The 142,327-nt window shown below is 49.5% G+C and overlaps 1 protein-coding gene and 1 pseudogene across 1 annotated transcript; one reads left to right on the top strand and one right to left on the bottom strand.

Moving 5' to 3' along the window:
• Positions 1-53,617: 53,617 nt before the first annotated feature.
• LOC147412480 (coiled-coil domain-containing protein 40-like) lies at positions 53,618-64,662 on the bottom strand (annotated as a pseudogene).
• A 1,969-nt stretch (positions 64,663-66,631) lies between these two features.
• Positions 66,632-130,539, top strand: LOC147412479 (serine/threonine-protein kinase PAK 3-like). The gene is made up of 16 exons (XM_086481332.1): positions 66,632-66,678; positions 105,577-105,643; positions 106,186-106,291; positions 106,650-106,679; positions 107,544-107,581; positions 108,565-108,692; positions 109,673-109,833; positions 112,931-112,994; positions 114,025-114,073; positions 116,701-116,813; positions 117,706-117,823; positions 118,674-118,773; positions 119,206-119,402; positions 123,301-123,460; positions 128,848-128,965; positions 130,464-130,539. Exons 1-16 carry the CDS (start codon positions 66,632-66,634, stop codon positions 130,537-130,539), a joined length of 1,572 nt encoding a protein of 523 aa, XP_086337458.1.
• Positions 130,540-142,327: the final 11,788 nt, after the last annotated feature.

Below are 142,327 nucleotides of genomic sequence, written 5' to 3'. Positions count from 1 at the left end.
GGCGTTGGGGTCGTCGAGGGCGTTGGGGTGTGCATCTGGATGTGACGGTTTGCCTGGCGTTGGGGTCGTCGAGGGCGTTGGGGTCGTCGAGGGCGTTGGGGTCGTCGAGGGCGTTGGGGTGTGCACCTGGATGTGACGGTTTACCTGGCGTTGGGGTCGTCGAGGGCGTTGGGGTCGTCGAGGGCGTTGGGGTGTGCACCTGGATGTGACGGTTTACCTGGCGTTGGGGTCGTCGAGGGCGTTGGGGTCGTCGAGGGCGTTGGGGTCGTCGAGGGCGTTGGGGTGTGCATCTGGATGTGACGGTTTGCCTGGCGTTGGGGTCGTCGAGGGCGTTGGGGTGTGCATCTGGATGTGACGGTTTGCCTGGCGTTGGGGTCGTCGAGGGCGTTGGGGTTGTCGAGGGCGTTGGGGTCGTCGAGGGCGTTGGGGTCGTCGAGGGCGTTGGGGTCGTCGAGGGCGTTGGGGTCGTCGAGGGCGTTGGGGTGTGCATCTGGATGTGACGGTTTGCCTGGCGTTGGGGTCGTCGAGGGCGTTGGGGTCGTCGAGGGCGTTGGGGTCGTCGAGGGCGTTGGGGTCGTCGAGGGCGTTGGGGTGTGCATCTGGATTTGACGGTTTGCCTGGCGTTGGGGTCGTCGAGGGCGTTGGGGTCGTCGAGGGCGTTGGGGTCGTCGGGGGCGTTGGGGTGTGCATCTGGATGTGACGGTTTGCCTGGCGTTGGGGTCGTCGAGGGCGTTGGGGTGTGCATCTGGATGTGACGGTTTGCCTGGCGTTGGGGTCGTCGAGGGCGTTGGGGTGTGCATCTGGATGTGACGGTTTGCCTGGCGTTGGGGTCGTCGAGGGCGTTGGGGTGTGCATCTGGATGTGACGGTTTGCCTGGCGTTGGGGTCGTCGAGGGCGTTGGGGTGTGCATCTGGATGTGACGGTTTGCCGGGCGTTGGGGTCGTCGAGGGCGTTGGGGTGTGCATCTGGATGTGACGGTTTGCCGGGCGTTGGGGTCGTCGAGGGCGTTGGGGTCGTCGAGGGCGTTGGGGTGTGCATCTGGATGTGACGGTTTGCCGGGCGTTGGGGTCGTCGAGGGCGTTGGGGTGTGCATCTGGATGTGACGGTTTGCCGGGCGTTGGGGTCGTCGAGGGCGTTGGGGTGTGCATCTGGATGTGACGGTTTGCCGGGCGTTGGGGTCGTCGAGGGCGTTGGGGTGTGCATCTGGATGTGACGGTTTGCCTGGCGTTGGGGTCGTCGAGGGCGTTGGGGTGTGCATCTGGATGTGACGGTTTGCCTGGCGTTGGGGTCGTCGAGGGCGTTGGGGTGTGCATCTGGGTGTGACGGTTTGCCTGGCGTTGGGGTCGTCGAGGGCGTTGGGGTGTGCATCTGGATGTGACGGTTTGCCTGGCGTTGGGGTCGTCGAGGGCGTTGGGGTCGTCGAGGGCGTTGGGGTCGTCGAGGGTGTTGGGGTCGTCGAGGGCGTTGGGGTGTGCATCTGGGTGTGACGGTTTGCCGGGCGTTGGGGTCGTGGAGGGCGTTGGGGTCGTGGATGGCGTTGGGGTCGTCGAGGGCGTTGGGGTGTGCATCTGGGTGTGACGGTTTGCCGGGCGTTGGGGTCGTGGAGGGCGTTGGGGTCGTGGAGGGCGTTGGGGTGTGCATCTGGGTGTGACGGTTTGCCTGGCGTTGGGGTCGTGGAGGGCGTTGGGGTGTGCATCTGGGTGTGACGGTTTGCCTGGCGTTGGGGTCGTGGAAGGCGTTGGGGTGTGCATCTGGGTGTGACGGTTTGCCTGGCGTTGGGGTCGTGGATGGCTTTGGGGTGTACATCTGGGTGTGGCGGTTTGCCTGGCGTTGGGGTCGTAGGTGGCTTTGGGGTGTACATCTGGGTGTGGCGGTTTGCCTGGCTTTTGGGTCGTAGAGGGCTTTGGGGTGTACATCTGGATGTGAAGGTTTACCTGGCTTTACGGTCTACATCTGCATGTTACTATTTACCTCGCTTTAGGGCCTTCCCTCGCTTTGGGGTCTACATCTTGATGTTAGGGTCTACATTGGTTTAAGGTTTCCATATGGATGTTAGGGGTTTGCCTCGGTTTAGGGGTTCCACCTGGGTGTTACGGTTTACATCGGTTTAGGGGTTTACATCGGTTTAGGGGTTTACATCGGTTTAGGATTTACACCTGGATGTTACGGATTACATCGGTTTAGGTTTCCACATCGGTTTAGGGTTTAGATCTGGATGTTAGGGTTTCACACTGGTTTAGGGTTTACATCTGGATGTTGGGGTTCACCTCGGTTTCGGGGTTCACCTCGGTTTCGGGGTTCACATCTGGATGTTACGGTTCACACCGGTTTAGGGTTTCACACCGGTTTAGGGTTTCACACCGGTTTAGGGTTTCACACCGGTTTAGGGTTTCACATCTGGATGTTGCGGTTCGCGTCGCTTTAGGGGTTCGCGTCGCTTTAGGGTTTACACCTGGATGTTGCGGTTCGCGTCGCCTTAGGGGTTCGCGTCGGTTTAGGGTTTACACCTGGATGTTGCGGTTCGCGTCGCCTTAGGGGTTTACGTCGCCTTAGGAGTTACATCTTGATGTTACGGTTCACATCGGTTTAGGGGTTCACATCGGTTTAGGGTTTATAGCTGCATTTTAGGGTTTACATTCGTTTAGGCTTTACATCGGCTTAGGCTTTACGTTTAGATGTTAGAATTTACGTCCAGATGTTATTGTCTACCTTACTTTAGGCTCTACGTTGCTTTAGGCTTTTTATCTAGATGTTGGGGTTTGCATCCCCTTAGGTTTTTCATTGCCTTGGATTTTAGATCTAGATTATAGGTTTCATGTCATTTTTCTGTATATGTTGCCAATCCGATGCTCCTGAGCACTGGCACAACGCCCGTGTGTCACCAGGAGCAGGCTGATGCACTCTTCAGTTCAGCTTGAAAAGACATCCCTTGCAGCCTGGTGGTCCAGAAAGGAGCAGCGGGGGGTTATGTCATTTCACGTTTGGGTTCTGTTTAGAGTTTAGGTTTGGATTTTAACTTCCTATTTCAGGGTGAGCTTTTCGGTTCATGTTCTAGCCCACGTTGAGGGTTTGGGTTTGCACCTGAGCTGCCTGTTTCAGAGTGAGATTTTTGGTTTCGCTTTTAGTTTCAAATTTAGAGTTTGGGTTTGCATCAGACCTTCCTGTTTCAGGTGATGTGCGGAAAACGCACTCCCCAGTCTGTGAGACTGTAAAGTAGGTATGTGTATTCAGCGCTGGGCAGCACGGGGAGCAGCCCCACCAAAATCGTGCGCGCCCCAACGTGGCAACTTGTCTCTGATTTAAACGGTCAGATGCTACATATACCCAAGGTTTCCCAATACACCTATACATAGGCATAACCTGTCCCTGCTTTGTATTAAAATTAGTTCCAAAAGGTCGTTTCCATAAACTCCTCCTAACTGCGTTTGCGCAGTGCCTCCTTGTGGTGGTCGTCGGGGGGGGGGGGGGGGGTGGGGGGCAGGTAGGGGGGTCGTGGAGATGAAGGCTGATGGCTCCTCTTTGCCATCGCTACTAACCCCTTGAAGGCTGATGGCTCCTCTTCGTCACCGCTAGTAACCCCTTGTTCTTGCGCAGACTCAGTTGCTCCTTGGCTCTTGCTCAAACCGTAGGGTTGGTTTCAGTCGGTTCTTGAGGCATCCCCCAGGTTCTTATCAGGAACTATCCTTGTGTGGAGCCATAAATCTTCGTGATTCTGTGAGTTTATCAGGAATTGTCTTTTGTAAGGGGCCACAACATTCCTTGCTTCAACTAGTTTGTACAATAGTCAGCAAAATATTAAGCGGTATCCATTAGCCTGATTCTTTGGGTTACACAGTATTCTAGATCATCATTAAGCAATAATATTTTCACCAAGATTTCCTTAGCCCCTTCCCTTACAGGAGGAGTTTTTTGGTTCGTGTTTTAGCTTCAAATTTAGAGTTTGGGTTTGCATCTGACCTGCCTGTTTCAGGGTCAGCTTTTTGCTTTGGCTTTTAGCTTCATATTTAAAGTTCAGGTTTGTGTCTGATCTGCCTGTTTCAGGGTGAGCTTTTTGTTTCAGGCTTTAGCTCACCTTTAGACTTGGGGTTTGCATCTGAGATGCCAGTTTCAGGGTGAGCTTTTTAGTTCTGGTTTTTATTTCACTTTTAGAGTTTGGGTTTGCATCTGACCTACCTGTCTCAGTGACCTTTCTGGTTTGGGCTTTAGCTCACCTTTAGGCTTGGGGTTTGCATCTGAGCTGCCCGTTTCAGGGTGAGCTTTTTGGTTCGGCTTTTATCTCAGAAGAAGCAAACAGGTTTGGGTTCAGCCTGATGCTGAGTCAGCTGAGTGCACCGCAGCTGGCAGGGTGGCAGTAGGCCTGTGTCCCTGGTTTACAGGCTGAAAATTCCCAGCTTCCTTAACCTCAACTGTTGATTACGGCTCCTCGAGAAGCCTCAGGTCAACTGTGAGGAAGGGAACTGGATTTCTTATCTCTGATCAAATTCACATTCAGCCATTCCTGCCCTTGCCCAGATTATTTGAGATGCTCTTTTTCTTCATACATGCCTCATCTGCTGCGGGAGTTGAGATCAGCACTTGGAGCTTCAAGGCATCTTCAGGTGTCTGAGTCAACCCGCAGGAGGTTAAAATCAGGCACCTGGAGTTGGTCCCGTCTGTGTTTACTCCTGGAGTCTTGGGCAGAGGCTGTTGCCCCTGAGCTGGGAACAGTGAACAGCTTGTGATGGACTGCCTGAAGTTCCCCAGTTCCCAGATGGTTTTATGAAGGTGAATCATCCCCAGCAGGGACAGGATCCCTCTGCTGTTGTGTGTGGAATCACAGAGTGCAGTGAGAGCTCTCAGCTGCATCCAGACAGGACAGCTGATAAGCAAGACCTGTGTTTGCAGGTCAGGTTTTTAGCTGATGGCACACAGTAAGTGTTGGGTTTAATAGTCACATTTAGACCCCATCCAGGGAGTTCTGCGAAGCCTGGAAACCAAAGGATGCTCTTTCACATTTTTCTGAATGCTTGTTTTAATAGTGCAAGGCACGCAGCAGCTTCCGTTCCTGACAGGAGTTGAAATACCTAAACGTACTCTAAGGGCATTAAAGGATCGTTGATCATAGAGTTAACACCAGTCTGAATGTAGATATGATTGTTGTTTTCCATGTGTGGAGCAAATGCATCCCCTGTTGTTCACGTTCTTTCCAGCCGATGCAGAACTCACAGGAATGAACCATTTTCCAGCCAAGAGTGGCCTGGATATTTCTGTGACAGTGTTTGTTTTCTCTCACTGGGATTTCCTTCCACCAGGCATAGGCCTGGGGCCTGAGGGACAAATACTGGTGCGATAAATATCCTTTGAAATGCTGGTTAGACCTCCCCAGTTCCAGTTTTAAGAAAACCCAACAAACCAAATCCCAGGCATTTCTGTTTGCTTTTGCATTTATTAACCACCCTGCATCAATTTTCTTCAAAACTGTAGCCATTTTCCAAATGCTGCGAATCTTTTACAGTCTCCGGCTTCTAAATCATCCATATGTTGTTCTGTCATGTATCTGGGTGCCCCGGATGACTTTAGGGTCTCATTTTCACAGACTGCAGCTGTATGCCAGATCCCTTCTTGTTTCTGGGTACGTTAAAGAAATCCATGAGCTTGTTGCCCCTTTGCAGCTACTGCAAACACTTCTTTCCTTTGTACTGTCCTTGTTTTTCTCTGCCAGCTGGATCACAGGAAAGCAAAAGAGACACGGCAAGAAGGTGCTTCAGCTTCCCCTAGATCTTTTTCTGTGGTCGTAGAACTGTTTAAAAGGTGCAGTACCCAGCTACAGATGACTCTGCTGATTGGAGTTCTGTGAAGAAAGGAGCAGCTGAAAGAGCTCCCTTTGTCCTGGCACTCCTGTTTCACAGCCAGGTGAATGGAGCCGGAATAAAATTCCCAAGGCTGACATGGGTGCTGTGTTCCTTTACCGCAGGAGAAGGGACGTCCCTGGGGCAGCACCATTTAACCGCAGTGAGGACAGGCCCTCCGGCTCACCGCTGTGCCTGGTGCCTGAGGGCAGCTGCAGAGGGACGGGACAGGACTGATTTTGTGACACTTCTGTTGTGGGAAAAGTAGAGAAACTTCATTTTATTGTTTTTCCTCTAGGATAGTTCATTTGCCTTTTTAGGCCTGGAATTTTTCCTCTGTGTTTAAGAGGATAAGAGCAAAGTCCCTTTGGCCACCGTCTCTTTAAACGCCAGTAGCGCAGAGCTGTTCTTGTCATGGCAGACGTTTTTATGGAAGACTCCTAGGCCTATTTCTGTTATTATTGCTGTATATTTGAGACATAGACTGGAAGTTTAGGTGCAAACGGTTCAAAACGTTTGTCTTGCGTTTCTAAAGAACGTCTTGCAGAAGCAGAATGAACTCATCTGTCCAGCTTCTCAGCATGTGAGACCTTGGTTCCAAGTGAACTGCCCTGGATAATGCTCGCTCCATGTTTTGCAAAATTCTGTTCTAATTCCTTGGCCTGAGGTCTGTCAGGAAGACTTGCTGATCTGGAATTTGGAGACTGCTGAAAGACAGAGTTGCGGTGGCTCCTGTCTGCCCAGTGATGCTTTTTCTTCGTAGTATATTTGTGTTCGCAGCTTGCACGTCTGTGTAGAAAATGAGATTCCAAATGTTTCTGTTTATCCAAGGAATAAGCTGATGGATCTACTTTTTTTTTCATCTGGTTACCATTTTTATCTAGAACAGGGCAAAAATCTGGACTAGGTTTGTTTTAAGGAAGCTGTACTTTAGGGAGCAGTGAGCACTGCAGGGATGCATTTTATGTAATCATCCTTTGAAATAATACAGCTGGCCCGAATTCACTCTTTAAAATAGCCAGTAAAGTTGGTGTCGATGCATGGAGAAACAAAATGTGCTTTTGCTGATGGAGTTCATAGTGAGTCAGCCACTGCAATCAGCTGTTAAGGCAAGTTCATGTTGATGTTGGAGTAGCTGTGGCTGCATCAGGTTTTTTTTTGTAGGTATAGAAAAATCATCTCTAACCCTCTGCCAGGGAAGAAACTGGCACCGAAGACTGGACCTTAAAAAATGGTCTCTCTGTGAGCAGTTCTGGGTAAGAAAGAAACAGGTGGAGTCTCGTGTTTCTGTTCTCTCTAGGTGACGTATCTGATAGCAACCAACGGGACACCAGAGCTGCAGAACCCCGAGCAACTGTGCACTGAGTTTCGGGCCTTTTTGAGCTGCTGCCTGGAGGTGGACGTGGGCAGGCGAGGGTCTGCCCAGGACCTTCTGCCGGTAAAACGCGAAGCGGCTGCAGGTGAAAGAGCTGCGCTTTGTCCTGGTTTTGTCATCAGCTGAACTCGAAGGCATCAGATGGAGCCCCCTCATACAGCCTGGTCTGTACTTGCAGGCCGGTAACGGGCTTTGGTACCGAATGGAAGAGGCCTCAACAGCCCTTCCTGACACCAAACCGGTGCTCAGTCAAGGCGCTTACGTGCTGTTTTGTATCAGGTGATAACAACTACCGGTCGCTGGGCAGGGCGGGACCTGCACCTCTGAGCACACTGACGTATCTGGTGCCCACGTGGAGCGGACAGCAGAAGTGACCCTGGACTGCTCTTCCGGACCCACCTGGGTATAGCCCGCGGGCATCTGGAGAACCAGCGTGCCTGTGAGGTCAGACATAGTGCATTTGGCTCCCGAGGAAAGGCACAAAAGATTTCAGCCACGTATTTCAGCCATTAACTTTGAAGTGCACTGCAGTTAGACAGGTCGCTGTCCTCGAAGGCTCACCATCCGCTCCAGCCTTGCAGACTCTTTCACCAGTGGGTTCCTGAAGCCACACTTGAGAAGACAGGCCTTGTTTTCCTTCATTTCTTAACCCAGAAAGCAAACAGGGTATATAACTCTCCCTCTCATCTCAAAGACAGAGAAAGGTGTTTTGAAATGTATTCACACAAGAGCTGTATCCTAGAGGCACGACAGGTGAGGTACTAGAGACACGACACCTCCCAAAACAGGTCCATCCACCCTTCTCCACTTCGGCTTCTTCCCCGCGCACGGAGAACGAGGAAACGCAAGAGTGTGCAGACTCGGTAACTCAATGGCACCGGGTGTACGCTGGAGGGGCTTGGTGGAGCGTGGGGCCTGGCAGGTCTCTGAGGTGACAGAGCCCTGCCCTGCTGTGCTGTGCCACGCCAGCTGTGGGCAACACTCTGGCAGCGGTGGCGGCAGCAGCAGCAGCCGGTAGCAGCATGGTGCGAGCGTGTGGGGCCCGGGTCCTTACCCGCCTCCTTCTCCTCCTCCTGGTGGTCCTGCAAGCCCGCAGGCTGCTCCAAGACGAGCACAGGGAGCAGGTAGGCAGGCAGAGGGCCAGCACCCAGCCCCGAGGAGTGCAGTGTGGCATCCAGTGCACCTCAGTGGGGCGGCGGCGGGGCCAAAGCTAAGGCTGGGTCTGGGAGAGCAGCTGGGCCGGGCCGGGCAAGCCAGGCAGGCACCGCAGTGCGGGCAGAGGGGGCAGACACCCTGCGGGGAGCTGTAGAGGGGCTGTGGCTGCTTTGGGGGCATTTTCTGGTGGGAGCGGCCGTGCAGGGTAAGAAACCCAGCACTAAGTCCCTGTGGGGACACCCAGCCCCGTGCCACAGTGCCCTGCCCCAGGGCAGCCTGCCCCCGCTGTGTGCCAGGGCGGGTGAGCACGTGGCACCGCGGGAGCCAGACAACAGCCCACGGCAGCGTTTCTCCCCGGGCTGGCTGCAGTCCTGCCCAGGGCCATGGCTCTGCCACTCCCTGGCTGGATCCCAGCTGTCAGCCTCGTGGCCACCCCAGAGGGGCACGCTCAGGAGAGGTCTGCTCGGGAAAACAGGAGCATTTCTGCTCCAGTCCTGCAGTCCTGCTCCCCTCGGATGAACCACAGGTCCCCAGCCTGCAGGAACAGGCAGGGGTAGCGCTGCTGCCGCCTGGAACAGCCTATTGTCGCTTTTTCCTCCAGTTCCCAGGGGTGGGCTTCCTCTGTGTGCATGGAAACTTCTCTGAGCTCTGCTGGATTGCAGGCGATGGCCTTGGCCTGGCTTATCAAGCTTCTCAGCTAGAGCCTGATTAGGAGCCTTGGGAGTTCCAGGGAGCTGACAGCTCCACACCACTGCAGGCAGCCGGTAACTATCTGCAAGAGGCACCTGAGCAGAAGGCGAGAGGAGCGCTCTGGAGCAGTCCTGTGTCTGAGCTGCGTTCGCTGGCATTCAGACCTGAAGCAGCACATTGAAACGTTTCACAGGAGCTGCTCTGTCCTGTGTTCATTCACGGACACGGTTGCAGGCGAGGGCTGTCCAGCTTCCCGGCTGGGTTCCAGGGCTGAGCTGCAGAGAGGTCGCGCGGGTGCGTCATGGCCTTGTCCTTAAACCTTCGGGAGCTGCCAGCTCCAAGCCCAAAGTCAGCTAGGTGCCTCTGCGGGGGTGAGAACGCAGCCCTGCGCGCCTGTGCTGTGTCATGATGTGGCCCCTTTCTGTGTTCTGCTGTTCAGTTATGGCCCCGTGGGTCAGAACACATGACGGTAACTTCTTGTGGGTGTTTGGTTGCAGATGCGGCCACCGGGAGGGCTTTTCCAACTCCTCAGCTGGATCCCAGGCTGATTCCTAGCTGGCATCCCAGGGGTGAGTAGTCCAGCTTTGCTGACTTTACAGGGTAAGAACGCATTTTCAGTATTTTAGTCGTGTGACATTTACCTTCATACTTTCTGTTAATGTTGTCAAAGAGGGAAGTAGAAAGCTAGAATAGGGAGCTATTCCCAAAAAACCTCCCAAGTTCCAAAGGAAATCCCGATAGCTTCGGAGAAAGCAGCACCCGGTCAGTGTATTTCCCTCTGGTAACCGTCCGACTTTGGAAGCTGAGGTTCAGATCCATGCGTGGACGTGCTGTAGCCTGCACAGCAGGAAGGGGTCAGTCAGAGCCTCGCTGCAGCGACGCTCAATTTCATGCCTTGCGTGAGCTGGTGAGCCACAGAGATGGCCCAGCACAGCGTCTGCTACCAGTTGTGGTTCCAGCTGAGTCCCAGGGGCAGCTGCTGCGCCAGTTGCACTGGTCAGAGGTGCTTTGTGCAGATGCTGGTATCCAGATGTCGGGAACCAGATGGTTTGGCCATCACAATGATGTCATCGATGTATTGCAGGTGTTGTGGAGCTTCACCTGTTCCAGTGTAGTCTGAATCCGTCCATGGCAAATGGTTGGACTGTGTTTCCACCCCTGGGGCAGTCGATTCCAGGGGTACTGGACACCCCTCCAAGTGAAAGCAGACGGTGCCCTGAACTCTGCTGCCAAAGGGATTGAGAAAAACGCATGAGCAATACCAGTTGTGGCGTACCCCTTGGCTGCCTTTGACGCCAGTTGGGATTGAAGTTCTAGCGTGGCTGGCACGGCAGCACTCAGGGGTGGCGTGACTTCATTCAGGCCACCATAGTCTACTGTTAGTCTCCACTCTCCATTAGATTTTCACACTGGCCACATGGGGCTGTTAAAGGGTGAGCGAGTTGTGCCGATCACCCCTTGACTCTCCAGTTGCTGAATCAGCTCATGGGTGGGAATCGGAGAGTCTCGGTCGGTGCAATATTGCCGCCAATGTACCATTGTGGTAGCAATTGGCACTCGTTACTCTTCAGCCTTCAGCAGCCCCACCACAGAAGGGTCCTCCGAGAGACCGAGCAAGGTGGACAACTATTCAACTTCCTCCATCTCCAAGGCAGCTATACCAAAGGCCCATGGGTACCCTCTTGGGTTCTTGAAATACCCCCTCCTGAGGTAGTCTGTGCCAAGGATGCGCGGAGCCTTTGGGCCAGTCACAATGGGGTGTTTATGCCAGTCATTCCCAGTTAGACTCAGGTCAGCTTCCAGTACAGTTAGCTGTTGGGATGCGCCTGTCACTCCAGAAAGACGAAAGGGTTCTGCCCCTCTATAGCTCGATGGCATTAGGGTACAGTGTGCACCAGCGTCTCCTGGAGCCTTAGACTCCTGTGGGTCTGACGTGCCAGGCCATCGGGCCCACGCAGTCCAGTAAAGCCGGTTGTCCCTTTCCTCCCCCTGGCTGGAGGCAGGGCCCCTCTAATCCTCATCAGAGTCGCTCCTTGTGAAAATTACTCAGAAGGTCCAGAGACCTTCTCTTCCCTTTGAGGGCACTGAGCAGTGCTGAGAAGGGCTCGGTAGGCGTGGGCCGGGCCCCAGCATATTGCAGTGATTTGTGTCTCTGGAATTGCCAGGGTGACAGCATACCTTTTCCAAGTATTTTACTAGTTTTTCAGGATTCTGTATTTGTTCAGGGGTGAAATTCCAAAACAGTGGGGATAACCACTGTCCCAGGCACTTGCCCGTACTCTCCCACACACCCTGCCACTCATAATTATCCATCCTCAGGGCAGATCTCTGGGTGGTGTTCTTAGCAAAAGTTTGTTTAACCATGAACAATACCCTGGGACACATTCAGGAGATACAGCAAGAACATGCTGGCTTGGGCATCCCAGGGATATTTGGAATTCTCAAAAGCTGCTATAATGAGCCTGAATGTGGAAGGAGAGGTGGAAGAGTGGGAGAAAGTGACCTCCTTTGTCCCTTCTGTGGGCTGGGTGCGATGAGTAACAAATGCCGTGAGAAGGTGCCTGGGGGCTGGGCATGACAGCAATGCCACATACAAATACCAGCTTAACCTCGTGACCAGTGATGCAGTGGCCAGGGATGCAATCAGACCCTAAGTCGACATCAGCCGGTGCAGCAAGATGCTAGTCCTGATCCCCCTCCCAGAGGTCCCGACCATCAGCGCAGGGAGCACACAGTGCCTGTACGAGTTGACACGGCACCGCTGCGTGAGCAGCCGAACCAGCGTGACCAGCGGTGATTTAACTGCTGTCACAGAGGGGTGTGACAGACCTTTCAACGTGCTCTGGCCAGATCTGCCGTTATCTCAACCCCTCTTGCCCCATGTCGGGCACCAAAAAGGACGCGTGGTTTGGGCCCGGCTGGGAGCAGGCACCACGCGGCCGCTCACTCACCCCTCGCCCTGTGGCGGGGTGGGGAGGAGAATGGGGAGAAAAGAGTGAAACCCTGCGGGTTGAGATAAGAACAGTTTTAATGGAACAGCACAAAGAGAGAAGAAACAACGGTAACAACAACAATACTAATGAGATAATACATACAGCGAGTGACGTGGAATGCAACCTATGTCCCTGAAGAGGAAGGAAAAGACTGAAAATGTAGCTGAAGGTACACTTGGACGAAAATTATCAAAGATCACAGAGCACTGCACATCTATACATTCATAGCAAGTTTATGTAATCTGTGTGTAAAACTTGGTGCCATGATATAGTTTTTATGTTGTGTTCTTGAGATGAAACAGCAAGAGCAACTAGGATTATTTTTTACCTTTAAAAAAACAGCTTTGTTCTAGCACTCTTGTAAGTCTGTTTTTAAATACGTCTTTGTGGACTTGTAATCATACTTAGAGTATCTTTATTTCCTTAATTTAAATGCAGTGCCTCCCATTTTGAGACAACATGGGACTGGAGAGGGGTTGTTGAGAAGGCAGCCTCTCTGTGAGAGTCCCTGCTTGCACAGGGCCAATTCCAGCCACTGAAAAAACCCCACATAACACAGGCATCCAAGAGCAGTGGTTGCTTACTGATGTGTCCCTCTTTTTAATGAAGCTGGACAAGGAGGCTTTTTCAGCTTTGTGGGTTTTTGTCCCCATGCATGCGACTTAGGTTTTTAAACATTCCTCTGCACTTAGGAGTTTTGTCAACTTTTGCTCTGAAGGAAAGTAGAAACCTCTGGATTCCAAGAATTTGCAACATGCTAATGGAATAATCATACTGTGTAACTTTCCGTGTCTGTGTGCCTGAGATGAACATAGAATATAATTTGGAGGTATGAAAGGCTGCTTTCCCGAAGTACCATGCAGCGAGCTAGAAAGCTGTCTGACCTGACAGTGTGGTGGAGGTGATTCTCTTTCCATTCCCAGGGGGGCTTTTCAGCCTTCCAAGTGTATTCCATGGCCTGAGGAGGATCGTTAAGAGGATCAGCGTTGGGGACCCATTTCCTCAGTCATCTGCAGGGCACCTGAAGAAATGACTCATCCAACAGTGCTTTAACGTTCTTGGCCCTAACCTGTAACTGCGGGGTGCCAAATGTTCGCTTTTGCAATACATAGTTACACTTTGTGAAGAGAGGGTTTCCTTTTCCCCAGTTGATTCAACCTCAGATTGAACACACACTCCCTTTGAAAATCCAGTTCCTCCGATCTCCTTTTTTGCTGTTTAAATTTCCGTGTTTCCTTTCAGATCCTAAGAAAGAGCAAATCCCACTTGCAGGTTGGTGGGGTTTATTTATGGGTTTCCTGTGTGTGTATGTTTGGGGTTATTTGTTTGGTTGGCTTTTTGTTTGGGTGGTTGTTGTTGTTGTCATTTACTGTCTCTGTCTTACCTAGAGCAGTTTGCCTGTCTTCAGTATTCCGTGCAGCCCTGTAAGATGCAGGGGTTTTGTTTGTTTGCTTTCCTCTAGCAAACCATGTGGCTTCCACGGTACCAAAGAAAACCAAATTGGAGTGGCTTGAGTTTGTTCTTGGTGAGAACCCCTTTAATAAACTCCAGTGATCAACTTCTCTTTATGGTATGAATCCAACCTTCTTACATGATTTTTGTCTGTCCCACCTTATCTTGCAAGCAGGAATCATCAGGATTCAAATATTTCATTGGTCAAAAAGGGGGGGGGGGGGGGTGGCGAAGTTACGGCGTTAATCCCACTCAATCTGCATATTGCGGTCACTAGAGGTCAGACATACTTCACTGGATATAGTAGTAACTGCAAGCTAGTAATTAGAGCTGAAGAAGCAGAAATAGTTGCTAAGTGAAAACAAACATTTTTGCTTTTTTTAAATAAAGCAAATAGAAACATTACCATTTTCATTTTACTTAAAGATGCTTCATTGTGGATGTCATTGTTGCTGTGTTTTCTGAATTGCTTCACTGCTCTGAAATTTGCTTGCTCTCGTTTATTTGAAATAACATTGACAGGATTGGTGGGCAAGCTTGATTCCCTTCCGTCTCCCACTTTGTATGCACATTGCCTCATAGAAACCGTGTGTTTGCATATGTTCTGTGCTCAAAGTCTACTGAGTCCACTGTATTTTCCATTCAGTGAACTAACAAAAGAATATTGAGATAGAAATGAGTTGCCTGATATTTGAGGCCAAAATCACCGTTATTGCACTACATCTCTGTAATTCTTTTCCCAGTGTGAAGCTTGAAGACTGTTCTGCCATGCAGGTGGGAAGCATTTTGCACTGGTATGAAGAGTTGACATGCACCAACAGAGAGGTATGACACTGGAAATACCTTACAATTAATGGCTTTAGTCATTTTCTTTTAAATGACATTGAGATTAATGCAAAGCAACCCTCTCTCAGTCTTAGAATTTCATGCCTACTTACTTGTCTTGGCTGTGCTTTCCCCTTTAAATCCCCCAAATGCAGGTATGTTAATGAAATACAGTAACAGAATTGATTTGCTCAACATTGTCTTGTGGATCATAAACATAACTCTCTTTTTTTTTGCTTGTTATCTTAGATTTCGAAACCAGCGAGAGAACATCTGGGAAGTCCCTACATCGTAGTAAAAGGCTCATTTAGTACTGGTGTTAGCAGTTGGATTAGTTGATAGAGACATTAAGTGTGCTGAGGCCTAGCATAAGAGTGCTGGGGGGGTGTGGATTATCAGCTATTTGTAATAAAATTCACAAGAGTTTATAAAAATAGCCTTCAAAGAGGTGTTGCTATTAACAGCTCCTCCTTTCTTGGGTTTCATGCTATCTAATGACTGATTTAAAGATTCAGCTCTTCAAATTATGTTCATTTAAATTCTTGATTTTAAAATTCTTGACTTTAATTAAAGTAACCGCCTGATGGTTCTCTTATTTGAAACCCAAAAAATATCTTGCAAGTCCTTGAAGCTTCAGAGTTAGACGCCAAACTGTGGAGTTCATAATGACTGTTATTTGAAACCATACAATTGTTGACTCAGTCCTGGAATCTCCTCTGGTCTTAAGATGTTCTCTCTGTAAGATTCTGTCTTCTACCTACCCTATAAATAGTGCAAGTATCTTGATAGATGAACAACACCGAAAGGGCCTTTCTTTATCTTTCTTTTTCCCTGAGCTCCCTCTGTATTGGTGCCTCTTCATTGCCAGCTGTTCTGGGGTGAAGGCTGGTAAACATCCCCCTGTGCAGGCCCTGGGCAAAGAGCAGTGACCTCAGTTACGCACAGCCGTACCCCTCCATTTGGCAAAGACCTGTTGGGAGATGGAACGTTCAGCAGAGCCGAAGCGAAGGCCATGCACGCTGCTCACACAGGAGATTCAAAATGCGGTAGGATTTCCTCCTTTTTGTACAAAGAACTCTTTCAACATCCTCTGTTTTCTGCCTTTGTTTCTTAGCTGAATCATTCCTGCAGCTCGGGTGGTTGGACACTAAATTGGTGTGGCTCTTCGATAAGGGCTAAGGTGTGAGATGAGTAACAGTTAAGAAGAATATATGCAAACAGAAGATATTTTCTCACCTCCTCTGACTTAGGAGCATGTTACCAGCTGCCTGTAACAACAGCAGGTACAGCACAGTCGGATCAAAATTATGATACGTGAAGGTGATACTGGACTGCAGCGTTGTGCTTGGCTGAGCAGAGCTGCTGCGGCAGCCTTCAGGAGGTGTTTGCTGGAGAGGCTGATTGCTGCAAGACATATCATGAAGACACCTTCCTTTGAACAAACACTTGAGAAGTCACAAAGGCTTTTGAAGACTAGTTGACACTTGTATTTCAAGTTGTCTTTTCTGGGTCTCCTTGTCTCCCTTTCTACCTCCGCCCCCCTGCCTTCCTTTTTTGCTCAGCTTTGTGGTTCCTGGACTGCTCAGCTCTTGCTTTTCTGATGGTCGTGTTCACTCGCCTTGCTCTGACTGCCCTCTCTCTAGCCACAAGAAGCTGGATGTACGCTTCTCTCCTCCTTATTGAAGACTTTGCTTTAATGTTTTGCTTATTTTTTTTATCTAGTTTCATGAATATTTCGAAGGAATGATGAAACTTGGGTGAATCAGGGCTGAAAATAAAAGAACAGTGTCTTACCCATTTAATGCACTATTAAGAAATGATGTTCAGGAAAACAAGCAATATCGCTACATTCAGGTATTCTGGTATTATCAGATGATTAACTTTCATTTGCACGAAACATTTCATGCTCTAGGTTAACATTTTTTCAGTGCAAAATGTGTTGGACTATGGATTGTGCTGATGATCTACAGCTGCTTGCAATGGAGGCCTTTTTGAGAACGCTTGGAGAACTAAAGAGAATTGGCTAAGTGGAATTAAAATTGGCCTTATTCTGGTGGACAGTTATCTGTTTAGAGTGCCCAGAAGCTTTTCATTGAACAGCGATATATTGTATATGTAGTACTAAATAAATATCAGGTACTGCAGCAAGATTACAGAGCTATTTTAGGCTGGGGAGGACATTAAAATGAACAGATTTGGAATTTGATGTACACACCTTCAGGACCTGTCTTCCCAAGCTTCAGGTGTGCGTGCACAGGCATCTTCCTGGTCTCAGTAAGTTCATGGCCACTGTGCAGGTCCTTGTTTGATGGTTCCTGTGTTCCCACACGGGTAACCAGGAGCTCTTGCTGTTCTCTCCCAGCAGTTGTTGCGTAGCAGTAGCAGTACGTACAACAATGCTGTGACTCTGCTGTGCCCACTCTACAGACAAGCATGTGCACTGTCAACCACCTCTTTCCTCTGCAGAACAGTTCCTCACTTGTGGGATCAGGTCCCATACGCTGGCTTGGAAGAGCTTGGCAAGGCAAAGAGGCTGGTCCCCAGTAGTTCAGAGTGGTCTGAAAGGGCCCAGGAGCACACCTAAGGGAGGAGATAACCGCTGTGTTTTCAACTCTCTTTTCACAGCCAAGTTTCCAAACTTGTGCAAGCTGTGTAAACGTCCAAGTGAAAGCAACTTCTGCTCATATGGAAACACTATGCCTTATGCCAAGCTTTGTCGTAATGAGAAATTCAGTTGCATGACTTTATTTGAGGGCATAAGCTGAATTAACCTATGAAAGTCAGGTTTTTCCTTTTGAAATGCATAATCTGTTGGATATCACCAGATCAGCCCTTTCAGCGCTCACCCTGTTCCACCCAAAGGGAAAGCTGTTTAGAAAGAAGGAGGAAAATTTCTTTTGAAACTCAGGATAAACCCATTCTCTTCTCAGCCCTATCTCCCCCTCTCTCTCCATCTAGCATGGAGCAGGTGGCAGAAACCTGTCCTAATCCTGGTGGATGCATGGGCATGTCAGGTGTTCAGATGAGATGCCTCTATGTTATTTTCTCCCCCCTGTCCGGCCCTGCCCCCCCCAGCCTCTTAGAATTAAAGTCTCTTAGGAGTTAGGAGGCAAGACTTGGGATCCATCAGGAGGTGACAGTGAAAAGCACTTCCCATACTTGTATCACCCTCTGATTTTCAGACAGAGTCCATGTGGATAAGCCCCTGACAAGTTGGAAAGGGATTGCATTTTCTGTTTGTGTGATTCTGAACTATAGCCAGAATCATAACATCTAATGTGATTAGCTGGGATAGTTCTCAGATCTCTAGCACCTTTAGGAGCCTTTTCCAATTTGGAAGCTGGTTACTGTTTTGTGTAGCTTTGTGTATCAGATACTCTTTAAGCTGTGAGGTCCTTAGGCAAAGGGTTATGTTGCTGGAGTGTTTGGAATACTTTGGTATCGTACAGCTCCTGAAAAAGCTTTTTACTAGGGGATGAAGTTTGTTGCATCAGTGGCTCTGAGTGAGCTGGTAAATGAAAGCGAAGCTGGTTGCTGTGAGCTGTAGGGATACACAGGCAGGTTTGCTCGCAGTTCCCACTTGCTTGACAGCACTTCTTAAACTTGGTCCCTTCAAAAGGACATTTGAAGTGTTGGCAGGTGCTAAGCAAACGGGGAAGCAGCATCCTGACGAGCACTGGGAGCGGCCATTCTGTTTTCATTTACTTGGGTCTCCGTGGTGCTTCTGTTTCCCATGGAGATGGTGGCCTCCTGGGTCCTGGGGGTTCCTGAGCCCATGTCCTCAGGCTCGGGCGGGTACATCCAGCCTGTAGCTCTTCCAGACTGTAACATCTTCACCAGGAATAATCTCTTTGCTAGAGGTTAGGTGAATACTTCAAAATCTTGAAGTATTTCATCTCTAGTTAGCGTTGGTTTGAGCAGCAGTTGCCATTTATCAAGGAGTCCTGGTAGGAAGAAGGTGGGTAAATTTTACTCCTGTCAAGCCGGAGGTAATAGTTTATAGAGCTCCGGGGATGCAAGTTGTTTATTGATAACATGGGGCAGATTGTATACGTACTGTGAATCGGTGTAGTCAGCTGAAGAAAGGGCCTTGCTGAGGTTGTGACCTGTGACTTAAAGTAGGTAACAAGATTGAAGAGTGTGGTGGTTAGCTGTGGCATCTAGTACTACTGCACTGTTCCGGAAGATGCCTGCTTCCTCATTTTCCTCCAACTCAAGCTGATATTTCTATCTTTAATCCCATTTTAGATTAAGCCTCCGTGAATCCAGTATTGTATTTCCTTCATGCAGTAATTGAGGAGTGCAGGGTACATGTTGAGCTCCAGGCAATCCTTGTTTGCTTTTGACTCTGGGCAGCAGCTTTCTTGGGTTGGAATCATAGACTGGTTTGGGTGGAAGGGACCTCAAGATCATCTAGTTCCAACCCCCTGCCATGGCAGGGACACCTCCCACCAGACCAGGCTGCTCAAGGCTCCATCCAACCTGGCCTTGAACACTGCCAGGGATGGAGCAGCCACAGATTCCTTAGGCAACCTGTGCCAGTGTCTCACCACTCTTAGGGTGAAGAACTTCCTCCTTGTATCTGGTGTAAACCTGCCCTCTCCCAACGTCTATGGTGGTTGACATAACTCTATGTTAGAGTGAGCTGGATAACCAGTGTCTGGCCAGCATCTGATTCTGTGTCTGAGCCTTTTAACGGTGTGTTCAGCTGTGAACACTAAGGTTGGGTAATGTCACTGCAAGCCTGTATCTCAAACGGGGGCTGTAGTGGGATAGCCCACTGCGGTCACTTGCCAGCTACTGCTGTGTCCCCCTTTGTGTTGTCAGAGATGCATGAAGAGCTGGCCATTACGTGTTGGGTGCATGACCAGGTGTGTGGTGGGACACACCATGCACATTGTTTTCACTCATGGAGGCCTCTCTGTGGTCACGGCGGTCTTTGGAATGTGGACACCTGGTGAGTGTTGTGGTGTGAACATCAGTCTGGCACTGATGGGATGGACCTTGCAGCAGACCATGGTTGAGGATATGATTCAGCAGACAGTTTTGATAACTGAGTATCTGCAGCTTCCGCAGGGAATACTCTTGTCCCAGTGGTGAGGTAAAGTGGGTATATTCCGCAAACCTCCTCCACTGAATCTTCTGCATTCAAATCTCCGATCGTTTGCCTTTCATAAGCCAAAAATGTGCTTGACCTGGCTTTTGCTGTAGACTGAAGTGCTGTACAGCTCAGCTACTCAAATTGCAGTAACTTAGTCCTGTTTCTAAGCTCATAAATGTGTTTAACCTAAATCAAAGTAGTGAATGATTTGCCTTGTGAGGCTTCAGCTTCGTGGTTTCTTTCATCTGAAATCAGTCTGGGTTTTGTGACACACTGGCAGCCACATATGTCATGGATGTAAATTCTAACATTAGAATTATTCAGGTTGGAAAAGACCTTTGAGATCAATGAGTCCAACCATCAACCCTACTGTACCAAGGACACCCCTAAACCATATCTCCAAGCACCACATCTAAATGACCTTTAAACACATTGAGGGATGGTGACTCGACCTCCTCCCTGGGCAGCCTATTCCAATATCTGGCAACCCTTTCAGTGAACAAATTTTTCCTAATGTCAAGCCTAAACCTACCCTGGTGCAGCTTGAGCCTGTTCCCTCTTGTCCTGTCATTAATTACCCATGAGAAGAGACCAGCACCTGCCTTTCTACAATGTCCTCTCAGGCAGTTGTAGAGAGCAGTAAGGTCTCCCCTCAGACTCCTTCACTTAAGACTAAATAGCCCCAGTTCCCTCAGCCGCTCTCCATAAGACTTGTTCTCTAGGCCCTTCACCAGCTTTGTTGCCCTTCTCTGCGCTCTCTCCAGCACCTCAATGACCTTCTTGTATTGAGGTGCCCAGAACTGGACACAGTGCTCGAGGTGTGGCCTCACCAGTGCTGAGTAGACAGGGACAATCACCTCCCTACTCCTGCTGGCCGCACTATTTCTAATACAAGCCAGGATGCCATCGGCTTTTTTGGCCACCTGGGCACACCGCTGACTCATTTTCAGCTACCTGTCAATCAATATCAACATTCAGTACAGCTTTATTTCCCTGGCATCCTCTGAGCTTCGTGGTGTTGAGGAAGCAGCCTAAGGTAACTGAGAATCAACAGCTCTGAGACTGAAATAAGAATTGGAGGCTGCTGAGTTGGTTTTGATTTACTAATGTGAGCTCCTGTGTAAAGAAGGGCTTGTTCTTGTATATGTAGTATAACTTCCATGGCCTAAACAAGCAGGAAATTTTAGAAGCCTGCAGAGTTGAATTTCTGTAACAGCCTGTGAAAAGTTACATGGCAAAGGTGATCTGGGGAAAGCAAAATGTCAAATATCAAACACTCACTGAGGGATGTAACTGGCTTCTAATTTGATGTAGGGCTTATGTACAGCGTGTCGTGTCACCGATCCCTAGCAGGCTGCAGCACAAATGGTCTTACATGTCTTTGTGACACATGGAATTCCGTATTTGATGTGCTTTGCATGTTTCACGCCATGTCTGCCTGGCATGCAGTGCAGGTCTGATGCCTGTTTGGGCACGCTGCATTGCATGTGCATGTTTAGCTATTTTTCTGGATGTCTAGTCAGCTCCGTTCCTTATTCTTGGAGAATAAGAGGATATTTGAGGTGGGAGACAGAAGACCTGAACTAATTGTTCCCATTATGAGAGTGATATGATAAATCACCAACCTGAGCTGAGTATCAAAGTTTTAGGCCTGTGTAAGATCACCAGTTGGGTTAGTGTAAAACACAAACCTCTTGACACGGCACTGTGGATTTTTGGCTTTATCTGGTGTGAGGAATGCTTAGAATACGCTTTATTACGGACTTTAACGTGTCAGAATTTTCTCATTGTAAGAAGTGATTAAGTTGTACTGAAAAAGCTCTAAATCATGAACTGACATTTGTGCCTTGTTTTGTTTCTATAGACAAGATGGATAAGATTTTTTTCTCTTTTAATTTTTTAGTCCTGAAATCAGCTGTCTTATGGCTCAGATTCAGTCCATCTGAATGCTTAAACTTAGGCATCTACTTACCATTGCAGGAGCCAGAGTCGCATAATAAAATAACAGTAATGATAGAAATAACAAACGTTTTAAAATTTAAAAAGGGGGGAAAGTTATTTTTAAATGCCAAATTGAAATAAAAGAGAAAATAGCCACTAGATGACACCTGAAACCTGTGTAATGAGATAGTACTGTTTTCAAAATCATTACAAATTTTGATAGACCCAAAAGGATTTTAAGTGGATCTGCATAGTTCTGAGAGATGGTGGTGTTTCCAAAAACAGAGTCAAAGTTCCTTCAGCTGTATCTCCTTCTTCTGTGATCAAATTAAACCCTGCACTAAGGAATCTAATCTGCATTAAAAGCTCATTCCTGATGCTTAAAATGCTGCCTTCAGAAAAAAAGAGAAATACAGGTATTACTGATCTATGTGGACAATGTTTCAGGGTCTGTATGTGAGTGCTTCCTCAGTTCTGGACCCCTGTTTTCATTGCTGTCATGCAACTATTTAGTCTGTCAAAATTTCTCCCTTACTTTAACCTGCTGAAAGTCAGTGGGTTTTGGGTTGTGCTGCTGCTGTGCTCTGTACTGCTCTGCAGACAAGCGCTTGTCTCCTGTCTGAGAGGTGGAGGCATTTCACAGCCTGCTCTGTGTTCTGGAGGAGAAGTGTGCTATTGAGAAATGGCTCTGGGGGGAAGCCCTGCAAGGCAGTGCCTCTGCCTCCCTGCATTTGGGATTTCGGACGTTTGTTCTGCTCACCCTCCCGGGGTTCTTGGCACTCTCTCCTGTTGTGGCAGCAGACATAGGAGCAAAAAGAACCGCTGCTTTGGAGCAAAAGGATGACAAAGCTTTCTGGCTGGGTGGGTCCTGCCTCCTTCACCTAGGAGCAGGGCCAGGTTTAGGAGCGCAGGTGTCCCAGTGTATCCATCCCCGGGGTGACTGACCTCTTGTGGGGGGCTTGGTGCTGCTCTCCGGTGCCCATCTCCTTGGCGTTGCCACTGGTGTCTGGAAAGGCAGCTCTCACTCCAAGAAGCAGCTGTCTTCTGTGCTTTATGACCCGGAATTTTGACTGGAGTCTCGTTAACGTTTCGGTGCAGTAAGTGTAGCTGTGGCCTGTGACTTGCCGGGTTTCTTGTTGTTCCTGCCTCTGCAGCTGCTGAAGGCTGCAATGAGCCCTGCAATAGCAGGTGGCCTGTTTTGCTTAAGACATGAGTCTTCAGCCAACTGTTTTTTTTCAAGTGACTGTGGAAGAAAGCCACACAATCTGAAAAAAAAAAAGTCAATGCAAAAGGGTTATGACTGGCTACTTCAGACTCTTTAGATGGCGTCCTTCTGTGGTGAGCAGTGTTCCCCTCAGCTGCACCAGTGAGCCGCTCTGCAGACAGTTGCAGGCCATCATTTGGGCAGGTTGGCTGGTGTTCTGTTTCCATGGTGCATGCTGCTTGTGGCTGGGGTTTTGTTTTAAGTTTACTTTTAAAAGGGTGAGCCTTCGGTGTAAGCTTCCCTTTGCCTCCCTGCCCGCCCCACCCTTGCCTGCTCCCCCTGGGCTGGCACCTGGAACCCCCAGGGCTGGGTTCCAAAGCCGCATTAGAAGTAAGCACCTCCAACCCCTTCCCCTGCTGCCCAGGCTTGGCCTCTGCTCTGTGTCCTCCCTCTCCTCCAACCCCGAGCTCACGGGGAGCCTGCTCTGAGTAAGCCTCGAGCACCTCGTTGGCTTTCCTCTGGGCCTGCGAAGGTCTCCTGTGAGGGCATGGCTCAGCAGAGCTGCTGAACGCCAGCGTGGCTTCTCCTCTTCCCTGTCATTTCCCTCTTCCCAAAACACTGGGTGGTGGCTCGATATGGCTGAAGAGGTGACCCGGGGGTGCAGGAGCCCCAAAGCAGGCAACGTGCCCAGCCCCTCACCCGGGGGTTGGGGACAGCAGGAGCGGTGCCTGGCTGGCCGATGGGACCTGTCCCCCCGCACCCCAGCAGCTGCACCAGCTGGCGCCCAGCCGTGCCCCTCGCTGTGCCCGGGAGCACTGCTGGCCTGGGGGGCAGCCAGCCGGTGGGGTGCCCTGCCCTGGGCTGCCCTGCAGCCCTTGCCTGCCTGCTCCTCCCTGCCTGCCTGCCTGGGGCCAGCACCCCAGCTGCTCCCTTTCGGCCCCGCTGTATCCAGTGCGGGCACCAGTGCCGTGATGCGGTTACTGGCCATTGTGTCGCAGCCCCGGCACGGGTCACCTTTGGCACTGGGTAGCGGCCGCATTTCTGCTGCCTCCTCCTCCTTTTCCCTGACCAATCGCCCATGGCGTGCCAATCCCTCCTGCTCCCACACTGCTGTGCCATTTGGGCAGGCTTGTTTCCCGTGCCACCTCCTTCCCTTCCGCACTTAATGCTCACCTACTGCGGAGCTGCTGGGCTGGGGGACGTGTACCGTGTTGGAGTGGCGTCGGTGTTTTGTTTTGGTGTGGAAGCGGTGTGTTTCTGCCAAGCAGCAGCTGCATTGCCCGGGCAGAGCGAGCGTTTCCTGCAGGGTGGGTGGCTTGCCATTTCATCCGCGAGAGGTTCCTTAAAGCTTGGTTCAAAATAGAGCCAAACCTGCTGTGCCCAGACTCAGCAACTCCACTGGGAAAGTGCTGGGCACTTTGTTATTTTTACAAAATGAATAATTAGTGTTTGAGGTCCTGACTTTTTTCAGGGATTAGGTGTACTTAGGATAAAGCATAGTAGAAAATAAAGGCTTAACCATATCCTAAACCATATCTCACTTTATAAAGGTTATTTCTGTAGGTCCAGGAGCCGACTCCCACAAGGCTGGGAGCTGGTACCTTCCAGCACTGACAGGTTTAAGATAAATGTACTGATTTGTTTTACCTAATAAGTGGCTGTTGGCATTCAGCCTGGGGAACGACCATTCAAATGGAGGGAAAAAGACGGCAAACAGCAACATAATGAAAGACTTCAGAGAACTGGGGCGGTGGTTGTATTTATAAAGCTTGTCCAAACTCCTGTCCTACTTGTGTTCAGGACATTTTGAGTCCTTTTTAAAAATACTTTTTTAGTTACATATTTGCAATGTCATGCACCACTTAGTTTTCATAATGAGATTAATTTTTTCTATGTTTTGCCTATGGAGTAGGGACAATGACCCATGATGACCTGGGTGGTTTGTCCAGCAGTGACGTTGTCCAGCAGTGATGTTGCCCTGCGTGCCTCAGCCACGGGGGTCCTGGGGCGCTGAGTGACCCCTGACAGACACTTCCCTTCCGCTGCTCCTGTGCCGCTGCCTGCGAGTGAGTGCTCCCACGGGCTCGGCCTCCGGTTGCCTTCCCCTCAGCAGAGCCACCCACTTGTGCTCTGCGTTAAGGATGTGAAAAATAAGGCTAATTGCTGATGTCTTTTTTTTTGTATTCAAAGCCCGTTATTTTGTCTCTGTCAAGCTAAATGATGAGCTTTCACAGAGCTTTTCCTTTATTTTTCTTTGCCCTATTTCTTCATTCTTTTCCTTTGCCCTTTTTTTACTCTTTTTGCTTCCGTCATCTTTCCCTGACTTTCTACTGTTTTCTCTTTCCTTTCTTTTTTTTTTTTTTTATTTTTTTGAGTGTATTTTCTAGATTACAGCTGCCAAGTAGTTTGCCCTACTGACAACAAGCACTTGCTGGCAGCCTGATGATGGTACACTCTTACCTTGGTTTTCCAGTACCATACCTAATGTGGCACTCACAAATTTGGGTTAAATGCGGAATTCAGGTCCAGTCATCTGTGTGTGTTCTCTGGCAGGGGCGTAAGGAAGACCCGATAGTCGAGATCTATGCTAAGTTTTGTCTTTTTAATTTCCTGATCGCTGTGCTCATGCACTGTAACAATAGGATCCAGTTCCTAAGTGTGTCTTTTGAGGGCAATTTTGTAGCAGGCAGGATTTGCCTGTCTGCCACTTATTTCAATGAGGACATTCCTGAAGGCTGAAGAAATCCCTACAAGGTAAAATATTGTTTTATTATATTTCTTCATGTTGTCTTCTTTAAAAGAAGAGAAATAGAAAGAAAAACAAAAAAGAAATCTTTGTTTAAAATTAGCTATCATTAAAAGACTTTGCAGTAGATTACGTATCTTCTCCTGAGTTTTCAAGCTTTATTTTTTTTGTATTATGGTTAAGTCTTATGGAAAGGTTCATGTTCATTGAGTACAGTTGCCTGAAATGGTGACACAAGCACATCTGGGCAGAGTATTCCTTGCACAGAATAAGCAAGCTTTTTCTATGCGTTGAATGGATGAGGTGTTCTTGTTCGGTTCTTGTGCCATCCTGTGCACTCGCTGTCTGTGTGGTTTCCATTTTAAAAGCAGATTTGGAGAGAGCCAGCACTTGAAACGCCCTTTAGATTATTAGGTACGAAAGATTCACTTAAAATAATTTTAAAAGTGCTGTTGACATCCTTTTGATCTTGGGGCTTAATTTTACGTGTTAGAGAACAAAGAAAGCAAGCAACTCGGATCTGAGTTTTAAGTCAGTTTAAAATAATTTCTGAAGATGGAAGAGCATGTCATTAAAAATTAAGTGAGACCTGTTGCTGTGTTGCCAAGCATTTCATGTCGTGACAGTCTGTCCCAAGCCTCTGCTAGCAAACAGGGCTCCACCACATCCTCCATTAAACCATCACATTGCTGAAAATTAGAAAGCTCATTAATGGCTTTCGGCTGTGCAACAATAAAGAATATATTCACTGACTAGTCAGTAATTAGCATCAACCAGTTCTTGGTCTTCATTATAGAAATATTCTGGTTCAGTTATTCCAGAGTGAAAAGAAATTTATTTTAAAAAAACTTGTTGCATGATGTAGGTGTATTTTACTGTCAGCAATCTCCTTTTGCATTTATTTGAAAATTCAAATACCTCTTCAGCCCACTAGACCTGTGAGAACATGAACTCATGTCCCAGTCGCCTGCTTCTTTGTTGGAACAGCTCAGGTCACTGACTCGGTCACCCCCAGTACACCAAGCCATTAGTGCCATAGTTTGGTCCCCTTTTCTCTCTTTGGTATTTGTTTTTATAAGGTAGTAGAGAATTAGATTGTGTAAAACCGAGCAGAAGGTGTGGGAAATCCACTTGAAACTTTCCCTTTGTTCCTTTTTACCAGTTATCTGCATGGAGTCAGCTGAGGGCCCAGCTGGACTCCAGGAAATGGGGTTTTAAGGTAACAGGAAACCAGAAATTCATTTCCACTGTCCTCATGGAGGTAAGATGAGCGTTGCTGAAGTTCAGACATTCTTCCACAGAGAACCTTCCCACAGGGAAGTCAAAACCACCGTAGTCAAAATTCACATCTCCAGGGTTCTGCTTCTGCAGGTGTTGGATTTCTTTCTAGCCTGTATCACTGTGTGCCTTACGGCGCCTGGTTGCTTTTGAAGAGCTTTGTAAGGATTTCTGTGTCTGTAGACGTAGTTTGGGCAATGCCTGGTGAGTGCAGCTGATTCAGCACAACCACTAGCAGCATTCTTGGTGACAGGTCAACTGTGGGGTGAGATAGTCCCAAAACGAGGACCGCAGAAGTCAGTCTGCTGTCTGTTATCAGGTTTTGTAAATAACAGAGGATGATAGGAGGAAAACAAAACTTAATGTTCATGAAGGTAATCAAACACTTGTTTTTAATGAACACTCAAAAAAAAAGAAGACCTGCATACAGTTGTCTCATTGAAATAGAAACATATGCTGTAAAAAACCTGAACAATTATTCTTCTCCCCTGCTCCACCCCATCATCCAGCTCTTTTTTTAAGGAATCTATTTTTTTGTCTCTGAATCCCTATTAGGTGTACGTATTTCTTAGTCATCCAATAAAACTGTCATTCTTTGGTTAATGTTTCAAGGACTAGAAAGGAAATAATACAGCCAGCATACACACACACACACACAAAAAGAAATGGAATTGTTAATTTTTTTTACTGGTGTAATCTCTCTCTTCTATTCGATCTGTATCTGCACCAAAGGGAGGTGTAGAACATCACCCTGAAGGTATCTCTTGCTGTCAGTGGATCATGAATGTCAGCCTTGACAAGCATCCTCTGGTGATGTTACAAAGCATCTATGGCTTCCTGTAAGCAAAGCTGTCCGTACTTTTGTCTTGTCTTGTTGGAATATTCCTACTTTTTCCATAGCATCTCTCCCTTGTCATCCTTACGCTGAGAAATGTCTTGTAAAATTTTATTAGCTTGTTTTAATTGTCTGCCCTCCTGCTAACTTTTAAAAGCCATTGTGTCTTCCTTAAAAGATACATGGTATTTTTACTCGTACTTTAGAAGAAAAGACTTTTTTTGTGATATGGTTCATAAATTCCAGTTATTGCAGACTTTGCACTTTGGGTTTCATGTATCCTTGTCTACATTGAGCCTGTAGCCGGGGCTAAGCTGTAACAGTCACTCTGTCACCTGGTGAACCCTCACCAGCCAGGGAGGGGAATTGGGAAAAAGGAGAGCAGACCTGGGGTAGAAGTGCAGCAGATTTAGTGAAAACACCACCAATGCCACCAGAGATGTGCTTAGCCAAGGGAATATGCAGCTGTCCCCATTGGCCAGAGGGCAGTCCTGAGGAGAAGCCAGAGGAACCCCACAGGAGCTCCCTCTCCTCAGCAAACCTTCCCCCTTTAGAAGGACCGTGCCATCATGGTGTGGGCTACCCCAGGAGCTAACTCAGGTCGGCTGCCCTGGCTGCCCTGGAACTGCCTAGCGTGGCTGGGCTGTGATTCTGTCCCAGCCAAACCGGGACAAGCTTCTATACTTTTAAGCCCCAAATCCTGCAAAGACTGTGACTTTCCAGGGAACTATTTAACAGCCAAGCTTAAACCCATGCTTCAGTTCTGGTACAGTCCAGGTCCAGCTCTCTTCCCAAAAGCCTGCTGGTAGGGTGCTTGCCAGCACTCAGGGATCCCTGAGAGGGAGAGCAGGAGTCGGTATTTTGGCTTGCTTCTGTCTGCCAGCTTCCCATCTCCTGTACAAAACAAGCAACTAACATGGTACTGATGATGTGTTGAGGGGAAAAAAAATCAGGTAAATAAATAGAATCTGAAAAGTCCTCTAAATGGATTCCACTGATGTTTTGCCATTCAAAAAGTAAATAATGCCAGTAAAACTTGTGCTGTCATATAATCATATGTGCATTCACGTGACCATGGAGTGCCTTGTCTAAGTAGTTACGCTATGTCTTGCCAAAACCTTCCATATACAAAAAAAATGAATGAAAGTCTCCATGTTAGCTGCTTTTGCATTTGATTGGATTTAATTTTTTTGATGGGACAGCTTCTCTCATAGTTATATAATAGTATGGGAATATATCAACAATTGTGACAGACATGCCCATGAAGCGTGGTAGCAATATGGTAGATGAAGCAATCCAAAGGAAAACAAGTTCATCACACTGTGTCAGCATCCCTTTTTTAAGAGGAAAAGTCCTATGCAATGTAATAGAGAATTAGAGCATTTTTCATTATGCCAATCCTACATTTGACTGAGAGGCATCAGCAACAAGTGAATACCAAAAGTCTCTCAAATGCAGGTAAAAACTTAGGAGAACTTGAATAAGCAAAAATGGAGGAAAAAGATTTGGAAACACAGATTTATTAAAATATGGGGGCTGAAATATTTCACCTGTTCATGTTCTGAATGACCCCCTGTTTTATAGGAGAGAAGAGAGGGCACAGAGGATAGATTATGTAGCTCGATATACTTAAAGGGTGGGGGGCTTCCAGGCCATGCTGCAAAGGTCAAGTTTGAAGTCAGTCTGTGGCCTCAGTCCTTCCATCAGTGGGGCTAAATCCTGAGGATTTTTGTTGTTGACCATTGCAGATTCACTCCGAAGTTGAAGCAGAGAGCGACCGTGTGTCTTCCTGTAGTAAGTGGTGCCGGTGTAACAGCCAGGATCTGATTTACTCTGTGTCTCGGATCTCCTAAATGTGTGTTCAGCCTAGAGGATGATGACCCATCTTGCTAAAAAGCCTCTTTAGAGTAGAACTGCTGCTTCAGGGTGATGACTCAGGTTAAATGGGTCACAATTTAAGAAAACAAGCTACAGAACAGCACTTGAATTCTTGGAGCTGTGTGGGAGCTGCGTGAGGACACTGACACGATCAATGTGATCTAACAAGTGAACCTTTATTTCCGTGTTTCCAGTGCAATTTATAACCCTCGACCACACCCAATAAATACTGATTGGCTTCATCGCAAATAACAGCCCATAGTCCAACCCGGTTGGCCACATTGCGAGTCATGTTCAAGTCACGTTCACAGATGTTCACACCCATCTTCTTCAAGAAATTAAAACTGCGTCATTAATGGCGGCTGTCTCTTCTCCTGCACCTGTAAGATGTTGATGCCCCCTGCACCGGAAGTTGTTTATGCTTTCCGCAGTTCCGGTACGTCCCAGCTCGGATTCTCTGGAAAGGCTGGATTGTTCACATGTCCCTTATTTCATAAATGTCCTCCCACACAGCCCCCTTCTTTTTTTTTGAACAATCCAGACTTGTTTTACAGCCCGCTCGATCATTGAGCTTATGTACCGTAGGATACAAGGTAGCATCAGCAGTACAATTCATATCATGATAACAATAAGGATACCATACTTTACCCAGTGTAGTAACCATTCACTTATACCCCAAGAACTCAACCCCGCGTCCAGCGGAGAATGATCAATGCCAATCTTTTTAATATTCTTTTGCAGATTTTATATATGCTTGTGAAATGATCAGAAAGATTCATGCAACACAATCCCTCAAAATCTTCACACCCATGACCTAATACCAATAACAAAAAATCTATAGCAGCTCTATTCTGTAATACTGCACGTCTAACACTATCTACATCTTCCAGCAATTCTGTTAGTATGCTTGAAGTCAGATTAATTTTCTTAGCAGTCCAGCATGCTAAATGCGATAGTTCACGCAAGGCATTGCCCCCAACAGCTCCTGGCAAAAATAATGATAAAGCAATTCTAGAAGCCCTTCCCAGAATGAACCCATTCCTTTGCTGTGTATTAACATTGGTGGCTCCTCACTGTTACCTGCTAGACTTAAAAAATTCAAAACATACAATGCTTTCATCAGTTGATCATTAGGCAACCAACCCTGGGTTCCCCTTTTTTGTTTTAACAATGTTGCTTTTAGTGTCTGGTGAGAGCGCTCAACAATTGCCTGACAGTAGGAGAGTGAGGTATACCTGTATGATGGTAAATACCCCAAAGATTTCAAAAACGTGCAAAGCGAAGCGAAGCATAAGCAGGTGCGTTGTTTGTCTTAATTTCAAGTGGAATGCCTAAAACAGCAAAGCATGCATAAAGCTGTCGCTCAACATGTCGTGTAGTTTCACCAGTCTGTGCAGTACCTGTCCCACGTGTCTTTTTTTTTTTTTTTTTTGTGAAAAGCGGCAAAATGCGGTTAACAAAATATCTTCTATATAATGATAACAATAACACTGTGTCTCACTCACTCACACATTCAAATATTGATAACCAGTTTTACACTATCACACAAGGAGCTCCTTTACACCATTCACACAAAAGACATCAGAAGACGCTTGCAAATATGATTACTACAATAGCAACTATAGCATTAAGCAGACTAACCCCATTCACGTAGTTAAATATCAGTGAGAGGGGTGAAAATACACGTTGACATCAACGCCGATCAGTGCACAGTGTGAACATTTAGCAAATTACAGAAACAGACCAGCAAGAATACCTTTTTCCGTAGATGGACCGTGTCTGCCCCTGCAGCGAGCCAGATGAGTCAGGGAGCCCCTCCGAGAAAGGGTCCCGGGGCGCGCCTAGGGAGTCCTGGTCCTCAGCGGCTCCTGCAGCCGGACAGAGATTGTCACCTCTGGGTTGTCAACTGAATCTGAGAAAACTCAATAACAACTACGTGTTATCAAGCAGGTATTTTCCACTCTCCATTGCACTTCAAGAAATCTGTCAAAGGCTTTTATATGTTTTATGCAGATCCCCCTTTTTCCATCATCTTTTTTAATTAGATTATCTTTACAAGCAACTTGAGCTCTTTTATAATGAACACTGCTTTTCAAATTACACAACTTTATAGGCAACCTGTAAATGAATCCTGAATTTCTTTGCCTGCTTTAGATAAAATGTCTCATATTTTACAGCCAGTTAACATCATGAATAAAAATAGCATTATGAAGCTTTATCTTTGACCAGACACATACAGATCATAAGACAGTTCAAAAAAAATAGTTTTAAAACAAGGACCTGCTTTGACCCTATCGCAATGACTGAAAAATTAAGCACTTTTTAAACCTGCCTGGCAAGCAGAAACCTACAGTGCGATTAGAATTTGGTACGCCGTGTAACTGCGGAAGTTTGATTTACAGAGGGACTGAAATGAGTTTACATTGGCTCATAAGGTGACCCATTGTCCCGTAATTGAAGCATCTCTTTTGCTTGCCTCCCTGCTTTCTATCTATGAGGGGTCGAACAGCACTGTATACAGCAGCAGCAAGTAAGGACGCGGTACCATTGGTGCGTTCTATAACTTCAAGCATATCAGCTACTTGTACATCTCTGGGTAGGGTACTTAAAGCTCTTTTTGTTGTATCATTAGCATTCTCAAAGGCAAACATTTTAAAAACCTTTTTCTTCATTCCCTCATCCAAATCTGGATGACTTTTAATAACCTGATCTAAATGATCAATAAAAGAAGGAAAACTTTCTTGTGGACCCTGCTTAATATTGGCAAAGGAACATATCTTTCCTGGTTCCCTGATTGAAATCATTGCTTGGTAAGCTAACTGCTGTGACAATTGTAATACCTCTCCTATAAAACCGTGTTGTAAGCCTGTATTTGCAAAAGGACCTTGGCCCATTAACATTTGGGCTTGTATACCATAAAATGGATCTCCCTGCTGCCGAGGTCGTGCAGCTTCGTGGTCACAGAGCTGTTGCCATGCCTTGGTAAACATAAGCTGTTGAGAAGGGGACAAAAGAATGTTAGCAACCTGTTGTGAATCATATGGTAACAGAACACCTGCTGTAAAAATAAATTGTAATAATTGTTGAGTATAACTAGATTGAAGCCCATATTGTGATACTGCTGAATGTTTCAAGGATTTTCCAATCAAACGGTTCCCATTTTCCACCTCCTGCCTGATCTGTAACGATAGGAAAGGCAGAAGGAAGAAAATTTCCTTCAATTAGGGCATCACGAATAACTCCTTTCCATCTTCGTCCTGCTTCTTGTTCACTTAATAGTGTATTTGACAATGAAGTAGTTGGCACAGGCATTTGCGACAAAGGCACTGGTAGTGACGACGGTACAGCAAAAGGATTATGAGTCGCAGCGTTTTCTGGAGTCTTCTTGTTGCTGTCCGCTGCCGTATTGAGTGCCGATAGTTTGTTTATGAGTTGCTGTAGGACTTCATCAAGCAGCTCCTTTTTCTGCTTTTGTTTCAACATGATCCCTGGAGAAAGAGAGTCTTCCTGTAGGCGGGCCGTTGTGACGGTGGGATAAGGGCGGGATTTTGGGCGGGTCGTTGTGACGTTGCCATAAGGGCGGGATGTTGGGTGGGTCGCTGTGTATTCAGGATAGGGGTGGGATTTGGGTGGGTCTGCTGGTTCACGTACTTCTCCCTTTTCTTTGCCCACACCCCCTTGTAGTTTTTCCGCATTCTCTTCCGAGTCCCTTCTTACTGCGATCGGGTCGGCACCATTATGGCGCACCTCCTCCTCCGAGGGTGCGGTCCCCGCGGTGGCCCCACCAGCCCCCGAACTCGTGGTCTGTGTCTGATTAGCAGGGGTAAAGGGAGGTGGAACAGGAACAGAAATTTGCGTAGAAAAAATAGAAGTAGTAGTTGTTGGCGAGGAATCGCCAGAGGAGGGGGTAAAGGCAGCAAAGGCAGAAGCTGCAGCAGCCCTTTCAGCTTTCATCCTATGCAACATCTCCATAAGCAATTTCCATAACGTGGCGTACTTGCCTGCTTCTTTTGCTCTCGCTCCCCCCGAGCTTATATCTTCCAATAACTCTTTATCTATGGCCTCCCACGTAGCGAGTTCAAAAGCAACTCCCACAGAAGAGATTAAACTTCTATTCCATGCCCATAATAACAGCCCTTTAAGAGCCGAGGATTCATACTTGAGTCCTCTCACTGAGAGTATGTGATGGAGCAGATTTAGGACAGCCTCCTGGTGCTTGTCCAACCCCATCTGTCTCCCCGACCGCTCACCTGATCAGGGTGAGCTTCCGTAATCGTTTCACGATGAGGTGCGCACCTTCCTTTTCTCTCCTCCTTCCTGGTAATTATGTGAGTCACCGCTTAGCGACTGGGCGGATCGCTGATACTCTTTTTATCTCTTTTTTCTTTATTACTCCGCCGGGGCAGCGGATCTCTTTCGGTCGGCCTTCCACCCTCTTCCTCTCCAAGTCTTGCAACTTTGTTCTGAGGAATCTGAGGGTCCCTGTTCGGGCGCCACTTGCGGGAGCTGCGTGAGGACACTGACACGATCAATGTGATCTAACAAGTGAACCTTTATTTCCGTGTTTCCAGTGCAATTTATAACCCTTGACCACACCCAATAAATACTGATTGGCTTCATCACAAATAACAGCCCATAGTCCAACCTGATTGGCTACATTGCGAGTCATGTTCAAGTCACGTTCACAGATGTTCACACCCATCTTCTTCAAGAATTAAAACTGCGTCATTAATGGCGGCTGTCTCTTCTCCTGCACCTGTAAGATGTTCATGCTCCCTGCACCAGAAGTTGTTTATGCTTTCCGCAGTTCTGGTACGTCCCAGCTCAGATTCTCTGGAAAGGCTGGATTGTTCACATGTCCCTTATTTCATAAATGTCCTCCCACAAATTTGGTTTACAGTTTTAGAAGTAAAAGATGCCTTCTTTTGCCTCCCTCTCCATGAAGCCAGTCAGAAAAGTTTTGCATTCAAGTGGGAAATCCTTAAGAGTGGTTTGAAGACCCAGCTCACAGGGACGGTGTTGCCACAAGGTTTCAAGAACAGCCCTACCATCTTTGGGAACCAACTAGCGAAAGATTTGGAATTACGGGAACCACCATCGGAAGAAGGAAAAATACTACAATACGTGGATGACATCCTCATTGCAACTAAAACCAGAGAAGCCTGTGTCACCTGGACTGTAAGTTTATTAACTTTTCTTGGGCTTCAGACGTACTGAGTGTCCCGAAACAAGGCACAAGTGACTTTGCAGCAGGTTACATACTTAGGGTATGAGATCAGTGCAGGGCAACGGTCCTTGGGGCAAGCCCGGAAAGAAGCCGTATGCCAGACCCCTCGGCCACAGACTGTAAAAGAACTGCGGACCTTCCTGGCAATGATGGCGTGGTGCCGGCTCTGGATACATGACTATGGCCTGCTGGCCAAACCACTGTATTCCCTGATAAAATCCAGTTAAAGTCACCTCCAATGGGATGCTGAGTCAGATCGGGCATTCCATCAGCTGAAGAAGGCCCTGATGTCAGCACCAGCACTGGGACTCCCTGATGTGAGTAGACCATTTCTCCTATTTTCCCATGAAAAGCAGGGAATAGCGTTAGGAGTACTGGCACAAGACCTGGGACCATACAGACGAGCTGTGGCGTACTTCTCCAAACAACTGGACGCTGCTGCCAAAGGGTGGCCTGGCTGCCTAAGGGCGGTAGCAGCAGTCATCCTGAATGTTCAGGAACCTCAGAAGTCTACCCTGGGTCAGAAAATGACTGGTTTCCTATCTCACACAGTGTCTACAGTCCTTGAAGTGAAAGGGGGACATTGGCTCTCCCCACAGAGATTCCTGAAATATCAAGCTATCATGGTCGAGCAGGATGATGTTGAGATTGTGACCACTAACATTGTCAACCCAGCTTCATTTCTTAGTGGGAAGGCTGGAGAACCAGTGGACCAAGACAGCTCCACGACAATTGAGGTCACGTACTCTAGCCGCATGGACCTAAAGGATACCCCCATGGATGGGGTAGAGCACTGGTTCACAGATGGGAGCAGCTATATCCTGGGCGGAAAACGACATTCTGGGTACGCCATCACCACTGCTGAAAAGGTAATAGAATCTGGACCACTACCGGCTGACACTTCAGCATAAAAGGCCGAGATCATAGCCCTCACTCGGGCCCTGGAGAGGGCCGAAGGAAAGGCTGTGAATATTTGGACTGATTCTAAATACGCCTTTGGAGTGGTACATGCCCACGGAGCAATTTGGAAGGAGCGAGGACTGTTGAACTCCCAAGGAAAGACTATCAAGCACGCAAAGGAAATTTTAAGACTTTTGAATGCAATCCAACTTCCTGAAAAAGTGGCAATTATGCACATTAGGGCACACCAGAGAGTGAGCACTGAATTGGAAAGGGGAAACAAACTGGCGGACAGAGAGGCAAAACAGGCAGTTAAAGAAATGGTAAAGGTAGAGGGAGCACTAGTCCCAGACGGACAGATAACCCTAGAAGGTAAGCCAGAATACACTAAGGAGGATCGAAAGTTAATCACAGATTTGGAAGGAACAGACAATGAGGACAGGTGGGTTATAACATCACATGGGAAACTCATAGTCCCCTCTTATACGGTTTGGCCATTGGTCCGGGAGGAACACAAGAAGGGACACTGGGGGGCGGAGGCATTACACAAATACCTTATCAGACACGGGACGACTCGAAACTTACACATTGCTCTCAGACAAGTGACTCAGCAATGTGACCTTTGCCTCCAGACTAATCCAAAAATTGTCCCAAAACCAGAAATGGGCCAAATTGGGAAAGGGAATTGTCCGGGACAACATTGGCAAACTGATTTCTCAGAACTTCCTAGAAAAGGGGGGTATAAATACTTGCTTGTACCAACTGATACCTTTTCAGGCTGGCCAGAAGCCTTCCCATGCAGAACAGCTAAAGCTCGAGAGGTGACCAAGGTGTTGCTACAAGAAATCATACCCAGGTTTGGAGTCCCAGCGGTGATGTCCTCAGATAGAGGGCCGCAATTCATCTCCAAAGTTGTGCCAAAAATAAGCCACCATCTAGGGACAGATTGGCAACTACACACTCCATACCAGCCACAATCCAGTGGCCAGGTGGAGAAAATGAATCACTTGATTAAACAACAGATTTTTAAATTAGGACAAGAAACCAATTTGGCCTGGCCACAATCTCTACCCCTAGCAACGCTATGGATACGAACTAGACCCCGAGCTAAGGAAGGGCTAAGCCCATTCGAAATCCTATATGGGCGACCCTATGGGGTACAAAAGGGAACCTCTTCACAAATTGGTGAAGAATTGATGACTTCCTATATGGTGGCATTAGGGAAACAGCTTCGTAAAATTGAAAAACAGGTGTTTGGAACCCGATGCAGGGGTTTGGATGGGTCAGTGCATAACATACAACCTGGAGACTAGGTGTATGTTAAGTCTCTTACAGAGAAAACTGTGGAGCCACAGTGGGAAGGACCATACCAAGTGCTTCTTACCTCTTTCACGGCAATCAAGATCAGGGAACAAAGCGCCTGGATTCACCACTCCTGAGTGAAGAAAGCTCCTAAAACTCCTTGGAAAGTAACACAGGGTGAGGATGAACTGAAACTAAAGCTCCGCTGAGCGAAATTAGTATATTGCACCCAGAAGTGTTTAGTAACTCGGTCTGCCAAGATTTAGTCAGGAAAATTGTTGTATTTGTAGTTATCGTAACCCAAGGGTCGAACAGTAACACCCCAGAATGGCCATGGACCCAAGCTCATATTGAATATACTGGGGATATGGGACTGCTCTCTGATAGAAAAAGCTTAAGCCTTGCCACCGTGGTTATGCATAAAAATGAAGTGTAGCCCAAAAATTATTGGAGCACAGACCTTCAGAGAATGATGCCTCAACTGCAGGGAATGCGGGGTCAAAACATAAGCGTAGGATGCCGAGGAATTAATGGAACTTCCTACAAAAGGGCAAACCAGATAGCTGTATCCAATATAATAACAAACACAACAAATAGAAAGCCTTGCAGTATCTTGGATTGTTGGCATAATTTTACTCTAACACAACCTGTCTTTGTAACCTGGGTCTGGGCACGTGGTGAAATAGGATTACCATTGAAATTGAAGATAGATGCTGTACCGTCTACGACAGCGGGGCCCTGCACAACCTATACAGCTGATACCAGCACTCAAACAGTCCGAACCCAAACTAAACTTGAATCTAAGATTTATGAGATTGGTCCGTATGTCATCAGACATACAGGTCAGCTACAAGTATTATTTAACCCAGAGTGGTCTCTAAAAAGGGTGGAACTGATGATGCAAATTAAGGTTTCAGAAATACAACCATTGTGTTCCCCTTTCTTACGGACTTCCTATGAAGGGTGGACCACTTGGCTACGCAGGAGAACGGGTATTTTTCAAAGGCGAATACCGAGGGATGTAGCTGGGGTGTTAGGGACAGGACTTGGGGTTCTAAATACCACAGATTCAGAAGTGATAATGAACAAATTAGCTGCCTCTACCGCTGATCTGTCCAAATTACAACAGCCATCACAATCCTCCCTATTAGCTCTAGGAGCTCACCAATGGTCGGTGTCAGAAGTTCTACCGACTGGGAACGGACAAACATAAGGGATCATAATATCATTATAGCTGCAATTGGAGGGCTCCAAAGGAATATCTCATTGGCCCTGAGCTGTATCCAGGCCCAGCTGTGGATGCAATCAATAACCGCACCTATTGTAAGGGAAGGAGAGGAAGGGCTCTTCCCCACAGAGATACGGAAGATAGTTTGGGATAGTGCCACCGATACGGAAAGAGGGCTCCAGTCCTGCTGGGAAGTGGTAAACTTTACCTATAACCCCACCACACACACAGTCACTGCCCTCGTGTTAACTATCCACAATGCATCAGTGACTGTAATACATCCCATAATAGCCATGGGAATAAATCACGGTCAAAATTTGCTTTATCCTTTGGAACATAGGACATGGGCCCGAAAGAGAGAGAACAAATGGCAAACAGTTGACTTAGAATCCTGCGTTGTACGAGAGCAACAGGGATTTCTCTGCGAAAGCAATACCATGAGGGCACAAGACATTTGCTGGATACCGACCAAAAGGTCTGTCACCTTGAAACTCGCCCGAATGCCAGTCCAAAACCGGTTGTCGTCTATGCAGGAAAAGGTTGTGCTTGTTTAAGAACAACATGTCGCTTTGTGTCTGTAGGAGGAGTAGAAATAGACACCAGGAATCACTCGAATTTCTGTATTTGTAATTTTACCACCATCACAGGATGTGACTTTAGCTACCTTGCTCCTGTGGTTTCTCATCAAATCCTGAGATCAAACTATACACTGATTTCTGAACTAGAACCCACAACTATAGGGATAGACTTAGCAGTGAGAAAAAGATTGTTGAAACACCCAGACTTAATACGGATATTAGAGGAAGCCAAGAATAATGGACAGGAAACTCTAATAACTGTTCATCATGAGGCAAATGAGGTAAGTAGGGTCTTGAAAAGGGTCAAAAAGGACGGAGAACACAAATGGTGGGATACACTTTTTGGGTGGTCACCTTCAGACACCGGACTTTTTCAATGTCCTAATGCATCCAATAGTAGTGTTGTTGATAGCTACCGCTATTTTATTATTCTAGTAGTGACCCTATATATGTGGGTTTGGCGTGTAGTTAGAAGAATAACTTCAATGTACGAAGCATTATACCAACCAGAATAGCCAAGTAAAAGAATTCACTTAACTCAATAGAAAAGGGGGGAATTGGTAGGGGGACATATAGAAAATATATTTTATAACCCAAGATATATCAAAAATATTAATAGGGAGCTACATAGAAAAACAAAGCTAAACCTATTAAAACTTGCTTCCCAGACCTAACATGCATGCAAGTAGGCAATTAGTCACTACCCCCTGCAAATTGCTTGAGAAAGAAGCTGATAAGGGAAACAGAAAAAACAGAAACAAGGACCTAATTCATGGTTCAAAGGCGTCAAAGGCAGGAGGAGCTAAGGGCTAAGGAGGGCTCGCTAACATCCATCTCTAACCAAGAACAAAAAGGAGATAGCCAGGTGTGCACACAGGGACAGACCAGGCTGAAACTGGTCTGGGACTGCAAGCTCAGCCAAATTAGAGCTTCCAGGGGAGAGGGGAGGAGTATACAGCGAGGAAGACCTACGGCCTTCATCCCTGAAGACCCCTGCCCAGGACCACCAGGAGGAACTGTGCAAGCGCCCCGAGGAGGAGCCAGAGGCGGAGATTATGGAAATGACAAGTGACAGGAAGGAATGGCCTTTTTGGGGACAGGTCATGAATGTGTCTAGGCATTTCGAAATAGGTGATGTTTTAACTGGGTAAATACTGGAGAAGCGGCCACGGTGGGGATGCACGTTTGTGGTGGAGCGATCCCCCGTGCATCTGCGCGCAATAAACACACCTACTGTGTAACCTTTCGGGTTGTAAAGTCTTTTCCGCACGTCAGGGTGTCACAGGCCTGGGGGACACAGGATCACCCCGGGGGGGGGGAGGGGGCAGCAGGTGGCAGGGCGAGCATGAGGGGCACAACAACGGAGCTGGGGGTGCCCCCCCACCACACACCACTGTCCCAGTTGTGGGACCCCATGGTCACCCCACCATCCCCACCCCTCCTCCTGCCCCACACACAGCCCTGAGGGGGTTGGTCTAGCTGTGACCCCAGCCCCACAGGGCAGCCATCACCCCTTTAAAAAGCTCTCCCGTTCCTTCAAGCGCCCCAACCCCACCCTCAAAGCAGGGGGGGACCCCTGAGCCCCCTCAGATTCGCAGCGCAGTCACAGACCAGAGCCAAGGCTTTCCCTCCTCACAAAGTTATTAAACAGAAATGTTAAAAAAAAACAATAAAAACAAACAAGACATGGGGGCACAGGGGCCATTCCCCCCTCCCCAGCATGTGGTGCTCTGGCAGCAGCCACTCTGGGGTGGGGGTGAAGCCCCTCCCGCCACCCCAAAGTTAACCAACAGGGTGGCAAAACACCACAACAACAAGGAACTCCCCAAACAGTCAGTGACCAGTACAAGGGGCACCCCCCAGCCCCACCCCCTGCAGCACCCCCTGGCTGCAAAGGAGGTTTAAGTTCTTTTCTATAAGAGTTCTGCCAATAAAGCTTGGCTGACGGGGGGTCGCAGCCCTTATGGACGGGGTGGGGGTGGTGGTGTGTGTGACAGGGCCTGGGGACACAGGATCACCCTGGGGGGGGGGGGGGGGGGTGGGGTGTGATGTGCTGCAGCCCCGTGGCTTGCCCAAAGCTGGCAAAGCCACCCCCCACCCAGCCCAGGGTGCAAGGGGAAGGGGGGCACTGGCTTGGGGGGCTGCCCCACAGCCCCCGAGCCCCATCCCTGATGCTGGGGAGGGGAGGTAGCCTGACCCCCACTCCCAGAGGAAGGTTCAACCTGGCAGGGATTGAGCCCCCCTAGGCATTCCCCACTCACATGCTACAGCCCCCAGCCACCATTTGGGGTAAAACCTAAACCCTGTTTAGGTTAAAAAAGGGGTAAAAACCCACAACCATACCCCCTGGTTCTCACGCTGCTGAGGGGGCGATGCTGGGCAGGGCACCCAGCACAGAGCTGGGAAGGCTGGGGGGGGTGGGGGGAGGGGAGCAACCAGGTTTTGGGCTGGGCAACCGTGAGCACTGGCAGCCCTGGGTAGAGGGTGGGCAGGGGGCTGTGGGGGTCCCTCAGAAGTTCTTGAGGCGGCTGTAGAGCTCCCGCTTGCTGCGCTCGCCCACCCAGCTGCGGCTCTTCTGGCGGAACTTGCGCAGGTCCTCCTTGAAGTCCTCGTGGTCCATCGGCCGGTAGTCCTGGGGCTCGCAGTGCATCTGGGCACCCACAGCTCTGTCAGCACCTGCAGGCCCCCCTCCCCACCCCCTGGGGCAAACCCAGCACCCCCCAGGACCCCCAGCACAACCCCCTTCCCCTGGAGGTACCACCCTCATGGAGGATGCTCAGAGCCAGACCCTTTCCCCTCACAGGGCAGGGTTTTGGGGAGCGGAGAGGGTGATTTCCCCCCACCCAGCACTCTCACCCTCCTGCCAGGGACCGCCCCCCCTCCCACACAGGGGGTGAAAGGTAGGGGGGCTTACCTGGTACTGGGGGAAGAACTCCCGGTACCCCCCCTTCAGGACATAGAGCTCGGGGTAGTGGAGGTGGGGGTACTCGTTACAGGCTCGGTCCTTCTCCCTGATGAACCGGCACCTGCGGAACAGGGGACAGGACTGGCACCCAGATAGGATCCTGCCATGTCCAGGGGGTCCGGCAGAACCCAGCGTCCACCCCACCTCCCCCAACCCCCCCAAACTCACATCCTGGGCCCCCTCTCGGAGGAGAACTCGCAGTGGAAGATGACGATCACCCTCTTGCTGGCGTCAAAGGGCACGATGGGCTTCTTCAGCAGGAACTCCTCCACGTCCCGCTCCAGCGGCAGGTTGACGGCGCCCTGGCGAGGGAGAGGGGCCCCTTTCAGCCCCCCCCTCCTCCCATTTCATCTCGGAGCGGGGGGGGGGGGCCTTCATACCCTGACCCCCTTCTGCCTCATCTGCTGGGAATGCCTTCACCCCCCTCCTCCTTCCAGCTGGGGCTCAGCACCTCCAGGGGTGCTCAGAACCTTTGGGGAGGCTCTCAACCCCTCCAGGGAGCTCAGCATCTTTGGGAGGGGGCATCAGCCCCTCTGAGGTTTGACAGGTTTGTGTCTCCCCCACCCATGACCACCCTGTCCCCAACCCCGAGGGGTGCAGCAGCGGTTCTGACCTTGATGTGGCCTCCCTCGTACTCGTAGGGGTACCTGCAGTCCACGATCACGCAGCTCTCGATGAGGCTGCTGAACTGCCCCGTCAGCACTGCCACCATCTGTGGGGGGGAGCCCGTCACCGGGGGGGGGGGGGGGGGCAGGTAGGCAGCCCTGTGGGGGTGTTTTTTTGGGGAAGAGGTCACTGCTCCCTTACCATTTTGGGGGAAATGTACTTCAGGTCCGGGTGCTTCCCCTCTACCGTCTGCAGAAGGTAAGGCTGGAGGAGAGGCGGGTGCTGGGTCAGGATCTGTCCCCAGGGAGACGTCCTGGCTGCCACCCGCTCCCCCCAGCTCAGAAGACCCCCCGCCTGCGAGGTTTGCTCCCTCCCAAGAGGGACGGCGCTGCGGCACTGGAAGAGCAGCGGGTCAGGCTCTTCAGGCTGGAAAGTCTCAGCCCCAAGTCCCCTTGGTCCCAAACAAGGGCCACCAGCTGTATTGGGGCTCTGGCACCAGCACGGGGCTCCACTGATGGTCCCCCTTTGTTTCAGGAGAGGGGGGCAGGCGGCACCCCCAAGCCTGCAGCACCCCCAGCAGCCCTACCTTGGAGAAGTCCCCGATGAGCTCCTGATGGTCGTTAGCCAGCAGGTTCTCCATCTCCTCGTGGCAGAAAGACCTGGAGCACAGCAGCCGCGCTTTCTGCGGGGACATGAACCAGAGACACCCCCCTCGGCGTTAGCGAGGGCGCTGGCAGAGCCGTGGCACCGGGCAGTCCCACCCGGGATGGGCAAGGACGCCTCACCCCGAGGATTCCCCATCACCCACCGGCTCCGCCGCTGCCGCCTCCTCGCCAGGGCTACCGGCCACGCTCCTCCGTCGCTTGGTCTTGACGTGGGTGTCCCGGTCCTGGGGTCGGTCTATCCACTTCAGGATGGGCCTGGTGACGCTGCTGGGCATCGAGGGCGAGCGGAAGAGCTGCCGGCACTTGCCGCGCTTCACCGGACACTGTGTGGGGAGAGAGCCCGTGTTGGTGCCCAAGGGTCCGGCATTCCCCCCACATACCCCCCCCCCCCCCAGCACCACGAGAACAAAGGCAAAAGGGTCCCTCTCTAGTGGCTGCACACCACCCAGGACAAGCCCAAAGCCCTGGGGGGTGTGTGCTGCTGGCCAACCAGTGACCCTCACCCCCGGACCCCACCTTGGAGACCCAAGGAAGGGGGAGCCTGGGGCCCCATCCACCCCCCGAGACACCCAATGTACCGGCTCGGCCTCCTCCTTCCTCACCAGGGGCGCAGTCAGTAGGTTCTCCATCCCCTGTGGCCCGTCGGTATCGCTCTTCTGGGGGGGCTCCTGGGGGGGCCACAGGGGAGAGACAGAGGAGAGCATGAAGGGAACGAGTCCCACTGCTGCTTCGCACCCCCCTGGGCAGGGACGGAGCCCCTGCCCAGGGTCCATCCAACTGCACAGATGGAGGAGCCCTCCCTACTTTCATCTCCTCCTCATCCAGGATCTCCACGAAGCCATCATCTTCCTCTTCAGACATGGAGGAGGTCAAGGAGCACCAGCGCAGGATGATGGGGCTCTCGCCCTGGGCGGCGTTTTCCTTCTTGGGGGTGTCGAACTGGGGAGGGGACACGACACAGCCCATGGCTCAGGAGTGGGGCCAGCCCCACACCAGCCCTGTTTGCAGACACAGTGACCCCAATCCCCCCAGCTCCCACACCCACAGGTCTCCAGTGCAAACAGGGAGGCTGGAGCAGCAGGTCCCGGCTCAGCAGCCCCTGCAGCAGGACCACCCACCCTCGGTGCCCCCCTCTCAGCACCCCCAGCCCCTCTCACCAGCAGGCCGGGTGCAGAGCCGAGTCTCTGGCTGAGGGGGTCCCTCCCCGCAGCCCCATCGCTGGCGGGCAGCCGGCTGTGCTGACTTGGCCTCTGCAGCTTCTTGAAGACAAACCCCTCCTGCAGCAGTGGGGGAGGGGGGGGTGGGCACGGCATCCCCCTGCCCCTTCCCCGGTCCTGCCTCCCTCTTCCCCAGCCTTGCTGCCCCCCCTCACCTTGTCCTCAGGCTTCCTTGGGCCCCTCTGCTCCCTGGCCCCGTGGCTGTTGAACTCCCGGCAGTGGGAGATGTTCTTCAGGACTGGGCTGGCCCCCAGGAGCTGTGGCTGCAGGGTGGGTTGGGAGGGGTGAGAGGTGCTGCACAGCCCCTGCGCTCCCCAGCTCCATCCTCCTCCTTCTCCTCCTCCTCCTCCCAGCTCAGCCAGGGGCACAGCAGGATCCAGCCGCCCTCAGCTCAGCCCTGCAGAGCCCCCGGGACTTACCGGCAGTGAGTGGATCCTCCGGATAAGGAGCTTATTGCTGCAAAAATAAAAAGGATTGAATGAGGAGAGAAGATGCCCTGGACCAGCAGCATCCCACCCCCCCCACCGCCCCGAAGCTGGCATGGACCCCCTTGTCCCCTGGGTCCCCACAGTGGGGTGAGACCTCCCCGGACAGGACCCCAGGGCAGCAATTCCTCCAGCCACTGAGCAACACTGACAGCTTGATCCAAACCCCAGGGAAGGGCAGACAGACAGCCTGGCTTTCGGGTCTGGGCACAGGGACAGAGCCCCTTCACTTACTCTTTGAGAGCTCTCCTGGATTCTAGGATCGCTGTCTCAAAGCTGCGGGAAGAGAGGAGCCAGGGTTAGGGGGGATGGCACCCCGTGCCCCAGCCTGAGCAGCCCAGGAGCCCCGGGGATGGGCAGCCGCAGCCCTTACAGGGACCCCACCCCACGCAGCGGTCATCAGCCCCCCCAAGGGGAGAGCAGCTGAGCGGCTTTCAGCCCCACAAAGGGTTAAAACCCCATCTGGAAATCACTGGTTTCGGACGGGGGGACCCCAATCTGGGCTGGGGGGTTAAGCAGCACCCTGGGGTGGTCCAGGGCACCCTGCTGACCCCGCTCGGGGCCCAGATGTAGCTGGTGGCAGTGGCGCCCGCTCTCCACCTGTATGTAAATCCGGCAGCGGGGATGCTGGGGATGCTGGCCGTCGGCCATATGGCCATGCAGCTGCACACTGCGACAGGACGAAGGGGGCACTGGCGTGTCCCCTGCAGCCCAGCCCACCCAGCCCCAAGGCTGCCCCAGCATCACCATCTGCCCCCAGTCACTCAGTCACCTGACATCTGCCAGAGAGGGGCTCTGCCAACGGCCCCGGGAGTGGGTGAAGCCACCGGCGTGGCACCCAGAGCCCTTCAGCCCTGCAGAGCTCAGCTCTCAGCTGATCCCTACACCCCAAATCTGCCAGGCCTGGGCAGCAGCACCCCAAGGAGGCTGAGGCGGGGGTGCTGGGAGCCCCGGGAGGTGCTCAGCACCCTCACCCCGCTGCGTGGTGAGGCAGCGAGCCGTCTGCCGGCCGTCCCTGCCAGAGGAGGACTTGGCACGGCAGCACCGCAGAGGCTTCTTGCCTGCACCCGCTGCCAGACCCCTGCCTGCAGCAGGGCTGGGCCGAGCACCAGCACTGACACCCCCACTAGAGGTGGTTTCTCACACCACCTCCCACCAAAAATCAATTTTGGGGTGGAGGGCACAGCTGGAAGCACAGCCCCCCAGCAAGGCTGGGACAGGCTGAGCGTGGGCACTGCAGGCAGCCTGGGGAGGGTGAGCAGGGGGGACACAGTGGGCAAGGGTGGAGACCTCCCGGAGTGGGGGGATGCGGGGCGAGGGACACTCACACTTCCTCCAGTGCCGCGGGGTCCTCCTGCGTGGGGGAGTCCAGCCCCACTCCTGCGGGAACAACGGGCAGGGGTAGCACCGGGGGGGGCGGGTGGGAGGCACGCCATGCCCCCGGGACCCTGCTCCAGCACAGGTCCTCCCCCTGCTCCTGTGGGGCGCTGACAGGGTGCAGGGGAGCCTCCCCCCCCAAGCTATGTTCCCTTCTAGTGCTGGGGAGGGGGCCACAGGGTGGGATCTGCTGTGTGCTCAGGCGTGACCCTCACCCCAAGCTCCCCCTGTCCTCCAGCATGGTAAAGGGACGACCCTGGGACCACCCATCCTGGCCAACATGTCCCACATCACCCTGCCCAGGGACCCCCACTGGGGTGGTCCACAGCCGAGCCCCCCCCCGGGGTGCAGGCCTGGGCGGGTGGGGGGGCTCCCACCCATCATCCAGCACAGGGAAGGAAGCGCTGGGGAGGAAATCCCAGTTTAAAATCCCAGTCTGACTCAGAGCATGGCCAGGAGCTGAGACAGAGCAGGGGCCCCGGCTCCCACGTGCACCCCCAGAAAGACCCTTCCCCACCCTCAAACCCCTCCCCTGCCTTCCCAGACACACCCCCCCCCCCCCCCTGCATGCAGTGACCCCCTGCCCAACGCCCACCCCCCCGGCACAGCTCCCCCTGCACACCCCCAGCCCCGGGGAGGAGGGGGGTCGGGGCAGGGGCGGGTGTGGCAACAGCACCCATCGCTCACCCGCGTCCGAGGACTCGGAGGAGACGGAGCTGCGGGGGGAGCCCAAGGCTGCCGACCCCCGGCACGGGCTGGCCCGGCGCCTCTGCAAGGACAGCCCCGCCACCCGCCGCTTCGGGGTGTCCCAGTGGCTGCGGGCAGGGCGGGGGCGGCGATCAGCCCGTGGGGACCCACCGGTACCCCTCGGGGTGCCCCCCTCGGGTGGGGCGGTGGGTGGTGTCCCCCCCCTCCGCGCTCAGCACTGCCCTGAGCCGGCAGCATTCACGCGTGGGGGGGAGGGGGGTGCGGTGCGGGGCAGCCCCCCCGTCTCCACTCACCTTCCCAGTCCCACCAGCTTGTCCATATCCAGCGTCAGCGGGGTGACCGGCGACATGCCCGCTCGCCTCCTGGCCACTCCGGCTAGCCCACGGCCACCGGGGCCGCCCTGCGCCGCCATGGCGAGTGCAGGAAAGGAAGGGAGGCGTTAATGACACCCGTTGGAGCGACCGTTCCCGGCCCCGGCGGAGCGGAGCGGGGCCGCGCCGATGCTCCGCCGTCCGGTGCGCGAGGGGGGGGGGCGCGCGCCCGCGGCCGCCCCTATTTATATTCGAAAACTACCAGGGGAGCGGCGCGGCGGGAGCCAATGGGGAGGGGCGGGGGGCGGGGCCACGGCCGGGGCGGGGGCGCGCGGGCAGGGGAGCGGAGCCCGGGGGTGCGGGCAAAGCACGGGGGGAGGGGCCAGCAGGGGTGCAGGGGCATGGCTGGAGGGGCTCAGGGGGCATCGCCCAAAATGGGGGGGGGGCATGGCTGGGTGGGGGGACATGGCTGGGGAGCACAGGAGAGCTCGGCCCAAAGTGGGTGAGGGGCATGGGGGGGGCACGGCTGAGGGGGTAAATGGAAATGGAGGGGTGCGTAGTTGGGGTCTTGGGGGGCATACGGCTGGGGGGGCACGGAATGGTGCGTGGGTGGGGAGACATCGCTGGGGGGCTGCACGTCGGGCGTGCGGCTGGGCAGGATGAGGGGTGGGTGTCCGTCAGTGAATGTGCAGCCCAGGGGGGAGCCCAGTGTTCGGACACTGACCCCACCCCCAGCCACAAGCCCCCAGCCATGTGGAAGTCTTTGCAGTAAAGATCTCCTGGCGATCCGAAAGCCCATCCGCTGTTCGCACCAGGGGGGAAAGCGCTGAACCCCTGCCAAATCTGCTGGGGCTGCTGACACCCACCTCTTGTCCTGTGGTGATGTCGAGTGCTGTATAGACAGTTCCAGACGCCCTAGAAACAAAAGAGCAGCAGAGACATGAGAAGTGGTTTAGACCCTGGAAGTGAAAGCCCTGACAGGAGCTCTCTGCTGCCTGTAGTGTTTCTAAAACACCTTGGTTCCTCCACTCCTTCAGCCAGCAGCGCACAGCGCAGCAGCCCAGAAGCCCCCTGCCATGCAGGCTATCCAAGTGAAAACTTAGGTCCAAGAGGAAGAAAAAGGGCTGGTGCAAATCTCCAGAGTTCATACTAAATTCTTTCAGTCCAAAACTGAAGGGCAGGGTGCCTACAGAGACTGGAAAATAATAGATTTCATTCTTTTCCCCTTTTCTCCAGTTTTGCTCTGTTGGGGTTTAGTTTTTTCCTTTTTTTTTTTTTTTTTTTTTTTCTTGCGGGGGTGTGTGTGGTTTTTTTCCAGAGAATGTAACACACGCACAGTCTAGCTGTGCCTTCTTAGACCTCTTCTTTGGATCTATCTGCAAAACTCCGGCAACACCATGCAGTCATTCTGAGAGCCCTGAACACACGTGCCAGCCATCTAAGGGAAGGACAGTGCGTTGACACTGCATGTATTACTGAATGGTTGGTTTTCACTACCTCTGCCAGAAAAGAGAGCTGAATATTTAATCTCTGGTTGCAATTTCTAAACTATACCGTTATAATCCTGATCACTAAATACTTTTTTAAAGCAAAAGATTGGAAAGAAATGTTCTTGAGAAGTGTTATTTATCTGACAGCTATCAGGTTCTAAGTTGCTCTTTCAGGCAATAAAGATTTTTCTCCTTTCTTTAGCGTGGCCGTATTATTTTGAGACACACAAAAGTGATTTCCCCTAAGAAAACAAGCAAACGGGTGCTACAATCTTGAGGGACAGTAGATCTTCCAGGTCCTGCCCCTCGCTGCAGACAAGACGTTGCCAGCATCAAGTGCTCTTTGACGACGCCTTCTGACCACAGGCACCAATTCTGATCAGTACTGAGAGACAGGAGAATCTAAGCCCAGGGTCTGAACACGTTTGGAGCTTGCCCGACTTCACGCTTGATATCACACCAGCAAAATACCTGGCCCGTGATTTTGTAGCAGTAACTGTGACGGGACTTACCCTTGCCCGACTTGTTCAAATCGAGTGTATTTCTGCTTAGGATCTGCCACGCTCACAGTGCTCCCTGAAAGAAACAACATTAAAAATGGAGACACCCCCTTCCAGCAGATCAGAAATGCCGCCCCACTGTCTGGGGTTGGGAGCCGTTTGTAGGCAGCTGGGTGACAACAATGATACAGGCAGCTCCGCAGCACAGAGAGTCTCCACGAAGACTGATTTTTACAGTCCTCTGGAGAGTCACCTGGACAGGAAACCAAGAACTTGGAGAAACATTCACAGGAGCCACAGATCAGAAAAGAACAAGTACCAGTGCAAGTGCTTGTTGTCTCGAAACACTAAGGACAGCTGAAACAACAGAGCCTTCATCTTCTTAGCAAGAAATAGTCTGTGCGATTCCCCAGAAGGTTTAAGACTTCTGGAGGTTAACTGCCCCTTGGGTTCTGGAATCCATTCTGATGAACAGGTGCCACTTGCAGACAGGAAGAATATTGCAGAGTGTTCCCAGGAGGGGATCTTCTCAATGTTTCAGCGGCTTGCCAAAAGAATGCCGTCATGTTTTTACAGAACAGCGTCTCCTGTTACAAACAAGAGAGAAAAAGCATCTCAGGCAAGAAGCCAGAGAGATTGGGAACAACAAGGAGGAATGCAGATTGGGACAAAGAGGCAGTGAACGAAAAACCAGCCATGCGCTGCAGGACAGAGACAGAGGAAGGAAAAAAGAGGGGCAGGGAGCAGGACAGAGGGAGAGCAAGGAAAACCAAAGGGGCAGGTAGAATAGCAGAACAAGAGAGGGGCTTGGAAAGCAGAGAGGGACGAAGAGGGAGCAGGGGACAAGAACAGACAGAAGAAGAAAGGGACAGGGAAGCAAAAGAGTGACGCCAGTGATGGAAGGTGGGAGGGCACAGGCACAGGGAGGCACCCGGAGCACAAGAGGGGTGACACGGCCCCAAGTGTGGACGGAGGGTCGCAATCACGACAAATTTATCTACACAACTGCAGATAAGCCGGCACGTCTTTATTGCAGCGCTGGGAAGCACAGGGACAGCTCCACCCGACGGGCTTCAAAGTTACATCAAAAATTCAACATCTTATACCCTTTTTCTGCAAAGTCAGGATCTTTAACAGATTTTAACATAAGCACGCATCTTATGCCCGCTATTAATTTTGACAGTTACAATGATTGGTCCACCCTATTCTATAACTTTCTTAATAGTCCTATCCTAATCTAATAATTGGTTATTTTACTGATCAAAATCTCTGATATACAAATTAGGATGGGGAGGACGGGAGAGTCTTCACAGCAACATTCCTTTGTTTCGATGGATTCATCACATAAGAGAACTAGCTGAGAACGTACAATTTCACCCCTTGTACCTGCCTCCCTCCCTCCTCGTTCTGTGTTCTGTACAGTTTCCCAATCCACAGCACCTTCAGCTTTGGCCATCTTCCTAAGGCCTGCATCTGCTGTCTCTTAGCATAAGTGAGGTTTTGTCTACTCCTTACCATAATGTAAATTAATTGAATCAGGAAATAATTAACTATAAGAAATTAGTTGTTTATTCAAAACAATTAATTATCAATGAAATTCAAAATTCAGATCTGATTATAACACAAGGGCCCAGGACTCACTGCCGCTCCCGCTCTTGGTGCTGCTGGGAGCATTTTATTGTTGAGACACTTCTGTCTCTGCCTCTCTCAGCTCTTACAATCTGAGGCTTCCTACATACACAGCCTCACGTGCGCACACACACACACACACTACATGGCTGTACCGTGCTTTGGTTACGCACACAGGCCCCGCGGTGCATGTTGGTGACCAGCTCTGCTGAGGACTACTCACAGGGACCCTTCCTCACGCGGAGAGGCCGGCTGTCTCTTGTCTGCAGCTGGGGGCAGCTCGCAGCCGGATCCCCTTCGTGTCCTTCTCCAGCCACTTTTCCTTTTGCCCATCTCCTCAGCTTCAGCCTGAGCTGGATGCAGCTGACGACATCCCCAGGGCAGGAACAGACCACCGAGCCCCTGGCACGGCCTCTGGCAGAGGGAAAGAACCCTGACTGTCACAGCCGGCCCCAGGCCGGAGCCCCTTCTGCTGCAGCCGCTCCTGCAGACCCCGCTCCTTCCCCGCACTGCTGCTGAAGGCCCCTGGGTTAACAGAGCCCTGGGCCTGCCCGAGGCCCCGCTCGCCGCTGCCAGGACAGGCCGTGGGGCAGCCTGGGGCTGCGGGACAGGCCTCAGGGGAGGGGCTGGGGACGGGGCAGCTGCAGGGGGGGAGCGGGGCTGGGGGGGATCAGGGGGGCTCTGGAAGTCGGGGTGCCCAGTGCCTGTGATGGGGGGTCTGTCTCCTTCTCCTTCCCCTGCCCAGCCCTCAGGTCACCCCCGGGGATGCCCCAGCCGGCCTGGCTCCGGCTTGGAGCTCCCACCCACCACCCCCGGGCAGCCAGCAGGCAGAAGACACCCCGTCACCCACCCAAGGGCCTCGCTCACCTCAGGGGCAGCCCCAGCCCTCACCTCAGACGGGCCACGCAGCATCCCGGCAGAGCCATCCCAGGAGCACCCGTGCCCCCCGCCCGTGGCTCGGCCCTACCGATGACGTCCAGGTACTGCCGCACCACGCTCTTGGGGTCAGGGCCCAGGAAGACGTAGAAGTCCAGGATCCCGCCCGTCGTGCGCCAGGTCAGGGCCGGGCTGGGCTGCAGGAGCACATCTGGCGAAGCACGAGCGCCGGAGGAACAAGCTGAGGATGGGGACGTGGGCCAAGCCCATGCCCAGCACCTCCATGGGACTCACCCATCGCGTTGCTGTTCAGCAGAAAGACGCCGTGAGCCGAACCGCTGTCCTCCATCACCAGGTAGAAAGGGTGGGAGCCGTAGAGGTTGACCTGGGGCTGGAGTAGAGCACAGCGCAGTGCGGGTGAGGCTCCGTTGGAGGCCCCAGCACAGCACCCACCCCACCACCTGCCTGCCACTGGCCAGAAGCACCGTCACGGCTCGGGGTGCAAAGCCAGGGCTTGCAGCCCCAGACACTGCCTGAGTCAGCAGAGCTCTGCCCCAAACAAGAGCCCTGGACCGTGTCAGGGAAAGCGGCTTCTGAGCCAAACAAGAGCCCCAGGGGGGACAAAGCCTGACTTGGGGACAACGGTCCCACGGGCTTGCCCAGGGCTGAGGCCAGGTCCCAGAGCTCCACAGCCACCGATGCCTTTCCCCAGCCCCAAACAAGATGTCAGAGGTTGCAGGGCCACCCCCACAGGCGCAGATGAGCCACCTCCCTCTCCCTCAGCCCCGCTCCGTACCACAGGCGCCATATCCCGATTCCAGAGGGTGACCCTGGTCCATGCCGTGTCGAGGACCAGCGGCGTCTGGTGCTCCCCCAGCCCAGAAATGAAATGGGAGGGCAAAGAGGTGGAGATCTGCAGGAACTGGTCTGCGAAGAAGAGGGGCGCGACGGTGGTGTTCGGCCTGTTGGAGAGAAAGGGAGACTCCGGCAAACAGCCCCAGCGGTGCCCAGCAGCCCGGTTTCGACTGATCTCTGGGACTCCTGCTTCCCTTCCCAGGCACCGAACCGCAGAGGGGCTCAAAGCAAAGCCCCCGCAGCCGCTGACCGCCACCCCACTGCTGTCACCGCCATCCCCTGCCGCATCCCTGCTCCGTCCCACGCACCGCTGGGGTTGGGGCCAGGACCCGCTTCCAGACCGAATCCCTTCGGGAAGGCTCGGGGCAGGACGGGCACTTACAGGACCTGCCCGTCGCGCTGCCGGCAGACGACGAGGCCGAAGGGATCCTGGTTGATCTGCAGCCCGTAGAGCGGGGAGGCGGCTCGGCCGCTCGCCCGCGGCGTGGCCAGGGGCACCTCGTACCGCTGCCGGGCCGGGTCCCGCAGCTGCGGGGACAGAAGGGAGGGGGGGGGTGTCAGCGGGGGGGTCCGGAGCACCGGGGCACCGGGCCCGGGGCCGGCTCGCACCGTGAAGCGGAGGCGGGTGGGGGTCTCCAGCGCCACGTCCAGCCGCAAGCTGCCCACGGCCCCCGGCAGGAAGCTGGCGGCGACGCGGCGGAGCCGGGTGGCGGAGCCGGTGGCGGTGGCCGTCAGGTTCTCCGCCCGGTAGCTCCGGTAGCCGCTGGGGAAGAAGCACCAGGGCGGGCCGGGGCTGGAGCCGGGGCTGGAGCCGGGGCTGGAGCCGGAGCCGGCGGGTGCGTAGCAGCAGCCCCGCTCCTCGCAGTCCGCCCGCGACAGCAGCCGCTCGGGGCCGCAGTCGAAGCGTTCGCCCGGGGGCACCTGGCAGCCGGCGGCCCCGGGGCTGCCCGCCGCGGCGGAGCCCAGCAGCGCCAGCAGCAGCAGCGCGGCCGGGAGCCCCGGCCCCGCCATGGCCCCGCCGGCCCGGCCCGGCCTCCCAGCAGGCGCGGCGGGACCGGCCCCACGGCACGGAGGCGTCTGCGGGGCGGGACCGGCCCCGGGAGCGGGCGGGCGCCTTCTCCCGCCGGGGCCGGGGCCTTCCGCCTCCCGGAGCTGCAGGGAAAGGCGGTGAGAGAGGGGGGGCCCGGAGGGGAAGGGGGCGGCTGCCCCCAGCGCCCCAGGCCAGGGGGAGGGATGAAGCCACCCTTGTGCAGCCAAGGAAACAAAAATCAGTTGCACTGCTACAGCTTTGGTGACCACTACCTGCTACACAGACTTAGTTTTTAGATATTTGTTTATTTACAAAGCCTGCAGGCTCCAGCAGAACAAGAGCTGAGGGTTACATGGACGGGGTTGGTGGCAGTCAGGCTTCCTGCGAGCCCAGCCTGGAGCCCAAGCACTGTCTGAGCCACTGGAGAGTCCGGTAGTGCTGGGGATGGTCCTGCTGGATCTGCTGGACGATGGCATCGATGGTCTGGAGCCGGTGGCGCAGTTTCTGGTGCTCATTTCTCCAGGCTTGCTCCGTGCGGCACAGGGGAGTGTACGTCCCTTCCTTCAGCGCCTGCAGGTGCTTCCGGCGAGTCTGGTAGGACACGATCTCCAAAAGGTTCTGAGGAAAGCAACAACAGAAATTGCTTTGACAGCAGGCCGCAGAGAGAAAAGCACTAAGAAAGGCAGGTGACTTTTGTCACCGGTACTGGAACCATCACATTCTGAAAGGGAAGGGCTTCTGAAGAGGGACAGGGCTATGAAGTCCCCCTTGTACCGGCAGAACAGCTGCTAACGGGTACAGCCAGAGAAGTGGTTAGGTTGGAAGAGACCTTTAAGATCATTGAGTCCAACCATGAACCTAACGCTGCCAAGTCCACCATTAAACCGTGTCCCTAAGCACCACATCTACACGTCAGCTAATAGAAAAAAAAAAAAAAAATTAAATGTTCATCACAGAATTCCATAAACCAGAGAAATACCTGCATGCACAGGGCAACCCTCGCCAGGACAGAGTTTGACCAACCTACAACCTTTGCAGGAGGCCATTCAAGACCTTCAGCTGGCTCTCAAATCTGTGACATATGAGCAGCCAGAAAGCACTCACAGAGGAGAGCTGTGACCGGGTATTTTCAAGACACAAACCATGTCCTTCAGGCTGATGTCTCCAGGTGAATGCTGCCTCGCTAAGAGTACAACTGCAGCCCAAATTCAGGACCCCCATGAGCCCTCAAGGTGTGCTCAGTTAACTTAAAGTGCCGCTAAAATGCCAAGCACACTCAGTTCAGGATGGTGGCGAGACAGGGAGATGGGGAGCTGGCACCAGGAGAAAGCAGCCGGTCCCGTCGGGCTCGCGAGCTCCAGGGAGCGGAGCCGCTCACCCGTCGCTTCCTGTTCCGACGAGCTTCTGCGTCTGCATCGAGGCCGTCGCACTCAGGCTCCAGCCTGCGCAGTTCTCGCTGCTTTTCCAAGAAGGCGGCACCGAGGGACGCCTGGGCGCTCTCCAGCTCCAGAAGGGTTGCGTTGCAGTCCTGAATGTTCTGGCAAACGGAAGAGAAGGAAAGGGCAGAGTGTGGTTCTTCGTCCAGCTGCACTCCCAGCCATCTCCCCAGAACTCTCCTGTGGGGTTTTTTAAGGAGCCTCCAAAGCCTGTCCCGTCTGTGTCCCGACACCCCGCGTGTCTGCGCTCAGCCCACCCTGGTGCTCCTTACAGCCCCGGTGAACTCCTGCAGCCCTGCTCTGCTCGCTCACCTTCTGGGCTTTGCTGATCTTCTTTCTCAGCTCCTGTTTCTTGCAGTGGAAGACGCTCTTGGGGACAAGCTTCTTGTCTCTTTTGTTCTGACCCTCTCCACGAAGCGCTATCACCTCTCTGCGAGAAACAGATGCCTCCATATCACGAATCATCTTCTCCTGCTGCTTCATCAGCTGGCCATAGCGGACCTGCCGTGTGTCAAGATATGAAATAGGCTGAAAGTAACCAATGTTCACAAACGGCACCGAACCGATTCTGTGCGGCACATCCCCTCCACATAAACCAGACATACGTGACACGTGAGCGTTGGCAAGCCAAATTTGCTCTAAACCCAAACCCGGTTTGCCCTGTGTGGATCTAGAAAGCAAAGGGCTGGATTATCAACTCGTCTAAAGTAATCTTCAAAAGGTTTCACTGGAACTCCTTAGCAATAGGAAAAGCAGAAGAGTAAAGTAACCTGGGAACAAAAGGGAAGAGTTGCTTTGCCAGAAGACAGAAGGCTTCCCTAACCAGTGATTAAGATGATGCAATATTTAGTCATCAACATTCCTTTGCTTATAAATTGGGGTCACGGCATAAGGTGGCAAACATATTATGTTTTAAATAGATTGCTCAGGTGTCTCTAGACTCTGCTGCAGCCCATTACACGGCAGGCGCAAGGAAGGCACGAAGAGCACGCACGCTGGATGTATTTCATTCAGCCCAGCTGGAGGGTGTACGATTTCCAACATTGCTGTGGCCTGGCAATGCTGCTTCCCCAGCCCGTTTCTCATCTCCTGCCTTCAGCAACGCCGAAGCTGAATCCATCGTGTGCAGCTTCCCCTCCCCAGTGCTCCTCCCCCGGGGCTCACCTGCATCCTGTGAATCTCTGTTCTCATGGCGTGGAGCTCGCCGTGCCCTGACTCAGACTCCACCGCCGCACGCATCTCTCTCGTCAGCTGGATCTTCTTCTCCCACAGCAGGATTTGATGCCTTCAGTGACAGAAAGGGAAAGCGGCACCTTTGTCAGCGCCCGAGAGGACGCTCGCTCCCTGTGCACGCGTGGCAGCACGCTCCCGAGCTCAGTCCTGAACATGGAGCTGAAGGTTCAGCAGAACCTGAGGGTTTGCATGTGGGACACGTAAAAGGGCAGCCAGGAGCAGCGTGGAACCAGACAGGGAGCTCCGCCATCCACAACGTGGCACGGTGGTGGCACGGTGACTAACAACAAGCGTGCCCAGGCTGCCGGGGGCTGGTGGACCCCAGTGAGCTGCCCAGCGCAGCACGCTCGCTCCGAGTTACTGGCGGAGGAGAGCGCAGGCAGAGTCACCCCATACAGATCTCAGCAACGTCCAGCACGAGCCTGCTGGAACTGTTAAAGCCGACATCCTCACGGCTCTCGCTGCTTGCAGAGACAGCTAAAGCACCTTTCAGCTTCTGCGCCCAAAAATCCATGAAACTCCTTTCATCTTCTCCGAGAAGGACAGAAGCACATTTGCTGTTGCTGGTTCAGTTCGACGAGCAGAGAGGAAAGGTGACATGGACACCTACATTCAAAGAGGGTGGCACAAAGCAAGAACCTCTCTGGTACCTACTCTGCTTCCACCAGGCTGTTTAGGAGTCTTTCCTTCTCCTCAGTCAGCTGACTGTGCTTCTCCTGCATCTCAACCGACTCTTTTTCTGCTGCCTAGGTTTGGGAAGCATAACATTGTCAGACAACACAACGTGGTCAGACTAAGAAAGATTTACACGGTCACTGTCTGCCTCCGATCTGCACGGGAGGCTGAGACCTGGAAATGAGATGTCTGTACCTTGAGAGAGCGCACAAACTCGTTCTCGGTGATCGTGTTGCCATATTGCAGCTCCTCGAAGCTGCTGCTGTTCTTGTGGATCAACACATTCAGCTTTATCAAGTCATTGGACATGTTCCTCATGTGACGTTCGATGTCTTTCTGCTCTTTTGTTTCCTGCTGAATTTCATCTACAGGTGAACAGAAAAAAAAAAAAAAAAAAGTCTTAAAATTCCCACAAGCAGCAGGTGGAACACAGGCAAGGCGTGACAGACTGCCATCAGACCAGACAACGCTGCCTGCAGAGCCACCTGCGTCCCACGTACCCAGCCAAACCGTTTTTCCACAAGCCCAAAACCCAAATACGGTTTTGAAGGAGACTGCTGTGGAAAAGAGCTGGTTTGAGCCAAGGGAAGCGCCATCGTGGTGGGGACATTTACCCACCAACTACTTGCAAACGTTATTTAAGAAGTGTAGCACGTGACACGGCCACTTCGGTTCGGTTGTGCCCGTTAAGGTAGCGGGATCAGTCGGGACAGGGAATAACGCCAGGCAGAGCAGCAGAGGTGCCTGGCTCGTAGCCCCAGAGCAGCGCTGGGGCCGCCTGCGTTACTGCTCACACGGACGTAGGAGCACGGCGCATTCTCTGGTGAAGGTCTGGCTCACCCGTCCGTAAGCCCTCGCTCCCTTTTTCCTCCATTCACAGCTGAACGTTTTAAAAAGAGTTGGGGAATGACCTACTTTCCCTGCGCACTTTCTTCTGCTGCATTACTGTGATCCGTTTCTTTAACGTGTCCAGGGAGGCTACTTGTTCCTCCCGTTGGTGTGTTAACTTGACCAGCTCTTGCTGCTGATTGAGCCAGTGCTTTTGTAGCGTCATCACCTCAGAGTGATATTCTTCTATCTGTTTGGACAGCTTGTTGATCTCCATTTCCAGTGGCCCCAGTTCTTGACCCTGGATGAGGGCAAGGTTGGGGATTGATCAGGCAGAAGCTGCTGAAGCACTTTTTGCAGAAGGCCGGTCCAGCTGCTGAGATGCCTACCGAATACTTCTGCTATACTGCTACTTCCTTTGTGCCTCTATTTCCCAGGAGCTGGATGGGACCAATCATTCCTGACCTCACGGGAACAAATGCAAGGGAAGCCCGAACAGCTCTCAGGCTCTGGGGTGAGAGGGGCCTCCTAAGCTCCTACAACAGGCACATCTGGGTGTCCAAGAGTCTGCCACAGCACTCATTCTTGCATTGGGCTCTATAAAGGTCTTGCAGCTCACGGTGCCAGGGGCAGACCTGGGTATCTATCAGCTGAATGGGGCCAAGCACCAAGTGATCTACATCACCCCGCCTGCTCCATTCGCCCCTTGTCAGGATTTGCAGGTTTTCTGATGAGACCCTAGTTACTCCCAGGGTATTGATGTCATTCAACGTTTTCATCAGGTGCAGACAACTCCCTGCAGAAATCTGTGCTGGGCACACCCTCATTTCACAATTCCCTCATGCCAGCTCCTCCCCCCGCCCCCCCCCCCCCCCCCCCCCCCCCCGTGCACTAAGAGCTGTTTGACAGACGTAAACATTTACATTAACTAGTGCAGCTTTTAAACCTCTATACTGATGCCTAAAAGTTTTAACTACTCAGCACTTACACAGTTACATTTATCAGGGGCACCTGTGGTCACCACAAAGAATAAAATCAAGCCTGGGACTGAAATGGGAATGTACATACCCCCTGCCGCGCAAGAATCTTCTCCAACCTCTTGTTGTACTGGCTGAGCACCGCTTGCCTGTTCTCGGTCAGGAGACTGCACCTTGCAATCTCGCTTTCCCTGCAGCTGATCTGGTCACGGGTATTTTTTACTTCCTTGTCCAGCTGACAAAGTGTGTTTTGGAGAACTGTCAGCCTGCAGCTGGTATGAGTTCCATTCAGAATAACCTGGGCCACATCATTCTCAACCTTGGAAAAATGCAGCTCCTAGGAACGCCAACAGACAGAAAACAAATTACTGTCACCAGCAGCAGCCCATTGATTTGGAACGCCCGCTTCCCGAGGCACAGGAGTCAGGGGATTTAGATTCTCCTCCCAGGTCTGTGCCACAAGCTGCGAGCCAGCCACTTACCCGCTCTGTACCTTTGTTTCTCCATCTCCTGACGGAGATACCAACATTTACCTCTGCCATAAGGCTGCTGAAGAGCATGAAGGAGCCCAAACATCCCAAAGCCTTTAAGAGGCCGCGCTCATCACCTCTGCAGTTACCTGCCCTGCCTGGGTGTCTCCAGCTGCCCGGCTCACCGGAGCAGGACATTCTCCACCACACCCGACAAACACGTCCCTCACCGAACCACCACCGCAGCAGCCAGAAAGGCGGGTGCCTGTTGAGCGCAGCGCGAATGCAGCCGGGTGACTTCTGCTGCCCCTGCGCCGCCAGCGGCCACGACTCTCTGGCTACATCCAGCCGTGCACCGCAGGTGCTGATGGGAGACAACGCGAGTGTCCGCTTGTTGGTGTGCCTGTGGGAAGGGGGCGGGGGGCCCCTCTCTCACAACGGAAGCCAGCCCTGGAACTCTTCCTCTTGCTCAAGATAATGCCCCCGATTTAAAAATCCCAGGGCCAGGCTGAAGTAACCCACAGAAATACAGAGGTGTGGGTGCCTTGTTAGTGCCAGCCCACACAACTCAACACCACAAACACTACGCTGGATCTTCTAGTTTTTCTATCTGTTCCAGTTACACACTCCCAAAGAGAGCAACTGATCGTGCCACAAAGAACTGTGGGTCTGGTTCGATTGCTCCTTGGGCTGTAATCCTCACTCAGGAACGAGAGCAGGCCTGTATCGCATTCCATGATGCCGGACAGAAATACAGGTTAGTTCAATGTGGAGTACAGCAGTAATACATATCCACTGTCTTCCTCCAATACATAAGAACTGGTACTACTTTATGGTAAAAACTCCCAGAATTCATCGTTCTGTCCCGTTTTTTAAGTAAAGAAAGAACAGTACATTATGTGTCAAGGCCTTTTTGGCCAAACCCTCTCGCGTACACCAGAATCCCGCAATAAGATCACTGGAAGAACCAAACTGAAGTCACAAACTCAGCAGACCTTCAACTGCAGATCTGAAAAGCAGAACGAAGGCGCGGACGAAACACACTTGAGAAACACCGCTCAGGGCGGTTTCCTTCCCCCGCCCTCCCAAACGGAAGAGATAACACACCAGGTCTGTTTTTCTCCTACGGAGCTTTGCAGCCAGCTGCGAGAAGTGCTTTGTGGCTTTGCTGGACACCATCTGGTCCTGAAGCTTTGCCATGATTTCGTTCTCCATCTGCACTTTGGCATCAGTTCCTTTCTCTATGTCCTTACTGATGGACAGCAACTGATTCAGACAAGCAGCTTGATCCTAAACGCAGGAAAGACAGGAGACAGGGTCACTACAACTGTTTGGGGAAGGGGATTAAACATCTGTGTCTGATTTGAAAGGTTCTTCTTCCAAGTAACTCTCCTCACCATCCTGGTCCTGTTGAGGGCCTGCTCTGTCTCGTGGAGAACACGAGCGTAGGTGCCAGATTCCACCTTCAAGGCCTCCTGCCTGGAAAGGCACTGGGCAATCAGCTTCTTTGTCATCTTGGCATCGTTCTGTGAACGGCTCAGGATGGCGACAAGCAACTCATTCTTCTCCTCCTCCTTCCTGATTGACTTCCTACAGCCATGGATGTCCGTTTCTAGGGACTTGAGGTCATGTCTGTACTTGCTGGAGAGGCAAAGAGGATGGAAAATCACCACAGGGGAAGACTCACGCGCTGAACAGTCATCTACAAATTCCTCTTTTCAAACACGCTACTGCAGCGACAACAGACCAAGGAGGAAGATCTTTACAAAGGCCACCCTGCTGTGACAGTGCAGAGTCATCAGAAGATGGATGGAGACAGAAGACTGAAAAGCAAACGTACGTAGGAAAATTAATTCCCGCTTTCAGTCCTGTCCCCACCCCCCACTCTTACCAGGATGCCACCATCAAAGCACATTGCAGGCAATCAGCCAGGCTGACTCCAGAGCAAATAAGCGCTTCCTTTGGCAACAACAGGACGGTTTTCCTGATGATTTCTGAAGGCATCACAAAACCCTAACTGAGAGCGACAGGTAAAATCCCTCTTGAAGTCTAGCTCTTTGGATTGAGAGATGTTGCAAAGGTGAAGGAACTCTTCTAAAGGACTAAAATATGAACAGAAAAACTCTAAACAGCTTTAAAAACCCCACACATTTGGGGGGAGAGTTGTGTTTTGGATACAGAATAGTGACGAAGAACTGTGCTTCCTATCCTTTAACCTTACTACGTGCTTCAGAGCAGCAAACTTGTTCTGCTTGACATATCCTGCACGCGCAGCAATAAACTGGAGACGCACTGCCCCTTTCAGCATCCCTCCCGTCCAACCCGTGTGAGGTCTCTCCTGGGACTGTTCTCAGATACCGTACCTCAGCAGCGCTTGGGTGGCGATATAGGCCTCATCTCTCTGCTTCATTCCCGCCAAGCTGCTATTCCAGTGGTTCATCAGTCGCTTTTTCTCCATGTTAATAGCCTGAACCTCCATACAAGCCTGGGGGAGAGAGGATTTGTAGACAGGATAAATCTATACTAGGCTGGGAAACCAAATTCACGTTACAATGCCTTTTTTTGGTGTGTGTTCATAATACGCTGGGCAGGAACAGCTTCAGCTAATGTGCCTCTGGTTTATGGTCACCCCCGACCACAGAGCATAGGTCTGCAAGGAAAAAAATGCAGAGAGGGTGGGGGAGGAAGTGATTTATAGGCAATTCTTGAGGACAAAGGGAAAGACAAAACAAACCAAAACAAAAAAGTCTTCATTCCTCCAAACAGGAACTGATCATACAACTCTGTCCTACACTGTAGCTACCACGTGAGCATGAGCCAACGGGGTCGGTCCTTCCAGAGGGAAATATTAACCAGAAGCAAAAAAAAAAGCATTCTCCTACCTCATTTGCTGCTTGCCGAGTTACTTTTGTGTCCTCTGCCTGAGCCACAAACTGAGCTTCGAACAGAGCAATCTGTTCCTGCAGCTCGTAGGCTTTCCGGGTCAAGCGGTCTACCAGAAGATCCTAGAGAGGCAGAGCCAAACAGCTCAGGATGAGTAACATAATCTCAGGCTTAACCAACTAAATTCTACAGCAATAACTTGGGCTGAAAATGAATTCAGTTAGCTTTGATTCCTACTGAAACTCTTCCATTCCTATCCAAACGACTCCTGAATGCAGCAGTGACAATTTTCAAGAGAACAAAACCTTCTTTGCTGGTTTTTATCGTTCCACCCACAGTAGGAAATTGGTCCTTCAGATCTGAAGCAGCATTCATCCCTGCCAGCATGGGTTACATTGCGCCACCTCTCCAGCAGCTGGGAATCTTGATAATTTATGGTTTAAAATCCTTTGTTAAAAACCATCTAAACCCGTTCCATCTCAACCGTTTGCCCGCAATTCTGCATCAACAGTAATTAGTTGGTGTCCTGCTGCAAGCAGGAGGCAGCAGAGGGAGCTCCAGCACACCGACCGCTCAGTTCACCTTCCAAGTTCGCTCTTCCTTGGGACTCAGAGCAATTCTCCAGACTTCAACATATGATACTTCTTTGCTAAATATCTTTCTGCCCCCACACCCCCGTTGCCTGCGTGAAGAGTGATCACTACTGATTACTACTTCCTATTATAAGGCTCATAAAAAAATTCTGTTCAGTACATGCCACTATCTTGGTGGTGGGGATTCTTCTCATTTTCAATTATTTGGGGAAAATATCCCCACGCACCTTCCATGGTGTCTGTATATTCACTACAGCCTTCCTTCTGCCAAGGCAGCACGTCCTCCGAGACTCGCCGCTAGCTGTCACCTGAATTCATTTATTTATTTGAAAGAAGAGAGTTTTACTTGATACCTGTTTTTTCTTTTCCACGTCAGCTTGGGCCTTCTCCAGCTCAGCCCTCTTTGTCGACCGTTTCGTTAGTAAAATATTATGGTGCATATGGGCCGTGTTCTGCACGTAGAAGAGGTGCAAGGCCAAGTTTTCAACCTGGGTCTGCATTGCAGAGACTGGGGAGGCAGGGGGAAAAATATTTACAGAAAAGTATGTTTGTAAGACACACTTTAAACAGAGGTAAAAGGGAAAGAAACACAGAAACACCCAAAGCCAAATTCGCACACTGACCAGCCAAATCAGCCCCCCTGAAATGTGAATTTGCATCGGCTTTGGAGTACAGCTCCACAAGCACAGCTAATATCTTGGTAAGCAATTCATTGCTTCCCAGCACTCAGAAGCCCAGGAGATCAAAGAAGGGGCGGCCTCAGGAGGCTGTGACTCCACTCCTCTGCCCCAAAACAGAACTGTCTCTTTCTCAGTCTGTTGAACGCTTCTCTATTTTTTTCAGCAACCTGCCAAACCTTTCTAGGCAGTTTATCCTACGCTGAGCTACCCTCGCCATCACAGTTGTTTTCCTGTCCCCTACCCACAGGCCTGCAGCACAACCAGCATGAGTCAAGTCCATTTCTTTGGCTGGGACGGGTTCCCACACGGATGGCACTCTCAGGCTCCCGCGTGCCCCTCACGACCCACGACCTTTGCGATCTCGTCACACCCTTACAGAGACACAGGCAAACGTAACAGAGCGACAGGATCTTCCTCCTTCTAAGTCACAGAGCAGCCCATCTGCCCGGAACAGTTTTAGTCCTAAAGACCTTCTCAGAAGTACAAGGTAGCCACACGGTCTTAGAAACAACCAGGAATACCTGTGAAAGGTTTCAGCGAGTGCCTGATTCCTGATCAATGTTACTGTATTTTTCAATCCAATGCTTGACTTGGATTCAAATAAATCCCTTTCTCCACACAGTACTAGAGCCAGGAAACCTGGCAAGGGCTGCCTCGGTCACCTTTCTGGCGTTCATCGTGTGTGTTCTGACACATTTGCTTGTAAGTAAGCCTGAGGCCCTCCAGCTCCTCCTCCAGCTGCTGACGTGCTGCGGCCACCTGAGAACGGCGGTCGTGGCTCTTCTCCAGTTCCAGCTGCAGGCGGGCCAGCTGCTGCTGCGCTCCGTAAAGAACCAGCCCAAGCTCTTCCCTCTCTGCTTGCCCCTTCTTCGCTGCTGCCCTCTGCAAACACAAGAGGAAACCAGTTACCTGGCTTCAGCTCGGGCAGGGGTGGGCTGCTGCGGGAAGGCAAAGTAAGAATGCCACGTACCAGTTCCTGAAGCTCTAGGCTCACTTTTTCCATCTGCTTAGTGAGGTGACTCTTCAGGGCAGCCTGGAATCTTCTCATCAGAGGCTGTCAAGAAGTATGACATTGATACAAGTCAACGTACTTGTGTAAAGAAATTATGAAGAAACCTTACTGCTGCCCCCGCTGTTAAATAACACAGCGTATTTTCTGCCACAGACCCTTGCATTCTTCCTTTAGCTACGCTCACTGTAACGAGTGAGAGGAGTTACACAGTGGGTATTTGTTGACAGCAGAAAGCCACTACTGAGGATATCTGAAAGTCAGAAACACATCAGAAGAGCTGCCTCTGAGAGCCCATCCCCTCGCTCTTGCTGACAGTACTTCTCTTTCAGGAGCACTGAGGAGTATCAGATTTACCCACTACACGGCTCCCTCCTGAGCCTCCCGTTTGGGGTTAACCCTGAGGGAGCAGACACGCTCAGAAGTCAGTACTTCTGCAAAAGCCTGTTTTAAACACGTGGTTTCAGCCTATGGCTGAGCCGCTGCTGACAATCTACCTTGTGTATTTCATACAAATAAAAACAGCAGGTCTGCGAAGAAGAACGACAAGATTGGAGGACTTCTCACATGTTCTAGATCCAAGACAACCAGCTGTTTCTTCTACGGTTTCTTCACTTCTTCCACTCATTTCGTGCCCCTCAGCTCCACGCTGCTGGCATGTCTGTTCCCGCCTTTGGTCACCATGCTCACTGGTGAGCTGATCCAACTGCTCAAAGGCAGTCTCTGAGCAGAGAGAAATGGGTTCTCCAATGTCACCTGGACCCCACCCCCCAAGGAAAAAAAAAAAAAAAAGAGAAGAAAAAGACAAAGAAAATGCTTAGATTTCAAAGCGTTGTGCCTCCAGTTGGACTAACAATGACGAGAAAGGGAGAAAACTAGAAACTGTGCTTGACGGGTGGTATGGAGTGTTGTACTGTTAGCAAGGGACTGAAGGATACCTGACTCTGTGCAGCTGTTCCGCTCCGCTGACCACGCAGACACCTGCTGAGGAGCTCCTGAAGGAAGGGGAGGGTTTTCTCTCTCGGTTACTGGCTGCTCCATGTCACCCAACGCAGGAGGACAACTGTCTAATTCGACTTTGTCCAAGAAAGTCTCAGGGGATTTTTTCTGAAACGTAAAATCCACCACCTGAAACAGCTTTTCAGTCTGCCCTGACAATCTGCTTGTTTCTGTCACCACGAGACAAGAACGATGCAGACACAGAATCGGCAAGAGGGCCTTGTTCTAAACTCAGCCCACAGATACACTGGCAAAGCTGTGCCTCTGCCGATTCAAAAACCACCTTTACCCACATGCAGCACGACAGAGGAACCTCTCCAGCTCTGTCACAGCTTTTGTAGACTTTGTGCCTGACCAGTTAGCTTCTCTCTGTTCAGTTCTGGTCGGGTTTGTGTTGGCAGCAACAAAACCGCCCCAGGAGAATTTGAAGTTACAAATACCGGCCATGCCTTCTGTGAATAAGATTGTGTGTGTTGTTAGTGTCTCACCTCTGCAGAACTAACAAACAGCTCTGTAGCTCCTCTTTCTGCTGGTGGAAATGTCTCTTTTTGGTCCTGCAGAGGAACGGACCCTTCTTCTTCACTGTCGCTCCCATTCTCCGCCTCTACTGCCTAGCACACACACAGGCAAAAAGCAGAACAGCAGCGTTACAGCAGGTTGTGCATTTGGTTTAATGCTCATGCTACGGTGCTGTAACAACTGCTTTTTGTCATGGGAGTTTAATTTTGAAGTTTAATCTCGTTCACAAGAACAGTCACCCAGGCAGCATGAAGACGGTAAAGATCCTGACAAAAATTCTACACACCACTTTTAATTTCAGATGTGTCTCTGGCTCACGTCTATTTTTTAAAAAAATGCCCTTAGGGATTGTAGTCCTCCAGCTGGTGCTACATGTAGCCAAACTATTATCTTCTTTTTAAAGAGACACCGTTTTATCCCGTACCATCATTTGCCAAATTCAAGTATCGTGCAGTACCAACAGACAAAAAAAACTTAGCACCACCAACCTCGAACACAGCCCCCGTACGTGTGTCTGTGAGATGGGGGCAACCTCCCGTTTAACATGCCTACAGCCATCTGGGAGCTGAGTGAGAAGCACATGCTTCAGGACGCTGCTGACACACAGAACTACAACTACATTTAACTTGGTTTTTTTAATAGGCAGGGCAAGACTTCAACAACCGCTCCCTTGTTTTACTTCTCCCTATTGAAACTGCTTCCACGAAGCCATCACTCTGCAAGGAGAGCGTAGGAACATCATGCTGCCCCGCGAACGTTCTGAAGGAAATCACCTCCATAGCAAGAGGCAACGGAACTCGGACGATATCCCGCGCAGCGGAGCCGGATTCCACCCCAGAGCCCTCTGCTGCGCCACCGGCGGCCTCCTCCATATTGCTGGGCTGGGGATGGCCTGTGCCTGCAACCAGAGCGGAGGGAAGAGTGAGAACCAGCCCGGCTCCCCGGGGCCCGCCAGCTGCAGGCCGCCGCGGGGCTGGGCACGGGCACCCGCGGGGCCGGGGAGGCCGGGCGGCCGAGGGCCGGACGGTTCAAGGCCCGGCCGCGGCCCAGCCCCGCACTCACCCGCCGCCGTCTGCGCCATGTTCCCGCGTTCCCGTTGCCAGGCGACGCAGCAACACCCGGTCACGTGAGCGCTCCGGGCCGCACCACCTCAGCCCGTGGAGGGGGGGGGAACGCGGGCCGCACCACCTCGGCTCGTGGAGATGGGGGGGGGGCTGTGGGGGGGGCGCTCGGCCCGCACTACCTCAGCCCGCCGGGCCCGGGGGGGGCCCGCGGCGTCCCGGCCGCCCTGGCGGCGCCAGCCCCGGTGCGGGGCAGCAGGTAACGGCGCCGAGAGCTGGAGTCCGGGCGGGGGGAGCTGCGGGGACGAGGCACCCGGGACGCTGCCCAGCACCCCGGGGACGCATCCATTTTCTTTTATCCCGCTCTTTGTCTTCCCTTCCCACCGGAGCCCCGAGGCGCTCGGTGTGCTGCCGGCTGGGGGCTGGCGGAATGCGAAAGAGTTCATTTTAACTTTATTTTCTGCTGTTCTGGGCTGGCTCCCTAAAGCTTGGGGTGTATTTAGGATTGCCTTCCTTTTGGGGAGGGGGTCCTCTCTCAAATTGCCCCAGTATCTACCTCTTCCTTTGCTGTTATCAGCAGAGACATGAAGGTGGATGGTCGGTGTAATAAGTAACATATTGTGCTTTGTTCATTAAACCTGTATGGGAAGGTATGGAGGGAAGATTTCTGTGCCCCCAAGGCTTGATAGCCCAACCGAAGGACATCCGGCAAAGTCAACAGGACCCGCAGCTGAGGGGGTTGAGTAGTCACATTCTTGCATAAGTTCACCCACAGGGCAACGAGGAAGACCTTCAGCCTTCATCCTTAGGATCACCAGGAGGCAGAGAAAGACCCCCCAGCAACAGAAGGAACATGCGCAGAGTATCGACCTGATTGCGACATCGCGAATGCAGGAAATGAGACTGTATATAATGTGCTTACACGAGGCGGGAAGGCGCGAGCCGTTGGCGGAGCGCAGACTCCCCGGCCGCCCAGCGCTGCCTTTGCTCTTGTTCGCTTGCTAATATAATAAAATTCGCATTGGATTTTGACACTTTAAATTGTCCGTGTCTCTACTTATCACAAACAGAATGAGTTAAAAAATTTCAACAAAACAAGGAACAAAGTCTGAAATACAAATTACTGGGATAAACCTATGTTAAGGCAGGTTTATTAAATGCAGTTATTCTGTCACAGAACAGATTGACAGAACAGTCGAGGTTGGAAGGAACTTCTGGAGACCATCTAGTCCAACCTCCCTGCTCAAAGCCTATGACCTCGTCTAGTCTTTCAGTTGGCTTTGGATTTTTTTATTTGACTCCAGTTTCTACACAAAGGTATTCTGACAAGTGTTCAAGCCATCCAATCACAGTTAACCTTAAGCCCAACAACAAAGAAGCAAAAGAAAAGGTAAGTGAAGGTAGTTTTTCTTCAAGGCAATAAATACTATTAAACATCACCAATTAACATGTGTACGCCCTGCAACTGAAGCATCCTGAATTGACAATAATTATAGCAGTAAGTCTAAAGTTTTACAATACTTACTTCAGAAAAAACAATTCCAAATCTAAGACTTTGCAGCTGTTTAGTTTAATATCCACCTACACCTGTTCTTTTACTCATTTTATTGACTCTATCAGCCTGTCTGGGCTCTACATTTTTCAGAATGCAAGATGTATATAGATATGGTCCTACTTTCTATCTCAATGAACAGTGACACAGTAAAGTACTCGGACATTTCCGATCATCACTCCAAGCTGGGCTAAAAACTGGCTGGATGGCCAAGCACAGAGAGTGGTGGTGAAGGGAGTTCAATCCAGCTGGCGGCCGGTCACAAGGGGTGTCCCCCAGGGCTCAGCACTGGGACCGCTCTGGTGTCACATCTTGATGGATGAGCTGGATGAGGGGATCGAGTGCTCCCGCAGGGAGCTTGCAGATGACACCACGTTGGGTGGGAGTGTCGATCTGCTGGAGGGCAGGGAAGCTCTACAGAGGGATCTGGACAGGCTGGATCGCTGGGCCAAGGCCAGTTCCACGAGTTGCAACAAGGTCAAGTGCCGGGTCCTGCACTTCGGCCACAACAACCCCCAGCAGCGCTACAGGCTGGGGAGGAGTGGCTGGGAAGCTGCCCGGCAGAGAGGGACCTGGGGGTGCTGGTCGACAGGCGGCTGAACGTGAGCCGGCAGTGTGCCCAGGTGGGCAAGGCGGCCAACAGCATCCTGGCCTGTGTCAGCCATGGGGTGGCCAGCAGGAGCAGGGAGGTGATCGTGCCCCTGTACTGGGCACTGGTGAGGCCGCCCCTCGAATGCTGGGTGCAGTTTTGGGCCCCTCAGGACAAGACAGACACGGAGGTACTGGAGCTTGTCCAGAGAAGGGCAGCGAAGCTGGTGAGGGCTCTGGAGAACAGGTCTGATGGGGAGCAGCTGAGGGAGCTGGGGTGGTTTAGTCTGGAGAAGAGGAGGCTGAGGGGAGACCTTACTGCTCTCTGCAACTGCCTGAAAGGAGGCTGGAGTGAGGTGGGGTCGGTCTCTTGTCCCAAGTGACAAGCCATAGGACAAGAGGAAATGTCCTCAAGTTGTGCCAGGGGAGGTTTAGATTGGACATGAGGAAAATTTTCTTTACTGAAAGAGTGGTCAGACATTGGAACAGGCTGCCCAGGGAGGTGGTGGAGTCACCATCCCTGGAGGTGTTCAAAGACGCACCCATGTGGTGCTCAGGGTCCTGGTTTAGTGGTGGGCTTGGTAGTGTTAGGATAACGGTTGGACCTGATGATCTTAAAGGTCTTTTCCAACCAAAATGATTCTTCTATGTTGCACCAGGGAGGTTTAGACTGGACAACAGGATAAATTTCTTTACCGAAAGGGTTATCCAGCATTGGGACAGGCTGCCGAGGGAAGTGGTGGAGTCACCAGCCTTGGAGGTGTTCAAAAAACGTGTTGATGTAGTGCTTCTAGACATGGTTTAGTGCGCATGGTGGTGTTAGGTCAACGGTTGGACTTGATGATCTTAGAGGTCTACTCCAGCCTAATGATTCCATCATTCTATGATCACTACTGGCACAGTTTTAAGAATGGGTCAGTTCATACCTCAGAGCTATTGTTTTAAGCTCTCTGACAGCTCAAGCAGACAGTGTGTTACTGGATTGACTTGGTTTTGGTGTTGAATGTTTCCTGGCAACTACAACTACAGAACTGGTTCTCATTTGAAAACAAAATCAAAAACACAGGTCTACCTCTGTTCCCAAGATACTTTCTTTTATGTCCCCTGGGATTGCTGCTATTATTCTAAGAAGTTTGGCTTTACACAAAATCCTGCTTAAATTGAAGATGGCAAGGAACAGCATGTATTACACAAATCTGCACACAAAGTTCCACCAACAGAACTTCATTGATTCAGGTTGTGAAAATTTATGGCTACTGATCACCATGTTCAGAAAAAGGAATCAAATAGCTACACAAGTTCACTACAAATATTTCAAATCTTACTGTATTAAGCCTTTGAGTGGAATGGATCATCAAAAGCAACAGGACTGCTTAAAGAATGGAAGAGAACTTGCATTTCCAATGCACTGAGAAAAAAAATAATAACCACCATCATCATCATTTAGTCAGATCAAAGTAAGTCCTCGCTTTTTATCTGTTATCTGTTTAAAGGCTCCATATTTAATAACAGAGCTTTAATAAAGAACAGAGGACTTCCCACATTTAAGATACCCAGAGGACTTCCTTAAGCTCCTCAGTACAACCTGACACCTGAAATAACAACATCCAAACAAAACACAGACATCTCACTGCGTTACTCAAAGGTCCATGGGGACTAAGGGTTTCTGTACAAAAGCCGGGGTAGTACAGATCTGGAAAAAAACAAAACCCATAAAGCACACTGGAGACTTTTTGGACTAAATAGTCGCCAAAGGAAGGTGCAATGGAGAGGGGATAAAACTAAACGAAATACAATCCGTTTAACTCCCAGGACACTGTACACTTTGTAAGTGAACAGGACAAAGTCTCCTTATCACAGTAACAGGTAAAACTTGGGGATAACACTATAGATTAGCCATGAGAGGTAGTTTTATGCATTTTATGCATATGAATATAACTTTTGATGAAGCTATTACAAAGTAAACATTTGAAGCCAGTTTATTCCCTACTAGTTGGTTTTCTGTAGTGGTTTTATTGCTTTTTACCCAAGGGCTTACAGAAATAAGCATTAATTAGGTCTTTTTTTTTCCGCTGATGGCAGAATACACACATGGTAATCTGCCCAAACCATTGTTTTCCCATGCTACAGCTACTGGCATAGTAGAAGCTAGCCCTAAAAGAAAAAAAGAGAGGACTAGAAGCTACTGAATATATTTTCCTGTTCATTGTCAGAGAAGTGATTGTCTCGATCTCTTTCAAAACAGACTTTGCTTTATACCCGTGTGTTTAGATACCCTTGCAGCTGGTTACCCTATGGAGAACTCCAAAGATTAACAACCAAATCTGAAGACCCAGGTGAACCTTGTAAAACACCATTCAGTGATTCTGCACCTTCCACACTGGTTTTGTTCAGCCATGTGCCTCTAGTGGTATATTCTACTTTTTGTAGTGAGATGCTCTAAGAGCTTTTACCGGCACATTATGTCAGCTTACGTGCCCTGTCATGACAAGCTTGAGTAAGGAATGCACTTGAACGCCAAGCTATGACTTTTCCTAAAGTCACTGGACGTGACCAGATCCGAAAGCACGCAGGGTGTTAACGTCAACAGTGTGATACACTTTGCAACAGCCCTACTGCTCATTGCTTAGTGAAGACACACCTCAAAAGAGCACTTAAGTCTTCCTCAGAAACTATCACTGACATTTCCAAGAACTGAAAAGACAGGCTGTCTTTCTGAAGCCGTGCAACAACTTCATGCTAATCATCCAGTGTCAGGAGACAGATCAAGAAGTTGTACAAGTTCAGAAGTACACTGACAAATCCAAGTTTTTTGTCCCCAAGGTCGGTTGGAGAGTTATCGCTGCAGTGAACTCACAGTCCACAAAGATCACTAACTAGTAAAATGTTTGGGGGCTGTTGAACTATAAAGTTGCAACTGTCTCTCACTCAAAATAAAAAGGTTGTCAGGACGCACTCAGTTTTGTAAAGCAGTCAGAGTACTACTTAACTAGAGGCTCTAGTTTGAGACTGGAAAACTCTCTGAACACCAGTATCACAGAACACAACTATTCCCGTTCTCGTGTTTCAGATTTGGAAGTATTTGCATTTTATTTCCAGTACTAATGGCATCACTTTTGTTCTAGCCAGTTTTATTATTTTGCTGTCCTGGCTCCCGGTCCTTTTGAGAGAAAGGTTTCATTCAGTCCTTTGAACAATAACGATGAGGTTACTAACAATGAGTTTAAGAAAGAACTGACACACACAAACTTGTTCAGGCATCCAGAACAAAAGAACCTGGAAGTGTTGAGAGCAAAGTTCAGGACGATGAAGAAAAGGATCTATTTTTCATTTGTAATTAGACCAAGAAGGGAAAATGCTATAAAGTAGATTCAAATCATTTAGATCAGATTACCAGTGCAGCACTGTGCCAAATTATAAATTAGGACTTTACTTCATTTGACATTTTTATCGATATTAGAAGCATTTTCCAAAGCCTCAGTAGAAATTGATGGAAAAACCAAAATCTGAACTCTCACACCCTAACCATCAGACTGCTCTTCAGTCAACACTTACTCTTCCAGTGGTCATTCCAACACTTGGGACAACTGAAATAAACAGACTGTAACCAGGAATAAAAATCTGTGCTTTAAAAGTATTTTGCATAGTTAAGGCCAACACTTGACTGATTATTGCAAGTCCTGGCCAATTAACTTGAATATATCAAAAGTAAAATAAACACAAAGTGCATTGAGAGCAAAGCACAAACCAACGGGAACTTCTCACACAGGTGACCGCCACAGCATAGTATTAATAGCGATGGCTGTGGCTGGGACAACCACCTGAAAACCTCCTATTGACAGAAAGTAAGACTAAGGCTTGTGCAACTCTACAGAGAAGCTGGCCATTCAAATCCCTGGGGCTCTAGCCCTTTAAGAGACAAAGAATTCCTTTATTTCTAGGAAAAGCAGAAAAGAATTGCCATCGAAACCACCAGAAGACCTTGAGATCTAAAACCACAGGTCAGGCTATTTATTTTGTCGTGGCTTTGGTCAGAAACTCATTCATCAGTGTCACCGGGGTGTTTCTGCACTGTCCTGTTCTAAAATGAATGCTCCAGCAAACTTCATATTCATTTCTTCAGAAAAAAAACCCAAAACAAAACAAAAACCAACCTTTAAGAGAAAAACCCACTATATTTCTAGCTCTTTGATGACAAAGGCAGACTTCCAAATAAGAATCATTTCAACCCTGTGCCTGTAGAAAAATTGTTCCTCTGCCTCCTCTGTTGCTATTCAGAGATTTCTAAGCAGCTACGAGTCCCGACCAGACAAACGTAACAACTTCAAACACTCCTGGCAGAGGCCTGTTTATTATTTTCCAGTATGACTGTCTGCCAAGTTTCCCTGTCCAGGGTTTGGCTTGGCTTTGTTTGGCGCTTTTTTTTTTTAAAAAAAAGAAAGGAACTGTGTGAGCTAAGCTGTGTCAGGGACTCTCCTTCCAACAGTTCTTGCAGAAAGTGGAAGTGCACCAGCACGTATGCAGACTTGTATCTGAATACGGTTCAAAACCATTACAAGACACAGCACAGTCAAAACTTTAGTCTTCAAAAACCAAAATGCTATGCTGTGAGTCTTGGAAATCATTTACCAGTACAGAATACTCAAAGTTGTTCTTAACACTTGATGAAAAAAGCATAAACTTTAACGAAATCAAGCTGAAATTGATGAACACAGACATCTTTGGCTCCCCTCAAAATACAACCTTTTAATAACACCTTTGGTTTGATGACTTTTCAATGCAATTCTACAGCGCCTGTTTCCAGTCTATTGCCCATCAGTTTAGCTGTACAAATCTGCACACAGCGTTACAGCACAAAGGCACAGATCTGGTGAGGGTTTCTTAGAAGCACTGCTGCACACTGTTATCTTAAATGATGGTCTTGTGATTAAGGCACCTAAAGGCAAGAAAAGGAGGACGAACCCCCCTTCAAATCCCTCGCGACCCTGTACAGGTCATCCAATCCCTCGCTCTATATTCCACATCTAAAATACCAAATTAAGAATTGCTCAAATATTTTAAATTTTTTAAAATCATTTGCTAACTGCATACGTGGCACTCAGACACAAATGCAGTCAGGCAGTCTGTATGTGCGATAAACACTGAAAACAATTTCTTTGCAGGAGTAGAATTAAAAGCAAGAAAAAAATCAAGAGCCTTTGCAAAGGTTCTGCACACAATTCTCAGCTTTCAATCTGAACGCAGTCTGGAAAGGCCAACGTGAAGGAATCATCCTCTGGCGAGAGTTTAATCCAATTTCAAATAACTCCAGTAAAAGCACCCAACAACAGAGATATTTCTTAAAAGGGCAGTGGTTTGACACGGCAAGCCTTTTGATTACTCTTGCTATTAGGAGGTTTTCAGGTCTTGAGGTACAAAACTCTGTTCAGGACATGAACTGGGGAGTTGTGGGGGAGACAAAACCCTGAAGTTATGACTGCATGAACAACAGCAATCACTTCAAAGTTACCATCCTGAAGAACTAAAAACTTAAGCCCATACACGACTCACAAATGAGACCGTGGGTTCTGCTGCTTCTCTCCTACAAATAAGTAACTCTCCTTGACAATTATGCATTAGAAAAATGCAGGGCTCCAATTATTGTTTCTAACTAAAAACATTTGTAGCGTATTTCTAGGAAAAAAGGATTAAGGGTGGAACTCCTGGAGGCAGCCAGACATACACTGATTTTATAGGAATTGTGATCATTCTATACTTTTGAAAAACCACGTTCTCGATGTTATGGAGCCAGACCAGGCAGATCATCTCCTGACAAACTTCCTTGCACCCAACGGAAGGATTGCCCCTTGAAATTTTAATCATGTCTCAACTATTAAGAAACTGTCTTAAAACAAAAAGATAGATCTAATACATGATTTCCTACAACAACGGCAAGCTAACAAAAATATTTAAAGGTGACATTTTGGACACATTCATCCTGTTATTGTGGCTGCTACTGGTCAATAGCCAGGGATCAAGGTCTCTGTTAACACAGACAACTCCAGAACATAATCCTCACATGAATACACTACCTCTAGTGCTAGCAGTACCCTGGTTTGAGGAGCTGAAACAGCAGAATTCCTCTGCAGAGCTTCAGTGTGTGCAGCATTTCAGGACACATAACTGGTAGAAAATCCCCTGCCCTTCTTTAGTTACTCATCGCAGCATCCACAGGCAGATCACAAAATACTCTGAAACAGTAAACTACTTTCAGCTCCAGAACAGCTCAAACCTCCATTAGTGCTAACAAAGAACTCAGTCATTTGAGGACAACAGACTGAGTCGACCTCCCGAAGAAAAAACCCGAACCAAAACACCCCCCAGCCCTCCTCAGCTCAGCAAATAAATCGCATCAGGCTTTCCCCTCTGCTTCCCCCTGCCCCACAATTCTAAGTGACTTTCTAGTCTAAAGGCACTCACAAATAGCCACACCGTGCCTTTGTCCAAACAAGCCCAATGAAATCAGACGGCTTCAGAAAGCAACATTTACGCCGTGTGACGGCTGCTGCAAACGCTCGCACTAGGAAACTCCTGTTCACTATTGCACACCACGAAACATCTAGGATTATTAACGAAACATAAAAGAAAAATAATGCAAGCTACTGGATTTGAAAACTCAGCCATCCACCTTCGAGGAAGGTGCAGATTCAACTGTATGACCAAGCTTCCAGTTTCAACTGATGGCTGCTGCAAAGCAGCTGTAAAAACGGCCAAAGTTTTGTACTACTCAGTTTGAAGCATTACTTGTGCTTCTCCTGACCCTTCTACACCAAATTATCTATCTTCAGATAATAAAAGCATTACGCTGCAATCTTAGTCGCCAAGGTTTCTCCTAAACCAACTTCTTACTAAAGGGTCTTTGGCCAACGCCACTCTGATCTACTGTTACTTTTCCATCACCATTTTATCTCCACAATTTTATTGTCAAATGTATAAGCTTCGGCCTCTCGCCGTCAATGTTCTGCTATCAAAATACCAAGTCCCTGGTCATGAGGGTACTACAAGTAAAAAAAATCGAACCGCTCAACCTTTAGAAACTACAGAATTCAAACATTCAGTGAAATTAAATGGTTTACTATGAGACAGATGACTATTGACAGAAACCAGATTATTAATAAAATTAAAATATCGCATTGCTAGTGGTTTCCACAAGAGAATGACATTCTGAAAAAGCCAAAGACTATCTTGGAAAGAATCAGATGTTGCTAAGGTTTTCTTTCAACAACTCAAGCTCCCACAAAACAAGTAAGGTATTTATGGAAGCAACTGAAGAACATGACAAACAAACAGGCTACAGAAAGCCCCCTGAGCCGAAAGAAGAGATAATCAGTTGAAGAAGTGACCTGTTTCTCACTGTGTTTGTGTTTTGTTCTGGTTTTTAAGTCTGCCACATAGGCACCTAGATTAGGCAGCTCCACCAAGCTTTCTCCGCCAGCAAAAGTATTTTCTTGTGCACGCATCACCCTGCAGTCAGGCTTGAAGTCTGGCTGGGTTTAGTTTATTTCTGCTGATACACGGGGAAGATGAACACTAGATATTTGGAATCCATTTTATTTACATTTTCACATCCCTTAACCTAAATATAACCACCCAAATTTTCACGAAAGCAGGCAACACAAAACGTGCTCACAAACTGCACAGTGCTCACTATGTTCAACACCTCTTGGACACTTCTCAGCCAGGGGGACTTTGTTCTCCTTCTCTCCTCTCCCACTGCACAGAGCAATCAACCTCACCTAACACTTCACCTACTTCCAGCCACAAGTCTGGAGATAAGAAATTCCAGGGGATGAGTCAGCCCCGTGAACCAAAGCAAGCGAAACCAAAAGGGAGCACCTTGGATCACTGGTCCCTGTTGTTGCAACTCCCACGTCAGCATTTTCTGCAGCCCTGGCTCTCAGCACTCTCTTCCTCCAGCCACCCCCACCCTCCTCCCCACCTCACCTCACATGCTCTGCATCTCCTTTTCCGCTCCCAGCCTTCCTTTCAACACATCCTCCCCTCCTCCTGTTTGTCCACTCGGGCAATCCCTCCTACAAAATCCCACTTCAAAATGACGACTAACAATATTGCCATGCCATCTGTCTTCGTAACATATCACTCTTCCTACACCTTTTAACTCCTCCTTTTATAGGGAACAGAATTCTTTTGGAGTGAGGACTATCCACCATTACACTGTCTAAAACAACTCGTTTCTGTTCTTAAGTCTTTCATCTTTAATATAGCCGTGGTTAAAAACGACTATGTATTTCCTTGATTAGGTTTCCAACTGCTGGCATAAGAACACAAGCTCACCAAAACCTGACATGCTGGCACAACCTCTAAATGCTTAGCAGAGCTTTAGTCTGTTCTTCCCATCTATCCTATGGTGGGTGGTTTTGTTGGTGGGTTTTGGGGGTGTTTCAGGCATCAGACTCAAACCAGAAATCTAGACTGTAAAGGTACTAAATCCATCTCTGCATGGGCATTGCAGGTTCACAAACATACATGTGAATGCACAAATTCCTTAAGAACCATCCATTAAAAAAGAACATAATAAAGAATGACCTGAATTACCATGGCAAGTTAAATTACTTTATGCACAACATATGCCACTCTTCTGAAGTAAAGAAAACATGGGACAATTTAAAACTGTATTTCTGGTACAGAACACCTTCTTAGTCAAATGATGACTTATATTCAGTTATTTTAGATCATTCCTGTGTTTTCTGTTCAGGTAACACATACCATCAAAAATCAGAAAATACAGCCCCGGGATTTATCACTTTTACTTTAGTCATACCATACCCAAGATATCTACATAAAAGTTTTCTAAAAGCTACAAAACAAGCCTTGCTGTAATCAGAAATGAAATGCAGCGCGTACACGTTCACCCCAGAGGACGACATGTTAAAAAAAGGAAGAGGTAACAACAAAACACACCCTGGAGAGCTCTAAACCAGATTTGGCTGTTATGCAGCGGAGAGAGAAATGAAACTGAAGTGAGGAGAAGCAGCCTTGCGGTAATGCAACACAGAGGCCAGTCACTAGTGGTGCTCCAGAGGTCAACACTGAGGCCAGTATTGCTGAACACCTTCATTAACGGCCTGGACAGCGAACAGGTGTACCCTCAGCAGGTCTGCAGATGATAACATTTGGAGGAGTGCCTTACACACCAGAGGGTTGTGCTGACATTCAGCAGGACCTCGGCAGGCCGGAGAAACGGGCAGAGAGGAATCTCCTGAAGCCCTACAAGGGGAAATGCAAAGTCCTCACGCGGGGAGGAATAACCCCGTCCCTCACTGCGGGCTGGAGGCAGACTGTCTGGAAAGCAGCTCTGCAGAACAGGACCCGGGGTCCTGGGTGAAGCAGCCAGCAACGCGCCTCGGCCACAAAGGCGGCCAACAGTGTCCCGGGCTGCATTAGGAAAAGCACCAGCAGGTCGGGGGACGTGACCCTTTCCCTCTGCTCAGCACTGGTGAGACACATCTGGAGTGCTGGGCCCAGGTCTAGGCTCCCCAGTACAAGGCAAACACGGACATACTGGAGCCCGATTAAGGGCTTGGAGCATCGGACATACAAGGGAAGGCTGTGTGAGCCAGGATTTTGTAGCCCCAAGAAGGACGGGGGGTGGCGGGAAAGAATCTTATCGATGCGTATAAAAACCTGATGGGAAGCAGTAAAAAAGAGTGGGTCTGACTCACCCAAGTGGTGCCCAGTGAACGGACAAGAGGCAACAGGCACAACTGGAAACACAAGAAACTTAAAAAGGAAGTTTGGGGTGGGTTTGGTTTCTTTCTTCCCCCCTGCTCCTTGCTGTTTGTTTTGTTTTTCTGTGAGGGTGGTCAAACACTGGAACTTACCCAGACAGGTTGTGGCGTTTCCATCCCTGGAGCTGGTCTAGGTGACCCTGATGGGAGCAGGGCGCCTGGACCAACTAAATGATCTCTAGAGGTCCCTTCCAACCTGAACATTAATCTGAGGGTAAAAAACCCACTTCTGTGGTAGGAAACAGAGGAACAGATAATACTCGCAGCAGAACTGGGTTAGTTTTCCTGCTGCTGTTTACACCTAACAGTAAAGATGATTAAGCCTCAGTACTACAAAGCTAATTCAAACAGCTCAAAAATCCAAATATTTGATACCAAGTATTTATAAAACCAGCTTCATTTTACCTCAATGTAAGAAACTGCCTGTAATCTCTCTCAGTTTCCTACAGACAGCACACCAGGTTTCACTGCTTACAAATGTGAATGCCACAAAACTGTTTGCTTAACGGTCGATGGATAAAACCACACAAGAACATGAAGGAAGATTCACCTGTGATGAAAGTCTTTTGTAACATTTTAGCTAGGTTAAATATACAGCTTTTTAAAAGGAAATACAAAAGCTGCTGTATCGAGAACTCCAGAAAACAACCTCCTCCACTGGATGACAAATATAATAGGGGTGGCAGCAATAAAAACGTGTTCATTACTGATCTGAAGGCAGGACCCGCAGAAGTGAGGCCCGAATCAGTTTCCAGTTCCCACTGCTTAACCAGAACTGTGCTACACAGAAACCCACCTCGGCAGTTTCAAACACAAAAGGAAAGACTCATTGTACATCTCATCATACACAACTCAGAAAACTCGTATTGCAAACCTCCCCTGAGGAGCAATGCCAAGCATTATGGATTAGCTGCAACATCCCACAGCCCTTTCAACATTCCCACTGGGTACCGCGTACTGATATTGCACCTGAAACAGGACATACAGCCTTGCTGTAGCACACACTGGTTTAGGCAGCAAACAGCACAGAGGCACAACTGGGATGGAAATAAGCAGGGTCTGCTCCTACTTTCTCTGCAAGTTTCAGGAAAAGAACCTGTCACTGAGGAACAAACCCAAGCTGACATGGGCTCTGGAGTTAATCTCTTTCTTTTCTTCTGCTTTTCAAATCTAAATCAGTTTTCACTAACAGCGCCAAAACCTGCCAGTAACTTTTACAGCTGCAGGGTCATCAACTTCAAGACAGCTACTTGGCAACCTTTCCACACCATTTGGATGCGACTGTGTTCACCCGGACACACAAACAGGCTGTACAGAGAGAGACAACATAAGACAGACAACTGTTTTCAGGCCAGCATGTTATTTTGAGGAGGTTCACTTTACACCCTGAAAAAGAAGATGTTTCAACAAGCAGCCAAAGAGCACCCTTAAGAAGTATGTGACAGAACTGGAAGTTGTAGCTGAGAGACATAAGCTGTTAGCCTGCTTCCAGGGACACTGATCGTAAAAATCAGTCCTAAGTTATATATTAGACCCAGTATAGATGCAGCTACTTTGTGGAACACTTTGAAGCCTCCAGCTGATGGAGTTGTAAGCATGCAGTGTCAGCTATACGTGTATTTGTTTGATCGAATTACAAAAGCACGAATATATTCAGTGACTTGATCAAGAGGTGACCCACAGTGGCAAACCGAAGAACGGTTATGAAAGCAATATCTGCATTCTAGAACACCGATTTTGTCACAGTATTTTAAGGTTTATTCAAGAAACAGAACTAAAGCAAGCTGTATATACGGTACCATAGATGGGTACTAAATTTGCTACTGATCGAGTTTCATGCCAGCAGAGCTGAATCTCGCAGTCTATTCAGGCAGCCTCTCATTGCTCAAACAACTCAGCAGGCAATCTATACAAAGTATGGAACAAACGCCCCCAAAACGGAGAAGGTTCTTCAAAAACACCCCCACGACACACCAGACAACACATCCTTTTAAGAACCAGGGAAGGTAGAGGCTAATGACCTCCCATCTCATCACTGACAAAATTCCAACACTGAAAACAATCTCAGAATAACTACACGGTCTCCAATTCCTCAGTCCTACTCCAGCCCTATTCACAGCTCACAGAAGCTATAAACCTCTGGAGAAAAAAAAGAAACAAAAGGACAGGAGGCTATTTTCCAAAGAGCTCTTCAGAAGCACGAGAAGCCTGCCCGTGCGAGGCGCAGAAATGGTGTGCTGGAAGCGGAGCTACACTGTACGATGCCGACAATCTGCGAGGCCACGCTGCAGCCCGCAGAATAACCCCCTGTCCGGAGCTGGACGCTGGGGTAGTTTGGCAGAGGGTGTGAGAAAGGAAGGCAGAGGCATAAGCCGCACCACAATGCCTGTATCCGCTTTGCAGCCTCAGCCCCTCCCTATGAAACCGCAGAAGGGACTGGAAGGCTGTGGACAAGAAGTGCCCACTTCTGAAAAACGGAACACGGGAAGTGACGGCAACTGGAACGATGCCGGGCCGTGAGCACTGGGACAGTGAACCAAGGAGGCTACGGGGCAGGAGCACTGCGGGAAATGAAAAGTTAATCCCGAGCTGAGTGTAGAAAGCAGCGAGTTCCTGCCATGAGCTCGTTCCTTCTCAAGTGAGCAGCAGTGGAGGAGAGACAGACACTTGGATGGCATCAGATACACAGCCCAGCCAGGGGAGGGAAGGGAAGAACAGAGGAAAGAAGAGAAGCAGGCCCCCTCACTGAGCCAGACCAGAGCTACTGCTGCTAGAAGGGAGCCAGACTAGAGCTGGAGCACTTGCCTCTGTTTTTTTCCCCTCTCAGAAAACCAAGGAGAAGCCACCAAACTTAGACACCTACCTGAAATGCATTCAGATTTTGCTGACTGCAAACCCCTACTCTGAATCACGCCTAGCCTCAGAAAAACTCGCCATCAAAAGCACGCAAGAGTGACTTCAGAACATCCTCCTCTTTGGCTGAGTGTTTGTGCTGCCCTGAAGTAAGATTCATTCTTGGATCAGTGATTTCATAATGTAAAATACAAAACCCTTCAAAAAGAGACAAATACATAAGGTGGCAGTTGAGGACAGCAGTTATAATATTCCTCAAATTACACGTTGCTTTCTCTTAGGTAACTTCCTAATCTGCCTTCTCCAAAGGCCCTCCTGTCAACTGAACACACATTTCTCAGGCTAACACCCTTCAAATGCAATTTTAAAACGTGTACCTATTTCTGTAAAATTTGTCATGTAGCAGCCTCAAATCAGAATTCTGATTTTTAAAAACACTTCACCTATCTGTTTTACAACACTCATCACACCCCAACAGGTATCTTGTATGCTGTTTACTCTCAGTGTCCTCAGCTGCTTTGCACTCAGGCTTGTTAAGCAAAGCAGTAATTTAGCAACGTCGGCTCGTTTGTTAATGTCTCCCCTAACATGACATCTAGTCTCCCCCTGATTTCTTTACAGCTGGATTTACAGCTTGGTTCTGTCTTCCTGCAGCTGAATAAGCACCTGACAGAAACGCCCAACTGAACAGTCACATACTCATTTTGAAGCAGTCACGGAAATCTTGAGGAAAGACTCAAGAGCTTGAAATGGCCAAGAGCTGGCAGGAAATAAATCAAAACTTTGATACCTCCATACACCCCAAGTTAGCAACAAGAACAATTCAAGAATCACTAATTAAACAAAAGGCCGTATGTAAACGGAAAACCTCATTTTCATTATGATTTTTCTCTAATAAACAGGCCTTGCAATTTCTCAAAGGGTTTTTTTTGTGTGTTGAAAGGAAATACTGCCTTAGAAGGTAACGAAATTTTGTTTCATAGTTCAGCATTGCCTAGTGAATTACAAGCTATTGTTTCTATATATAAGCAGCAACATTGTGAGACTCCTTTAGAGATACAAAGACTACCGCATCAAATAATACCGACAACCTTACACCTCAAAGCATGAATTTAACTCTGCTTTCATTGTATTACCACCACGGCAGCGTTACAGCATTTCTGAAATTACACTTTTGTCCAAGTCACTGTGTCAACAGACAAGCCAGTCTGCTCCAAGCACCGAAGGGCTAAAATGGAATAAAACGGCTCAACCAGCTAAGATGCATTCAAACATGAATTCTAGTGGTGCTTCACTTCACTTTGCTACTGTAGTCAAAATTTTACTCTCTGTATTTTACAGAACAACAGAAAATCGTAGGCGGATTTTTGGGTTCAAACAAAAGTTTGATGCCTTGCCTTTCAAGCTCTTACTACGTAAAGATGCAGGACATCAAGAGATGACGCCCATAGTCTTGCCAAATGCAACGAGATTTCTCCTTCAGAAGACCTACAGAAGTTGTCAAACCTTAGTGCCAGCACAGTCCATTCGAGGAGCTGATCCTTCCACCATTTTCAATTAAAAGTCAGGGTTTCACTTCCCCCAACCACCACAGCACAAACCACTTTAACTTCCTAGATTGTACCAGCAAACCTTTACAAACCGATGGCTGAGCACAGGAGCACACAAAAGCCCTCAGAGAGAAGAACACTGGCAGGCCTTGTTCATACACCTCGCTGAGCACAACCCCTCCAGAAGAAGAGGCAGAAAGACTAGGTAGGCAGCTTCAGAGCCAGCGCCCACAGCTGGCACTAGCCACGAGCTGCAGCGCTGCTAGACGTTCAGCTTCTGAACATCCGCATCAGCCGCTTCCACGTGCCCATCCGCCCCTTCACTGCGCAGGTGGAACGAGGAGCCTGGGCTGACCCTGACTCCCCAGCAGCTGCCCAGCCTGGACACCCAGCCTGACACAGACGGAGGCTGGTGCAGAGCTCCCCACGCCACAGGAGCAGCAGCCTGTACAGGCAGGGTGGGTGGCTGGCAGGCAGGCAGCCCGGCAGCTGAGCGCCTTCCTGCAGGCAAGACACACACGTCAGACCCCGTGAGAAAGGGTCGTTCTGATCCCTACCAACTCCAGGGAAGACAAGCATCGCGCTGCCTGCGAGCCAAACAGGAAGGACACTCCGCTCTCTTGTACAGCAGGTTAGAAGTTGTTTCTGCTATTTCTTTCTCCTCAAAGAAAATGTCAGCGTAGACACAGGCGATTACACTTGATTTCCTTCTGTATTTCAACTCTCAAGCAAATAATTGGATAGGTGCCTCTCTGAAGTCACCTACAGGACTTCTGACAACAACTGCGTGGGTCCAACACCCCTGAAAAGAGACAGAATTACATTTATCTCCTTTTTTTAAAAAAAAAAACAAACCACAGATGTAATAAGAAGTTCTTGAAGCTTATTAGCAATCATCACTAAAGGTATAGAAAGCAAAAAAAGCCATTGAAAAGTTTCACATGGAAACAGATAGAAAATGGCCAAATCACACTTCCTTTGCAGACTACAGTGAAGGGTCTTCTCTAACCAAGACAAATTAGAAATGCCTGTATTATGCAAACCCATATCGCAGTTCATGGCTTGAGAAGCCAGGGATTTCCTACTGTGTTTCTAACAGCTGGACAACTAAACTACTTCACTGTTTACTTTGTGATGCCGCATTCGTGATATGGCAGAGCCTAAACATTTTCTTAAAAGAAAATGAGCCTGAAGGAGTTAACCTCACACACAGAAAGCCTGATACCTGCCAGACCACCTCAGGCTCTACAGTTTTTAATAATGAATAGTTACTCATGCATTGCATAAATATTATTACATCATATCTCGTATGTATGCAAAATCAGAACTACAATAAAATAGGTTCCTCTGTTTCAATATTGTATCAATTAACCCACTCATCCACTTAATTTGGAGCTGTAGATGCATCAGGTCACAACAGCTTTAACATCTCACATGCCTCTGTGTCTAAACAGGAACAGACAGACCATTCTAAATACAAAAAAACCCAACCCACCACCACCACCACCAAAAGCCCCAACAAAAAAAACTTGCTCTACCATAATAACTGGGTGAGAGGAAAGATACCATTACTGTTCTTTTTTATTATGTTTTTGTCTTGCCTAACATCTAATGTACATATCAACACCTCACTTTCAAGATGTAAGTCAATAAAACACGTAGAAATACCTTCATCCCCAAGGTCAGCATTACACAACGTGAGTATAAAATGGATCACAACAAGGACACTGAACATGGCTCACATCTCAAAGAACACGGCTTTTTTTCCAACTCGGTAATTAATGCATGAGTAAACTACAATAAGTATTACATTCATTTTCCTAAATATTAAACTCGTTAGAAATTTGTTCTGATGGTCAGAAACACACTTCAGACATGGGAAGACTGTAACCCTGAGCCCATGGAGAAGGGGCAACGAAGAAGTGGGATGTGACATGAGGAAGTCTCGGGGGCAACACGGGCCAGGGGTTAGGACGTTCCCTTCTGCAGCGCAGCACCAGTGCCCGCCGTTGTAGGCACTTTGTACCACGCTAGCGTAGGACCACCATAAAACCCCCACTTTGCAAGTCCTGCACAAGTCTCCCTTGTGACTACGCCCAGAGGCTTCCCCTCGCACGCTCACCCCTTCGCCACCCGCCCCGCAGGAACACACCTCCTGCTGTGCCGCCTTCACCCCCGCGCCCACAGACTGACCCCCCAGGTGACAACCCAGGAATCATTTACAGCCACATGAAACATCTGAATTCGAATTACTTCACATCTCCAGCTTCTGACTAGCAGCACGAAATTCAGTGGCTTTAATTGTGAAACAACCTTTCCTAATTCTAAGCTGCTGAAATAGGCTGCTGAGTCAGCACCGTATAAAAACTTAAGTCTTACGCTAAAGGGGGAGATGAAAACACAGGAATTTGTGCCCCCCTGTGCTGCACAGTAATCCCACCCCGAAATTCCACTCCCCGTGGCTGAGCGTAGGCTGTATCTAACAGACCCCAGCCTGGCACGAGCAAACCTGTCCCCACGGCATTCCAGAAGTCTGGGCAGAGACCGACTGCTGCTCCTGGCCCCGGCAACTCGGACCCGGGGGTCTCCCTCTTCACCACCTGACGCTGCCCTTGGCAAGCGAGCCCGGGTTTGAACACCTCCCCAGCAACCCACCAGCACAACTGGTCTTGTACCAGACAGCTGCCCTTTTTCCTGACAGAAGCAAGGGGCTCGAGGAACTGGAAGACCAGCAGCCAATTATCTTTCCTAATCACAAAACAACCCCGCAGACCTTTACTTCAGCTGATGGCAAACTCCTTCCGTTCACAGCTCAGTCCTTGCACAGTCCTCACCATCCTCCAGGAAACTGGGTGGGCCTGGAAATAACTGGGTTCTCTGGACATACACACACTCTTCACCTTGAAGGTGTACTGATAGCTACATCCACAAGGTACCGCAGGGGTCACAGCATACAGGCCTGTTCTTCTGCCAGAATAAAACACACAGCGCACACCCAGAAACCTGTACCGTGAACTCTGATCTGAGAATCAGAGCTTTTAAAATCTCCAGTTGCTGACACTGCTGAACTGGTAAAGCACGGTAGAGGTCTAAAGCTTTTCCAAGAAACTTCTCTGCCTACATTGTATTTACGTGCACAGGCTACAGGTATTTACAGGTTCTTATTCGTGAGTGCCTAAATTTTAACCAAACCTTCTGAAGCACAGCAAGTTCTCCAATACTCCAAGGTTCTTTGTTTTCGAGGAGACTTTCACACTTTGAATCAGCCTGTCTCTAGTTAGATGAAGCTAGCCATTTCTATACCCCTTCATTGCCAAAAAAGCTTGTTTCATGTCCCCCCAAGATGGAGGTGTTTGTTAACTGACCTGCTCCCGTCTCTCCAATCCCACACGTGGGACCAGTCCGTAAGTATCGCCTCGGGGTTGCTCAGCCACAGCTTTCCAGGCTCAGCTTCTCCTCGTCCACCAAGCACCTCGTAAAAAAAAGACGTAATTACAAAAGTTACTGCCTTTGCAAAGTTGTGGGATTCTAACTGGGCAGAAAAGTTCCCCAAGTCATCATACTACCCAGTGTTACAGCACCCTCAAACACAGGGCTCAACTGGCGGTTCACAGGAAGGCCGAACACTCCTGCCTCGAGCACAGCCACACTCAGAAGCACCAGGAACACCTTTGGGGGCTGTAGCAGTTTGGGCTGTCTAATTGCAGTCCACGGGCCTCAGTCCGTTAGAGTTTGCATCCAGCAGCGTGCCTGGCTACGTCACCCCTGAGCCATGACTCTTCCCAGTCCTTCTCCCTCCACCTCTACCAGGAGAGTTGTTTCAAGGGACACAGGAAAAGTTGTGTTTAAAAAAATCCAAACAAAACCACAAAACAAAATAAAACAAGAGATAATTCTAAAGCCTCACTGATTTACGTGAGCGAGCTTAAAGCTTTGCAGAAACTTCAGGCAAAGCACCTAGAAACTGAAATGACTATTTTTATCTTCTTTGCTGGAGGCACCTACACAAAACTGTTTAGAAACTCCACCCAAAAGGGAACGATTCCTAGGTACTGCCTTTTGATTTGGGTTGAGGTTTGGGAAACTGTAGAACAGTAGGTACACCAGAGACATCAGAGAGGACTTCTCTGAAGGAAGGTGAGGCTAAGAACGCTTCTGAACACACTGCGAATGGTCAACAGAGCATCAAATTGTGACTGCAGACAGTAAAACAGTGTTGAGTCCTTCATACCAAGTAAAATACCATCTCCCCTCAAAACCCACACCGACAAGCAGCAAGGGTTACTGACACTGGCATTACTGAAGCTACAGAGAACTGTGCCTGCTGCAGCTCAACAGCTGAAATTTTTACCTCACCTACAAAGCCAAAAGCTAGAACATTATCTTCCCATGGAACATACTTATTTGCCACTTAAGAGGCCACCTGAATTCAAAACCATCGGCTCCGTTCCCACAGCTTTCAACAGCGAGGGTTCTCCTAAGGAAAACCCACTGTGTGCTGTAAGAAAGCACAACCAGGGGCATTGATTGTCATTTTGCTTCAGTTAAACACAACCGCATCTCCGAGTCCAACGATTCAGCTCTGCCCTCCCTCGCTTCCCGGCGAGGTGACCTCGAGTACGGCGTCACGGCCAAGGTGACAAGTCCCGAAAGCTGCGGCTTCCCAGTTCAGCTCCCAGCCCCCACGGTCTGCAGTTACGGCAAGGGCCGTCAAGCACTTCCCTCCCTCCCTCCCTCCCTCCCCGCCTCCCCCCCCGGCAGCGCCGAGATGAAACCCTCTCACCTCCACCCCGCCGCGGCCGTCCCCGGCAGGCGGCTCTCCGAAGGCACGGGGCGGCCAGGGAAGGGGAGCGGGCCCGGCGGCAGGGACGCAGAGAGCGGGACCGGAGGCCCCGCGGGCGGACGCCGCGTTACCTCGCTCCCCTCCGGGGCCCCGCAGCGGCGCTCCCGCCGGGAGAGGCCTCCCGGCCGCGGGGCTGCAGCTCCCTCGGCCCGGGCCGGGGCTGGTGTCGCGGCAGCCGCAGCGCCGGCCCCGCCGCCGGACGGCGAGGCGGCCCCGGCAGCGCCTCTTCCCCCGGGCTCTCACCGCAAGTGCGAGCGGCGCAAGAGCGCAGGCGCCGGCGCGGCGCGGGGAGGGCGGCCCGGGGCGGGGGGGGGTCGGGGGGCGGGGCCGGGGCGGCCCCTCCGCTGCCCGGGGGAGGGCGGGCGCGTCCGGGCCGCGTCTCCCGCCGTGCCGGCGCCTGCGGGACAACGGTCCCGGGGCTGCGAGCGTCCCGCCGGTTGCTTCCGCCTTCGGTCCCCGCTGCGGCGATGAACGCGCTCGCGGGGCGGCGGGCGGGAGGCACGCGCGGCTCCGAGACAAAGCCGCGATCGGGCACAGGGTCATCGGCCACCGCCGGGGCTTGGGGCCTGACCCCCCCCTCTGACGAGGCTGCAGAGCTGGCAGGTAGGAGGTGCCCTTGGGCCAGCGCCTTGTAGCTCCTTTTTAGCTGTTTTTCATCTCAAAACGGAGCGCGCGAGCTGGGGAGGCTCGTGTGGCGCCGTGGGGGATGTGGCTGGGGAGCTGACGTAGGCAGGATCTCCCTGCGGTTCCTTCCCTCGGGCAGAAATCAATCTGAAACTCGACTTTCTCGGGTGAGTTCGCCTTCCCGGTGGCAGCGTGGGATCCAGGAGCAGCGTCGTGAGTGATAAACCTCCTGTTCGCCTCCGTGGTCAGAGCTGAGGCTTCTGCTTACCCGCTTCAAACACCCCCCCCGCCCCCCGTTCTTTTTTACCTTCCAATCTAGAATTTATTTTCCTCTGTGAGAGAAGGGGAAAGTACTGTTTCTGGGAGGTACATAGTGGTAAGGGGATGGCACGACTTGCGACTGAGGAAACGGTTTCAACCATTGAGTCTTGACGGTGCTGTAAGCCTTTGTGTTCTGTCTTGATGGTCACTGCTTTTTAAACAAGATCGAGCTCGTTTTATACTTTAGATATGGGGAGGAAAGGATTGCAGAAGAGTTGGATTTGTGGGACAACAAGGGGAGGCAACTCATCCTACTTCTACTTACGGGAGAGGGAGTGGGGAGAGGGAGTGGTTTGCGGGGCTTTTTTTGTACTTGGTATTGATGTCCTCAACTTGATTGTCATTTAAAAAGGCAGCCAACAAATGAACCAAACCCAAAAACCACAACCAAAACCAACCAACCAACCAAAAGAACCCCATAAAAAAAACCAAACTGGTTTGGATTTTGCGTTTCAGTGGAGTTTTTTTCACTATGGTGAAAATTCTTGTTTTAAGACAGCTTATAGTAGCTTCTCAGTACCTCCCTACTTCTGGCAAATTTGGAAAATTCAACCCTTGTTCTACACCTATTATGTTCTTAAGTTTAGGCTGTAGAAGTTGTAGGCATTTGAGCATCTGAAACTTGGGCCATTTTTTGGTTTAAGTATAAGTTTTAAGAAAGTTTTAGTCCTGTGTTTAGTGCCATTTGTGTTCAGAAAAATCACAGAATCACACGCTCTGCTGACTTGTGCGTCTGTATATCTCTTTAAATGTGTGTTTTGAGGCTTAGTTGGCCTCTGCATAGTTAAAATCTTGATGTTTACCCAAACTGAGTTTTTTGTGAGGCCACTTCACCTCCAGAGCCTGGGAAGCATTTGCTGAAGCAGTGCTGTAACTGACTCAAAGAAAACTCACTGACAACTCAGTGTTATTAAGCAGGGATTCTGTATTACGGTGCCGGGCAGCACGGGGGATGGCTCCTTCCACCCGTGCTCCAACGGGTTAGCAAAACACATCAGTTCCTATACACAAAAATCATACGTTTGTGAAAATGAATTTGTGAAACATACCTTTGTGTAGAAACTGGAGTCAAATTAAAAAAATCCAAAGCCAACTGAAAGACTAGACGAGGTCATAGACTTTGAGCAGGGAGGTTGGACTAGATGGTCTCCAGAAGTTCCTTCCAACCTCGACTGTTCTGTCAATCTGTTCTGTGACAGAAGAATTGCATTTAATAAACCTGCATTAAAAGAGGTTTATCCAACTAGTTTGTATTTCAGATTTTGTTCCTTGTTTTGTTGAAATTTTTTAACTCATTCTGTTGTCTTCAATGACAAGAAGGAATACCTGAGTCATTTCCACGTAGTAGAAATTAATGGAATCAAAACTAAAACCAAGTTTTCAGCTCTTCCTCAGTGTTGAAAGTTTTACAAGACCTTTTTTAAAGGTGTTTTTTTCTTTTATTTTATTAAGCTATCTTGAATATTCCATAGTAGACTAAACAAATCTAAGAGGGAGATGGTCATAGACTAGGGATTATTAGTCAGATGACTGAAGAACTTGCTGAACACTAGAAAAAAGAAAACAAAACCAACCCAAACCCCTCGCTCTTGCCAGATCCAGTCCCTGAGCACCTCATCACACACCTGAGCTCGGCACTGGACACAGCTTAGTGCAAGGCAGCAGCAGCAGCTCATGCTGCTGCAGAGCTACACTTTGAGACCCCAACCTGTTTGTGAGGTAGCAGGGTCTGGTTAAAGCTGCTGGTTCTCTGAGTTCATTGATAACGTCAGAGTTAAAGAAATTAGACCGAAGCCATTCAGTACAATACTTGAATGTGTAGTGCGTCAGGCAGAGGGCTTTTGAGCCGTGATTGAGTTGCTTACAAAGAACAGAATCAGGATTACATGGGGCTGTTCTTTGATATTTTGGGATTTTCAGTCCTTTGCCACCCATGTGTGTAATTTTCACCTACTTTGTTTTTTATTGTGAATGGACACAGTGAATACCTGGCTATCAGTGCTTTTAAAGCCTTACTAAAGCGTTGAGTAATAAATAAATAGGGCTGGCTTTTTCTCATGTTGCTACCTCCACATGCAACATTTTGTGATGTCTCGAACAAGGTGACAGTTCTTAAACTTTTGGGGGTTTTATGCTTCCTATACTACTTGTGGCATCCTCAGGGAGAAAGCACGATACCCAGAGCAAAGCAGCAGACTTTTGAAATGGGCTAACTTGGATTCTTCCCTTAGTTCTCTTGCTACAAAGCACGTTCTAGTTACTCCTCACGGTTAAAAGCTTGGAGGCACAATTACCAGCTGACACAGCTCCCGTGTCATTTCTCTGTTTTCCCAGATGTTGAAATAATAATGCAGTGCCTCATTCCTGGAATGATGACCGGGAAAATGCTCACCAGCTGCATGTTATACTGTGTTTTCTTCAGTGTTCTGCAAGTCCAACAAAACTACAGTTTAGTAAACGCTTGTTCCCTGACTGCAGCATGGCCATCCGCACATGTTGTTGCAGCCTGTTGGGTGTTTATTTTTCCATAGGTAAAAATTAGAAGTACTTGATTTTCAGTTATTAGGGCTAAATGATGAGGAAACACATGGAAAAGTTCCACTGTATGTGATAGAAAATGTACCTTAAAAGTGAGAGTGTGGCTGTTTATTTTGGAAAAGTGGTTGCCTGTACTTTAAATTCAGGAAATGTGAGTGTGTACTCGCACAGTTGGATACAGCCGTGTTTACTCTGCATTTCTGAAATTACAGTGACTGTATCCAACCTGTTGTGCAGTATCGTGTGGAGTCCCTGGTGCTGCGTATTGCAAAGCCAACGAATTGTGTTCCTGGGACACCCAGCATCCAGCAGCGAGCTCAAGGGAAAGCCCTGCAACGTGCTCCCTCAGTACCGGAGCCAGAATCCCGCTCCTGCGGCAGTGCTGTTCTCGTGTGAGCCTTCCAGCCGCTAGAGCCTTCCGCTGGGATAGCGCAGAGCTACTGGTTTTCAGCCTGCCTGGGACAGGTTGAAAGCTTAGGGAAGTAAGTGGTTCATCTTTTCTCACAAACTTGAATTCCCTGGAGACTTTAGCATCTTTTCAGAGGTACTGAGAACCCTTGGGTGTCATTGGAAACCAGGGGCAGGTGTGAATAGCACCATTTTCTGCTACACAATAGAGATGATAAAAATCTACCCTGTGGGGGTGTGGGTGTGTGCATGCACACACATATACCTATGCACATCAATAGGTATTTTTAATTAAAAATAGAATTAGACTGTTCTGTTTAAAAAAAAAATGAACTCTGTATGTCCGTGTGTGTACAGCTGTCCCATTCTTGTGGTGAGGCCGGTTTTTCCTATTGCTTCAGAATAACTTAGAATGTCACATAAATGTACTCCCTGTTTTCCAAACTGGACTGGTATTATTCGGCTGTATGTTAATAAATGATTGTTGTTCTCTTTTAACAGTTGTAGTTCATTCTGGTCTTAACTATGCAAAATGGAAAGATACAATGAGTTACTCTGTGTGGCCTCTCTGATGGAGCTTAACAGCGATTCTGTTGATTGGAAATCTCATGGGTCATTATAACATGTTATTTGTAATTGTACGTAGCTAAGAAATTTTGAATGACAGTATGTTTGTTTATGGCTGAGATTATAATTGTGACTGTATCCTTGGTAGTGTTACCAGCATTTAATGTGAGTTGGTGGGTTTCCTTGCTCGGGCTGTAAATGAAAGAATTGTCTTCATGTTTCATTTTCCTCTCTATCAGACAGGATGCATTCCAATCTGGCCATGCATCTCTCAGAGCCCTTCTTGACTGACTGTACCAGATTAGAGATGATACCCCAGTGTCACCCAGTGGAGGAGCTTTTGTCAAGGTGACGCTATCAGGGCTCTGTGACAGGCACTTTCCCTTCCTGTTGGCCGAGCAGCTGAACTTCAACTTGATCTTGTGGTTTCTCTTTTGCTGCATTACGAGCAGACAGAAGGGGGGGAGCTTCAGTCTCCCATTTCCCCATGTTTTTTGATATTTCTCAGACAGCTGAACTTCTGGCAGTTCAGGCAATATTTACGCTTTATGCTTTCATGTACCCTGAAGGATCATTTCATCAATAATTAAACTGTGTTTTACTTGTGCAGTTTTGGGATCCCCATCTTTCTTCTAGGCCCCCTTTAAGCACTGGAAGGGTGCTAGAAGGTCTTCCCGGAGCCTTCTCTTCTCCAGGCTGAACAACCCCAACTCGCTCAGCTTGTGCTCACAGGGGAGGTGTTCCATCCCTCTGGTCATTTTCGTGGCCCTCTTTTGTGTTTTGGTAGGAAGTTCAGGTTTACAGGGTGGCAAAATAACTGCAGTGGAATGATAGCAGGCGCAGAGGCCTGAAATGGGGTTGGGGACTGGTGTATGCCGAGAGATGAGCAGGGAGGAACGCGGTGAAGTCAGTCCCAGCCAAGCGGACAGAGGTTTGGCGGTGGGAAGGAAGGGGCTGCGGGTGCTCCCTGTGAGCATCAGAGGGGCCCCGGCTTGTCCCTCCTGCCCCACTTGTAGAGGTTTCTGCCAGCGAAACGGGGATGGCTGAGCAGGACTTGTCACAGCTCCTTCTGTTGCCTGGCATAGTCGAGTAGATGAAAACTGCTGCAGGTTTGGTGCTAGGTTTTGTGGCAGATAGGGGGTGGCACCGTGTGCCCCTTGGCTGTCCCTGCTGTGAAGGTGCCAGCCAGCGCAGGAGGGGCAGGACATGGGATGGTAGACACTGCTGTCCCTGCAACCCAGATCTGAGTGCATCAGCGCTCTGTCTCTTGTCTCCCTGCTCTTCTCTCGACCTCAGTGGCCTTCAGAAGAACACGTGGGCCTAAATATTGCTGGGATAAACATTTCCTAGAGGTACTGGAGTTCCTTGAGGTGTGGCTTGTGCCCCTCATCTTTTCTGAGCACTAAAAGAGCCCGTGTCTGTAGCAAACAGGAACCTAAGTGAGCATTTTGAGGTTCCTGAGAGGAACAAGGCCCTGGGACAGCAAGCAGCATTCCCAGAGCACTGGCAGGGCAAAATTGCCAGCAAGCTGAAGACACCTTGATAAATGGATTAATCGAATGACGGGCCATGTTGGCCTGGGATAGCAAGGGACTGGAATTGCAGACGCAGGTGCAGGTGGTCCCCTATGTCCCATTTCTGCATATTGCTGGTAACCAGCAGAACACTGCTTGAGCCCGTCAGTAACTGAGTTTGGAAAGTAATGGTTCTTTTTTTTTTTTTTTTCCTTTGGGCAGCATCCATTTTTAAAGAAAGCCCAGCCTCTGCCGCTGCCAGCCACGGGGCCTGCATGCCCTCATCCCACAGGCAGAGTGTTCAGCAGGGGTTTGTCAGGGCTGTCCGATCCCAGCTTCCGCCTCCCCTCCTGCTTGGAAACCCCCCGTATTGCTGACACCCCCACCTCCACCCCCCCTTGAGAGGCCACCGTGCCCCACGCCCAGAAACGGCGGCTCTGTGACATCAGCCCCAGGGCCAAGGCCATCAGAGGCAGCGAGACTGCTGCGGGCAGTACGTCGGCGGCTGCGCTGGAGGCAACCAGACCTCCTTCTTGCAGCTGACACGTGCCGCTGGCAGCAATGAAAGTGCTCGCCCTCCTCGTCCTGCTGGCCGTGTGCCGGCCTGCGCACGGCATGTGGGACAGCTGTGGGTAAGTGGGCTGAGGCTCTGGGAGGGAGCTCGGGCAGCCCTTGACGGGCTTCACTGGAGGGGGCCCACGCGGCCCCTGTGGCCACTCCACAGTTTCCCAAACTCCCTGTGGGAGCCTCAGCTCCTTGCCAGCACCCAGGCTGCTGGCACAACCCGTCTACGGGGCTACAGCGGACAGAGGGCTGGAGGCACAGCCACGGGGTTCCCTGGCCCTGCCGTCCGTGCAGCCCCTCGGGGGGAGGGAAGACGGCTGACCTTCAGCCTCAACAGCAGCACAGCCGTCCAGCAGCACACTCATGAGTTTCTTCTTACACCAGGACCTGCGGGCTCCGGCCCATGGCGGCTCGCTACGGCATGTCGCGCGTCGTGGGTGGCTCGGGTGCCCAGCCAGGGGCCTGGCCCTGGATCGTCAGCATCCAGAGCCCCTGGGGCCACGTGTGCGGAGGGTCCCTCATCAGCCCGCAGTGGGTCCTCACAGCAGCCCACTGCTTCAACGCGGCCAGGTAAGGAGGAGCAGGGAAGGGGGCTATCCCCACAGCACCAGCAGGCGCCCCGTCCGCAGCCCCACGAGCTCCTGCCATCCCGCTGCCTTGCAGTATGCCCGGTGCCAGGGCACTGGCGAGCCCAGCTGAGAGACTGCTCCGCAGAAGGCTGGGCTCGTGCCACCGCTTCCTAGCAGCCTCCAGCTCCATGTTCCTGGTGCCCAAGGCGTGCTAGGGCAGTGGCACCCTCCGCAGGGCTGCTTTCCTCCCTGCCTTGGGAAGCAGAAGGCATGGAACCGCGGAGCTGCTGCAGCACGTGGCTCCGCTCCCTCTGAGGCCTCTCTGCATCTGCCTTCCAGGTACCTCACCATGTGGCGTGTGGTGATCGGGGCCACCCACTTGGCTCAGCTGGGCCCTGAGACCCAAGTGCGCGGTATTTATCGGCTGATACTTCATGAACACTACAATAACGTCACGGAGAGGAACGACATCGCCTTGCTGGAACTGGACCAGCCTGTCCAGTGCGGCTACTACGTACAGCTGGCCTGCGTGCCCGACGCCTCACTGAGAGTGTCAGAGCTGACGAGCTGCTACGTCAGCGGTTGGGGTGCCACCATGGCAAGATGTGAGTTCCCAAAGAGTATTCGTGTGCCGAGGGTAAGCTCGGCACGCTGGGGAGGCGGGCCGGGCTTCTGGGCAGCGGCGGCGGCAAAAACCAGAGTCGGGCTGCGGGGACGTACGGCCACAGAGAGATGGGCCCGAGCCATCAGCCAAAGCGAGAGGGAAGGGCAAGCCCGGCACAAGGCCTCTGCAGGGGCAAAGGCGGGCCCTAGGCTTCGCCCACACAGGGGAGGAGAAGTGGGAACAGAAGGGCTGCTGGCTGCTAACTCCTTCCTGTGCTCACAGCTGCAGGATCGACTGCTGTCCTGCAGGAGGCCCAGGTCCACCTCATCGATGTCAAGGTCTGCAACAGCAGCCGCTGGTACAGAGGGGCCGTCCACCCCCACAACGTGTGTGCCGGCTATCCGCAGGGCGGCATCGACACCTGCCAGGTAGGAGCGTGCTCCGCGCCAGCCCCCAGCAGCACAGGCAGCCCTGTCGCCAGCGCCCAAACGTCCCCTGGCGCGTGTTGCGCCTGCCGAGTCGCCCTCCTGCCGCTGGGTCCCCACCGCTGTCAGGGCTTGCCTTCCCTTCCCCGTCTGCAGGCCCTTGCCCAGCACCCCTCTTGTCCCAGAGACCCAGCACTCTGCCCAGAAAGGCCACGCAGTGCTCTTGCCCCAGCCCAGAGGTCTGCATCCCAGTCCTGGAACGTCCCCCTTCCACACCTCCAGGATCAGCGGGCAGAGAGGAGAGAGCGCCCTACCTTGCAGGCCCACCACCCCCTCCCAGACAAGGTCCTGCAGGCTCCAGCACCTGAGCAGAGCCTTGCTGGGCACTGGGTACAGCTCTGGCAGGTGCCAGGAGAGAGAAGGAGCCAGCCACAGTGCTGACAGGGGCCACCCAACACCACCAGAACCCTCTGACTCTCCTCCGCTCCGCTGCAGGGTGACAGCGGTGGTCCTCTCGTCTGCCAAGACAAGCACGCCGACTACTTCTGGCTCGTGGGGGTGACCAGCTGGGGGATAGGCTGCGCGAGAGCCAGGCGGCCCGGAGTCTACACCTCCACGCAGCACTTTTACGACTGGATCCTGGTACAGATGGGACTGCACCCAGCAGTCCGGGCTGCTCCAACGGCGCGGGCATGGAGTCATTTTCTCACCGCCTCCACCCCCGTGCAGAGGCCAAGGCCGATCCCAACACAGTCGGGCACGTTTAGCTCCTGCCCATTCCCACTCCAGAAGCTGGTGGAGTTCTTTACTCGGGTGCAGGAGCTCCTGCAGGTGCTAAGGGGGAAAAAGGCTTGAGCAGCAAGAGGAAGAGGATCAGTGCAGGCTGCAGAGTAGCACCACCCTTTCCTCCTGGGGCAATGCCCGCTGAGATCCAAAGGCAGCCTCAGTGCCAGTGGCCTGCTCTGTCCTGCCCACGCTCCTCTCAGGGCACACACAGCTGCTGCTCTTGACTTAGTTCTTGAAATAAAGTTGACAATTTTCACAGCTAACCATGCTTCAGTCCAGTCTCCTGTGCAAGGCAAGGACTTCCATGCCCAGCACCTGCAGAACGAGGCTGCAGGCAGACAAGTCGGTCACACGGGCAAAGAGTCACTCCAAAAGCTGAAACCGTGCCCGGTCTGAGACGAGGGTGCTCAGAGCCACCGTGGGGTGGAGAAGACTGGCTAGAGGGAGGCTAGCAAGAGGAGAGGAGGAAATGATGTGACACGCAGCCAGCGTTGGGGGTATGCCTTAAGGCACGCAAGCTGAAGATTAGGGCCTGCTGGGAGCCTTCGCTTACTGAAGACACCGTGGGAAACGCCTGAGCATGCCAAGAGCTATTGCTGCCTGTAGCAAAGCGAGTGCGAAGCTGACGGGAGTCAGAGTGCCATGAGGAAGAGCCGGATTTCACAGGTAGTTAAGGGGGATTGGTGTGGGAGGTGGCCACACTTGACAGATAACTGAAGGAAGAGCTGGGGTGGTTTTGGGGAGAGCAGTCTGGCAGGGACAGCAGTACCCAGGAAAAAACTGCATCGGTAATGCCGTGGAAGTCCGAGGTGACCCAGCTAACAGTGCCTGAAACAGCAAACCTGTGGACGGCTGTGGCAAACCTGGGAGCAAGGGGGAAAAAATACCCGCGGGGAGGTCCCTTGCTTGGGAGGAGACAGGGGCGGAGAAAGAGGGGAGTCAAGGCATTTGAGGGGCATGTATAGGCATGGAAAAAGGAGGGGAGGGGGGGATCAAGGAGCCAGCCACACAGAGGCAAACTGCTGGTTGGTGTGCTTGTTTGACTGAGCCCTGCAGATGATCACCGCAGTGTGTCCTACCTCCTCTTGGAGAGCGATTCCCCCTCTTTTGTGTGCAGCCCCGCTCTGCACCCGGGGCGCGGGTGGGTCCAGAGGGCTGGCGGCCAGCAAGGGCAGAAGGGAACACAGGCCACGGCGACCCAGCAGTGGGCAAGAGCGAGTGTCTCAGGCCAGTACAGAACACAGAACAGGGAGGGAGTGAGGCAGGTACAAGGAGTGAATTGTACGTTCTCAGCTAGTTCTCTTATCTTATGTGATGAAACCATCAAAACAAAGGAATGTTGCTGTGAAGACTCTCCCATCCTCCCCATCCTAATTTGTATATCAGAGATTTTGATCAGTAAGATAACCAATGATTAGATTAGGATAGGACTATTAAGAAAGTTATAGAATAGGGCGGACCAATCATTGTAAATGTCAAAATTAATAGCGGGCATAACATGCATGCTTATGTTAAAATCTGTTAAAGATCTTGACTTTGCAGAAAAAGGGTGTAAGATGTTGAATTTTTGATGTAACTTTGAAGCCCGTCGGGTGGAGCTGTCCCCGTGCTTCCCAGCGCTGCAATAAAGATGTGCCGGCTTATCTGCAAGTGTGTAGATAAATTTGTCGTGATTGCGACCCTCCGTCCACACTTGGGGCCGTGTCACCCCTCTTCTGCTCTGGGTCCCTCCCTGTGCCTGTGCCCTCCCACCTTCCATCACTGGTGTCACTCTTTTGCTTCCCTGTACCTTTCTTCTTCTGTCTGTTCTTGTCCCCTGCTCCCTCTTCGTCCCTCTCTGCTTTCCAAGCCCCTCTCTTGTTCTGCTATTCTACCTGCCCCTTTGGTTTTCCTTGCTCTCCCTCTGTCCTGCTCCCTGCCCCTCTTTTTTCCTTCCTCTGTCTCTGTCCTGCAGCGCATGGCTGGTTTTTCATTCACTGCCTCTTTGTCCCGATCTGCATTCCTCCTTGATGTTCCCAATCTCTCTGGCTTCTTGCCTGCGCTGCTTTTTCTCTCTCTGCCTCTATGTCCCACTCCCTGCCCCTGTCCTTCTCTCTCTTCTTCATAGAATCATAGAATGTATTGGGTTGGAAGGGACCTCTAAAGGCCATCTAGTCCAAACCCCCTACAACAAGCAGGGACATCTCTAACTAGGTCAGATTGCTCAGAGCCCCATCAGGCCTGACCTTGAATGGCTCCAGGGATGGGGCTTCCAGTACCTCTCTGGCAACGTCTTCCAGTGACCCACCACCCTCATTTTAAAGAACTTTTTCCTAGTATCCAACCGAAATCTAGCCTTTTCTAGCTCAAAACCATTACCTCTCGTCCTATTGCTACAAACTCTTGCGAATTGTTCTTCCCCTGCCTTCTTAGAGGCCCCTTTCAGGTATTGGAATGTCGCTACCAGGTCCTCCTGGAGCCTTCTCCAGGCTGAACAACCCCAACTCTCTCAGCCTGTCTTCATAGGGGTGTCAGACCTTGGTGGCACCAAACTAATCTCAAGCAAAGACAACAGGAGTTGGAAGAGAAGAGAATGGTAAATGTCTGATTTCCTAGGTAAAGTTAGGAGGGACATCATTTACTTGACTGCAGTTTCTTTGTTGTTGTTTTGTATAGAAGACCCGGCTTATTGCCCCAAAGGGGTGCTAGCTTTGTGGAGGTACCACCTAGCACATGTTTCTGTGCAGAACTGGAATTAAACAAATATCCTGACTGTGTTTTTCAGCTCTTTGCAGACCGAGTAAAAGAACCCTGATTTGGTGGACAACAGAACTTAACAGTGCTAATACCCCCCCCAGCTTTTTGGAAAAGACGTAGAAGAAAGTGTGAATAATGAGCTCATAGAGAGGAGAGAGTAAGAAAAGCCACAAGATGACTGAGAGCTATGTCTGTAGTTGGATAAAGCTGCTCTGAGAGAGAGACATCCATCTTCCCTCCATGGGAGAGTCAGGGCAACGACTAGAAATGAGGAGCTGCAAGAAGCTGTCCTTTTTTAACCCCAGTGCCGAAGCTGTCCTTTGAGCATTTCCTAATCCCACTGCAGCTGAAGTGGGTCAGGTACCTCAAAAGCATCTCTTGACTGACCCAGCTGATCTCTGCACTTGTCCATATGTGAAGGGGGAAAATACCCGCTTTGAGTAATGGCCTCATTAATGCCTTTAGCCTTAGGGTCTGGGTATGGACTCTGACAAGCAAGAGGAGTTGAATAGACTTTTAATGGGTCTCCCCCTGTTGCTGCTAGTGTTTCTGTAGGGATCCTTCATCTGTTAAGTACAGTTCTTGCCTCCTGTCCGACTCCTCTCTCTCTGCTGGTTTCAGCTGGTAGTGAAAAGTCGGGGGTTTTCTCCGTTTTTCCCTTTCTAAAGCAAGGGGTTTATGGGGTAAAAAAAAAAAGCTAATGCTGCCTTTAAGTGAATGGTGCCCTACCCTGTCGGTCCTGTGCTGCTTCTGACTGCAAATGAGCCTCAACACGCAGGACAAGTGCAGGGTTGGAGGTGAAAATGATGCCTTGCTGTAGCTGGAGTTCCAGGGCAGTAACCTGGGGGCCTCCAAACCAGGTGCCTGGTGTTGTGCTCTGGCTAACGGGGCAGTGAGCTCGCTGAGCCAGATCTGAACACCCTCTACAATCAGAGCTTGGCTTGGGCTGCTTTATATGCTGACTGCTTTAGATAAAACAGCCGTGTGTACAGCTGAGCCTCTGGACTATAAAAACTGAACACTGTGTTAAGAGCAGGAGGCTCTCCCAGCAACATTCGCTGCAGATTGGTTCATGTTCTCCCACTCTTCCATAAACAAACCCAAGGTAATACTGAATTCACTGCATGAGCTGTGTTTAACAGACTGCTTTGTTATTTCTCCTTCCACTAGAAGGCCCGTCCAGAATCAGCAGCAGCACAGCAAATACATTGAACGAAAAGAAGCCGGTGTTAAACTGTCTTGTTTAGTGTCATCAGGAAGCTGATGGGAATATCCTTAAGTCAAAACTGGTATGGAACTGGAAATGGGTCCAAAACCTCTGCTGTGTGGCCCTTAGTAGGGTTGAAACCTTTTCATTTCCTGGTGATTAGTTCTAGCTGTCCAGAGCAATGCAAATCTGTTGTGTTAAGTTGGTAGCAACTTGGATCTTCTATCCCCAAATGTTTTTCAAAAGAGGTAGTTGTGGCTTCTAAATTGGATCAAGTTATCTAAAAATCATCAGCAGGATTTTTTTTCTCATTTCTGTTAGTGCTGGGTAAAAGAGTAGAAGTTGATTTGGAAACCTGTAAGCTGAAGGGGGTTTCCCAATAAGTTTCTTTTTTTGCTTTTGTGGAGTCTTCAGCATTTTATTTTCTGCCACAGTACTTGTAGGCTGCAGAAGCAGCCCCAGAGGCACTATGAATTACTTGTGCAATTAGCTTGGCTCCTGCTAAGGATATAGATTGCCGTCATACTCAGAAGCTGGTTGAAGCGATGAAGCCATGTGGGCTATTTGAAGATGAGGAAGAACTGAATCGCAGGTCTAACAAGGCTGTAAAACTTGTTCACCTCTTCATTTTTTTAGGACAAACGGATGAGTTTTCTTTACAGGCTGGTTGTTCCTGGAAAACTTGGTCAAAGAATGGATGTCAGACCTTGGTGAGAGCAAGGGAAGGATTTTTTATACGTTCTTCTGAAAAGAGCTGAAGCCTTTTGATTTCTTTTCAAGGCCGTACTACTGGGCTTTATGCTAAAGCTCAACTTTTGACTTTCTTCTCAAGTATTGAGTGGAGCCGTTGTAACTGTCATTGAAATAAGGTCTAAAAGATACCTCAGAGGAAGATCTTGAAGTCTTTGGGGCCCCGAATCAGTCTGTGAAGTGGCTCCATCAGTTGACTTGTAGCAGTTCACAAAGCTGGAACAAGGTGTTGTGAGGTGAGGTAGATGGTAAATGGGCACTGATTTGCCCCAAACAGCCTGCAGCACCCAGTCTGCTTCGACATTGTGACAGGAGATTTGCCTTTTGTATAGCTGCTTCATGTGTGCCTGCTGCAGGGAAGACCAACCATAGGTCTTATTTTGGGTAAAGTAATGAAAGGAATGCTACATTGGGGTGGGGGTGGGGGTTGGGGGGTGTGCTTTTGGGTTTTTTGAGTTGCAAGCACTCACTGCAGAAAACCAGCATCAGTCTGTTAGACTAACCACTGGGTACGGGCCTGAGAAGACACTTTATGGAGGATGTTCTGGTAATGGTGGTGACGGGAGCCTCGGTGGAGTTGACAGCATTTGTGTTTCCTTTCAGCAGAGTGCTTTACCTGAGGAGAGTTGAGAGCAGAAGGAAATGACTTGTGTTCTTCTGGTTGTTTGATCCAGCCTTGTTCTTCCTTCATTAAACCACCTGTAATTGCCGTGCTATGGAATCAATTAGTGCTGTGTGTGAGCTGGTGGCTCCGTGAAGGCGCTGTAGAGCATTCAGCCTAAAGCAATGCAGGGGCAGCAGGCCCACCCCAGCTCAGATGCCCCTTTCCGCTGAGGAGGTACATCCATGTGACGATTACTGGGTGAACAGTCTCAGTTCCATTGAAGCTGCTCTAGACTGAGCTGCGGATGGGAGCAGTCTGACCTTCAGCCATCTGGTGTCCCAGCAGGGTTGAGATTAATGGAGGAGAAAGAAAAGGACAAGGCTGCTGGGGTAGGACAGAAGGAGCAGAGCAGGAAGGAGGATGGGAGGACAGCGTGAGTAACAGTGGCAGGGAGAGGGGATGGAGGAAAGAAGAGAATGAGATGAAGAGGAGGCAAGCAAACAGGAGGGCGCAAGCGTGGGGTCAAACCCTTTCTCTCTCTCTGGAGAAAAGCTGCTGCTTAGCTGAGTCATGTTTTTCTGCCAAACAACTGCTCTTTTAACGTAGTAATGATGGTGATGCTGCAGACCGTGGAAGACAGAAAACTCTTTCCTTGTTCTCTTTGGTCTATAAGAGTTGCTGAGGTGGAGTGGGTGGCCCTTGTGGCTAACTGCTGTGCGGCAGGAGTGTATTGTGAGGGGTGTTTGTGAGAAGATCCAACAGGAATGCCCAGTATAAACCCCTTGAATCCACTCAGTCATTGCTTCAAGAGAGTCATGCCTTTTCGTCTCCTTTTGCCAGCTTACATAACCCAGAAGTGATGTGAGTTGCAGGGCACAGAGAGAAGTGTCCGAGTTTTTAGACTGGGGAGGGGTGAGGGTGTTGCAAGGAGATGTTGAGTGCTGTATTTAATTTATGGTTTATCAGCATTTGGACGATGGATGTTCTATCCCCAGTCTGGTAGGCAGAGGTCTGTGAAGCAGATGAGGCAAATCTTAGGGAATGAGCTGGTGGAACACTTGCCTGCTGGCACGAGAGGCCTAGAATGGACAAGTGCTGCTTTTGATGGAACGTTTCCTGGAATGCCTTATTTCGCTTCTAGATTTGGCTGTTGCTTTGAACTGAATTTGGTGATCCTTTAAATCTAACTTTCACTGCATTTGCTTGGAAATGCTGAGGTAGGAGAAGCCAATTTTGTTATCTCCAGTAAAAAGTTATATGTGCTGAATGGAGATGATGTCTTGTAACTGGCAACATCTATCCTGAAAATCAAACAACATTGTCGTTGAGATAAAAGAAGGAGAAAAGCCTTTGCCTTTGTATTTGATCTATTGCTGCCATTTTTATTGCATGCTAACTGAAAATAATTCATCACTTAACATTGTGTAGGGGTGTGCAGTACAGACCAAAGGTGACAGTTAATTATTTAATGAGGGTAAATGCAACAATGCAGAGAAAGGATTAGAAACACCCAAAGTACTCTAGACTGTAATTCTGAAGAGAAGAGCCGAGCATCTTCCAACTGAAGGAGGCTGTAAGGCAGGAGAAGAAAGGCACAGCAAGAGAGGCCTTGTGGAGCTAGTGTCTGTGAGCAAAGACAGACCCAGGCTGGGAGGGTGCTGGTCCATAGCGAGTTCAGGCTTTGGATGAGACCCCTAGGTAAACTTGGGCAGCTGGCAGACATAATAGTAAAACATCAGAGAAAACTGTTAATTAAAAGTCCATGAGCATGGCAGTGCTTTATGTTAGAAGACTGATGTGCCAGGAAATAGATTTCGCAAAGCTCCATCCTGGTTGATAAGGGTGGACGGGGACACTTGCTTTTGAAGTCAGACACACGCAAAGTTGTCTTCATCCAGCTCTTTTTGCTGTGCATAGCGTGGCTGTCCCTGGCGCTGCACGGAGGGAATACGGAAGGCAAAGACAGGACCTGAACAACTGCTCCTTCCTCTCCTGCTGATGTGTTACTATGGCACGTGTATTCGTTTTTGTGTTGTCATCGATAGACGGTGATACACGGGCCTTTGGAGATCCCGATAGAGAGTCCCACTGTGAGAGGCACAGTATAAACCTCTCGCCTATCTCTGGGTTTCTCACAACTTTTAGCGTGAAGTCACGTCACATCAGATCTATAGAGAAGCCTGCTCAGCACCACGGTGAGGATATGTCGACCAGACACACCTTAAACTGGTAAGGAGGGCAGCCGAGGAGAGGGGGGATCCTTGGGGGCAGAGTACTTGCTTGAAAGATGTGAGAGGATGTGACTGTTTTGTGTTCTACATGAGCGCTTTAAGCGTGACTTAGTTCCTGAGTTTGTGTTAATAGCTCTCGCATACTGCAAGTGAGCGCTGTAAGACAGGAATTTGCTCTCGACAGCTCCCTCCAAGGAAGTTGTAGTGAGGCTGGTGTTGGTCTCTTCTCCCAAGTAACTAATGACAGGACAAGAGGTAATGGCCAGGGCAGACTGGCTATTAGGAAAAATTTCTTTACTGAAAGCGTGGTCAGACATTGGCCCAGGCTGCCCAGGGAGGTGTTGGAGTCACCATCCCTGGAGGTGTTCAAAAGACGTATAGATGTGGTGCTTAGGGACCTGGTTTAGGGGTGGGCTTGGTCGTGTTAGGTTAATGGTTGGACCTGGTGATCTTACAGGTCTTTTCCGACCAAAATGCTTCTCTGATTCTATAACATTTTTTTGGTCATTTTTCGAGTGAAAAGACAAATGTATTTGGTAGAATGGCAGTTCCCCTCTCGGCTGTTACAGAGGTACCACTGGCACTAGAGAAGATCCTACAGACAGCTCTGTGCTGTATTATTCAGCCACGTGGTAGTTAGTCTTGGAGAATGCTGGTTCTGCAGGGAAGCCCAATATGTGAGGTACCCACCAGCAGGATAGATGTTTGCGTGTGTGTTTATGCTGTGTTTATCTGGGTTTTTGGGAGTTGTCCAGAACTGGCATTATTGTGACCATTTCTCAGAGAAATAAATCTCTGTTGAACATGGGTTCTTGATGCATCAGAGGGAAGGCAGCTTCTCTCAGCCTTTGTTCCACTCACGCTTTATCAGGGTCACTAAAAGTGGGCTGAAGTGAGATTTGTCAATCGTAAAAGGCTCAGGAGATGGATGACCACAAGCGATGTCACTTTTGAGCGTTGTTAAACTAGGAGGGAGGTGAGAATCGGACGCAGACGCAGACTGACTGACTTCCAAGCCAGTCAAACCCTAGATTGGGGTGGCACCAAGGCTAAGTTTAAATGTTCTTCAGGTGGAGTTTTTCATTCAGTAAGGCCTGCAATTGGCTGGTAGGTGTTGGCTGTGCAGGTATATGGGGAAAATGACAGGCTTTCCAATTCAGGAAATTGCACTGGAGATTTAAAGCAATTGTTCATCCATATAGTTTGAACGCAGAGCTGCGGCTTTCAGCGATTGGATCAATTTTGAAATTCCACCCTCCCTCGTAAGGTGTCCGAGACTTCAGCCAAGGCTTTGGCACTTTCTGCCTGTTTTCCCAGTCCCTGGTTTCTGCATCTTTACAGGAGAGAACCTAGAGAGCTACAGGAGCTCGCAAAAGAGGCGTCCTTAGCAGCAGTGGCGGAACTCAGTGTTAGGATTTTGAGAATTTAAATGCAGATTCTTAAGCCCGCAGGGTTCCCTGGTATGCTGCAAATGAATTGTATCAGGATGGGGTTTAGCTTTTAGTCAGACAGCAGTGATCATTTCAGCAAGATGGGTTTGCGTTATTAAGCATTCAAAATCCAGTGTAAAGCTCCTAAAATACACAGTGTTGTCCACAAATACAGAACCGTCTGGTTGTGCCTGCACTGAATCCCCAGGAAAACAAGTGAAGCCTTAAATCATTATGCCATGAAGAGCAGAGTTGATTTAACGATGAGTTTCATGCCCTTTTTTTCCTATCACCGTCCTAACTTTCTTTTGATTGTAAAGTTAATCCTGGTTTTAGCTGTGTCTTTTGGTAGAGAAGAGAATGATTGCATCTAGTGTAGAAGCTACTAACTTGAATGGTAAGGTGTCAACCAAAATTTGTGAAAGTAATCTTAGAGGTAGCATGGGAGCTTGGTCAAGATGTGTGAGGCTGCGGCTGTTCAGTATTCTAAATGCTCCTTCTTTCCACTTGACATCTACAGGGCACTCCAGGGCAGTGGGCCAGGCTGGTCCAGACCTCCAGCGTAACAAAACTGGAGCAGAAGAAGAACCCACAAGCTGTTCTAGCTGTTCTCAAATTCAGACTGGGTACAGGGTATACTTGTTTTGTGCGTTTTATGAGTTATTGTGGGATCCTTTGAGCAATGTGTTCGTGTTCCAGAGGAAGAGAATTTTTTGGGATGCTTTGTGACACAGCACATTTTTCAGGGCTGCTGTCATGATGTCACGGGAACGTTGGCCCAGAGGAGAAGGAAGGTGTCAGTGCCCAGAGCAGCCTTTGTAGCACGCTCCTTCCAGGAGGGTGTGACGAGAGTGCCCTTTTGTCCCCTTGGTTGGGCCCCGTCTGCAGACTTGTAGTGTAGCACTGCAAATGTGAAGGAGCAAGTCTGTGGTGTGCTCTTCAGTGTTCTTTTGCCTTTGGCCCGTTCCTTCTGGTTTTTGCTAGACAAAGTGTGGCTGATGACGGATCTAGCAGGTAAGCAGAGGGGTTTACTAGGTGCAGGATATCTGGCTTCTGTATCGATGTGTCCTTTTGCTGTTCCTTAATAACCTTAATAAAATACCATTAAGGTACCGATAGTGCAGAGGAGCCCACAAAGGTGGTGAGGGGGCTGGAGCACCTGCCCTGTGAGGACAGTCTGAGAGAGTTGGAGTTGTTCAGCCTGGAGAAGAGAAGGCTCCGGGGAGACCTTCTCGCGCCCTTCCAGTGCTTAAAGGGGGGCTACAGGCAAGGTGGGGAGGGACTCTTTGTCAGGGAGTGCCGTGATAGGACGAAGGGTAACGGTTTGAAACTGAACGAGGGGAGATTTCAATGCGATCTTGGGAAGAAATTCTTTCCTGGGAGGGTGGTGAGACACTGGAAGAGGTTGCCCAGAGAAGCTGTGGCTGCCCCCTCCCTGGCAGTGTTCAAGGCCAGGCTGGATGGGGCTGGGAGCAACCTGGTCTGGGGGAAGGTGTCCCTGCCCACAGCAGGGGGTTGGAACGAGATGGTCTTTAAGGTCCCTTCCAGCCCAAACCATTCTACGAAAAGAAGCTGCTTTAGCTCTTGGGCAGAGCAGAAGCATTGACTGTTAAAGAGCAATTTGCATTTTCTTCATCAAGTTTCTGTTTATTTTATTGGCTGGCAAAACCGGGCAAAACATAGACACCAGAAACTCTAGAAAAAGAGTAGCCTAGTATATTGTCCTGCTGTCTTGCTTGCTATGTAAAATAGCTGTGGCTGCTGGAGGTCTGTTGTGAAAGAGAAATGCTATCTGTTTGGATTTACTTGTTTTGTGGGGTTCCCCCCATCAGGCAGTTTTATAACAGCATCTGGTTAATTCTCCCTTGCACGTTGCAGGTGAAAGCGCCCATGGATACCCAGAAGCCCGTCCTTCGGTGAGTGTGAAAGGAACCTCTTCCTTCCATGGCGTTTCAGAACTGTGGAGCAGGCTGTGAGCTTTGCCTTTGGTGACAGAGTGCCAGCCTCGTAGGCTGAACGAAAATACCTTTTAGTGTCTATGCAGCGGCAGTAAAGGGGTCACTGGCTGTTCTCTAATTTTCTGTTCAAGAACTTTTAGACAGATGAAAGTCTGGTTCTGCAGACAGAAGATCGCTTGCTGTTCTTGGGCATGGTGGAATATATCATTCACAACAGTATTCAGTACTGTCTAATTAATCCATTTTAATTTTTAACAACTTAGTGTCGATTTCTGTTACTTGTTATGATTTCTCCTTAGTACAGCTGGATGTGGAGCTGAATATAGATAAGGTTAGAATTGATACGTAAGTGACTGGAACCATTGCAAGAAAGTTTGAAATAATCCTCCACTCTAATGAATACTGGATTGCATAGCAATCCCAGAGATGTAGTCATGCCCTCCCCGTGAATATTGACCAGCTTTAGTAGTGTTGATGTGAGTGGACTGAATAGCAAATGACTGAACGGGGATTTGGCCTTTATTTTCGAGTATCAAGCACCTTAATTTGAGGTTTGGGATTACACAGCAGAGAGCGTGTCTAACAAAATGAAAGTCATCTTTGAATAGTCACACTTCAGATTTTCAGTTGATGCCACTTTCATCATCTTGCTAAAACACACCTTTAAAAGGAAGTTTGGGGTTCAGCAGAGCACTGTAAGCCTTCCCCATGGCTTTTCCCGTGGGTACGGGTGCATTGGCGGATGCTGTGGCAGTTTGCTCTAGCAGACGTAGGCAGTGGTGAGACAGTCCAGACGGGAGCTTTCAAAAGTTAGCGACTCAGAGAATGCTGGTTGGATGTCACAGTGCAGGGAAAAGCAGACTCAAGTGTGGTGTGATTATCAAACCTCCCAAGTGCCAGAATGGGGACTGTCACTCACACTGCTGTCTGTCTGTCCACAGAGCACAAAACCAGCCTCACAACCCCCACCAGCTCCCTCTGTTTCTGAAGGAGAGGATGAAGGTGATGAAGAAGAGGAAGAGGACAACAAACCTCCCCCTGTTATCGCCCCGTGGCCTGAACATACAAAACCAGGAAGTCCCAGCTTTGGTCAGCACTGCAGCGGGTGTCATTCAGAGCTACATGTTTCGGATCAGACAGCATTTGCCGTCCACGGATGAACGGGCTGGAGTCCTACCGTGACCCAGTGCTTCACCCACGTCACCGACACCAGGAAAGTGTGCCTTGAACTTTCCCAGGTAGTCATGAGTTTCCTGTGATTCTGAGAGGGACCGTGTGTTCATCAGTATCAGATAAGAGGCAGCACTGTGTCTGTTAATGCCAGCGGTGTCAACGTGAGCAGCTTTGTCCAAAGTGCCTGTATGGGCTCTCTGGCATCAGCGGAGAGAGCGGTCATCAGACACAGTCCACCCCCTTGCGGGATCCTTAGGAGAAAGTGTCCCCTGGAGGTAGCCGTCGCTCTCCGCAGGCTGTACAAGTAGGTAAATGAAGAGCTTAGGCTGCCCCCTTAGCTTTTCCATGGCTGCAGTTTGGTGAGGAGAATCCTGCACAGCTCTGCCTTGTGAAGAGAAGGGAGGTCTCTGAAGGACTGGAACGCAGTTCCTCGTGGCCACTCCCTACGGCTTGAAATCCTGATGAGAAGTCAGTTCCACCGTTGTGATCAGAAAAGGGAGATGCTTCCTGCTTCTGTTCAGACACTTGCGTAGCAGCTAAAGAGTTGTGTCGTTACCCGAGAAAACACACGAGCATCAAGGCACAAGGCTCTGGGGCCCTGGACAGACCTATTTCTGTATCCTTGCACCACAGTAAATTCATTGTTTGAGGCATCTTTTCAGAAAATCAATGAAAATTGAAAATGAAACTGACCGTGAACTTGTGTAAAGCCAGCCTTTCACTTTTGTCTGTTGAGGTTGAGAAGTGGAGAGCAAACCCAAACATTTTAAGAGCCCTGGATGGGGCAGACAGCATCTTCCTAAGGGTTTGCATTTGAAACACGATCTCAGGGGCATCTCTGCAAGCTGCTTTTCTGACGCAAAATACTTTCTCGTCACAGACCTACACCCGCTCTGTAATTGAACCTGCGGCTGCACCAGCACCAGCTGAAGGAGCCACCACTCGCCAGCCTGAAAACTCAAATGCTTTGTACAGAGACACGGACCGGTGGCAAAAGAAACCCGAAATGAGCGATGAGGAGATCCTAGAGAAACTGAGTATGTGTTCTGTATTTCTTGTCTGATAAAGCAGTGTGTGCTGTGCGCGTGTCTCGGGGTTACAGGTGCTCAGTGTTCATCCTCAGTTCAGTGTCGCAGCGTCCCAACTCCCTACACGAACTGTGACTGTGCTGAAGAGGAAGCGAGAGAGCGCTCTGGGTGTTCCTTGTGCCGCCGAGGGCAGCTGTGACGCGGTTGGATTTGCCTGAGCTGCCTTCTCCGCTGAAGGCAGAAGCAGAGATTGTTTCTGGTTGAGCAGAAGGCTGTGACCTCCTGACTGGCCTAGCGAACACCTGTGTGCTAATGGCCAAATGGACCAGAAGATTTGGGTTCCTGAGTGATCTTTAGACTCCTGATTCTCGGCAGTCATTGGAGCCAAATATACTTTGCAGAAATCTGTTGGGCTGTTGGTTTGGGATTGTTTTGCTTTGTGGTTTTGTTGGGTTTGGTTTCTTTTTTAACCCATAGACAACCACAGCACTAAGCTGATTCTTTCAGCCTCAAGGAGCTCTCCTGCCCCAGATACTCCATTGGTGACATTTTTATGCCTGCTGTTACTACTACTGCTTCTACTAATAGATGGGAGTTCATTTTCATAAGAATTCTCTGTTTTTGTCAGAGAGAACTCCTTTGAAAGAACATCAGTTGACACTGTGGATAGAGAGGAGGAGGTGTTTTCAATGTGCCCCAACAGAAAAAAGAAAAAACTGTTATAACAATCCTTGTTTTATTTCTTAGCTTTATGCTTCTAAAGATGTACCCGAGACACATCTGCGTGGCTCGATCAGGTAAAACTGCACTGCAGGCGTGTCTCAGGAGGCAGCCTGCAGCACATCCACTGTATATCCTTCCGATACGGGGCACTTTGTCATAGCTCATTCCCAGCCAGTTCATACCATTAGAATCCTGACCGTTGGCCCCAACCCCTGGCTAGGCCCTACTCTAGGAAAAGACACGAAGCCCTTTGTGATTCTGCAGTACAAGAGCTTAATCTGCTTCTTGCACTTCATAATGGCCAGTGCTGTGTTCTCAGATGGAAACTTGTTGGGTCCATAGCACAGCCCAGTTTACTCTGTGTCTGCTGTTGACTGTTAGGACAGCAAGTGGATGGAGCTACACCTCCTCGTGTGTGATCTCAAAGCCAACACCATTCTGTCTGTAACGGGGCCAACAGCTTGTAAGGGGGTGCAGTCTGGCTGTGGCTTCTTCACAGCGGCTGTCAGTGCTCGTCCTTGTGCTGTACCACCCTTTCTGTCGCACCTGCCCTGCCGCTGATGGCTGGTGTGACTGCAGAGGCTGAAGCCTTCCTCAGCTGGGAGATTTCAGCTGCTCCTGTAGAGTTCTCTGCACCCTTAGCAGGTTGACAGGACTCTCAAGAACTGAATCTCAGTGCCATGAGGGAGTATCCAAGGTCTCAGTTCAATAGCTTTAGCTGAGGGCACAATGAAGTAAATTCCAGGGCAGAGGGTTCCTTGCAGGTATGCCAGCTTATAAAGGGAGGAATTAGAGCGTCTTCAACAGAGGCTAAATGTTTGAGGCAGGCTTTGCAAAACAGTGTTAGCAGGGGGTGTAGCCGGTGGTGGGGTTGCCCCGTCGTCTTGCCGTGCTGGCAGGCAGGATTCCTGGCTAGGCATCCAGTCAGATGCCCATGTGGATGCTGAAGCCCTCTTCTCCAGAGAAAACGCCTGGACAGGGGAGGGAGGTATTTGTTCCTACTTACAGTGAATGGTGCGTCACCCGGTTTTGCTTTGGATGCACAGGTGAACAAAGAAGCCTGTGTTTGTGTTGGTGATACAGGAATATTACCAGATGGGTCAAACAAAATATGCTGTGAAACCCTGGAATTCTTCCTCCTGAACTAAGATTCTTCAAGTATTTCAGTGATGTACGTTGCAAGTTAAACCTTGAGAAGTCATTTGCATTGAGCGATCACCTTCGTTGTTTGTATTTTATCTGGGAAACTACCGGACCAGAGAAAGCAGTATGGTTTTTTTCAGTTATTCCTTCAGATTAGTGTAGCAGATCTTGGCTCTTTCACTCGACACAAACACGGCACCCTAATGACTGCTTGCTCTCCTCGCCGTTCAGACCGCCTGCACCTCCGAGTGGGCCAGAAGCCGTCAGGCAGCGCACGCTTCCCTGTTGGCCTTCAGTGGCAGCTGAGCTGCACGGTGGCTGGTGGAGCCAGCCTGTCCCACGGCCTGTGCCGGCCGGGCTGGCCCTGCCTTCCCCTGCCGCAGCGCAGAGCTGCCGGGAGGCGGCAGCAGCCCACCTGGCCTGCCTGCTGACTCGCCTCCCCTGCACCCCTGAAATGATCAGCATCTCGGTTGTGCAGCTCTGGCTGACACCAGCACCTGAGGAGTGTTGCTGCTGCTGTTGTCCAGCACGGCTGTGCTTGTTGGGGGAGGTCAGCGTGTGTGCAGTGTCGGGAGTGCGAGTCAAATGCTGGTCACGGATCCGGGTCACGCTGAGGACAAGCAGCGTGGTTCTTCAGATGGCACAAACAAGGTCTGCTGGGGGCCTTAGCCTGGTAATACGTGAGGAGGGTCATAGTTCTCAGAGCCCTGTAGTTCTTGGTTATAACAGGAGACGCTGTTCTCTAAAAACATGACGGCATTCTTTTGGCAAGCCGCTGAAACGTTGAGAAGATCCCCTCCTGGGAACACTCTGCAATATTCTTCCTGTCTGCAAGTGGCACCTGTTCATCAGAATGGATTCCAGAACCCAAGGGGCAGTTAACCTCCAGAAGTCTTAAACCTTCTGGGGAATCGCACAGACTATTTCTTGCTAAGAAGATGAAGGCTCTGTTGTTGCAGCTGTCCTTAGTGTTTCGAGACAACAAGCACTTGCACTGGTACTTGTTCTTTTCTGATCTGCGGCTCCTGTGAATGTTTCTCCAAGTTCTTGGTTTCCTGTCCAAGTGACTCTCCAGAGGACTGTAAAAATCAGTCTTCGTGGAGACTCTCTGTGCTGCGGAGCTGCCTGTATCGTTGTTGTCACCCAGCTGCCTACAAACGGCTCCCAACCCCAGACAGTGGGGCGGCATTTCTGATCTGCTGGAAGGGGGTGTCTCCATTTTTAATGTTGTTTCTTTCAGGGAGCACTGTGAGCGTGGCAGATCCTAAGCAGAAATACACTCGATTTGAACAAGTCGGGCAAGGGTAAGTCCAGTCACAGCTACTTACACAAAAGCACGCGCCAGGTATTTTGCTGGTGTGATATCAAGCGTGAAGTCGGGCAAGCTCCAAACGTGTTCAGACCCTGGGTTTAGATTCTGCTGTCTCTCAGTACTGATCAGAATTGGTGCCTGTGGTCAGAAGGCGCCGTCAAAGAGCACTTGATGCTGGCAACATCTTGTCTGCAGCGAGGGGCAGGACCTGGAAGATCTACTGTCCCTCAAGTTTGTGGCACCCGTTTGCTTGTTTTCTTAGGGGAAATCATTTTTGTGTGTCTCAAAATAATACGGCCACGCTAAAAAAAGGAGAAAAATCTTTATTGCCTGAAAGAGCAACTTAGAACCTGATAGCTGTCAGATAAATAACACTTCTCAAGAACATTTCTTTCCACTCTTTTGCTTTAAAAAAGTATTTAGTGATCAGGATTATATCTTTTCTGGCAGAGGTAGTGAAAACCAACCATTCAGTAATACACGCAGTGTCGATGCACTGTCCTTTCCTCAGATGGCTGGCACGTGTGTTCAGGGCTCTCAGAATGACTGCGTGGTGTTGCCGGAGTTTTGCAGATAGATCCAAAGAAGAGATCTGAGAAGGCACAGCTAGACTGTGTGCGTGTTACATTCTCCGGAAAAAACCCACACAAACACACCGCAGGAAAAAAAAAAAGGAAAAAATAAAACCCAACAGTGCAAAACTGGTGAAAAAAGGAAAAGAATGAAATCTATTATTTTCCAGTCTGTATATTCACCCCGCCTTTCAGTTGTGGACTAAAAGAATTTAGTATGAACTCTGGAGATTTGCATCAGCCCTTTTTCTTCCTGTTGGACCTAAGTTTTCTCTTGGATAGCCTGCATGGCAGGGGGCTGGTGGGCTGCTGCGCTGTGCACTGCTGGCTGAAGGAGTGGAGGAACCAAGGTGTTTTGGAAACAGTACAGGCAACAGAGAGCTCCTGTCAGGGCTTTCACTTCCAGGGTCTAAACCACTTCTCATGTCTCTGCTGCTCTTTTGTTTCTAGAGCGTCTGGAACTGTCTATACCGCACTCGACATCAGCACGGGACAAGAGGTAGGTGTCAACAGCCCCAGCAGATTTGGCAGGGGTTCAGCGCTTTCCCCCCAGGTGCGAACAGCGGATGGGCTTTCGGATCGCCAGGAGATCTTTACTGCAAAGGCTGTTCCTCTGAAGCGCAGGCTGGCGTCAGCCTGCAATGTACCTCGTCTGCTGTCTTCAGCTTTTCAGGGACAGCTCTTTAAGGGCACCGTGGTTCTGTGCCTCAGGAACTGAACGCTTCCTGTGGCTATCCGCTTTCCAGCAGCCATTGCACCGAGGGGTTGATTAATGCCTGAAAAGGTGCCTGCGAATTCCTGGGGGGAGGTCCTGGTCCCCCTGGCATCAGGAAGAGCCTTGGTGCTTTCTGTGCTTGGGCTGATGCTTCACCCATCGCTTCCAAGGCCCATCGTAAGAGAACTGGTTTTTTACTTACTGTGTCTTGAGGACAGGTTGGTGCTCTCCACAGTGCTGTTGGTCCCCGGCTGCTACCATGTTACATCATCCCTGACTGGGCATTTGAATGGAGAGAAATCTGTAAAGAAATCGCAGCAAGCCTTTGGGCCTGCTAAAAACTATAGTTTTTACTGCCAATGTGAATGTGTTGGTTTAGAAATTGTTACATCTCTGTTCCCCACTGTGCATGAAGTTGTGCTCTTACAGAGAATGTTGGTCTCGATATACAATTTAACTCTGTACATTTACAGCATGTAAAACTGCCTGTGGACCTGGCCATAGATTGGTTAGTAATACAGATCGTAAAATCTGAAGATCTGTCACAGTGAGAGGCCTCGGGAGAACCCCAGGGGTGGTCACAGATTCCCCTGTTGCTGTGAGGAATAAATAGCTTCGTTATGTCACTTAATTTTGGACACACTTTGTCCTTATTAACAACCAGCAAGAACGCAAGGAGGGCACTTTCTCCTTTCAGAGAAGGCCACACTAGCTCTGTCTTAGTTACTGAATATATTGATGCATCCACTCGCTGCTGAAGGCTGCCGTCATTCAGTCCCAATTTACCTTAACCACAGCTTCAGGCAGTAATACTGTTTAGCATTTTTTCCATCAGGTGTTTCATCTCCAAAGTGTGATGCAAGACCTAATGAAGGAGAGATCGTGTTTAGGACTCAGTTTTGTGCTTTAGTCATCCTGAAGCTGGTTGACACACACCTGACAGATGAGAAGACGTATCTCAAGACCAAAGCTCTCTCCAAAAGAATACAGCCGTGTTTAGGTCCAGTGTCGGTGACAGCCTGTTACAGCCCGTGGAGTGGTTGCAGTGAAGTGGGGGCCGGGGGGTTGAGAAGCAGCTCTTGAAGGAGAGTTAACACTGACAGTCCCTGTAGTGGCCCCTTTAAAGTGGCATCTTAACGTTTTTGAATATGGGCAAACACTGCCTGAAAATCTGGCTGGAAAACCAGGCCCGAGAGCGGAGGGGTGCTCTCTTTTGGGCCATGTCAAGAGCAGGACTGGGCAGAGGGGGAGGCTGGCCAGACTACGGGGGAGCAAGAGGCAGACTTGAAATAGCCCCGGGGCGTCGTCTCCCCAGCGGGCGCGTGTCGGGTAGGGGGGCTCTTCTGGGGTGGGTTTGTAGGAGCCCTTGGCCGGAGCTGAGCTGGAAGGCAGGGAGGGAAGCAGGGCTGAGCCCAGAGGGACGGGGCTGGCAGAAGTGGGCTCACGAGGAGGCCAGGACGAAAAGCTCGAGCAGGGCCCATGGCTGCCTGGGGGAAGGTGGCACTGGGCGCAGGAGCCAGGCTGAGGCAGAGGCAGGCTGGCTACAGCGGTTCAGAGCAAAAGTGGTCATATTAGTGATAATTAGACAAGGTGGTGTCTTAGAGAATCCCTTTGCTCTTTGGGGCTACAGCTTCAGCTTTCTGATTTATCATTCCTGGCTGTCAACAGATACATCTGAATCTCACGGGTAGTGTCTCATCCACCTGCAGTGCTGCACTTTACAGCTGCTCTGAGACAGAGGTCTGCAAGGGATCTAAAAGCCCTAAGCTCTGCTTATGACCCTGGGTGTATCCATAAAATACTGATGAATGGATTATTGTTTTTTAACCCAGAAAATAATTGCAAATCTAAACTGTGCTAAAGAATGGCATTCAGAGTTGCAAAATAAAAATTCAAGGCATTAGGAAGTGCTAGGGTCGTACTTTTTGTGTAACCTTAGTAATCTTTTTAGTACAGCATTTGCCACGTAACGTGCATTTGTGTTTTGTTTCAGTTATGCAGTCAAGAACACCAGCAATTGCTGAAATAATGATCAAAAATCACGATTGCTAAAGCATTACCAGCTGGTTTTATGTTTTCACAGCAATAAAATCACTTCCTGCTTGAAAGCGTGCACGAATAATAATACCGTGATACACTAAGGCCATTTGAAAAGAACCTAGATAGACCTAAAAATGGTAGACCATTTTGACAGATTTACAAGGCAAAATGTATTTGGCCATGTGTCCTGCAAGCAGCACCCAAGCTAGCAAAGAAATAGGGCGTTGTAGTGTGAGTTACTGACCTCTTACGTCTAATAACAAGACAGCTTGGCAGAGCTCTGCTATGTCATTCCAAACCCACTCCCTTCGTGTTCATTCTGATCTCGTACCACAGACTGCTCAAATGAATGGTTTTTAATGTCATTTCAGGTGGCCATAAAACAAATGAATCTCCAACAACAGCACAAAAAGGAACGAGCTCTTAACGAAAGCCTGGTGATGAGGGAAAATAGGAATCCAAATATTGTTAACTGTTTAGACAGGTAAGTAGTTCTGGTACTATCACATGAATGTTCATTTACGTACTGCAAGCCAAAGATTAAAAAACTTCTGGTCTCTGGCAGAAGATTGACCTCTTCATTATTTATCTACTCATATACAATTTCTGGGAGAAGATTGTGTTTTGTCTGCGTTAATCTTTTCTGGCATATATAGTTTGAAGACTGTTTTTAAAAATGTGCATCAGCCATGTCTTACTAAAACAACAGCCCATGAGTTCACTACCTCTGTGTTGTTTTGTTGTTGTTTTTGTTGTTGGGGTTTTTTTTTTCCTTTTTTTTTTTAAATTGATCATATTTTCTCTGTCTTATGATAAGTGCTGATAAGTCCTCACAGAAATTATTTCCGTTGGGCTGTTCCCACTATTTTCCATTACTGTGGATGCCAGGAAGACTAGGTTCTTGTTTCCAGAAACACATCATTTGCCAGTTTTAATTTTTTTTTTCCTCTCTCTGTGTGTTTTTTATGTAAGGTTTTCCAAACTGTGGACCAATTTCTGTCCTCAGTGGTACACACCCTCCTACCATGGATGTCTATGAAAGTTGTGTTGCCTTGTTTCTGGAGTTAATCCTGGAATCTTTGCGTTAAGATGATGAACCAGATGATGTGCTATGTCCTGGTTCCAGATTTATCTTTGCTGTTGGTAAACTGCATTTTTCACTTGCTTGCCATCTAAGACATGTAATTTTTCACTCGCATGCCTTTCTCATTTAGGCTGCACAGATTCTAAGTCCTGTATAGCCTAGAAGGAACGTCTAGTCATTTTATTCTGTCTTCGTTTGAAAATGACCTGGAAACAAAAGCCACCAGCAGTCTTTTCCATGAGGTAATTTAGCTGTGCCTGTTCATCTCAGTGCCCTTGTTTTCTTCTTTCAGCCACCTGGTCAGTGATGAGCTCCGGGTGGTGATGGAATACATGGCTGGTGGCTGTTTAAGAGATGTTGTTACCCAGTTTTGTATGGATGAAGAGCAGATGGCAGCTGTCTGCAGGGAGGTGAGGGATCCCGCGTGTGCTTCCTCTTCCTTGGACGGGATGGTACTGGTGAACAGGTGGTAAGAACATGAGGGATTTCATCTTGAGAGCTTTGTTTCTGCGTTGCTTTACGATATGGAGAAGAAAGGGCACCTTAAGTGAACTGCCTGCCAGTATCGCTGCACTTACTGTCCTCTGTCATTACACTCTGAAACACTGTTACTGTGTTATCTTTTCTTTTTTTTTTTTTCTTTTTTTACTCTTCTCAGCTCTACCTCTTTAAACACGTGCCTGGAGCATGTCTGTACTGCATTCCTTGCCTGTAAAAGCAAACATGCTGGTGGCAGATTTTTAAAAGAACAGCAAAGAAAAATAGAGACTCATTTGTCAGAGTCCTCAGCTTAAAAGGATAGCATTCGACCCAAAATGGCATTTGCTTCTGAAAAATTACTAAGGTGCTATTTCCAAACCTGCTATAGAGCCTGACAATAAAATCTTTGTCCTGCAACCTCCCACCCAACAGTGATCCACTTCAAACCGAAGGAAGGGACTTTCTCATTTTTGGCAAAACATAGTTTGTCATACGGATGGAGATAGCACACTGATTGGGCAGCAGCCATCCTGCCTGTGCTTTCAGGGGCTAGTCTGTGACAGTAATGGACATTTCTCTTTCCAAACCTGATAAGCCTTTATTTGGAAAGTTATTACTTTAATAGTAAGTTGAAGCACCAAGCTATTCCTCTGGACAGCGCAATATTTGGGCGTTACTCACAATTAATCTAGAAATTAAATCTTTTAGAGGCATTTCCTTTCTTGTGTGGTGAAATCAGGTCATTAATTTTTACCCTCATGTTTGTTTTTTACGTATCAGTGCCTTCAAGCCCTGGATTTCCTTCATTTAAAGCAAGTGATTCACAGGGACATCAAAAGCAACAGCATTCTACTTGGCATGGACAGGTCTGTCAAATTGGGTGGGTATTCCTGGTCAGGCACAGCCTTCCCAGGCTGTGGCACGGGGCTGCTTTTGACTGATGGCCAGTTCCCCAAAAGGGATGCCTGTGGCAGTGCGCTGACCACTGCTGCCAGCTCCGAGGACAGTTCCAACATGCAGAGAGGCATAGAAAGGAAAAAGGTGTCAAGAGTGGCTTTGGTTTGTGTGTGGCCCTTCCAGAGGGAGGCAGTTACAGTCTAACGGTTCAAGTCAATAAAAGCCACTGCAGAAAACTTGAGGGGTGTTATTAAGTGGCCAAATCAGTATTTCCGTGGCTACAGCACTGAGTAAACAGAGCATGGCAGCTTTTCCAGATAGATTCCACACCGTGTTCTCAGGTATAGAGTGGGGATTTCTTTTGCTCGCCTTCCTAATTCAAGCTGCCTTTAACACCACTTGTTTTTCTCCTCAGCTGATTTTGGCTTCTGTGCTCGGATCATCCCTGAGCAGAGTCGACGGAGCACAATGCTCAGGACTCCATACTGGATGGCACCAGAAGTGATGAGAAAAGAAGCCTATGGCCCCAAGGTGGACATCTGGTCGCCTGGGGTCATGGCTATAGAGATGGTGGATGGAGAACCTCCTTACTTTAGTGAAGATCCTCTCAGGGTAAGGTGCACATAAAATCAGATACCAGTGTCTTTCAAATCTATCCCGTGTTTAGTCCCCCATGAGACAAAACCCGAGCCGCATCAGCTGGAACCAGTTCCCCCATGGGCCACTTCTAAAGCTGTCAGGGAGCGCAGCAGCATCTACTGTAGCTTTGGTGACGTCAAGGGGAGAACCTCCAAAGAGCAGTGACTTGTATCCAGTTCAGAAACATGCCATTTCTGCCTTCAACGGGGCTTGAAATACCTCGTATGTTTTTTGAACTCTCTTTGAGCTGTATCTCTGAGTGACAGCGATTTTTCAGCGGCAAGTTTCTCCAGTTGGGGAGTTTTTCTGAAAAGCATTCCAGCTGTGTCTGCAGGCAGAGAAGTCTTTTCAAACGGGTCAGTGCCGATGGCTTACCTGAGCCTTTCAGGAGGTGTCACTGCTTATAGAAATGCCATAATTATTCATTAGCAAATAACTTCCTGAAAATGTGTTTTAGCACAGAAACTTGTAGTAAATGAATGTATTTTTAATGATTTGAAGTTTTCAGCTTCATCCTCATTTCTTAACATGAAATGACCAGCTCTTATCCCAAATGGGTGTGTAATAGTGGAGGAATGTATATAAAGATAAAACCTCATGACTGGTAGCTGGAACAAACTTAGATGCTGCACAGTTAATTCCTGATAGGGATGCAGGAATTTATGAGGAAATTAATTGTGACCCATGTGTATAGACACAGAATTTTTGTTAAGGCTGGAATTAAAATAGAGCATGATGCGTAGCTTTTCTCACAGCAGTAAGACTGCACTCTCCCTACTCTACAGCACCCAGAGTGCGTGCTGCAGGCTGAGAGAAGAAACAGCAGAAGGATCAGGACATACCCCCTGGCAGGCTACTTAAGAAAGGAATACAACAGCTACACCAGTGTCAATCCTCCACTCTGAACAAAGGTTCCTGAGTTTTCTTGGAAGACTTCTTTTGGTTTGGTAGGTGCCCCAAGGTTTTTCGTTCCAGTGCACACAGAAGGAGCAGCGTGCGCTGTGCCACCTCGTGAGGGGGGAGAAGAAGCAAACAGGTTTGGGTTCAGCCTGATGCTGAGTCAGCTGAGTGCAGCACAGCTGGCAGGGTGGCAGTAGGCCTGTGTCCCTGGTTTGGAGGCTGAAAATTCCAAGCTTCATTAACCTCAACTGTTAATTAGGGCTCCTCGAGAAGCTTCAGGTCGACTGTGAGGAAGGGAACTGGATTTCTTATCTCTGATCAAATTCACATTCAGCGATTCCTGCCCTTGCCCAGATTATTTGAGATGCTCTTTTTCTTCATACATGCCTCGTCTGCTGTGGGAGTTGAGATCAGCTTGAGCACTTGGAGCTTCAAGGCATCTTCAGGTGTCTGAGTCAACCTGCAGGAGGTTAAAATCAGGCACCTGGAGTTGGTCCCGTCTGTGTTCACTTCCTGGGCTCTTGGGCAGAGGCTGTTGCCCCTGAGCTGGGAACAGTGAACAGCTTGTGATGGACCGCCTGAAGTTCCCCAGTTCCCAGCTGTTTTTATGAAGGTGAATCATCCCCAGCAGGGACAGGATCCCTCTGCTGTTGTGTGTGGAATCACAGAGTGCAGTGAGAGCTCTCAGCTGCATCCAGACAGGAGAGCTGATAAGCAAGGCCTGTGTTTGCAGGTCAGGTTTTAGCTGATGGCACACAGTAGCTGTTGGGTTTAATAGTCACATTTAGACCCCATCCAGGGAGTTCTGCGAAGCCTGGAAACCAAAGGATGCTCTTTCAAACTTTGCGTGTTTCAATAGTGCAAGGCACGCAGCAGCTTCCATTACCGACATGGATTGAAATACCGAAATATACTATAAGGGCATTAAAGGATCATTAATCGTAGAGTTAAAACCAGGCTTAATGTCGATGCGTTTGTTGTTTTCCATGTGCAGAGCAAACGCATCCCCTGTTGCTCAAGTTCTTCCCAGCCGATGCAGAACTCACAGGAATGAACCATTTTCCAGCCAAGAGTGGCCTGGATATTTCTGTGACGGTGTTTGTTTTCTCTCACTGTGATTTCCTTCCACCAGGCGTATGCCTGGGGCCTGAGGGACAAATACTGGTGCGATAAATATCCTTTGAAATGCCGGTCGGACCTCCCCAGTTTCAGTTTTAAGAAAACCCAACAAACCAAATCCCAGGCATTTCTGTTTGCTTTTTCCTTTATTAACCACACTGCATCAATTTTCTTCAAACCTATAACATATTTTCCAAATGCTGTGAATCTTCTACAGTTTCAGGCTTCTAAATCTTCCATATGTTGTTCCGTCATGTATCTGGGTGCCCTGGATAACTTTAGGGTCTCATTTTCACAGACTGCAGCTGTATGCCAAATCCATTCTTCTTTCTTGGTACGTTAAAGAAATCCATGAGCTTATTGCCCCTTTGCAGCTACTGCAAACACTTCTTTCCTTTGTACTGTACTTGCTTTTCTCTGCCAGCTGGATCACAGGAAAGCAAAAGAGACACTGCAAGAAGGTGCTTCAGCTTCCCCTAGATCTTTTTCTGTGGTCGTAGAACTGTTTAAAAGGTGCAGTACCCAGCTACAGATGACTCTGCTGATTGGAGTTCTGTGAAGAAAGGAGCAGCTGAAAGAGCTCCCTTTGTCCTGGCACTCCTGTTTCACAGCCAGGTGAATGGAGCCGGAATAAAATTCCCAAGGCTGCCATGGGTGCTGTGTTCCTTTACCGCAGGAGAAGGGATGTCCCTGGGGCAGCACCATTTAACCGCAGTGAGGACAGGCCCTCCGGCTCACCGCTGTGCCCGGTGCCTGAGGGCAGCTGCAGAGGGACGGGACAGGACTGATTTTGTGACACTTCTGTTGTGGGAAAAGTAGAGAAACTTCCTTTTATTGTTTTTACTCTAGGATAGTTCATTTGCCTTTTTAGGCCTGGAATTTTTCCTCTGTGTTTAAGAGGATAAGAGCAAAGTCCCTTTGGCCACCGTCTCTTTAAATGCCAGTAGCGCAGAGCTGTTCTTGTCATGGCGGACATTTGTATGGAAGACTCCTAGGCCTATTTCCATTATTATTGCTGTATATTTGGGACATATTCTGCAAGTTTAGGTGCAAACAGTTCAAAACGTTTGTCTTGCGTTTCTAAAGAACGTCTTACAAAAGCAGAATGAACTCATCTGTCCAGCTTCTCAGCATGTGAGACCTTGGTTCCAAGTGAACTGCCCCGGATAATGCTCGCCCCATGTTTTGCAAAATTCTGTTCTAATTCCTTGGCCTGAGGTCTGTCAGGAAGACTTGCTGATCTGGAATTTGGAGACTGCTGACATAGTTGCAGGTGGCTCCTGTCTGCCCAATAGTGTTTTTTCTTCCTAATAAAATTGTGCATACAGCTTACATGTCTGTGTTGGAAATGAGGTTCCAAATGCTTCTGTTTATCCAAGGAATAAGCTGATGGATCTAGTTTTTATTTCATCCATTTACCATTTCTATCTAGAATAGAGCAAAAATCTGGACTAGGTTTGTTTTAAGGAAGCTGTACTTTAGGGAGCAGTGAGCACTGCAGGGATGCATTTTATGTAATCATCCTTTGAAATAATACAGCTGGCCCGAATTCACTCTTTAAAATAGCCAGGAAAGCTGGTGTCGATGCATGGAGAAGCAAACTGTGCTTTTGCTGATGTAGTTCCTACTAATGAGGTCAGCCACTGCAATCAGCTGTCGAGGCAAGATCACGTTGATGTTGGAGTAGCTGTGGCTGCATCGGGGTTTGTTTTGTAGGTATAGAAAAATCATCTCTAACCCTCTGCCAGGGAAGAAACTGGCCCTGGAGACTGGACCTTAAAAAACAGGCTCCCTATAAGCAGCTCTGGGTAAGAAAGAAACAGGTGGAGTCTCGTGTTTCTTGTCTCTCTAGGCGATGGATCTGATAGTGACCAACAGGACACCAGAGCTGCAGAACCCCGAGCAACTGTGTGCTGAGTTTCAGGCCTTTTTGAGCTGCTGCCTGGAGGTGGACGTGGGCAGGCGAGGGTCTGCCCAGGACCTTCTGCAGATAAAACGCGAAGCGGCTGCAGGTGAAAGAGCTGCGCTGTGTCCTGGTTTTGTCATCAGCTGAACTCGAAGGCATCAGATGGAGCCCCCTCGTGTTAGTCTCCACTCTGGGTGCTTTTCAGCTGAAAAACAAGTGGAATCCTACAGTGGTTTGGGTTGGAAGGGACCATTGGAGGCCATCTAGACCAGCCCCCCTGCAGTGAGCAGGGACATCTTTAGCTGCATCAGGTTGCTCAGAGCCGCATCCAGCCTGACCTTGGATGTCTCCAAGGATGGGGCTTCTGCCACCTCTCTGGGCAGCCGGTGCCAGTGTTTCACCACCCTCACGGTAAAAAATTTCTTCCCCATATCTAGTCTGAATCTGCCTTCTTATAGTTTAAAACCGTTACCCCTTGTCCTATTGCGACAGGCCCCGCTAAAAAGTCTGTCCCCATCTTCCGGATAAGCCCCTTTCAGCACTGGAAGGTGGCTGCAAGGACTCCCCGGCCTCTTCTCCTCTCCAGGCTGAGCAACCCCAGTTCTCTCAGCCAAATGCCTCCAGGGCTGGTGACTCAGCCACCTCCCTGGGCAGCCTGCTCCAGTGCTTGAGAAGGTTACCACTCCCCCTGTGCTGTGTCAGTTGAGTCGTTAGAATATGGATAAAGGAGTCTTCATAATCATCTTCTAGTGAACTTGGTGACTTAGTAGGTAGGGGCTGTTTTGAAGATAATGTCAGTGGTGAATGAGAATGTCGGAGAAGCCTATTGAAATGCACAATGGCAACCTCTCCCAACCTAGAAGAAAGCTAAAACATGACAAAATCAAGCTCGTTTGCATTGGAAGACCTTTGAAGAACTCGAACAGGGGGGGAAAAAAGGAGATCTGGTAGAGGCCTCACATGCTGGTGCCACTCCCGAATAACAGCAAAGGTGAAAGAAGTCACAACTAGGAGGTGCGCAGGAGTTGAGGCCCATTCTGTAGACATGAAGTGCTGCAGAGCGAAGGGTGGGTGCATTCCTGAAGGGGTGAGGGGAGAAGAGAAGGTGGGCTGTTCCGTACTGCTTACGCTCCAGTTTTCACCAATTGCTTGTTGTAACCGGACAGCGGAGCCGAGGGTTTGATTCAGTGGAGTTACATTTGCAGTTCTGTCAGTCTGACTGTGAAGGCACTTAAAGGGTTTTGCTGGCTTTCATCGGTGAAAGAAGCGGCTGTTCGTGAGCGTAGCGATAAGCAGAACAAAGAGAAGGTAGATTTTGGACTTCAGTTATGGTGGTGTTCTTCAGGACTGTTGGGGAATTCCTTTTCTCCGTGCAGAATGATCTGTTGAATTGAACTGGGTGTAGGGGTGAAAACTCAGCGAGTGAATTTTGGAGTACTCTGCGCGTGAGAGAGAGAGAAAGCAAAAGGCAAGAGAGTTTTTAAGTCTGAATGTGAAGGTAGATGAGCAACCAAATCGGTTCTTAATAGGAGGGGAGGAATGGAACTGGAGTAGGTGATTAATCTCTTACTTTGTCCCTCGATGAATATTGTGGTGAAAAATACGGTCTATGGCAAACTGTCAGAGTGATGAGGTGTTCACATCACCTTCTGTAACGTTTCTTCTCTTCTCTCGAGGTTCTTCCTGAACACCAATGAGGTGACATCTGTTTTTAAAAACTTGGGCATGATTGGATGGGGAACAACAGGGCAGTAAGTATTGTTGTTTTTTAATGAAGAGGCTAGGTACAGTAACTTACCTGTTCTTCTAATGGTTAAATATTTATTGGAAATTAAATTTTAAAATGAAAAAAAAAAATCTGCGTGTGCTAGTGGGTGTCTAAGAGTGTAATGAAAGAAAGCAAAGCTGCAGATACTGGTATTGCAGTTGGCATTCCAGGTCATCCAGTTAGTGTTTCAGTTCTGACATCTCGGTTTTACTTGTGCTTCACCCAACTGTTTCCCCGTGTCGCTGAAGAGATTTTTCTGTGCTGTGCTTTTCAGCTGTGGCTGGTGTTTAACGATACGATCCTGTGATTGTTCCCTAGGATCGGTGAGGTTGGAAAAGACCTTTAAAATCATCGGGTCCAACCGTAAAAGTAACACTGCCAAGTTTGCTGCTGAGCCATGTCCCTAAGCACCGCATCTACACGTTCATGGTACAAGTAATAGAGATGTTTATTGTTTCAGCAGTCATGTCATCTAAGTGTGACGTATGAGAGCAGCAGGAGGTCATTTTTTACAGCCTCTGTGTTCCTCGGGTAATTGCCTTTCCTCCTAAGTGAGGAAAAGGCAAAGGTTCTGGCAAGGTAGTGGATTCTAGCCTTTTACTGTCTTTCTTTTAACAATTTAAATGTGCGCTAGGGCATCCCAAATAACAAAATGTCTTGAGGAGCCAGCTGCCATGTGTCGTTCGTGTGCTCTGTTTGTGATGGGAGAAGCATGAGAGAGAATTGGCTGCATCAGCTACAGGAAGGGAAGGTCAAGCTATTCATACAAACACGAATCGAGTTATTTTGATAAGATCATTTTGCACTTTTTTAACGGGCAGCTTGACGTTTGAATAGAAAAGGGTTCCTTCTCAGTTAATTTTGAGAGAATTTATTCCAAGTTGTATTTTATTTACCTCAGGTTTAGAGCACAGCTTCCCCGTCAGTTAGGAAGTACCATCCTGCAGTATAGCCCACCTAGGATTCCACAGGAGAGAGAAGTCTCAGTCGTAGTTTCTCACATTAATAGTCCGAGTGATTTCTATCTGCAGTGGGTAAGTTTAGAAATAAGGTCTGTTTAAATAAAACTCTGAACAAACCTTTTAACCTTTGGCTACTTGTCGTCCACCTTAAATAAGCTACTGTCCGTCGCTTGTAACCGGTTTTAGGATTCCTGGAATTAGTAGGTGAGATGAATTCTTACAATCCTAGCTTGATTCCAGGAATTCTTAGAATTCCGGAAGGTTAACACATTTTGGTCAGTTTTGTTAGATGGTTAGTTCCTATGCGGGCATGCAGTGGTTTACTGTTTCAAGCAGAGATTGGACAGGGCAATATCCAACAATTGTCAGGCTCTTTGATTCACGTGAGGTGTTCCTAACCGCTGTGTCATGTTGGGGGAGGCCTAGGAAGTACATTGCTAGAGAAAATGGCCCTTAAGAGAGCAACAGTACCACGGGGCAGGGGTGCGGGGGGTGTGGGGGTGTGTGTGTGTGAGATTTGTTTTTCTCATTTTAGACAGACAGCCTGGATTCTCTGTCTCCTGCAAAGAAAATTCAGGAGGTGTATAGACATGAGCATGGGACAAACGTGGAGATGCTCTGCCCAGTTGAAGGCCAAGCCTGCGTGGCAAAGTGGGAAGACGGGAATTGGTACAGAGCGCAGATTCTAGGTGAAGTCTCGGTTCTTTCGCTCTAACGCTGGGTTGGGAAGTCAGATGTGGCTCTAGATCACGGGCTGTGAGCAGTAAGTAACAAAGCTGTTGTTTTCACTGGGCGTTCTTAGACTGGCGGGAGGTTCATAGAGTCAGTAGTACTAATGCATGTTATGACCTTTTGCTGTTACTGGAGAGGGTTATGCATTTTTATTTTTCTTTAAATCAAGAGAAGCGGTATACTTCATTTTCTATATATTATTGAAATTCTATGATCTAATTATTTTAAATAATTTTTCTCTTACTGTTACAGTTTGCACTACAGGTTTGTCTGTTAAGCCAACCTCTGAGCCTAGCTCGCGTGGGTCGCTTATTCCCCATGGCAATTCCGAAGGGGACTGGCCGTTCTTGTGCTGGCTCCTGTGCTGCCTGTGTGGGCAGCGCCGCGTGCCTGTGTGCTCGCGTGTCTCCTGGGCACATACTTGATGTGCCAGGGTCTCATGAAGTGGTTAGATGGAAGGGGACCAAACTGCGAACTCTGTCGTTGCAGGAACGTGACAGAGCTGACTCTCAAAGAACAGAGTTTTGGAACTGGGTTGTAGGACACTTGAAGCTGTGATATTTGGTGATTGTATGGTGTAAATGTGGGGTTTGCTCTGAAATTCGGGTGCTTTAACCTGTATCAGATACTCATTTTTTGTTTTAATAACTTGGGCTGTTTTTCTTGAAGGGCTGCCAAGTCATCAAGCAGTTTTGGTGAAATATGTTGACTTTGGCAATGTTGCCACCTTAACTCTTAAAGACATACGCAGAGTCAAAAAGGAGTTTCTGAGCTTTCCAGAAAAGGTAAATTAGAGCTCGCCTGGATTAAATACTCAAAATAAACAGAATCTGGGTGGATGGAAGAGGAAGGCGAGGGTTGTTAACGTTCAGAAGTAAATAAAATGTTAAGCCAGTTCCTTGTCACATTGAAAACCCGTTTAATTGGTTTTGGATCATCCAGTTTCATCCAGTTTTAAATGAAATCTGAGGCTGCCTTGGGGTGAGGAGGTGTCTGTATAGTGTGTGTGTGTTTAATTCAGATCCAATCAAATGGCGGTGACGTGGCAGCAGAAGCCGAGGTCATGCTGTCTCGCTGTCCTGCGTGAGCGCAAAGCAGAGGCTGTGACGGGGCTGTGGTGAGACGGCCTTGGTGCGTGATGAGAGATCGATAACTTGAGTCCTCCTGTAGGCGATCAGGTGCAGGCTGGCTGGCATTGAGCCCTGCAAAGGGGCAGACGAGTGGAACAGAGAAGCCAAGGCAAGATTTGGAGAAATGACTGAAGGTAAAATTCTGCTGTGTTCAATTTTTGGTAAGTTATCGAGTTTCTGTTTCAGTATGATTGAATTGACTCAAACGTTGAAACATGCACTCTCGTGTTTTAGATAGTGTTTGTTGGAAGCGCTTGTGCTCGTACTTGTGACAGGTGGCCTGGAGTGAGAGTATCTCACCATGAGCCAGCTGGAGGAGACCTAACAGATGATGGCTGCTGACAAAAGCTCTGGTTATGGCTCCTCTTACGGACCACACCAGCCTTGAGGGACATAAGTGTCCTGGTTTATTAAGAGGGGCCTGTTTCCAGAAGTGCTCGCTGTCCTTGACTCTTCTGACTTTACTGGTAGCTGGGAGTGGGATCGCTGCGGCTGTAAAGCATCGCAAAAAGAAGAAACAAGCAAGAAGAATTTCAGCTAACACATCTATGCCTTAGTAGGATTTTTCTCAACACCATTTATTGTTAACCTGTAGCTCGTTATTTTTCAGCGCCTGGGGGATGGTGGTTTGGAGCCCATCTCATAAATGAAATGACATGTAGCAGTTGGTTTTTTTGTACAAAAACATGGTGTAATTATTGGTGTATTTGAAGTTAAATTTTGTAGATACGTGCAAAGCTAAGCCTCTGCATTTTGTTGATGTTCAGAATCAATTGCTTTATAAACAAAATGTCATTTTACAGAATTCTATCTTTTATAGTACCATTTGCCTCCAAAGCCGTCAGTAGTCTTTATACTGTCATTGGGTGGCTGTAGTTCTGTTTATATTATTCATTCACAGAAATTTTAGAGGCGAACATCTTGTCTGTTGAACTCGTGGACTCCCCTGCTCCTCCTGGAAGAATCTTTAGTATTAACTGCCAGCTAGTTAAAGAAGACCTGGCGTCCTACATAACGGGGTAAGTACTCTGTGCGTAACGTAAAGTATGTGGAGATACTGAATTTGTGTAGTAAAGTTTCTGGCTTTAATATGTTGCCTCCAGTGACTGTAACTTACCACATTTGTGATAAATTCATGACAAGTCACATTCCTCAGCTGATGTGAGTTACAGAGTGTAACTCTGCAGTTTGGCGTGATCGAGTTCTCCAGCTGAATCTTGACCAACGTCATGTATTGGAATTGTAGTTGATGGAGAAGGTGGAGATGAAATGTCTGCATCGTACTTGTAGTGTGCTTAAGTGCCCAGTCCTCCCAAACTGGTTATCGTGAAGGTTCCCCTTCCCTTGTAGTAAGGAAAGAAATACCCCTTTTGTGTGTTGGACCTGCAGCTGAGGTGAGTCGTCTCTGTGGAAGGTCTGTTGTTGGAGAAGAAGTACTGAGGTAACCAGCTGTGATAGCCACAGACAGAAGGGTTGGGAAGCCTGCTGGGGGAGATGGGGCTGATAAGGAGATGACAGGGCTGCATTTAGTTTGTTGGCTTTTTGGAAGGCTAATCCGTGGGCTGTGTTTGTGAAAAACAGTCATTACTCTCTCGTGAATAACTCTTGAATAGGGATGAGAATAAGAAGATTGCTGTGTAGAAAATTTTGATTCCGAAAGGGAATTTCTGAATTTGCTTTTTTCAGGAGGAAGTAAGTAAGTGGATTTTCGTCTCTTAGCTCAGAAATACGACTAAGTCCTAGGAAGACTTTTCTTTACCGGTCACGCTTTTCAGTCAGGTTTTTGTCAAGTGAAGGAGCTTTATTGAAACCTGAACAGCAGAGTTGTTTTGTCACTGTCACTGGGGTGTTTTATTGTGTGGCAGCTGCAAACAAGCAGCCGTGTGACTTTACTGTAAGTGTCTAAAGTTGGTGGCTTGTCTAATGTGGATTTTTGTGGTCACTCGCTCACTGCCCCCTCCTTGGTTGGACTGGGGAGAAAACAGAAGAAAGAGGAGCAAGAAATCTCATGGGTCAACTTGACAGAAGACAGGGAAGTTGCTTACCGACTACTGTTGTGGGCAAAACAGACTCAATTTACCTTAGTTTATTGCTAATTAGCATAAATCCTTCAAGACTGGTGCAAGCATTGTACCCAAACAGTTACAGCAGCCCCCTCTCCCTTTCCCAGCGCAAGTTTGCTCCAAGCCCCTCTCCTCCCCTGATGCCCCGGCTCCCCTCAGTCCCTTCGGTGAGGCCATGGGCAGGGCAGGGGCTGGGGCCAGGACCAGCCGTTTCTCCCCGCTGCTCCTTCCTCCGTGCTCTTTGCTTCCCGTGCTTCAGCACAGGCCCTCCACAGGCCTCGGTCCCTTCAGGAGCGTGCCTCTGCCCCCCCAATACCCTCTGCTCTCCTGACCTTGGTTCCTTCTCCCTCTGTTCCCTCTGTTCTGTTCCCTCCTCTCTCTCCCTGGCGTTTCTGCCCTTCAGGAAAGGAGAGGTGCCACCGGCTCCCGTTAGGATTACTCTTCCGTGTTTAAGGTTGTTGTTGGGGGATGCCCAGGCCAGCCCTGAACTGGTAGAAGAGACTCTAAGCGGGAGAGCACAGCTCTGCTGAAGCTGGCTTGCTGGCCAGCAAACCTTAGTCACCTCGCTCTTGCGTTGGGATAGGAAGTAGTCCATGCAGAATTCCGGGGAGCAACCTTGGAGCCTGAAGTTCATTCCAAACAGATGGTTTTTGCTGATGGGTGTGCAGTGATACTGCTGTACTGGAGTTACTAGAGAGGGTGTTGGAGGACTCGTAACGTGTGCTTCACTTGGGAGAGCTCTCTGTGGCACGTTGCCTCTGTCCGTTTCCCAGTTCAGGCTGGTTGGACACACGGCAAGCGTTGCTTGTGAGCTTTGGTGTTCCTTTCTTCCCTGGTTCTACAAGGCGGCTGTTTTACCCGTTGGTTTCCAAACGCCTGCCCCAGGCAGGTTTGCAGAAATAACTGTGGGGCAGTGGGCAGTGGGTGAGTCAAAGCTTCAGGGAATTTCTCTCTGCCAGAGCAGTTTGTTTCCTTCCCGTGAAGGAAGGCATAGACGGGTGGTAGATCTCCGAGAACAGAGCTTCTTCCTGGCGGCCCAGCAGTGCCCACAGTTAAACTCACGCTTGCCGTCTCCTTTGGTCAGCGGTGGTTACCAGAAGCCAGTTCTTTTGTGTTCACAGGTTTTTGTTGGAGCTGCAGTCTCTTACGGCTCTAGCTGGTGCAGCTCACACAGGCTTGTCCTGAGCCGGGCTGTGGCTCAAAGTACCTACCAGCCACCTCTGGGTTGCTGCTGGGCTTTATTCTATCCGGTTCAGGCCATTTAAACAAGTTTTCATCAAGGTGTTGCATGACCAGACTTCACTCGGGACTCTGCTGAGGACAGTGCTGGCACCGGTTGCGGTGCGTTTGTATGCTCAGGGACCACTAGAAAGGTAAATGTTTGGCTGACGTTCGTCATCTTCACGTCTGGAAGGAATACTTACACATCTTAGAAGCAGAATGTTGCAGCTTTCACTCGGAGACAACACTGATCTCCCAGAAGCTTGATGTCGGTCATTTGATGTCTTTTAAGCCAGACGCAAACGTGAATGTTCAGCAGTCCGTTTGTGTCAGGCTTGCTTTTCTGCTGGCAGCCTGGACTGTGTAGTGCTGCCATCTCTCAGCAGAACGTGCAAGGATGCCTTCTGAAGGGGAATAAAAGCAAGGTACTCTCCCAAGTGTTTCAGCACTTAGAAATGATTTTGCCTTTTTTTGTCTGCTTTTCTAAGTTACTTGTTCTTCGCTCTTCTCCGCGTTGAGTGATTCCCGTCATGTTGAACTGTTGATTGAGCTCTTTTTTGTGTTGTCTCAAATGGCTTTAAACTTCCCGTTCCAATGACTTTATGCTCTTTACAGGTGCCCTGAAAGTACTGGTGTAAGGCCCAATGAAATATGGGATGTTCCTCTAGAAATTCCTGAAGCCTCGGAAGCTTTAAATCCTAGAGACGTGGAGTCCATGGACGGAGGAGATTTCAAATCCCTTTCTAAGCAGGAGCTACAAGCGAGAATTAGTCATGTTGTATCTCCCAGTAAAATCTTTCTACAGTGGCTGTCATCAGAAAGGACACTGAAAAGGTACTGAAATCCAAATGAATTTTCTCAAAGCATTCTTAGGACAAACTGGTGAAGTGTAGTTAGAGCAAACTCTGGTGCTGTGGGCTCCCCTGGCTTTGTTGGGGAAAGTCTAGGGCCAGAAGGCAGATTGGCACTATGTTGTGTTTTATTAAATATTTGGGATTCCAAATTAAGCACATGTCGAACTCCTATTTCTGGTCAGTTCTAGTGTAGTAAATGTTGGGGCCTGATAAATGCCACACTGTCCAGAAAGAGATGAAATCTTTCTGCTCTTTCTTTTCTCCTCCACGTTCCCGTGTTAGAAATCTTGCTAAAGAATCCCGGTATCTTGCATTGTAGAGCTTCAGTCAAGTTCTTTCTTTCCAGGTGCTTCTAATAGGCTGTTAGGAAAGTCTGAAGGCCTTTTCTAGACATGGTGTATCCATCCGCCTGCCTTTGGCAGGTGTTTAGGTACGGCATGTGTTTGGGAGCTCCACTTCAGGTATTTCTAACGTGTCATGAAGAAAAACAACAATACTGTGTGTCTGTTAAACGGTCACTGAGACTGTCCTGTGTGCTAGTTGGGCAGTGGTGGTCTAAATACCCCTTCATTCGCCGGACAAAACTGGGCCACTAGAAACGTGGTTTCCTTGAATGTTAGTTTGCAGGAGAAGATGGCCACCACCTACAGAGAATCCCAGCCCCAGCCCGTGAAGTGGGAACGTGGCACGCACTGTGCTGTTTACATCTGTGAGGTGAAACAGTGGCAGAGAGGCCGAGTAAGCAGGACTGTGCCTGACAGCTGTGCAGAGGTAAGCCTCTTGCCGGGGGAGGGTTCGTGCTTTGATTTCTAAAGGTTGTAAGCGTGCGCTGATTGAAATAATGTCAAATCTCTGCTGCTTACTTCTGTGTTAATACAGTCTCATCCAGCCTCCTGCTTTTGTCGAGAGGTCGGGTTCTGTTGTGCGTTGCTGCAGACAAGCTTTCTGTCTGATCAAAGCGCAGGTGCCTGTAGCAGGGGCCCGGCCGTGGCGGAGGGCTCAGGAGGTTGACTGTGCGGGTGTTTACGCGATGCTTTGCACCATGGCAGATTCCCAAGCTGCAGCCTAATGGTTTAGCTTAGATTCCAGCTGTGTGAGCCTGAGGGTCCCAGTAGTTCACGCTTCATCCAAAGTAAACGAGGGAGCCAACTGAAGGGAGAGCAGCACCCCAGCGCCCATGCCGTCCTGCTGTTGCTTGGGCCCTAAACGGGCGGTGACGCCCTGGGCCGAGCAGGGGTAACCTTTTCCCCGGGAGCTTCTCCCACAGGGCGGCTTTAAACAGGCGTGTTGTTGCGCTCATTTGAAAAGAGGGAGGAGCACCAGAAGAGGCGTTTTGTGAATAGATAACCACTTGCCTCAAAAGTCAGAGTGGCTTTTTAATCCTGCAGATAATCCAGGGCTGGATTGCCATGGGTTCTCTCCACCCTCATCAGCTGATGCCCGTGGGTGGTGGTAGTTGGGAGCAGCGGTGCGACCTTCTCTACTTGTGGTTTGTGTCACCTGCTTTCTGAGGCAAAGAGCCCTCGAGCAGCTCTTTAACCACCTCGGAGTGAAAAGCGGGGGGTGGAGAGGAGCTGTTCCGCCGTTCCTGGGTTTACAAACTGAAATGCACCCGCGTAACTGGAGCACAGGAGAAGAACTTTTCTTACTCAAGTCACAGGCCCTGTAAAGTTGTTGGACCCCCTTTGAGCATGTTTGTGTGTGTTTTGTCCTCTCGGCCCGCTGCGGTGGTCACCGGTGTTGTGTGAGGAAGTACTTCAGCACAAAGGCCACTCAGTGAATCCTGGTACTGTTTGTTTGAATTTTGTTCACCTCTTCAGGCATGCTTTGAATTCTGTTCCTTACAGCAAAGAGTGAGAGGGGGGTTTTGTTCTGTTCTGTTGTGCTTCTTATCTGTAACAGGTAATGCTTTATGATTTTGGAGCTGAAAAAACAGTGGATATCAGCTGTCTAAGAAGACTCGAGGAAAATCTGAAGATCATTAGGCCATTGGCAACAGAATGTTCCTTGGCAGATATAAGGTAGCCTTTCCTTATACGGAGTAGCAGTCTTAGACACCTAATAATGCCATAACTTAGTATTTTTCTGTGTTAGCACTGATTATTTGGGATTTGGATGGGCTTTGCTTTTTGAATAAAGAAGAAACGGGATGGCAGCTGTGATTTGCTCTATAAAAAGGGGTTTTTTTTCCGAAGGGTTGAGCTACTTACCAGTAAAGCAGAAACGGGGCTATAGAAAGCAAGAAAGCATACTTATAGGATGAATTCTAAAATAGTGGGCAGATGGTAGAGGTTTTTCTGACTGTACTGAGTGCTTTTTTCCTTGTCTCAGAGTTTGAGATGAATCTGGTCTCGTGAAAACATGCAGGAGGTCAGAGAACCGGGGTATCGTCCCGTGCCTTTGTTTATGTGCCGTCTGTGCTGTGAAGAAAAAATAATCGTGTTTGTAAAACCTGTTCTCTGAATGACTATAAAAAGCCAATTTGCAGATGACATATGGATTTTCCTTTGTTCTGTTCAGACAGGCGTCATCCTTCTGGACCTCCTGATGCTCCTCATTTTGAAGTTTTGGGGTTAGATTTTTGAATTCTTCCTGTCGTGTAGATCCAGAGATGAATAACCATTTCTTTTTCCTGTTGACTGTAATGGAAACTGTCTTTTTTCCCCCTGACAGTTCAGGCAGTTTCAAAAAACATTCAAAAGCCGAGTAAAGGGCAGGGTTTGTGGTTAAGCTCAGGAGATGCCAACTTCTCTTGTACTAAAGGGATCGTGATTGTTCTGTGTCAGACCAGCAGGTGGAAGCCCGCAGTGGACAGCAACAGCATGCGAGTGTTTATCCTCTTACCTAGCTGGGGCACGAGTCAAAGTGTTCCTACAGGTTTGTAACCAAACCCAGCAGGATTTGTAAACTTTCTGTCAGGTTGTCTCTTAATTTTTTATTTCTTTTTTCTGAATGTTGTTACTCTTCAAAAAGTCCTGAATGGAGTTTGCTTAGATGGTGGTGTTTGCTGTGGGGAGAAAGGTGGTGTTTGCTGTGGGGAGAAAGGTGGTGTTTGCTGTGGGGAGAAAGGTGGTGTTTGCTGTGGGGAGAAAGGTGGTGTTTGCTGTGGGGAGAAAGGGGCTTTTTCTGTTTTCTGCTTTACTCTCGTTATTCCCTGGTGCGTTAGAGCAGTTTGGCCCCCGGGGCGGAAAGAACAGAGTCTGAGCTACATTTAGTTACTGAAGAATAATATTTACATCTTTGGGATCACTGGATGCTGACAGCTTTTATGGACAGGTGAGCAAGATGCTCACGTTCTTGAGGAGAACAGTCTCAGCAGCCACTCTATTAGCTTTCAAGTTTGCTCGGAAATGGAAAGAACGAGTCCGATGCTGTACGAGCATCGTTAGTCACTGAGTGCTTGCACCGGTAAAACAAAACGGAATTATTGTGGGGGTTGATGGATTCAGTGTCCGTTGGCAGCTGCCAGCGAGGCTTTACAGTGTGTCTGGAAGTGACAGCACTGGTGAGCACAGGTGGTTACAAGTGGGCTTAAAGCTCCTGCTGGAGGAAAACTGGTGTTTGGCAGCTCATGCAAGTGACAGAGCTGAGGGACTAAGCAAGGGTTTGTGCTGTGATTTGTTTTTTTTTTTTAAATGACCTGTTTAGAACAGGTGGTAAAACGATGGGAACTGTGACACAGATCAAATGGTTTTTGTCTTCTGATGTGGGCACCAGTTGTTCAACGACGTCTGACTGGCGGCCAGTACCAGTACAATGGAAAACGCCAGTAGTTAGCGGAGCTGCACAGTGTAATATGTTGTCGATCTCTCTCATTTTCTCCAGGAAAGGGATGTGGCTGGTGCATTGCCTGTGAAAATTCTTTGCAAAGATGAAACAGGAGAATTGATTGATATTGCAGAGCAGCTTGTTGAAAAGGGTTTGGCTTTTCAAAACAGGAGGTTTGGATACTTTCCTTTTTATGTTCTTTCTGACTCTCATATTCGCATCGTGATAAGCTAATGAGTAAACCAGAAGTTTGCACTGTCCTCTACAGCACATGTGGCAGCTGAACTCCATCTGCAGTGAACTACTTGGATTATAACGTTCGTAGTTGTACCCAGTGCACGTTTCAGTTCTCTCAGTTGGTAGATGAGATGTTGGGCAGTATTTTAACAAGCATTTGCCATCTTGGTGTGTTTGGGTTTTGACTTCTGTTATTTTGTTCTTTTGCACTTTTCAAGTTCTTTGCCAGTTAATGTGTTGATATGCTTTGATTGAATCTGCTAGAACCCATAAAGCTGGTGTGGCTCGCTCAGTCTCCAAGGAACATCTTAAAGTACATTTAGAGCAAGGGAACACACGACTGGACGGCTGCGGTTCAGAAACGGCACGTGTGAAAACCAGCGCTGCTCTGGAGGACAACATCGCTGTTTCAGAGAGTGAAGAACAGTCGTGTAAAACACGTGTGTCACAGCGTCGTTCAGGAATGGGTGAAATCTATAAACCCCCCTTTATACCTGAAGCGAAGACTTTTCAAGCTGTAGTGAGTTGCGTTGGATGCGATGGAACTATTTATATAATACCCAAATCCTCCGGTAAGGTTCCAGAGAAGAAAATACGTTTGTGCCTGTGAATCTGCTGGCTTGGGTGCACCGGAACATGGCAGCTCTGTGTGCTGGTGTGCGCGTTCTGTGCCAGAGCCCGGCTCTGGGAGGTTCCTGCTGGGGAGGATTGCTGTTGGGAGGCGATGAGGCCTTTGGCGGGGGGGGCGAGGGGTGCATGCCCGTGCACCCCCTGCGCTGCAGCGGTGGGGAGAGCTCCGGCAGCTCCCTGGCAGAGGAAACCCTGATCCCCGGAGGAGTTGCCGTGCCCTGACACCCACCCCAACGGGCTCTCCCCTCCTTCCGCCCACCCTAGAAATCCAGGAGGCCCAAGTGCTTCGACAGGCGGGTTACTCACCTCTTCTCTGGGCGGTCTGGGGTGCGGCAGCGAGTGCTTGGCTTTGGAACGCGGAGCTGGTGGTACGTTTTGCCGCTGTTGAGGAAGGTGCAGGCCTAAAGATGCTTGGGAGTTAGCCTGGTTCTCAGCTACTGCTGGACTTTCCCCTTTCCGTGTGAGCTCAGTACCCAGTTTCCCGGTTTCCAGAGGGTCGTCTGGACGTGTGTTTGGTGGTGGTTCATGGTGTCCTGCTGCTGTCTCTGGCAATCTGTTGCATTGCTCATGGAGAGGCTCTTGTACTAGTGCTGTCAAGGTGTCGATTGCAAAATTTACAGACTCTCCTTCTCTGAGATGAGAGTCCAGAAATACTAATGGCTTCCCAATTGGAAATGCAGTTTGCTTTTTGTTTTGAGCAGTAGCATGTTTGCATATGCTGGACGTCGAACATACAGATTGTATCAGTGTTGGAAAATATTCTTTGGAGCAGCACGTGTGGTTTCTGTTTAAACAGGTCTTCACCTGAATCTGCTGGGGTTTGGTGACTGAAATCATTTGCACTACTATGTTATAGACTGTTTTGAATTGATTTTTTTTATTCCTCCCCCCACCCCCAGAAACGGCACTAAACCAATTGATGACTGACATACAAAGTAACTTCCAGTGCCTTGGTCTTCTGCAACCCTACTGCTGGGCAAAGGGAGAAGCTTGTGTTGTAAGAGGACCAGATGCCATGTGGTATCGAGGTAGAGTTGTAGGACTCAGCAGTGCCTATCTCCAGGTAAGTTTGATTATATGGGGGGAGGGGGCATGTGCGTATGAACAGGCGCACGTGTATGTTAAAAAAAAAAAAAAAAAAAAAAAAAAAGGCAAATAATCCAGTCGTCTACTGTCAGTTTATGATCACACCTTTTTTTCATTCAGCTGACCTGACTTTCCAGATGCTCATTCTGCTTAAAAGTGTGGTAACTGTCAGGATGTTAACGTTTCTGTTAAAGATGAATTCTACGTACCTATCTCAGTTGTCACAATCTTTCCCGTAGTTTTCCTGGTGATGATAAATGTTCTTAAGTAAAAAGCTCCCCTTGATCCCCTGTAAGTAATCCCTTGCAGGTTTTTTCTTCTTTTGCTATTGGTGTTACCATGTGTGGAACGCTTTGAAAATACTTGGGTTTAGCTTCCCCCCACCCAGAGAGTCGGGGCTGGCTGTGTGTTTTGAATGCTTTCTGCTGCACAGGTACAGAGCTCCTTTTTCGAATGAGCAGTTAATCCTACCTAAACTCTTGAGTCTGCTTGCCCTCTTTCAACGTAGATTTGCAAGTCTGACTCCAGCCTGGTTCACGCATTCTTTGTGTCTTTCACTTCTAAACTGCTGTGGGTTATTGCACAACACGTGGGGTCTCTTGCAAGACAAGTTTGGAAAGTGAACTTCTGACCTGCCATAGCGGTTTTTTAATCCTTTCCTTCATTTCCACCTCATCACATCACCTGCTCTCAGCAGACCGTTATTTTTTCCCCCAGAGAAGTGAATGCTGTCAATGAACGCGTTCTCTGAGTAAACTTGACTGAATTATTTCAGGAAAGCTTTTCTTTTCCTATAGGTACAGTACATAGACCATGGTTACATGGAGAGGGTTATTCCGTGTCTTCTGTATCCAGCCACGCTGTATGCTGGTGTTCCTGCGTTTTGCATACCCTGTGAGCTCCACAAGACAGTACCGGTGAGCAACGGTGACTTGGAAGAGGTTTTAGCTGGTAGTTACTGAAACTGGTACGCTGTTGAGTCCCACCAAGGTTGAGGCTAGTTGCTGGCGTGTTTTCTTGCCTGCGAGGATGGGGAGAACAGCTGGAGGATGGTTTCAGCAAGGGAGGCTTTTACCAGGAGCTGCTGGATTACTTTATGAAGTGACCGTGCTTCAGAAGCAGCTGTCCTTGGAATTAAATCTTTGTGAGAGGGGACGCTGCGGTAGTTGGCAGGATGATACTCAGGAGTGGTAGTTTGTTTTGCAGTAGCAGCGAGAAGAAGGGGGGCCTGGATTTCTTAATGCAAAATAGCCAGAAAATTGTCAGTCTTCAAGTCCTGCAAAAGCGTTTCTGTCATTCTGCAGGTAGCTGTGAGGGAAACCCTCTGTTACCGCTGCTCAGCTCATGGGAGTGAGTGGTTTAGGGGTTTTGTTAGTCGGTAATTGGTATGTGAACAACGTTCTCGGGTGTCATCACACCTTAGTCCCATTTGAATGGTGCATTTAGTAAAGTGAATTACTGAAACGACTGGGTCACTTTTGAACTTGTTCTTAAAGAAAACCTTTTTATTGCTGGGAGCAGTTCAACGGATAGATTTAGACAGACAGGCCTATCGGCCTACGGGTTGGGACGCAGACAGATATTGCAGGGAAACACAGAAGTCTTTAAAGTGTCCTGTGTTTCCTGTTGTCTGTTATCTCCGAGTGTAATTCTGTGTCTTTGGGTTCTGCTTTGGGTGATTGTGCGCACAGACCTTGTTATGCCTGGGGTAAAGGTCAGCCTTGGCAAGCAGCGTCTCTTTCTAAGCCACTTCAACGTCTGAACTGGCTGGTGGGCTTTGTCACACGGAAAGTTTTAGTGTCCCAAAGAGCAGGTAACGTTTAAACTGTTGTAGACAAATCAAACCAGTGATGGGTGTTTTCAACCAAGTTTTTCAATGATAGTCGCCTATTTTCATGCCCCTGTGTTGAGGATGGTGTGGGGCTTAGTGTCAGCGTCTTAACGTGTGGCGATTTTCTTGCTTTCACCCAACAGATCGGCAGTTTTTGGCAGCAAGGTGCAGTGGATTGCCTTCAAGAACTACTTACACATGAGGAGGTTGAAATCCATGTTCAGGTAGCTTAATGTATTCACGGGTGTGGAATGAGGCTTACTTTCTGTTATCTTGCTTTAATTTCCTTTTAACTTGCATCAGGAATAATAGGTGAAGGAGTACAGCAGTAAATGTGTTGCGTAGACAGATCAAAATCCCAAACTAAAGTTTTCTCCCGTGACTTTACCTTTGTTATAGTTTTCAGGCCCGAAATGCGTCCTTTAGAGGTCAAAAATGCTTTTTGGTGCTGTTTGTATTCTGTGTTGTCGTTCTGACAAGCAACCTACCTACCACAGCATAAATTCTTGTCAATTCAATTTTAAGTTATTAAAATTGGGCGTAATCGAGTATGGACATGCTTAAATTAATGTATGACACTACAGGGAAACAGATAATCTGTATTGTCTGAAAACCTGCAATTTCAGATAATTTAATTTCTAATGGTATATTGTGGAAGAGAAGGGTTTATCGCTGAGTGAGCGAACGTGGGATGGTGTTTCAGTGTTGGACCGAGTGGTCGGGGCTGCCGTTCCAGGGACGGGCACGTTCCCATTTGTGTCGTTACCTGACGTTAACGACCATCCTTGGGGGTTTCGTCCTGTTGGCGAATGAGTGGGGCGCGCGTAGGACTGACAGGTTGGAACTTCCGGGTCGCTGTTTCTAAAACCTCAGTCACACTGTGCCTGTTCTAATCTTACTTTGTCCTGTCTAAGTAGGAATTACCAGATAACCCGTGGGGCAAATTGTCCGTCAGCCTGTGTTTTGGTGGAACGTCGCTTTCTTCCTTCATGGCACGTCAGAAGTTCTGTGTTGCTGAAGAGGGTCAGGACATAACAAAGCTGGTGAGCTTTTTTGTGTGTGTAGGTGTGTCTCTTGCTGCTGTCCCTCTGACATTAAAAAGACTGCTCAGTTGCTCGTCTCTGCTTCAGAGGATCGTTTTCCCCTTCAGAGGACGCTGCTGTCACTGCTGATGTAATCGTGGCGTGCATGGCAGTGATGCAGTTAGAAGAATCTCTCAGCGTGCGTTAGAACTGAGTAACGGTGAAACCCCAATGGTGAATCAGTCTCTTGTTGCGTTTTGGTAAAGTCAGCACGTGACACGCGACTTTCTGCAAACTGTCTTGAAATGGGATTGTACCCTTAGAACAAAAATGAAATTTGGAAAACAGCCACCAAGCTGCGTAAGGCGGTTGTAAGCAAGGAGCGTTCGGAAAGCCCGGAATGCTCTCCACAAGGCATGTAGCATTAAGCAGACCCGATCCAGAAATAAGCGGTTCAGAAGAATGTGTAAGAAAATGAGTGTTGGAGGTGTTCATTTGTGGACCAGAAAAGGAGCAAGGCGTCCAGAGCTCGAGCTGGTTCCGGGAGCCGAGCCTCGGGAACAGCAGAAGGGGGAAGCCTGCAGCTCTGAGAATGTTCAGTCGCGATCAGCTCTGGGTTTAGCTGCAGAGAGGCTCAGCAGCCCTCCGTCCTCACAAGCCAGCTGCTACGCTGCGTTGGCTGAAGGATACCGTTACTATGTAAAGTACAGCCATTACCCATGTTATTATTTTATAGTAACTTTACTTCCTTGCTTCACATGCGTGTTTTCGGGTAGGTAACCTGGTAAGGACTGTGGTCTGTTCTGGGAGTGTTGTCGTGCTGTTAACAGTGGTAATGAGCTGCTTATGCAGAGCCCGCTACACCGGTGTCTTGCTTCAGAGTGTGTTCCTGTCTGCGAGATGCGCTTCTGCTGAGCTGACAGGCGAGTTCAGGAGCTGGTCTTTGTTACCGTAGCACCATCCCAGCTTAGTCATTAGCCAGGAGATTCCCTGGCAGGCAGTAGGGTGTTGGAGAGCACCCCAGAACCCCGGGCGTGGTGAGCTCACGGCAGCGAGTCTCGTTCTGGGTGAACGTGTGCACGTGAACGTGTCTTCGTGTGCATACGCGTAGGTACAGGTGCTGCCTTGTGCTCCTAGATTCAGGCCTGGGGGACTGTGACCTTGCTTCATTTGACAGATGAGTTTTTAATCTCTTTGTTCTGAGCTGAGGTTTAACTAACCGTCATTTCTAGAATTACTTTTTCTACAGCAGTTGACGACAAACCCTTTCCAAGCGTCTGAGCCAAAATAAGTCCCCAGTTCCTCCTACGGCCTGTTTTTGTATTTAACCGCGCTGCCTGTCAGCCCCTCCGTAGGGAGGTGCTTGAGGTCTGCAGGTTTTAAGCTCATGATCTGAGCGAGCCCTTGGCCAGCCTGGTCCCTTGTAATCTGCCCCTGGAAATGGCAATGCTGGCTTTTGGAACAGTCCGTCAGCTCGGGTCGGAGGAGAGCTGCGCTTCAAACTGCTGTTGACACCCTGGGCACGTTCATTCAGTGAGCCCCTGCCTTCTGAATGACAGCCAAGGCCGTGCTGAACAGACTTGACGCACAGCCGTTTGTGATGGGACTGACTTGTAGTCGTCTGAGCGCTTCCAGCCTCACCAGGAGCTGTTCAGCCACCAGCCGTTCT

The sequence above is a fragment of the Leptosomus discolor genome, unplaced genomic scaffold (assembly GCF_034619465.1).
Source record: "Leptosomus discolor isolate bLepDis1 unplaced genomic scaffold, bLepDis1.hap2 HAP2_SCAFFOLD_49, whole genome shotgun sequence".
NCBI lineage: Eukaryota > Metazoa > Chordata > Aves > Leptosomiformes > Leptosomidae > Leptosomus > Leptosomus discolor.
Note: the sequence above shows the minus strand (reverse complement) of the source record. Positions and strands in the feature narration are given on the sequence as shown.

What these genes read in the sequence shown, in the direction of transcription:
- LOC147412479 (XM_086481332.1), top strand. Translation starts at nt 66,632, where the DNA reads ATGTTCCCGCGTTCCCGTTGCCAGGCGACGCAGCAACACCCGGTCAC. An exon ending in ACGCAGCAACACCCGGTCAC is followed by an intron (nt 66,679 to 105,576) that starts GTGAGCGCTCCG and finishes GCATCTTTACAG; the next exon opens with GAGAGAACCTAGAGAGCTAC. An exon ending in ACCCAGAAGCCCGTCCTTCG is followed by an intron (nt 107,582 to 108,564) that starts GTGAGTGTGAAA and finishes GTCTGTCCACAG; the next exon opens with AGCACAAAACCAGCCTCACA.